The sequence below is a fragment of the Chrysoperla carnea genome, chromosome 1, assembly GCF_905475395.1.
Source record: "Chrysoperla carnea chromosome 1, inChrCarn1.1, whole genome shotgun sequence".
Taxonomy (NCBI): domain Eukaryota; kingdom Metazoa; phylum Arthropoda; class Insecta; order Neuroptera; family Chrysopidae; genus Chrysoperla; species Chrysoperla carnea.
In genome coordinates, this window is record NC_058337.1 from 35,914,710 (window position 1) to 36,058,888 (window position 144,179).

Genomic DNA, 144,179 nt, shown 5'->3' on the forward strand with positions numbered 1-144,179 from the left:
TTTCTAGCTCTTACCATATTGGCTGCCATTATCTTGCGATATCAGTGCTACCAATAATTAAGAGAGGTAATTTTAAAACCATTGTTTAACCACAAGAACATACTTAAGAAGAATAATCCTGTGATCCACGAATGATTTGCCTTATTACGTTGATTCACATTGTAGTGGCATCAAACCAACCATAAATATATGAGAAACTAATCTTTTCCACATCAAAGGATTTTTATTGTGTAATTTATTTTCTCTGCTTGTCTATGTATACATCATTCGTTTCTTTAACCATCATCATCGTCATCATCATCTATCTCTTTCTACTATGGAAATTTGTTTGCACAAAATTACATAGTACAGAGTCAACATACACACAAAGAAAATTATAATAGCGTGTAAAATACAAAGTATTGCAAAATATGAGTGTACATCTGCACAAAAGGTACTTAGTGAGTTCTGCGTATAAGATTAAATTCCTGGTAGGTCATTTTCCCCTAAACATTTTGGCATGGGCTTGTAGTCTATATTTGTAATACACAAATTTTTAAAGAAATTTAGGGGGAAGGAATTTCATAAAAAATTCTCAGAAAATGATAACTTTAAAAATGTCAAGTATCGATAAACAAAATTTGGTGAGGGGAGCAAGTTTTGAACTAAAAAAATTCCGATTTTGTACCATTTTCTTGAAAAAATTGCGAAAAACGAAATTTCTTATCTCAGTGTTCATTTATCGAGTGTATAATTTTTGATACATTGCCTAAAATTCTGAAAGCATTTATTCCAAAGTGACTATGCATATATCTTGTAGAATACTTCGAACGAGATGGAGTTTTCTGTTTTTATGATAATTATTCAAAATAATCGGGGACAGGGATAAAGTTTGTGTAAAAATTCCCTTTTCTTTAATTATTTTTCTATGAATCAACTTAGTTCTCTGGACTACCACCACTTGATGCTATATTCTAATAATTTTGCCAAATTTTAAAAAAGGAAATATATCCTTTTTTTCCAACTAGGAAATTTTGTGTAAACCGAGCTCTCAAAAAACATCATGAATATTCACAATATATTAAATTTTCAAGAACTGTGTGTCATTATTATTTGTTCATAAATTGTATGTTCACATGAAGTGTTATTTAATTTTTTTTAATGTTTTTTTTATGAAAAAAAAAACGTATATGAAATATTTTTCAACTAGTACTTACCAACAACAACCATATCACCATGATCTGTCACTGTTTGAAATGACGGTGCTTCGGCTGACACTTCACACCGATATCTACCGCTGCTTTGAAGTGATACAGATGACAAAACTACAGAGTTTTCTGTTGAATTTTCCAACTGAAAACAAAAACAATATAGGTACTTACATAACAAATCTATTATAATATTTTGAATTTTTAGTTTTTTTTTTTTAATAAAAATATAATTTAGCAACGCTTATTTGTAATTTTTTCCGAATATACAAATTCTACTGGTATTTTAGAGGTAGTGGAAAATATATAGATCTATCAAGTTGCCCTTGCTAGAATCAACTACATAATATTCCAAGTATTTGAACTGTTTTGCTGATGCAACCCCATTAAGTTGTTTTTTGATTTCGAAGTATTATATCCCCTAGTCTTGGAAAAGGTAAAGATAATGAGTTGAATTAGAAGAATTTATTTCGGGGAAAAAAGTGTTAACAAAAATTGAAAACCTCTAACGTACTCAAGTAACATATATAAGCTGATCTCAAATCCCCAAACCGTTACACAATGTTGCCAGAATGTTTCAGACAGTTTTATTTAAAAAAGTTAGATAAATATCACTTAGTTTGAATATCTAATATTATTGAGTGCATATCTACCGTGTGTCGCATTTAAGATGAAGACACCCTCATATTTTCGTTATTTTATAGAAATATCGATTTGAAATTTTGCACACAGAGTGATGGGACACATTTTTCAAAATACTTAACTGAAAGCTCAATATTAAACTCAGCCTACTACAATTTGACAAATAGAGACGATTTTTTAATATTTTGTCTAGCGTCAGAGATGGTTACAGATATCGGAAGAAACCATTATAAATAGTTGCTTAGAATAATTTTTCATACCCTATACTGATTTTCATACTAAATCCGCATTTGTAATTTTTCCATTATTAATTTTTCTATTTTATAAATAGTATGCTATGGAATGAAAAAACTGGACAAATTGATAATTTAATAGTGTTACGTATTCAAATATTGCAATAAACTTAATAATAATTTTGAATTAAGCCAAAATTTTGAAAAAATCGAAAAAGCGAATTTTGTCATGGAAATCGATATATGGGTTTGAAGAAGAATTCTAAGCAATTTTTTCTTATTATTTTTGCGGATATCTCTAACCATTTCTAATGCTTAAGTAACTCATCACCCTGTATGACAGTGCAAAATTGCAAAACGATTCAGGCTAAATGCGACACACTGTAAATAAATTTCTAAACTAATTGATACTTTTGAATACCTTCTTACTTATGTAGTATCTACTCAAGCAACTTTTTACTCCAATACGTAAGTAGCGTGTCTGACATTAAGAAATTATGCATTAATATGTTCGCCTCTTATCTATAAAATATTTTTTTTAAGCTTTGTAATAATTAGCCTTTGGATCTGTCCAATGTTATAAAGGTTCAATGTTAAGTTTCTGTCTCGGCGAACAAATTATTTATTCGAAACTAAATCTTAACTCATACATCTGTGAGTTTATCGACAATCTCATTTTCAATTTATACGGATAATATTTAATTCACGAAATAAGTGTAACAATAAGCTTCAAAACAATTATATTTAACTTGAGATAAATTAAACCAAACCTTAGACTGGTATATAACATTTATATAATAATCAGAAAAAAAATACTTACATCCACATTCACTCCAGGTAAATCAAATATCTGTACAGGTTCTTCTTCCATAGGAACAAATCGGTAAAATTCATTGCCATCCTTATACCATTTAACTGAATATAATGCTTCCCCGTCTAAATCGTAATGGCATTCAAGTCGAGCACTTTGATCGCGTACTGTATGATTTGGTATTCTTACTTCAATTAATCGTAAACACGTCACAAATTCCACAGCAACTGTAAATAACAAAAAAAATTGCTTTAAATTTTCTTAAGGTTGAAAAAAAGTTGTGAGGTAAAAAGAGGAAGTTGATCTAGTTTGGGCTCCTACCAGTTTCTACCTAAATGAAACCGGTACAATAAACGCTTTCTAAATAATTAATAAAAAAAAAAATTAGAAAAATTGTATTTCCATTTTGCTTGCAAACCTAATACTTTTTTCCGCCAACATCTTATTATTTGCTTTAACTTTACGATCATTACAATAACTTTTCAGTAGGACATCATTTTCGGTCATATTGACAGTATTTATATAAGATGAATGGTATCAATTTAAGAAATTTAAGGAGCTATTGACAAAAATTCGGAAAAGTGTGACAAAATCAAAATTTTCCGGACTCCATTTTATTAGCATAGCATTCTGAGATTTGCAAATCAGGATTTAGACTCATAGTAATGGTCCAAAGCTCATATTAAAAAGTCAGAAATACTCCATTTATTGTTAGTTTAATATACGTTTCACTTGGGCTAATTGTGTTTAGGCTAACAAATTGTTTTTTTAACAAAATACTGCTTAATTTAAATAAGAAACTTCGAAAGGAGCTATATTTTAAATGTCTTGAAAATTTTTTTCAACAAAATGTTCAACCGCATTAATTTACTATAGTACTCTATACACGACACCAATACTAACAGGCTACCAAAAATACGACTACGGTTGAATAAATCATTGGGATATTGAGAATGGCTCATATAAAAGTTGTTGAGAATATTCAAGGCATAAAATGAGGAAAAGGATTAAACCTCAAGTCAACAAAAAGATCAGGTCAACTTCATTTTTTAAATGAAAGCTCAAAAACTTAATAGCATGTTAGCTTCCTTTGTATGGAATTACTTTCGTATGTCTCAAATGTCTCATATGTTTCGTACCAGAAAATTAGTTTCGAATGAAAATGTATAAAAAGCGAATTAAAAGTGTTAGAAATATAAATTATCATTCGATGTATAATGTTGAATGATTATATATTTCTATTTTGTTATCACATTTCTGTGTTACCTCATACTGTTAAAAAACAGACCCAATAAAGAACAGTGAACCAAATCTTTTGATAAGGCATTTATGTATTAAAGTTTTTAAATACTACTTAATTTTTTTCTTACAATTGAATTAATTCTATTTATATAATTAAAACCTGTTTAAATTATTCAAGTTCATTTGTTAAAAATTAATTTTCAGTTTTATGACACCCACACGCAGATAGAAACCAGTTCATAATAATTATCATTTTATTAATCTGATTTGTTCAATTCAAATTAAATTCAAAATAATCGGATTATGTGCTTTGATAATTTCTTAATCATTTTCTGTAAGTATATATTTAAATGTTTGAGAAACAAATTATAATTACCGGGTGTGGACACCAAGATGTTTGTTTGGAAACTTGGATCACACAACTAAATAAATGAAAGCTGTAGTTTTATATCGTAAAAACTCCTTAAAACTGTCTGAATAAGTATAGCTCATATTATTCAAAATCAGAAATATCACTGTTATATCAATGCAAATGTCCAAATAGTCAAGCATCTTAAACCAAACGATAAAAGCTTCCAAAAAAATTTGAAAAGCTTTATGGAAATAATATTGTTTATTTACTTTCTGAGCAACTTATTATTCAATGATTGAGCTTTACCAATTTTTCAGCTTATAATACATAAAAAAATAAACTTATATTGTCTGTAAATATTTGGTGTTCTTGTAAAATTCCGTAATATGTACTAGAAATCCATTTTTAACAATATTAATAACTGGCAGTTATCTATGTTATAGTCTTCAATACTCTTACCTTCACTTTACAGTTCACTTATAATTGGATTTTAACTTTTAGTGCGAATCCTTAATTTTTTTGAAATTAAGATACAACTATGCCACTTGCTGATAATATAGCATTCTAAAGGTGAAAGAATTTTTAAAATCGGTTTAGTAGTGAACTCAATTTTTGTTTGAGAGTTTGTATATATTTTAATACAAACTTTCATCTCCTATTTCATCAAGTTAGGGGATACATTTGCAAAATTCTTTCTTAAATGACACATGCAGCATAGCGACTTAAGCTGAACATCAATCTGCCAGTCGGAACATTGCATTTCCCCCTCCTGATTATTTCCCTCTCTGAGAGGCTTCTGACATGATGTAAAAAAAAAAAAAAAAAAAAAAAAAAAAAATCATCAAAATCGGAGCGGTTATTGAGGTCTCGAAAGTAAAAACATTCATTGACAATAATTCGAGAGACTTCTTTGACAATAAATAATAATATAATAATAAAAGAATGGATACTATTGAGATTTCCAGCTAAGATATACCCTTTCTATATAAAAATAATCTTCTAGAGCTGGAAAGTCAAATGGTTTTCATTTTACTATATTATTATTATTATTATTATTGCTAAAATGCAGACATAATAATTAATATCGTATAAAAAATGCCTTTTAAATAAACTGGGTGTCACAGCTATCTTGAATAACATCCTAAGATCCTAAGGGCTTCGTAAATTATCGTTTTAATTGGAAGAATTTTTGGATTAATATTAGGAAAACTGAAACTTTTATAATCAGCAAAGTTGTGTGTCGTAAAGTTTAGTAGAACTTACTAACAAACTTTTTCTCTGTGATTATTTGATTTAGAGAAAAAATGATCTTATAGTGACAGACGAAACATCTATGACAATGAGCTATGGGACTTTTTTGCAAATAAAAAATACTTTTAAGTTTAAAATATATTTATTAAACCGGGGTATTTGTAAATAGAGTTTGTGTACCATCAGAATTTTTAAAAATAGTGCAATTCATACTTTAAAAGTTTGTAGAATGTGCATTCGAAGAGTTCTAGTCCACCAAGCTAGATATGTAGGTAAATAATTTGAATTATTATATAATTACAAAATTATTTAATTAACTGTTTATTATTTTCTTGGAAATTCTATATTGTGATAATATTACTTTACTCTTTGACTTTTGAAAATGTTGTATTTAATGCTTTCATGTGCTTTGTAAAATCATAACATTTTATTTTTGAATAAGTACATAAAACGTATAAAAAATATCAAAGCTATGAGACTTCATATATAATTATATTTACAGAAAATATCATTTCAACGGTTATTCAGAATATGCTCTTACATCCTAGAAAAACCAAAAGTACATAACATTTATGTAAACCAATTAGATGGTATGAGCTAGCAGGTACTTTTTTAGAATTAATAATATAAGCCTTTAGTTTTATCATGCTGGAAATAAAACTGGTCAAATCAAACAAAGAATGAAAACTGCTCTTACTCTTTTATGAGCAAACAAATTATTAAAAGAGTTATAATACAAAAATCATTCCATTGATATTCTAAGCGAATCTTGAGATGATTACTTTAGTTACTTGCTTCTCGAGATACGAAAAAAAAAATTATAAAACTTTACAAATAACTATAAACAACTTCTCAGTTACAGCTCATACCTCAGCTAATATGGGATCGGCAGTAATTTTGTTTTTTTGGAATTAATTTATATATTGCTATAAATTGTTCTATAGCTAAATTGGTCAGATAACCATAGGCTTTAACTCCAATTTCGGTAGGATGTGTATTTTTTGTATCCTTATTTTCTAAATAAAAAAGCTTCTTGATAATGTAGCAGCGGATGAAATTCTGAGATAATGAGAACATAGTTTAGTTTTTTTCTTTTTTTTTCGGTATAAACTCTTTTTATATTGAGAAACAAACCATGACAGTAGCTTGTCAGTGGTGTAAGACTTGCTTCCGTAGTTAAAATAAAACTGGAGGGTACGAGAGATTGAAAATTATAGCAAAATAAATTATGTAAAAAAACCAGCAAAGAAAATGTGTGCTGAATAAATGAACGTACAAATATATAAACATTCCAATATAATGATCGTAACATAGTATGTACATGGATGATATCCAAAAGTTATTGATTTCGAATAAAATGAACAGAAGGGTATGAAGTGTAAGATGTAGTACCTAGAATAAAATATATCTTGAATGATTCTGCAGTTTGTTGGCAGACGTTGCTATTTGGCGAACAACGTTGGTTTTGAAGTGGCGGTATTTTATGATGATGTTTGCAGGCTGAGCACTGATGTTAAATTGATTATGTTTTTGAATAATCTATTTACAAGCTGAACAATATATATTGTTTCATAGATCATACTCTTCATAAGCCATTGATTATTGATAAATTGTTATGCCATATGGCAGTGCTATATATAAAATTAATTTTGAGAAGGTTAATTGGTGCTCGTACTACCTAAATTGATTGATGACTCCAGTATTCTGGCCCGAATAGAAGAGAAAAGGACTATAGTCTATTTTTTATTCTAAATATATAAGCTATGATACTGTGAATAACTCAACCGTAACTTTTAAAAACTTTTCATCCCTTATTTTACTCCCAGCAAGTTTTATTTTTGCAACATACAATAAGTGCAGCGGCGTAGAAAATTAACAGGCAGAAGTTACTTTCTCATTTATTACTTTAGTTAGAATTTCCTAAAAATTGTTCAATATAAATGAAATAAACTTTATTCTCATACATATAAAAAGAAATTGAAATAAAATTTGTTGAAAAATAAAAAATAACAGGTGACATATGTAATATTTCGTTACATAAACAAAGAAATATGAAAATAAAATGAAAAAAAAAACCTATTTAAAAAAAATAAATATATTATGTAATATAAACAGATACAATAATGTAATTTGTTATCTTACTTTTAAAAATATACGAACAACGATGTTTGCTTGCGCATTTTTATGTTCAATTATTCAAGCTTACCATTTGATCAAGTTTACCACTACGAGTACTATTTGTATAAAAATAATGCAATAAAAACCTTACAAATCGTTTGCACCCATATATGATGGTTAAAAGACAAACAACTGTGAATTTAGGTCACTCACTATATGTTGGATGTTTATCATAACAATGGTAAATATTCAATAAGATCCGTGCGTTATTACCAAAGGACGATGCAGTATTAGTTTCTTTGTAAATAGTACTTCCTTTGTATTAAAGCTTAGAACAATTTTGCATATCAAAACAAGTAACCAAAATCAACAATATTCAGGAAGATATGACCTATTTTATTGAAAACGTACTAGCCGGGACTATTTTTTATTTTTAAGAATAGAATTCACGGCCCGCATCACTAAAACTGATTTTATAACATATAGGCTACTCCTAAAATGGTAAAGGACTGGTAATGGTAGCTCGTTGGTCATATTGGTCCATACGAACCTTTTCTCAGAAATAGGTAATCAATTTTAAATAATTAGTGCATGATCACCTGATTGATTTAAATAATCTCCAGCATAAGGAGTCCATTTCATTCCGAATTTTATGATAGATTAAAATTTGTATCGTCGTTACCACTTTTCAATCGACCTAAGTAGCTCACTTGGTTAAAGCGTAATCAATTCCTTGCGGTGTATACCTAAGGCAGTGGGTTGGTTTCCCGCCGTCAGTAAACGAAAAAAAAATGGTTGTGATGGGCTGGTGAACTGCATGGTGTATGCATGAAGGAGGTGCACTTTGCCTCTCGAAATAATTGAGGAGATGATAAATGAAATTATAGGCGGAAAGGTGGTAAAATACATATATGGTACCACAGTGGGCTCTATAGCCTAATTGTGTTTCTCGTGGACAGCCAATATAACCTAACCTAACCTAACGTTACCTAACCTACCATTTTTCTCTTATCCAGTTAGGAAATATTCGTTTCATTAGAGATAGCAGTTTTATTCCGTATACTTTATAGCATACAGTTTACGGAAATTGATAATCAATAACATATTATACTGACACCTTTTAAAAATTAAGGTGTTGCTTGACAGTCTTGAAAAATTGACAGAAATTAAATTTAGGTGTTGCTTGACAGTCTTGAAAATTTGGCAGAAATCAAACAAAAAATAACTCTATATCATTATTAGTGAATCTATATCATTATCAGATGGAATAAGTTTTTGGTCAAAGGGTCTAGCCGTATAAGCACATGAAAACTGCACTCGCGTCTGATGAGGGGTCCTACCCCCATGTTGAGGGGAGTTGTATGCCCTTTCAAACGAGGTAACACACGCTAGGGGTGAAGGGTTGAACCCTAAAATTTTCTTGCTACCATTTGTTAACTTCTCCCTCGATATCTAAAACGACATGTTTTCTCTCAAAACAATAATCAATTCAGGTTAAGAGACATTAAGGATTGATACTTTTGAAATGAATATTCTGTATAATACACTATTTCCTATAACCACATATCTGTAATTTATTTTTATTTTTTTATGCTATGTTCCACCAATTCGATCCTTTTATAACTTTAATATGTAAAAGTTAAATAATTAACAAATAAGATATATTATTTTGGTAGGTTTCACTTTAAGGGTTCGTATCAAAAACCACCCCAAAAATATCTCTCTCGTTTTTTACAGTTTGTAATATTGCAAAAATTCTAAAAAAAATATATATTTCAATAAGTTGATCGATATTAATGTACAGTTTGTATTTCATGAAGATATCATCAATAGGCACCAAGAAAAAAAAGTTCAGGGTTGTTACCCCTATCATTCCCTTACTATAGGGATTAGGAGTGTGAGACGCGACTTCATCAGACAGTTTGAATTTCATGAAGATGATTTCGGTATATCTTCAATATACCGAAAAAAAATTTTACGTTAAGGGTTGTTATCCTTATCATTCCCTTACTAAAGGGGTTAGGGGTGTGAAACACGGCTTCATCAAAGTGTAGTTTTCATATGCTTATTATGCTTATTATACGGCTAGACTCTTTAAGTACAGTGCGTGTAAATTTACAATAAAGATTGTATACCACGAAGGTAGAAGAACTAAAGTTTATTTTTGTTAAAAAAAAAGGCAAAATTATGTTATTATTTTCCACATGTCACAAATTATCAACGTATTCAATATTTTACAAAAACAATATTTACAAAAATATCATTTTAGTAGAGTTCCCGTACTTTAAAACGATAGACTAAATATTTGCAGGGGAAAAATTATTGTATGTACAATTATAATAGCATATCATATTCACTTAACATGAGGAAAAGTCGCATATAAAATACTCGTGTGACTTCTGTATACAGGAGTAAGAGTAACATGAGAGAGGAGATAAATGAATCATTAATCTTATGTCAATGCTGAACTTTGCAAAATTTTACCTAGTTAATGTATTCCCATTTTGCTTAGATCGATATGAAACTTTGTATCTAAGCTGGATTTGGCAAAAATGGTCTAAGATCCGATTTAGGATCGACTTGCATCTATCTGCTTTCCAAATAAAAGTTATTCTTTTTAATTATAAAATGTTAACAAATTTTTGCTAGATGCGTCTTCTCTAGTGTTTAAAATTTTAATTTTTAGAATATTGGATAATATCAGTGAATTTGTAATTTTTATAACGTAAACTACATATTTTCTACAATTTATTACCTAATCCATTTTTCACAACATTCAGGAGATGTGCTTTCAAGAAAGGGATCCGTGAATAGCTGAGTTCTTTAAAGATACTGCTGATCGATTGATTGTCAAAACCTATAATTGGTTTGTCAATTTTCATTTGTATTAAATAGTTGTGGAACATTTTAGCTATGGAGTGATTATTTGGATGTGCTTGAATGTAATTGGTCGTAGAACAAAGCCCTTTTGTTCGACTTCAATAATAACCCGGTCTTAAACTTTGAGATTTAAAATGTTAATATAAATTACAGACGATAGAGATTCAATACATTGCAAAAGTTCGTTGTGGCATAAATACTAGGGAGGCTAGTGTCGCAAAACTGAAAACATTTTCCTACAGGTTGTGGTTTTGTACACTCAAAGACCAAATCCTTAGGTTATTTTTTAGAAGCGATGCTACAATAATGGATGTTCTAGAAAACTGCTTCTCCCCTCTCTGCAAAGACTGACACCGTAACAACACTACTTAAAAGTAACTTTATTGCATGCTCTTTGATTGTATAAAAGAACAATACAAGGGGAAAATTTTCAGTTTTGTGTAAATAGTCTCGGTAACACCAAGGTAAATTGTGTATGGAGGTAAAATTATATGTTTTTATTTAGCTATTTACAGTATATATTCTTTATGACACAACGACACATATATAAAACACAATTTTTAAATTATTCTCTTGGCAATAAAAACAGACAAAAAATAAACAAAATTTTTATTTTTATTATTTTATTTTTTAGATATGTTGTTGCTTTTTTTTTTCTTTAGTAAATGTTAGTTCGTAAGGATGTCGACAACGTCAAAAAAAATATATACACATATATCGAAACCAAGTAATATCTATTACGAACCGAGATGTTGGGAATAAGATATTATATTGTGTGAGTATGTGATATGGCACTCTTTTTTATCACAATTTCAGCCGTATTCAAACATAAGTTCCTTACTTACATTTTCTTGCTGTCACAATAAATAAGCAGTATCGAAGGATGAACTAAACTAATTTTATGGGTTCAACCGCGGAGAATTATTTAAAGTCCTCATGAAAAATATATGGTTGTTGATTCAATAAAGGTGTCGGGATAATCACTCGTGGGGAAAATATCCGGTACAAAGGGAGAACAGATACGCTATTTATATATTCTTCCATAGATTTGAAATCTCTATATAACATTTACCTTCAAGAATATATTAATCGAAATATATATAGAAAAGCGATGTCCAGTTATACACATAACATCTACAGGATTCATATATAAAGTTCGTATTTTGGGAAAAAAATTTGATTTTTTCAAATTGTCCTCTCCATAGTAGATTTTTTTTTCTTTAGTGTGTTTTCAATTTTTAGTTATTTAAAAAAATATATTTCTTATTTTTAAACGAAATTCGATTGTCTATGCCCAATGATTTTGTGTTAGTTATTTTTAATCTAGAAAAAAAAAGATAAAAACGTATGAGATAGCAACTCATATTAATATACCATGCATATTTGTAATAAAATATTGATGCTATTAACAAAATTTTGGTATAGGTGTTTATAAAATCAACTAATTAGTCCATTTTGGGTTGTCTGTCCGTTTGTCCGTCTGTCAATGCGATAACTCAAAAACGAAAAAAGATATCAAGCTGCAATTTTTACAGCGCACTCAAGACGTAAATGAGCAACATAGGTCAGTTGGGTCTTGGATTCGTAGGACCCATCTTGTAAACCGTTAGAGATAGAACAAAAGTGTAAGTGTAAAAAATATTCCTTATAAAAAAATAACCAACTTTTGTTTGAAACATTTTTTCGTAAACATTACTGTTTACCCGTGAGGGCGCAAATTAGGTGTAAATTGTATAGTATGTATTATATAGGGATATGAGTTATGTGTGTGTGACATGTATGTATGTGTAATGTGATAGAGTAATCAACACTGTCTATGCATGGTATTTCAACAACTAACTCAATCAATTGTTTGTTTTCACTTGTTTTTGGAAGTTATTGGATCATAGAATTATGTACTTAATAATGATATCATATAAATGAACGTCTGTCACTAGCCTAGGTAAAATCAAGGTCTCATACTATAAAGACACTACAAACTGTTTTTTATGAATGTTAAAGTGATTCGTGAAAATGGTTGTAAACATCACTGTTTACCCACGAGGGCGTTAATTAGGTGCAAATTTTATAGTATGTATTAATATCAAAGTGAATATCTTTTGTTATTTACGTGACGTCAAAAAAAACAAACGATTGCGCATCAACACTTGCGCATTATAAGATAATATCAGTTAAATATGTCAGATATGTATGTATGTGAAATGTGACAGAGTTATCAACACTTCCTATACATGGTATTTCAACAATTAACTCAGTCAATTGTTTGTTTTCACTTGTTTTTTTTTTGTTTTTTTTTTTTGAAAAAGTGTGAATCAGCGTTTAAACAGATTATATCAGGAAAGAAAATGACGCAGTTGTTAATGCTACGGAAACGAAGATAGAATTCAATTTTACATCCTAAAAAATCAACTCAAGGTGTCATTTGTTGCATGGAAGTACAAATGGGAAATATGAGAAAAGAAAGAAATTATCATTGTTGATACCGCGAAAAGTAATATTTTTAAATCTAAATGTCACAATTCAATACCTAAAATTTAAAAACATACAAACTGATATTTCATCCTTATCTTTGTTACTGTTCCAGTTACAATCTCCCATTCGAAATATAGCTAGTTCCTTACGATTTTCTCTGGTAAGCAAGTTCACATAGTTCGTACCATCGTTATAATGGTTTAATGTTCCATACAGCTGTAACGAGAGTTTACTGCCAATCTCTTGTAGTATATATATATATACTACAGTATATATATATATACATATATATAGTATGTATACATACTTAAAATTTTGGAAAATTGTTTAACAGTTTGGTATTGAATACGGCTTTTTTCAATTTTCTGTTACACTTATATGTCCGATACTCATATACGCAAACATACTTTGTACGTAGAAATTATGATCAGTGTGGGATCTTTTTATTTGAATACAAAAATGGAGATTAATTTTAAATTCTGAAACTAAACCAAACAAACCATTCAAATTCATATTGGTTGAAAAATTGTGTTATTATTTTTCGATAAAATATAGACAAGTGATAGTCTAGATTTAATGGCTAAAGGTATTTGGGATATCGGAGATATATAAGGGAAAAAATCAAAATTTCAAGAATTTGCAGTTTATAGTTTATGATTCGTACCTTGGCACCTGAGAATATACGTGCATAATATACATATACGTGCTTTAGCCAAAACTAGTTAAGATGGATATCAATATGATATATTTCATTTTAAAATATCTACGATACTTTGTATAAGACAAGAAACATGTTGTCTGCTTGAAATGAAATTAAGTTATACCGGATGTATATGGATTGATGAAGTACCTACCCTTAAATGAACATTGTGATATTAGAAACTTGCGTTCGAAAACGTTTCTTTTCAGAGCCACAGATTGTTTATTATTATGTCGAATTTCTGTCTTTTTTTTGGTTTTCGAAAATTGTTTTTAAACACGGGATTTTCTCTTTCAGAAACATTTCTTTAACAGGTTTGCTGAATCTTGACATCTGGCTTAAGGAAAAAGGAAATCTTTAAATTGCAGAATTGTTTCTCATAAAAGAAACCAATAATTTCTTTTGCGAAATTTAATTTTAATAAACCCAACATATTTGCCAGATACCAATGTATGTAGCGCTGCAGAAAGGCTATAGCATACCATAAAGTACCTGTTTTGGTTATTGACTATTTATTCTGATCTTACGGCGCCCACGTACTCTCATATACTAATGAGCAAGGCCAAGACAAATATCAAAACCAATATTACATTTGATTATCTTTGTTTAACACAGTTTATACATAGTCTTCTTACCAGTTTTACACTTTAATTTTTAACACATTAAATATGTCTTGAAGATGAAGTTCAAGTTTGTAAGAAAGAAATTTTTTTAGTTTAGTTTTAGATTAGTTCAATTCACTACTTTCACTTCTGTCTTAAATAAGTCTAACAAGTCTAACAAATTTACAAAATTTAAGAACCGGCGAGAAATTGTTTACTCCATAATATTACATTTTTCCTTAGAGATTTCTCCAAACTGAATCGATTTTGAGAAACATCACCTATTTTTTAGTTGTTCCGGGTGCGGAACCCTAAAATCGGAATTGAAAAACAGCTGAGAACACTCCACATTAAATTATCTTTCAAGCAAAACAAATATATCCAAATCGGTTCATCCGTTTAGGTGTTACGATGCCACAGACAGACACACAGACAAACAGACAGACACACATAGCGGTCAAACTTATAACACCCCTTTTTCTGGTTCGGGGGTAGTAATGTAAAAATAACAAATTCTCATAATTGAAGTTACAGCTAGATGATTATTTTATTTATTAATAGGATTCAAACAATTTTACCACTCATAAATTTTACTGGAAAAATTTAAATTGTATTTTCGTCGTAATGAAACTGTAAGGCGAGCATTTTAAATGCAGCTATTAATGAAGCTATAAAAAAATTTTTATTCTCAAAAATATTGAATTTATCGTCATAAATTTTATATTATCCATACCACAAAATATACAACAATTTACGTTTTTTATCATTTAACAAACACAAAAATGATTCCACACAATTCCCTGCAGAGACCTATCTTAGGCAAATAAGAAAATATGTGAAAATTATTTAAAAACATTGTAAAAATAAAATACTGTCATAAAAAACAAAGACACATCCAACGAATATATAATGCATAAGGCCGATTACAAAAGCCACAGAAAATGAAAAATATTACTAGCAGTAGACACACTTCACCTTCATATCCCATTCCTACAGGAACACACGACCTAGGTGTGGTTATAGTGTATGTGTAAGTGAGTTTGAGTGTGTGTACAAATGAAAAAAAAAAGTGTCAAGTTAACTATATGTATTTGTTTATCTAAGCAATATGTAAGTGAATTGCCTTCTATCGTCTTTAAATATTATATAAGAATACAAACAAAATATGTAGTGCATGACGGATATTATGTCGCCGTACAGGTTTATTATGACATCTCCAATTTTAGAGCATACCTCATAAGTGCCGTTTTGGTGTGTTATTTAAATCGATATTTTTGGAATAATGTTCCTTATTGCACGTTATAATTTGTTTGCTGGCTGGGAGTAAAACAAAAAAATGTGCAACAATTTAAAACGACCCCAAAATCCTACGATGTGTTGCCGGGGCAACTAAAACTTTTTAACAGATTCAGCTTACCATGAATTTTGAGAATATATTGAAATAATTTACAATCTGTCAATTTATATTTTTTGTCCAAAATTTATCTTTTTCATTCAAAAAATGAGTTGTGAGTTATCAGAAGAAGCTAAGCATAATAGAGATAATTCAAAGTAAGAAGAAGGAAATTTTGTGTTATGTCATATTAAATATCTTGATCAAACCAAATGAAGGTGATATCTGCACATATTGGTTTCGAAAGTATAGAGTTAAAGTTCCTTTAATATTGAATTCTTCAAACCATAAAACAAGTATTTGACTTCTGAAATTAATACTTTAAATTTTCAGAATTACCAATGCACAGATATGCAAACAGTATCGTGAGAGAAAAATTGGAAAACAAAATTGTTTTTTAATAGCAAATCGACTACAAGTCTCACGGAATATTTAAAAAAAAAAAAAAAAAAAAAAAAAAACACAGAAGAGAAAAGCACAAAATGATGTTACAAAATTGAACATGTGCATAATCAGTCATGCAAACCAATAAAAAATCAAAGCAAATCTGAATAAAAAAGTAAGCGCCTACCGAGTGTCCCACGACACTTATATTTTTTTTTAATTTGTTATATTTTTAAGATATTAATAAGATAATAATTATAAGCAAACACTTTTTATGGACTTTTTACTTATCATCCAATATGGTTTCCAAAAACTTGTCGAATACCCACTTTATTGCGCATGCATCATATACGATTATCCAACTCACATGGAGTTTTTTATGGTTTTAAGTATGCACACGAAATAAGTTCCATTTAAATACTCTGTTTTGATCTGTGAATGTATTGTTAGCCTCCGAACAAACAAAAAACGGGTGTTATAAGTTTGACCGCTATGTTTTCGTTTGAAAGATAATTTAATAGAGAGTGTTCTTAGCTTTGTATCAAATGCGAGTTTAGGTGTCCCTACCCGAAAAAACTAAATATTGGCTATGACCATCAAGGTCGGCTCAGCTTGAAAAAGGCTTTAAGGAAAAAGGTAATTTAATGGAGACTATTCTAAGATATGTTTCAAATGCGAGTTGAGGGTTCCGTACCGGAAAAATTTGACGGGAGTTTTTAAATTTTGTAAATTTCATTTGTAATTTGTTTAATATTTTACACCTTAAAACAGCGACTAAAATGACAAAATCAATTGCGGAAATTATTTTGAGAAGAAGTAAATAAACTATTGGCCTTAAAATTTCATTACATGCGATGATGTTATTATATCCGACTTCCACTGTAAATACGCTATAGAAAAAAAATCTACTGCCTTTGTCATTCTGAATGGTGCAGGATAGTAGAAGAGATGTCTCTCGAGTGGTGTTTATATATATATGGTGTAGGAATATATAACATGTTCTTGTAAAATGTAGAAAACAACAAACATATGCTCGACCGAAAATGAATATAACATAACAATAACAACAATAACAACAGCCACATCGAATATGTATTCTCGTAGAGTCAACTTTGAAAACTAAAGTTATTTGTCATTGTTAAAAAGACAGGAAAATGAATATATGCCTTTTTTTTTTGTTCTTGGTTCTGTCTTTTTAAATATGTGTGTTTAGCTTTCATACCATTATTTTTCAACATCTCCATTGACTGACTGACTGACTGACTGTCTCTTTATACAGAGAACCAGGTGATATAAATATTTATTAGACAGAAGATACGAAATTCATATTCATCTTATATGTATAACAGTAATTAAGTAGAATGATAGGGCGTTTATGAGGACTGATGCTAAGGTACTAGTAAAACTAACGGGTGTCCTAATATTTATTCAAAACTTGACTTTGACAAGATAACAAGATTGTCATTTTTGTGGCTATGAGCTGGCAATGAAAAAACAAAGACTGCGCAACAGCTGACAGTTAAGAGTTTTTATAAATGGACCATTACACGAAAAAACAATATGTTTTCAACATTTCTAAAAAGGGTAGAATCTAAAGCACGCAATTTTCGCGCAAAATTTTTTTGAAATAGTAATTTATTTTGATCAAATGTGAAAATATAAATTTAAAAATTAATCAGAGATTCTAGGATCTTAGTTAGCCGCCCCAATTATGCGATTGAACATCATTAGATATATTACATCGAAATTTTTTGAAATGAACATTTCAGTCCAATAAAAGTTCGACAAAAAAATTCATTTATACTGGCAAAGTCTTATAGTTTTATCTGATAGGCTATAACAACTATGTTCTTTCATAAAAAAATTAAGTTCTTTTTACTAAAAACTTGTGTTTTCTGTCAAAATTATTTCTTGCATTAAGGAGATATGCAAGGATTGTATAATACTAGGGATTTCAATAAAACTGCATAAATACATTTTTTGGTTAAGTTTCCAAAAATCACAAAAAATTCCCAGGTCACCGGGATTTTTATTATTATTTTATCGTTCAAATTAGGCTGAAAAAATGATGAATCATATAGGTTATCCTTTTCAATTGGATATTTCTATATAGAAATCTCTAGAGATAAAAAACTATCTAAAATATTAAGACAATCTTGTAGTTTATAATAATACCATAAAAATATAAGGTTGCCGATGGTATAAAAACAAAATTTTAATTCAATTATTAAAATTCGAACATCCGTCATTTGATGAACAGAGATGACTATATTTAGAGTATTGATGATTGGAGAGCGATATTTATATTATCAAATGTATAAGCATCACTTGCACACCATATATAATATATTTTTGTAGTTGCGTGGTATTGTAAAGCCTAAATTAACTCATTACTTGACTACAAAACATGTATTTGGTTTAGGTTTACATCACCTTAATTTAGGAACATTCCTTATTTATTGTTTTCACTTTGAGACAATTTTAAGAATAAAAATTTTTATTTTTTCGATTAATTTTTTTTACATAAAGTTGGTACCATTCTATATGTTTTCACATCGATACAAAAAAATATGAAAAAATTATTGGATTTCCAACGAATATCCATTTCAGATCCCCAATCATGAATTGAGTCGCACAAAGACAACAAATGTGTAACTTTTAATAACGACCTTGAAGGGGGATCAGAATAGATTAAGTCTGTATCAAAATGTTAATTGCTGCCGCACACAATCAATCAAAACTGACAATCATTGAGAATGATAATCTAATTGATATTTCCGAAATGCGATATGCGTAGTCCAGTTTGTCAAAACACCATAATGGATTTGATAATTTTAATACTTTTTCAATCAATATACTATCAACCTTAAGAGTCGGTCACAATGATTGACAATCTTGATTGAGGTGTTTTTATGGAAATTTATTCGTCAGTCGATTCTATCATTGAAAATAAACTCATCATACATATTCGAACAGATCACTGCCTTACTCCAAAAACATGTATACTAGAAAAATACTACTTAGAAACCATTCATAAATTTTGACTCCAACACTGTTTTAACTGTGATTGAAGATAATGTGTTTTTTGATTCGTAAAGAATCTAAAAAAAGCTGATAGAAACATAAATAAGACGTTCTATTGAAATCAACGAGACGTCCAAAAGTATTTCAGTTTATTTTTTTAGCATTAAATTATCATTCATTCTTTGTACTTTTTACAGATGAGAGGATTAAAATATTGTCTCAATTGTTACTAAGATAGTTGTCATCCTCTGACCTTTTTTTTTATTTATACAAGCTTCTAGTATGAATAAAACAAAGTATTCCAATCTGAAAATTTGAATCAAAACTTATAGTTTTTACGATAAATAATTTCTTTCACCCTCAAAAATCACTAAAGAAATATATGATACCAGATTTTAGGAGGTTATGTTAGGTTATATTGGTTGTCCATGAAGGACACACTTTAGCTATAGAGCCCATCGTGATACCATATATGTGTTTCTGCTGATAGTTTCATTTGGCAACGAGTCAATTTTAGAGGATGAGTGCACCTCCTTCACGCATATACCATGCACTACACCAGACCATCACAACTATTAATTTTGTTGCGACGGCGGGAATCGAACTCGCTACCCTAAGCATATCGCGGACGGAATTGGTTACACCTTAACCAACTAAGCAAATAGGGCGACACCAGTTTTTAATGGGTAACATTTATCTTAATTGGCAAAATGTATAGTTTCCTATTTAACGTGTATGTTATAATTGTAAAACTGAAACTGGGCGCTGCTTTGAACATAACCTGGACTTTTTAAAGCAGTGTTTAATTTTCCATGATTCTCGTTTTCCATGATCTCATAAAGTTTTTTTGGTAGTCCATAGTAAGGTTAATGCACAGTTGCTCTCCATAAAAAGCTTATACGAATTCTACTGATTACGGAAGAATATTGATTTTTACATTTTTCTCCTGGCCGAATAATTGGACCTTCTTAATTGGAAGTTATTAAAGAAAAATGAAAACATATAAAACAATGGTCTCTTCGAGTGCTTGTATGCGGGTTTTAAGAATAATGTGTGTACTAATATCTCAAATTATAGAAATAGTAAGAATGTTTTTTGTTTAGAATTATTTTTTACCTGTGACTGTACTACATAGAAAATATTTATTCCGTGTTTTTCATTCTTACAGATCCCCTTTTTCTTCCGTGTATATCTAAAATTTTGTGACACTTTTTCTTCATTATATATATTTGGATACTCTTTTCAAGCATTTTCTATCTATTTGGTCACACAAAGTTACTCCGTGTAAATGACAAAACAACGTGGTGTCACTTTTGAATATTTATGTTATACAAATTACAAATAGTGACCTAAATATTTCAGAATTGCCTCTTCATATTTTAATAAAATATCATTTTTATAGATTGAAAGTTTGTCTGCCACTATTTTGAAACTACGTTTATGCTCATAGGAATTTCGTATTCATTTATACACATCCAAAAATACTCATTTTCAATGCTTATTTTTTATAAATTGAAACACACAATTACAGTGTGGCTACGTTGCTTATTTTACTTACTTCATCTTGGAAACTTGTGGTAATATTTTCGATTTTTTTTTTATAGAGGTGTGATTTTTATAAAAGGTTGAATTTTATGTACCTGCGTTCTACAATTAAAGAAAATGGAAATAGTTGTTTAGGAAATAGCCTAGGGACAATAAAATCTATTTTTGAAAACAAAACTTATTTGATATTTATAGAGGCTCATGCTACACTTTGGAATATATTAGTACAAAACAATTTGTAGATTTTTATCTATGAAAAAATGCGTCTAACTTATCTAACATTAACATCTTTAAATCACGTCATAAATCATAGTTTAAATAAAACAATATTTTCAATTATTTACTATTTTATTATTTATAATATTGAATTTTTTCATTTTATTGTGTTTTAAATACCTATATGTATATATTATAAAAATTCTAGTGTCTCAAGAAGGAACGCCACACAACCTATATGTACACAAACAGTGTTTTTTTAAGTGGGTATGAACACCTGATGAAGTTACTGGATGATTTGTATTCCATTTTTAAGCTTTTACCAACCGAAGAGTTTATTTAAAGATATTTGATCTCTTGAAAGCTAACATTTAGCCCCTTTATCTCTTAAGGAAAAAGTGTTCAGATTACGACATATTATGACGGTTGGCATATTATGGCCCTATTATGACGATACACACTATTTTGATGCTTACAAAATGATTTTCTAAATTAACTGATTTATAAATCGAAGATAAAAGTTTTTTTTCCTAAAAAAAAATTCAAAGATAAAAGTTATTTTTACTTTGAAAACTGAACCTCCAATTTTGGACGACATGAAAACGTAAGGATCCATTGAAATCTCACATCGAATTTTGTGTGCGAGTCATTACCGCTATATTAATTTGCTACTAGACAGAGGTTAAAACTGTGATAATTTTCCTATAACCAAATAAATAAAACACATACACACTTCTATATTTGGCGTGTTTTTTGGTAATAATATTGTAACCTATGCTTAACTTTAAATATTGTTATCAAAAATAGGTAAAGAACAACATATTTACAACTGATTTCAGTAGTCTCAGTAAAAAATAATTTTACAAATGTGTATATATCGGTAGAACTCTTACATAGTTAACGAAAATAACACGCATATTTTTATTGATATAGTATGACTATTAAAATGTACATAATTAGTTTTGAGTGCGAATCTCCAAATATAATACATTGCCAAAATATATATTACTGTGCCCAAATAATATGGTGACATTGTATTTATTTTGAAAATTCTTTATTTATTCTTCCAAATCAATTTCATCCCCTTCGAAGTAATTCCCTCCTGATGCAATATACTTATGCACAACGGATTTTCCAATCTTCGAAACACTGGTTGTAGTCACTTTCCGGGATTGCCTTCAGTACCGTCTACACTGCGGCTTGAATCTCCTCTATCGTATCAAAACGGTGCCCCGTAGCGGTTTTTTGAGCTTGCTGAACAGCCAGAAGTCACACGGCGCCAGATCAAGTGACTACGGAGGTTGCGGATCGATATGGGTTGAGTTTTTGACGAAATGATCACGAATTATGAGTGCAGTATGGGATGGTGCATTATCGTGGTGTAAAACCATGAATTGTTTTTCCACAATTCCGGTCTTTTCAGACGGATAGAGTTACGCAAATGACGCACAACGTTCATATAATATTCCTTGTTGACTGTTTGGCCGGGCGGAATGAATTGATAATGCACAACAAACACGCGCAGTTTAATCCATGAAGGTTGTAAGAAGGAGAACGATCGCTATGTACTAAAGCATTAGCGCACCTGTCCCTGAAAATTTGTAGAATTTATAGTTCATTTTCAGCCACCAGCCGCGCTGTCGTCGGTAAGTAGTATACTAGCGCACAACAGCCCGCATTTAATGATACAACTTAGCGATCCCAACGCCTCACTTATTTTGTCCATATTTTGGGGGCAATATTTTCTATTGCGATCGTTCTCCTTCTTTATAACCTTCATGGTTTAAACTAAAATGTCCCCTTATTTTTTGGGCACAGCATATGAGCACAATAAGGTACTTCGTAACATACTTTTTTTCCAAAGGGCCTTTAGACCCAAACTTTTTAAATGAACAGTTTTTAAGAAATTGTTGTTGAATTTCATTATCAATCCGTATCAACTTTCTCCTAAAATATTTTGAGGGTCCACTCCTATACCTATAATTTACTCACCAATTGACGAAATCATTTGATATTTTCTGTAAAATAGGGTTAGCTAGCATACGAGTACGCACTAAAGCTTCACAAGGTTAAAGAACAAACAAACAAAAAATTTTATTATCAGTTTTGGTTTTATTCCAAAGATAGCAAGTTGCAACTTGCTGTCTCAATAAAGTTTTGCGTAATTTGCTAAAGATCATAAAATATAATTTGCGAACTTTTACGCACACAGGTGTATTAGAATATGCAAAGGTGTCGATAAGAGTACGCGTGTATTAATATACACATAAATCGCAAATAAATCCAGTAACCTCTATATATGCGGTGCATATCTCATCCCACCTAGTTATACACTTCGAACACTCAATTCTTCTGCTTTTCTACCATGAATAGAACTGAAAAAGGTAATTTTGGGTGGTGTTTTTACGATTTTCCTTTGGATTGCAATGGAAAATTGAAAATTTCCTACCTATATTTCCTATGGGTATCAAGCACCTATATTTCCTGTAGGTATGAAGCAATCAAGCAATTTTATGTCAAATGCAAAAAACCGCATCTTTCTAGTAAGTCTAGAAGAGCGCTACAATTTGTATAGAAGAATGAGCTTCAGTTTATATACACATAGCATCAGACAGTCATATAAGAGTACGCCAGCCATTTTTTGCAATCACTTTTGCTGCTACCGTCTAGTGGTGAGTAGCGGAACTATCTTTATTTACAATATAAGCTTGATACACCATCATACGAAAACAGTAATCGTTTTATATGAAGTACATTACATTTTCAAATTGTAATACTTTAGAAATGATGAAAATAAATAATAAATTACACAAATAACATCAGACTTATGTAACTTATGCGTCGATTTTTTGTTTCGTGAAGTACTTTAACACTGTTAGGTGGTCTAAGCAGAACTAAAGTTAGCTGCAAGTCGCAAATCGTTTGGTCGCTAGCTTCACTGTCTGCTTTTATCTCCCGCCTGCTCTTAGAATAGCTTACCGTACTTGTGATTTGTAAATTAAAAACTATATGCTTTTGTGCTCTTTTCAAAACTCAAGATGAATAGTTTCAGGGAAAGGTCTGGAAACCCCAAGGTGCTGCGTTATGTAATTAAGTTTTCATTGATTTTCTACAAAACTTGAAATAGAAGATAGCCTCAAATTCTTCTGTTAAAAACAGATTCAAGTTTTTATTGGGGATTAAAGACCTTATGTATTTGTAAATTATTTGCATAGAACCAAAATAGTATTTTCAATCATCATCCTTTTTTTACAACACCCTCACGCCTTAATTTCTAATGATTGAAATTGTCTTAATGGACAGAAATAAAGAATTAGCCCTGTATATTAAAGTATACTTAGAAAATATTTTATATATTTTGGGTTATATATGATATTTGTTCAACATTTTAATGGTATGCGTGTTTTAAAATTGTTCTAAAAACAATTTTAGCATTTTATAGAAATTAAAATAAATATTATTAATAACATTAATATATACGTATGAATGAGAGTGTGTATATAGGTATCGTATATCGCACGTTTGAATATTATATTTATTTATATTTTAAAAACAAAAAGTAATAAAAACTTATTAATTGAATTTTATTTTATATCAAGTTAAGTACGAGGTGGGGCACAGAAGTTGACAATTTTGAAAACACGATTTTGTAAAAAGAAACCCTGTCAATTTTTTCAAAATATCCTTTTTTTCTCTTTTAATTACATGAAAAAGCATTAGAAGGCCGTGGTGTAGCTCGTCTTGGAGGGGCCCTGTATCAAAATTAGTTGGGGGCCCAAATTAAGGATAAAGATTTTTCACAAATGAAACATAATGCTTGCATTAAATTAAATTAACTTATTGATAAGCTATCACTTTCTCCTAGAAATTGATAGCTTATAAATTCAAAGCTGAAGATGATTTCAGTTTTTCTAAATTTCTGCCTCCATAGACAATAGTGACAAGTCTGATAGCCTTTCGTGTTCCATCGAAGTCCTTAGGTTATTTTTTATTAGTTTTAATTTTGAAAATGTTCTTTCAGCTGTTGCGGTTGTATCTGGAAGGGTCAAGAATAGAAAGCATGCTTGTGACTTGAATTTTATCAGCAATAATTCCATGACTTCCTTAATGGAATGCATTTTTTAACCATGTTTTCAGAGCAATTAATTGATCATAACATTTTACTAATTTTTGCTTACACACGTTAGGGGCCTCTGTAGCCCGGGGGCCCCGTATCATTGATACGGCTGATACGGCGGTAGCTACGCCCCTGATTAGAAGCACTTAAGTACTGAAGAAAATTAGCTATGTTTCTAAGAAAATATTATTAATCAAGAAAATTGTACTGGATATTAGAAGGGGATTGTTTCTTTTTATCTATCACATTTTTCCAGTGGCTCATTCAGTCACAACGGAGTGGTGGATACCCAAGCATTTCGCTAACTTTGTGTAAGAGGTTTTCAAAACAATATTGAAGGACTAAAAAAGCGAATCCAGCAAGGAGTAGTTCGAATTCCACTAACAGTGTTTTGGCAAATAATAAATAGTTTCAAAAGTCATCTTCAAAGATGTCAACGTCTAAACAGACAGCTTATTGGAGATAAAACTTTTATATAATTGAACTGCACTTACAAAATTTAATTAAGAACACAATACAAGATGGCAAAAAAATGCTGCTTAATGTGGTTGAATACGATAAGGAATAATTTGAAATAAATTGAGTCTGGTGCAACTCTCGGGGTCCACACGAAAAACTTTCCAGTATAATAAAATGTTATAAAAAGATCTTGTTAACATTTATAGATCATGTTTCGAACATGTTTTGCAGCTTTATGCTGGAACGATCATTATCTCCATTGATGAGTTTCATCTACTTTTCAGATTCTGTTTATCGGGTTTTTCCATGCTGAAAGCTCTTTCAGTTCTTAAATACTTGATTACGCTCGAATAAGCACAGTCACGTGTTAATATCATAATTGGTTCGCGAGATAATCGAGGCAAAAAAAAACCGAACGAATATACACACACACAGATATAACATTGAAAAGGTTTAATTCGGATATTGCAGCCTTCAAACCGCGGAAATATGTAAAACTGGAGATTTTCAAAATCGGCCCCATTACATTAACTTCCTCTGGAAAGTTAAAAATTAAATTAACGTGTTTTTAAAATCTCACACTTCTCTGTCGATGCTGTAAAATATAAATACATTTTGAAAAAAAGTTACAAAGCTCATTATTATGATGTTTATTTATATATTCATTGACCAATTTATACAGAAAGTGGTAAAAACGTTAAAATTGGAAAATCAACTTTTATTGCCAGCAACTAAAAGTTTTTTTATAAATACATAAAATCATAGCAAATTAAACACATTTTAATAAAATTTAAACAATTTTATAAGCGACAGAGTTACTACCAGAAAGTAGCAGCAATTAGTGAGGGTAGACCAAGCCTTTGAACCTAATCTTACTTAAGCAAGATGACTGAGTAGATAATGATCCGGCTTTTTAGTGTGTAATAGTTAACGAAACTTATTATTATGTAAAACAATAATTGGGTTAGCTTACTGATCAGTTTAAGACAGAAAATGATGAATTAAAACACACTTAATAACATAACCTGTAATGAAGATGGTTATGTTATTTAGTTTTTTTTTTTTAAATTTATAATTACTCTCTTAATTGATAGATATGGTACCCAAATGTTTGTTTTATATAAAAATTCGGATCGTTTTCTACTTATATATTATTTTCTATTACTCCCGCGGGATGGTCTTTAACCTAGCAATTAATGATGTAAAAATTTCACTGATCCAATTCGGTCCTTATATCATAGAGTTCCTTGAACTCTGTTCTGATGTTTTTATTACAAAGGATTTGGCTAATCCTCATTTTTTTTTTTGGGGTTTTCTTACCTTCCCCTCCCAGTTATATTTATATATATATATATATATATATATATATATATATATATATATATATATATATATATATATATATATATATATATATATATATATATATATATATTTAGCATTTTAAACTATTTTGACCTCTTTTTAAAATCTTTTAAGATACATTTATTCCATACACCCCTTCCCCACACAGCGCGGGGGTTAAAACTTAAAAATATTGCTTTAAACTATATAGACCTCTTTTAAAAATAGTTCTCTGAAGCCAAAACAAAAAACACCACCCAAAGCCAGTCCATACACCCCCAAAACAATAATTTCCAGAAAGTGTTAAATTTTCCGTTTTTTCATAAAAATATGGATCAAGGAGTTATTTTACGGGTAAAGCACTCATTATAAAATTGAAAGATAATAAAAAATGCTACAATTAAAAAAAAATTTAACCTCGTAGGGCAAAATGAAATAAAATGGCAGCCATTTTAAACAATTCACTAAATTGGAAATTTTGGCCGAACTATTTAACGGATTTTTGCTAAAATTTTAACCGCATGTTTTAAGTAATAAAACCTACTATCGATATTAGTTTCATTAAAATCAATCAAATATTTTTCAAGTTACAGTCAAATGAACTGTTTTAGCATATGTGTGTACACATATATATATAACTGGGAGGGGAAGGGACGAACCCTCCCCCCAAATACGAGGAGTTCTGAAAAAAATTCCATTTTTGATTTTGTTGGTTAAACAGGTTGCACCACTGCGGGAAAGTAAAAAATTTCAAAAAATACTTATTTTGATGTGAAAAGAAAAACCCCAAAGTTTCGCTGCCCGAACTTTTTGTCCATACACAAGGCGTAATTTTACTCTACTATAGTTATAATATTATTGCATCTAGATACTAGGGTTAAAAAATTGTATTTGAGGGTGCCTACATAATTATGCTTATAAAATTGATTTTAATGTCACATAGAATAAATAGGTGAATGATTCATTTATTATTATTGGTAAACCATTATTTTACTAATAGTTAAATATTTTTATTATTATTGACAGTAATAAGTAGAAAAAAAAACTATTTGAATACTAATCATGTTATCGGGGCTTACAATGTATTCAAATTTTATTGCTATCTGTTCATTATTTTATAAAGAAGACATTGGTTGGCGTGGATAAACAAGACTTGTTGGTGAGACCCTTACCGTCCACAGTAACTTTCCAGAATAAAAAAAAATGTTTTATATGTATCGTTTCACAGAATGACGATAAAAATATCTTAAACTGACGACCTTAAAAAATAATCAGTTGTTGTTTAAATTTAACAATTGTTGTTTAAATAATTTTAATAAATCCTGAATATTATGAGAAACTCATTTTATAGTTTGTTGAAATTAAAACACTAGTGCATAGGTGCTGTAAATATCATTGGAACAATACCCTCCATTTAACCTCAACGAAGGCGAAAAGTAGGAGTATCAGAAAAAAATCGGAAAATAAAAATAATATAATAGTTTCACATTTTCGAAAAGCTTCCTAAAACGTGCAATGCATAAGAAATTTTTTATCATACGGTACTTTGTCTTATAACAACACAAAAAATATTTCTTATTATAAAAGAATAATGACTCGTTTCCCACAAAAACAAATCGTCCGGATATAATTCTATGTTGATTGAGTCGTATTTATTTTTATGAGAAGGTATTTTATATAAGAGTATTACGAAAAAAGCAAAAATACTACACGATATCAATCTAACAATTTTAACAAGCTGGTTGGTCGGAAAGGTAGAAAAAGATATATCTATCTATCTACTTAGATATTTTTACCTGCAATTTAGTTAGAAAATACATAGTGTTTCGTTGCTGTGAGCACTTCAAAGATTTGAGCACTATCTATTAAAGTGAGAAATGAACGAACATCCTGAACATAGTATTCTTAATACTTTTACACATATATAGAACACAGTCAATCGTAGGTTATTGAGCGAGTGTTCCGTCCGACATGTGTACAGAACAGCCCATATAAAAGGATGCATTTTTTCCTAGATGGTTTATAAAGATATCTTCTAAAACGTTTTAAACAATTATTTATCTTTGATCTTCGAATTTATAACGAGAAAAGAAACCTTAAATATAAAAAAATAATTTTATCATATATAGTCGCATCGTACTTGATAAAAAAAACAAACTTTCTGAAGTACACCTTCATAAAAAGCGTTTAATGGAAAAAGAATTCAGAGCATTTGAAACTGAGAAAATCATTCGACGATACTTACTGATCTATTTACTGGCCACAGGAAACGATATCTGTAGACTTTGTCATAAAGATAAGGAAACTGGAATATACATTCTCCGTAAATGCAAAAGCCTATTTCTTAAACAAAATCTTCACTTGGCATTTACTGATGTCCATAAATGAAGTGTCACCAAGAAATTTTTTTTAATTTTTTCAAACTGTGGGGTTTCTGAAGGATCATTGACGCAAAAGAAGTACAATAGATCAATCATACTCGTCGCAGTACAAAATAAATTTGAGATTTATTCCTAGCTCCAATCGAATCTAAATTTATGCATCTCCTACGAGTTTGGTTTATCTCAATGTGCTCTTTGAGCTGTTTAAAATCGAATGTGATCAAACCGCATACGATAATGGGTTATTGATTATTTTAATTATCTTTATACATAATAGTCGTTTTTTAGTATGCTCAATCATATTCTTGAATACAAACGAACGATTTTATTTACAGTTTTCCAAATTCCACAGTTTTAAAATTCAAAATTTTAAGTAATGAAGAGTCCAAACCTGGCTATAATGTTTAACTCTCTAGCACCGCATAGCCATATTGAAATATTTTCTAACCTAAAATGAAATTGAAAATACCACAAAGTTTTGACTCCAATAATGACGTCCAAATACAGGACAAGAGGTAGTGTTGTTTTACTGTACTGTTAAAAATTTTTATTTTATCTCCGATTTTAGAGAAAAAAATATCTGCCAAGAACCAAAATAATGTGTGTTGGAAAAAGTTAAACGAATGTGGTTTTCGTAATACGTTTGTCAAAATTTCATTGGAAACTTATTTTCACTTACATTGGGAACTAAACATTTTCCGTGGTTTCATTTATACAAATATTCAACAAATAAGGTTCGAAATCGCATGAACAGGAGAAGGCAATTCCATTCGTGCAATCTTTTAAATACGAAGGAAGACAATGAACGAAGGTTGAAAGTTAATCAAAGAACCACACTTTATGTGCCACCCCGTATATTATCACAGGTAGATATTTCTATTCTAATAGCAGTGAAGGCGATATGGAACGTGCTAGTAAAACTGACGGAAATTGTTATTCAATACTGAATTACAATGTTGTCGATAACATAGCTTATATATTATAAGAGTGTGCTGTACTGCTTGGCATCGTACCTTTTTCTCAACAACATGATATTATCTTGTGTTTTTTGTTTTTATTTTATTTTTTTGTTTCTCGATTTTCTTTTTTTTTTTTTTGTACTTTGCAACTTGTCGTATGTTTGTTGTCTTGTGATTTTCTCATTTTTCCAGAGATTACTTTATAAAACTTAAAGAAGCACAAAATATGTTATTAAAAACTTTCTTCGTTTTTGTCATCTCCTTTAAAAATATTCTTTTATTCTTTTGTTAATTAAATGAATAATAGAATTTAAAAAAATAAAATATATAAAAACAGTCTATGGAAGAATAATTACATGAATATTATTAACATTATCTTGGAAAAAAAGGAACATTCTCATTATTCTTCCTGTTCACAATCAACAGATAAATGTTATACATGCTACGGATTTTTTTTTCTTTTTTAGTTTTACATTTAAACGAGACGGAAAACCCTTTGAATATTCAATGGTGCCTCACTTATGATTCAATTCTCTGTATCTGATTAAATATCAGTAAAAGCATCCTTTTAATGAATATAGCTGGCTTGATACCCGCCCGCTTCACAGAGCCTAAAAGTACAAACAAATGCTTTATAGCTTTCACCTATCTTAATCTCACTTATAACCCTTCCACAACACTTGAAAATATTGTTTTACGCAGTTAAAAGATATGCACAATTTTAAATTTTTTAAATTGAAAAATAGTCATAATTCATTTAGTATATAAGAAAAGATGGCCATGGTTTGACGTTAACTATTTTAAATTTTTTAACAAATCTTTAATTTATCTTCAATTTGAACCATAATTTAAAAGTTTCTGTTAAAATTTAGTAAATGTAAAATAAAATATAATTTTTTTATTTTTTGTTATATCTTTATAAATTATAGCTCATGTGTTATTCGGATGCATGAGCTATATAGCTGTATAGTTTCATTAAAAACCATTAGCTTTTTGCGTTAAAGCGTAACAAACAAACAAACATCCATACTTTCATATTTATAATATATATCAACCTCACCGAATATGTAATACAGTACATCAAAAGTTAAAAATAAGGTTTCGAATTGCTTCAACGATCTTTTTAGCTCAAATTTATGTAAACGTGGCTTGGGGAAAAACTAAAGCGTATTATTCCTCCTTGTTTCTGTTAAACATGAAACCTTAAATTGGGCCATTTACAAAAATTATATTTTCTAGTTTACGATACGCTGTTCTTTTTGATTGAATCAGTTTTCATTAAGAAAATTCTAAAATCAATTTAGTTTTTTGCACATGATTCACGAAATTATCATTTGCATCAAAAACCTAATCCCCCAGCACTCGCGTCAACCATTTGGTAATCTTTAGGCGCGTGATGAGTGATTTGCCTCACGTTCTGCACATGCGTCAAATATTTTATATAGAAAATAAATATACTTTTTTATAGGTTATGTGACGTGGCTTTCTAAACATAGACGAATTTAGCATTTTTCCTTATCACCTTGTTGTTTTTATTTCTAATATCAAAAGGTTAAATTTCGTTGAACGTATGAATGATATGTATCTCATTACTTGTAGAGTGTATCGTGTTAAAAAGTAAAACACACATGCTTTTGAGATAATATCTGTGTATACGTTAAAATTTTAGTTTTTCATTAAAATTGTACATCGGATATTTAACAAAAATATTTACACGTTAGTTGGGTAAGGTGGTTGGTTATAAGTTGGTTTTTGAAGATAAAATTAAAAACCATTAAGATAATAAAATCGAATATAACTAAAATAAGGCGTATCTGTAACCAAATTGAAAATATTCTAGAATAGTTTCTGTTATAGCATTTAAAATAATTTTTGTTTAAATCGAATATAAGTTTAAAAAAAAATTAACTAAATAGTTTGAATTATTCTGTATAATTGAACATATAAAGTCGCATAAACGAATACATAAAACAGTCATTCTTAGGGAGTCCTAACAGCTCCGATTTTGAAGATTTTGTTTAAATTGTTCGTTTTATATATTGTATAAAATCAGAAATCTTTCAGAGATTGGAAATAATCTGGAGGGGGAAGACGTAATATCCCGACTGATACATCAACGCCAAGTCTAAATTGCTAATGAAAGGAGTTTGGAATTTCGAGAGCATATTGATTTCATACTGTAGGCGTCATTTAAGAAAGGATTTTTCGAAAGGTTGAAATAGAGGTGAAAGTTTGTATGAAAATATATACAAACCGTCATTTTTGAGTTTACTACTTAAGCGATTTCAAAAATTGTTTGACCCATAGAATGCTACATTATCAGCAAGTTACATGTATTATGATAATGTTAAAATACAGTTTTTGTGAAAAAAAAAATCACTTATTAAGGTTTAGACTTATTAAGGCTTAGCGCTGTAGGGATAGTATAGAAAAAAAAACATTTTTTTCAATGAAAAATAAGATTCTGTTCAAATATTATTATTTTTGAGAATTTGTTGGTTAAAACTCTTTTTGGTGAACACTTTTTAACCTGAATTACTTAAATCAGGTGCCAAAAATTTAAGTCTAGGAAACAAATTTCAGGGAAAATTGGCTTTTTTGTAAGAACCAGAATTTACTACAAAAAGTATGTAGTTTCAAAAAAAAAAAAAAAGAAAAGAAAAACAAGAAGAAAAGTTGATCCCTGTTCGATCCAGGAGAATAAAAACATTTCTTCATTCTTTTCTATAATTTTACAGGTTAGAATATGTCAATAATAACTTTAAAATTAACAAAGATTTCAAAAGGAAAAGTTATCTTTGCGTGACTAAATAAACCTAACTAGTGGATAAAACAATACTTGAATAAAGCCACACATTCATTTAAATCATATAACTTTTAATGGATCATGAATATATAGTTAGTTAATTAATAGTATACGAATTGGTAATAAGTACATTAAAAATTCACAAGTTCGCCATTAGTTACAGTATGTGTGTACCACTTCAACAAACTTTGTCTCTCTCTTTCTATAAATATAGAGTATTTAAACGGTTTATTTTTGAAATTATGTAGTGGTATACCCATAAATGCCTTTCAATTTAGTTTTATAGATTAAACAACACTTCTAATCAAATACAATATGGTAAATCGATTTTCAATTATATGGTTGGCTCATGTTGAAAATTATCAAGTTCAAACAGGGATGTTAATCTTTTTATGATAGTTCGTGTTATATTTTCTTGAAAGCATTTTATATCCAAATATTTTTACATTTCAGTAGTGGTGCTCTATTTTATAACACTAAATGGAGCATCAAATCTAATTAACTCATTTATATTATATTTAACTTCTTGATTAAAATTTTTGATTTTTACACTTATAATATTTGTTTGTGTACTAAATGTTTGTAGATACTAAATCTCTTGAATTCTTAAAAATGATTATGATACACCATCGTTCACTATATTCGCACCGTGTATGAGTTTTATTGGAGGCGTTTCCATGATAACGATACACTACTTTAATTATAGAATTGTATGGATTGCATTTGTGACTTATATTGAAAATTTAACATTATTGTCTCACAAATTTAAATAAATAATAATGATAATTTATATTTGAAAAATAATTTTTGTGCAATTTGATTCGTTATTTACACAATTTTTAATGCATTAAATTTAATTAATTAGTGTTTTTCAATAATTTTAATTGGACATTTTCTATAAGATTAACATGTAAAGAAATGCAAATTAGTCATAACAGCCTCCTTTATCGCCAAAATTCACTGGAAGCGCTGGCATCGATTTAATTGTCCCCACCATGACTACGCATACAACGAATAGACAAATAACTTATCGCGGTAATCTCAATTGAGGAGAATTGAAACAATACATATATACCAGAAATCAAACCCAAGGCTTTTTGATTCATGCCAAGCGTATATTTTTAATTCTCTTTCAATAATAATTCTTGATTATTTTAGTAATTTAATAGTTTGTGGGAGATACTGAAAATGATTCAATATAAATAATCAGCAGTAGTACAGTTAAAGATGTTACAAATAAAGGAAAATGAAAGAAACCGCTCAGGTATCAAATATCATTAGTAACACATAAGTTAGTGGCGCAAATGTTTTTATTTGTTAAAAAAACAGTACATTGTTAAATGGAAACGTTCATGTTAAAGTTGGCTTACAAAATTAATAAATTGGCAACTTGAATTACGTATACGTTATACATGTATAATAGTTTTCGACTATTTGACAAACACTTAATATTTACGTCATACAAGTTGACTAATTACTAGTTTTTCAAGTGAATTTGAACATTAATCGTTTTATTCAATTAAAAATTTATTGTTTATTAACCAATACAAATATTTGCGCCACTAATTCAATCGTAAATAATGATATTTGACACCTAAGAAACACATTGTGAGGTTTTAGCAATGTGCGAGCGGTTTTTTTTTTTCAATTTCCGTTATAAGCCGATTTTGGTAACATCTTTTACTGTACTACAGTCTAATATTTATATTACACCAGTTTTAATTAGTTTTGAAAGATTACAAACAAGCATCCATTAAATTATACATATTTTACAAATTTGATGACAATAATGTACACCTTGTATAAATATAAAATTGTAAATATAGCTTAAATTATATCCTCAGATAAATGAAAACGTATAAAATATATGAATCTATAATTTGAATACAAAGTAATTGATTTGCAATATGATCGATATTCAATGAAAAAAGAATTAAATAAATAATGATAATATTTCAAAAATTTATTAAATACGCATTTATGGCTAAAACATTAGTTTGTCTTTCGGTAACATTCGTCTGCTATTTGGAAATATGACAAACACCTTAAAACAATTAGAATCTATTCGAGATTTATTTGAAATAGAACGTCTGCCTGTTGGCTGGGTTAATGTAAAATTTTCAAAAATTTGATAATTTTTTATTCTATACTTTAATTCTTATTTTATATTCCCACAATCTAATAAAAAAAACCTACCCGCTGCACACCTTAAACTTGAGTTTTCTTAAACTAACGCTATGTAAATTTAGCGTTTAATAATCTTTACTCCATCTAATCAGTGCATAATCATTTAATCAATAATCTTTAATTTGGAAAACTTAACATTATACTCTTTCAAATATACTAGTATATTATATATGTTGGAAACGCAGATAAGAATATAGTTTGTACTGAAAGTACCAATATTAAATAGCTTAATTGCGCTTCCAACATTTATTTACTACATCAAGGTATTTTTCGTTCTCAATCAATTTCTCCAAAGTAATTCAGCAAATTACAGAAATTGAATTTTTAAGTAAATTGTATTTTCTATAACTAAATACAGTTTTCATTTAGTTATAAATTAGTCGGATTTAAAAGGTGAGTATCGGGATGGGGTAAAGTGTACTAAGATATCCATCCAATCACCTACAAGTTATAGTTGCAAGCACAGAACAGATTAAACGTTGCTTAAATTCGAATAACTTCGACGTCATCTCATTAAAGATATTTACATGTCATCTTATTAAAGAGACAAAGTAAATTTGGTTAAATTAAATGTTTTTATGTATTTTAAAACAAGCTAGAAAATAGTTCGGAAAATGAATTCGTTATAGTTTGGCAGAGTTTTTGAAATCAGACAATTCGCGTTACATTTTATGCTTAAAAAATAAAATATGATATCGTGATAAATTTCTAAAATCCTAAAATTTGCTAGCTCTTTTTTAAGAGTTTTGTTCTTAATTTTTCACAGAATTTTCAGGTGTTTTTACCGTTACAAATATTCGAAAACTTTGAAAAGGTTGAAAAACCCTATACAGAGGAGCTGCTATAGTCCACCAATGTCCTCACTATTATACCATAAACGTGACATAAACTCTTACACTAAAGGTTGCTTAATTCCATACATTGCATTACACCAACAGGACTAATAAACCGCATCATAGTTATATATGTTATTAGAAATGCGTAAAATACGGCCATTCAATACGAAGCATAAATAATGATACTCATACATTTGCTACCCAAAATCCCATTATCAATATACATATATACTGACTGCAAACTGTGTGTTAAATAGGGATATAATCATACCTCTTATACATATGCAAACATCATAGAGCGCTGTACCTTGAAGCGTTTAAATTTATTAACTTCAAACCATTTCTTTAATATAACGAAAACGTTCCCAATACAACTTTTATTCGTAAATGCTATACCTTTCTTTGAGAATTTCAATATTATACAGCTATTGATAAAAATTTTTATTAAAATTCAAAAAACTCGATAGCGTGAAAAGTCCAGTAGTTAACATAATCGGGATCCATTATTAGGAAAATTTGAGTCACTCTACTAAATTTGTTTTTTGTTCTTTTCAGTTTTATTTCATGCAAACGGGTGTTTTGATTCTTTAAATAATTTTTTAATTTGCAATTTTTTGTTTCAATCGAAATTTCAAATACCTATTCAATGAAACACTACAAACCATAGTTTGCCGACTTTCATTTTATTCTGTGTCAGAAAAACGCATAAGTTGAATCATTCTAAGCGATATTAATATTACAGTACACGCAATTCACATATAATCACATAAAATGGTAAGATGATTGCATTTTTTGGAATGTGTGTTTGATCTTTTGTGGCGCTCTAAAGACCAAACGCATGAGCCAAGGTTAAAAATTCACATTAATCGATTTTTCTATTTATTAACTATTAAATATGATATCTCACTTTACATAATTACGACGACTTATGAACGACGAATATGGTTGTCTGTCATATCTACAGTGATCCTCGCAAGATTAAGAGAAATCGCTTGAAGTTAAAATGCCACATATTAGTACACATTAATGCATAGTTATACATAAATGCATGCATAGACTAATAAACACATTACCTAACACTCATATAAATATTATCAAAGATAATAAATGAGATCTCTAGGATATTTCGAAATAAATTTCGATTTTTTCACCAAATTTCCTTGATCAATTTTTGTATTATATTAATGCGTTTTTCGACTACTAAGTAGTCATCATCACTATGAATTACTAATCGTTATTACTCTGATTGTGTATATTCCTCGTTGCTAATTTGGTGAAGGATTGCACATTGATATCTTCATGTATATACAATTTATACTGTTCTAAGTATCTGTCAAATTATGTCAGTGACGTCAGCCAATCAGCTGCGATCAGGTGCCTCATATTTGGATTATTTTTGGGATTATGCTCATATCCTTTTGGGCCAATGATATTCAAGTATTTTATCATCTCATTTTGACATTAAAAAATTTTGATACATCGTGGATCCCGTGGATCCCGTGGATCATGTATCTTGGAACAATTGAACGTAAGCCATTCTTTCAATAAATACTTCTTTACAATTCACTCGAGAGACTCAGGGACGGCTACCCTTCAAACTTGTTGTATTATAGGTAAAGATCAGGGTAGGAACTATATGTATATTCTAAGATTTATTGTAATTTAACATTGTAAATTGACGATATTAATAAATAATTTTCAAAGCTCTTCAAAGCTAGAGAGACCAGAATTGTAAGAGATATGTTATTGAAACATTGAAGGTTACTAGTTTCTCTCCTATGACTCCTCTTCTCTCAGTACCTACTATCTAGTACTGGCTTATAAAAGTTGTTTCTGTAAGTGAAAATTCGTAACATGCTGACTTATAAAAAGTGTAAATCCCACTGATAAAAGGTGTTAGTAAGAGAGCTGCGTTTTTTTTAGTTCTGAACCTAAAAGTTTCAAATGGCGTCTCATAATTGATGGCGAAATTTCATCTTTTTCCTTATTCTAACAAGAAGATATTCGACTCATTTTCGATTTTTCTCTCAACAAACTCAACAAAGTGTTGCATACGTAATTCGACTGTTTGGAAATTAAAACTCCTGGACTTTCAGATTTTAAACTCATTGCTTTGTAATGTATCTGACACAAAATGTCTTTGTATCTTTGAAGTATCGGAGAGTAGGTTCTTCCTTTTAGAATTAGAAAAGAAAAAAATATTTATGAATTTTAGCTGAGGCTCAACTAAACATTTGATGCTCTAGAGCTTAAAAAGTGCAGTACCCTCAATACCATTTTGAAATTACAAATTAGTCTAAAAAAGTAACGGTAGCGTTAAACTTGTGATCAACCAAACCTTTAGTGTGATCAGTCAGTCAATCAGCCAAGGACATTTTCGCCAAGGTACAACATTTAATCCTAATATATAAACTTGTAACTATATCGAAATCATCCACTCGCATCGTTGTCGGCCCGAAATGGTGAATAATATATACGAAGGTTCTTATACCATGGTATATTAATTATTATATCACACCAATATCTCTCTTTACTTGATGTCGTCGTCTCCGTTCCTAAACTCTACGCATAAATTGTATGCTGGGTCACGTATTTTACGAATACGTATGTATATATTTAACTTTCTGATAGAAAGTTATTGTACTCACCTCAAAAATCGAAATAGAAACTTTTTAATCGAATTATATTTTCAGAAGCTTATTTTGTTAAATAAAAGACTAAGATCGTTGGTCTGAGAACAGTCAGTGGAATATTTATTTTATTCGAAATGCAGAATTTCTTTTGGAGTCTAAAAGAAGTTCTGAAAATTGAAATGCCACTTCGAATTAAACAAAAAGTTATGGATACTTGTATTCTCTCATCATTAACTTACGTCAGTCAAACTTGGAAGTTCACCTATTAAACTTGAAAAAAATTCAAAAAGCACCCAACAAAGCGCTGGGCCGGCCGCATAGCACGGTTGATACAAAAAAAGGTGGACGCAAAGATTGGCAGCAGGCTTTAAAAATGAAGGTAGACCAGCTGCCCGGTGGACAGACGACATTACAAATGTGGATGGCGATCATTCGATGGATACAGCAGCCAATAGAGACAGTTAGATATGCCTAGAGGAGGCTTTTATCTTCGACTAACAAGGGGTCCTTGCTTTTTTTTTTGTGTGCTTGTATTAAAATGTTTGTTGTTTGACAACGCAGATTAAGGTGAGGTTTAACAGCAGAGGGGAATTTGTATTTTTAGGATTAATTGGTTATCTCTAGTCATTTCAATAACAATCTCTGGTCGTTTTTCAATTATAACGCAACTCTATTTCCCCCCCTGTTAAATCAAAAAGTGGAATTATTAATATTCTTTTAAGGTTTCAATTCGGACTTTATAAATTATCAAAAACTTAGAGGATTACATGAAATGGGGAAAATTTTCCCCATAAAATAACTTAAAACTTTAGTTGGAAGTATGCGTTAACATTTATTTTTCAACATAATTTAGCTAGTATTTGCACTAGCACTGGAAGGCAAAATAAAGTCGATTTACAAATAAGAACTTTTCATATTTTTTGAAGTATTTAATAGCTTAAAGGTGATATAGGTTTGATTTCTAACATACGTTGTTTCACTTTACAAGGATTGCTTACAGATTGTACAGAGATATTTAGTGTCCATTCACTTTGCGTTATATACGTACGTCTTGTCTCGTTCACTGTGCATCGTTTGGCTATTTTTTGCATTTTCTAACCATTTTTGAGCATTTAAATCAAGTAAGAAAACATGTTACAATGACAATGTCTATAAGTCCGAGATGTTAGACAAGATCAAAGATGGTTTTTAGAAAATCGACTATTTTTGATATCAAAACCAAGGAAGTAAAAAACAGTCATTTGTGATTACAGAAAAAGGTCCAGGCGCAAAGAAAACTTTAAAGATGCATGAAAACCACCACGATAGTTATTGAACTGACCTCTTAAGAACACATTCACCATGGCTTATATATACATGTACATATACAAATTCACTTTAATGGTTTGAACATATTATTATATTATTAGGTATGTAGATACGTTTATCAAGTTACATATGTATTTATTAAAGTGTGTGTTGTATATATAGACATTATTTAATTGCATGTGATATTATAATTTAATAATAATCATTATATTATATCCTACAGTCCAGTACATGTTTTAATATAATTACCAAATATATTAAATTTTAATTTTATATGTCATGACTTTTTTATCATACATGGTTTATACCAAATCATCAACAAACAGAAAACATGAATTCATTACAAAATTCTAAAAAGTTCATTTTAAATTTAAGGAACTTCTTAGCTAAACTTCAGAAAGCTTAAACTTTTATTTGAGTCAAAGTTGTAGGTTATATAGTTTACTGTAAAACTAGCTTACAAAATAAAAAAGGTCATGTCCTTCCAGGGAATATCGTATGGTTTTATTTTGTGGCAATAACTTAATACAAGCATATATTTGTTTCATTTTTATTTCGTTAAAGAATCAAGTTATTTTCAGACTTTAGTTAAATAAATATTTATTTGTAAACTTTGTCAAAGCTTGGGATAATATTAGCATAGCTTTTAAGCATTTATGCTACATTCTTCCAAACCTTGCTGAAAGATACTGGGACCAAGCCACGTAAGGTATTTCATCTACGTTATTGCTAGTCTATTTTTGCATATAATTTCTTTAAAAATATTAAACTTACCAAAAAAAAATGGTTTGATGATTAAAACCATTACTTTGGTCAGTCTAAAAATTTAAGTTTTCCTGATATTCCCAGTGAAATTCTTAAAATTAAAAACGATAATTAAGAAGGCCATAATGGAGCGCGTCAGATCGAAAAATGTCAAAGAACTTATATATATAAGAACTTATATTATTATATGATAAATGTGCCAAGCATTGAAATATGATCAATTCAAATATTTAAGAGAACTGTATATAAAATGACTTTGTTTTCAATTGGTTCTATTCGCACCGTGTGTGAGTTTTATAGGAGGCGTTTCCATGGTAACGATACACTACTTTAATTATAGAATTGTATGGATGTATATATAATTGTATGGATTGCATTGATGACTCACATTGAAAATTTAATATGATTGTCACACAAATTTAAATGAATAATTATGATAATTTACATTTGAAAAATAATATTTGTGTAGTTTGATTTCTTATTTTAACAATTTTTAATTGGAAGCGCTGGCATCAATTATATTATCCCTCTCATGACTACGCACACAACGAATAAGTACTTATTTCATCTCTAGAGTAAACTTAGTTGAAAAGAAGTATATAGAAGACTTGAGAAGCCCATAGAGGACTTAAAGGAACTTCAGAATGTCGCTGGGAATCTGATATAAGCCTAATTGCCATTTTTTATACCCAGGAAAAAAACAGAAAATCTATGAAGCATTTATCGAATAGTGCATTTGGCAATTAGAGTTTGATATGAATAAGATGAGACATGCATTTAAACTCGAATAACGCGGCTATGAGATTCATATAAATGCGACTACATTTTCATAAACTACAGTGTTCTGACATATTTAATAAGTGAGATTTTTTTCCTGAAGGAAGCCTTGGAATACCTTTTTCAAGATTATTGAAACAAAGTTTTTTCAAGATTATTGAAACAAAGAAACTAAATTTAGATAATTTCATATCAATAACATTACAATTGTTGACCTCAGAATCAATAAATAAAATACAGAGTTGCCAAGATAAAAGAGGTCATGAATCATAATTTTTTATTTTAAATTAGTAAGTGCAGAATATTATGAACAATAACATATTGAATTAAATTCACCATGAATTTCAATACACAAGTAAGCCACTCTCAACATGTTTTCGTACATTTTTACCAGTTTTGGTATGATGTTGTTAATGGATATTTTATCGTGAACATATTCTTTAATGTTATAAACGATTTACATTCCAAATAAGTTTCAAGTATAAATACTTTCTTCGATTGAAAACTGCATTACAAAGGACTGCTTTCATAATCAGCATTAATAACTGAGAATAAAACACTGGCAACCGCAATATTACTTTCATCATGAAATGGTCTCTGAATATCACGTAATCGCTCTTGAGCACCTGATTCAAATAGCACGTTTATTATGAATACGGACTTTTTCTGTCACTCTGTAGTTTTTTATTTTTAAGCTATTTGTTTAGTTAACTTAACTTTTTAGACTATGATAAAAATTAGTTTTCCTTAATATGAAAGTTTTTAACCAGTTCATAACATTATTATTTTAGGTTAACACTCAGGTGAATGACGAGGCACCTGGGCATCTTTTGCACTTTTAATTAAAAGAAAAAGTATAATTTTAAAAGGCTGTGAGTGCTAAAAGTTCTGAGAGACTGAGACTTCAAACAAAAAAGGAGGAGGTTCTCAAGTAATCTTTCTTTTTTTTAATGTTTGTTACCTCGGAACTTTCGACTAGGTGAACCTATTTTGATTATTCTTTTTCTATTTGAAAGCTGGTGTTCCCGTCAGGTCTCATTTCAATTAGATCCACTTCTGACAATGGTATCCATGAAAAAATCATAAAAGTCTTAAATTTGCATGAATTATGTGCGAGTCAAATGGACGAATATCACGCCAACTGATTTCGATGATACATTTTGATGAGTGACAAATTAGTTAGTGTACTTCAGATTCACTAAAAATAAAAAAAACCAACTTCAAAACAAAGTCTATTCCAAAACAAATGAATGTGCACCAAAAATTTTAAAAATAATTTGCATATTCTGAATAACAAACAATATTCAAATTAATTTTTAGAGTTCTTCTAAGTAAAATAAAATAAAAAATACTACGTACTACTTAAAAGTTAATCAAATTATTACGATAATATAATACAAGTTAATGTAGCAAATTGTTCTGTCACAGTTGTTTGCTTGGCTGACTTCAAAAATGGCAATAATTGTAACTACATTATATTATCGTAATAATTTGATTGAATTTAAGTAGTCAAATATTTTTTATTTCATTTTACTTAGGGTAACTCTAAGAATTTATATTTTTTTTGTTTAAAGTTTTTATTTATGGTTTGATCCCGTTAATCCATTCACAATAATTTGAATGACCTAAAACATTTTTATCACCGTAATAGAGAAGGTACCTGGGGGCTTTCACTTAACTACAAAACTATTAATAAACAAAATTTGACCTTTTGCCACTCACATTAAAATGGGTTAAATGACATTCGTTTTTAAAAAGACGAGTAAATTTTTCCAGTAAATTTTATAAGACTTTAGTCTCAGAATTTTTTACTAAAATCCGAGAAAAAATAATCGTTTCAAAAATACCATGCAACTTAAAACCAATTTTTTATATTATTCAACTGTTGTTATACTAATATAATTTTAACACCTTCATGTTCAATTAAATTTCAAGCTAATAATAAAATTAGCATAATAATAAAAATCATAGATACGTAAAATAGAAAATAAAACTCCTTCAAAAACTCAAATATATAAAATAAAAAGGAAGAAATAGTTTTACCAATGAGATACTGGTTGCCTACATATAAATATCTACAATGCTTCTTTCATTTACTTTTATAGAAATTTTTTTCTTATTTGTTCAATAGGTGAGTCAACTTTTTATAAGATCAGGACAAAAAAAAAGTGTGTTTAAAATTCAAATTAAAATGAAATAAATTTTCATTACATCTTTTCTTCTTTATTTTCAAATGATTGTATTTAATCGACGTTGAACATACTTCGAAACCAAACCAATCCACCTTTTACATACTACAGTGTCAGTAATATCGTATTCAGTCGATTTAAAAAGTTTCTACTTTACCGGCTATTAACTTTTATGAATAGTCGTCAATATAACTAACATTAAAAAGAACGAATGTGTTCTCAGTAGCAAGGTAGATATTTTTCCAATCTTCCTCTCGACAACCCATTCTCACATGCTTCAACCCCAGACATATACGGTATACATATAAACCGAAGTAAGAGGAATGAGTAGATTTTTTGTGTTTAAAAAAAAGAAAGATGGTCTTAAGATTGGATGAAAGTGCTATTATTTACAAACCAATGACACTTTCCGGAACTTTAAATCGAGTGGATTTAAATGGAAATTAGATTGGGGACATCATATTTTTCTTTCATGACAAATTCAGTCAATTTTCCTTTAGTTTCCATTCTGATTTGGTTTTTTTTTGAAATATATTTTTCTTATAATACTCCCAGACCACATCTGTGAACGAACGAACACCATAGAGAGATGATCGCTCATCCTACATACCTAATATTTTATTAAACTCATACCAATCAGTTGCCAACACCAGAGCTAGCTATACTCGTACAATTGTTAGTTTTTTTTTTATGAGATACTTATAAAATGAAAGACAAAAGAAGAAGTCGTTGTGTGTATGACTTTTTAAGGCCAGATCAAAAACTATTTGACTACGAAAATTACTGTTTAAATAAATAATAAGTAGGGAAAGGTGTTACTAAATGATCCCTTAAGGTAAAAAAATCTTACGTTGCTTTAAGATAATCTTGGAAGTCATCTATTATATTTATCGATTGATTGCTTTCACGTGATCTAATTAATTATTGAACAAAGACTTGTAGCGATGAAAAGCTATTCGGTGTTTCGTAGCAAACGTTTTAATTTTACTGCTTTTGATCAAATGGTAAGAAAAATAACGTAAATTTTTGTTTAATTGGAGTTTTTGCCTACTGTTTAATTTACTCTGCTTCTATTGCCTTTAAATAATATTATTGCACATTTTTTTGAAGTATAATAAATTTTAAGGTAAGTTTTTATGTCGATATTCAAATATCTCGTTACGGGTAGAATGATCCCCTTTATATTGGTAAACGACGACACCTATTTTATGTGTAAAATATTAAATATTTGATTCCCCATCATGTGGTGGATCTTAAATGTGTTGATTTTATTTGGTATTACCAGTGATTTTAATGTTTATACATGATATCGTTTATGCAAGGTAAGAGAACATTAATAATTTATATGAACCATTTGGTAATAGAACGTAATGAAATCATTTTGTCCACTATTCTTACAAGGTTGGTAAAACGATCCCTTTTGAGAAATATTTAATAGTTCTAAAATTTGAAGAAATAAAAGAAAATAGGCATGCCAATATTTCGACACTTTAATAGAGAAACCAAAAGTATTTCGACGTAAAACATTTGTCGAATAGTTAAGCTATAAATAACACGTTTTTTTAATGGGATAATTTTGTAACACCTTCTCCGCTTAGCCTTTCATTGATATGTAGTTTTTATGTGATATAAGACGTAGGTCAATTGACTGACTACGTGGGGATGCAAATACCACAAGAAATTTCGAAATAATGAAAGTTTATAACATCAACGATACTGTTTGTCTAAATTATTACTTGTTATAAATGCCAACAGATCTATACTTTTCGATGTACTCACGCATCAAATTCATTTTGGACATTTAAATGCTGAAATTAAAACGATGATACAATTTTTCTACTTTTTTAATTTTTCACCAGTGAGGAGAGTTTAAAATAGGGATTACATTGTTGTGTTTTTTCGAGCTCTTCTGTGTCTCCATAGTATCCTCGCAAACATCAAAATTGTGTAAGCTTTCGTCACGGACACCTTTAAGTTCAGTTCTTTTAACCCAACCGCTAAGCCAGATTTTAATTTGATCGTGCAAAATTTCGTTGAAAATTTGGTCGCCTGTGTGTCGATGCATGTCTGTAAGCTGGCATATTGACAAACAATTTTTATAAATGCATTTTATAATTATTTACGTCATACAACTTTTTAATACGACTTTCGAGAAAAAGTTAATTACTTTCTATCACTTTAATATGGATAGCGAACACAAGGCGTATGTTTTGATTGTGTATTTAATCATTTGCAGATACTACAGGAGTAAAGAATAGTCAGATTTATATAATATAGGAACTTATATATATGGTATATATAGTAAAATTTATTGGTTATGATATATTTTATCACTGACATAGATAAAACCAATTTATAATCATATTTTAATAAATTCATATCATTAATAAAATTATTATTTGATAATATAAAAAAGACTTATTACGGTTCGATTTTTATTCGATAGAAGAACAAAATATGTTGTATTTTAATGATTCTTTATGATATTATAATGACTTTATTATTAGGTATTATCCAAAAAGCTATGCCGTACTTAAATATCAAACATTCTATTTCTAATGGTCAATTTTTATGTATATTTTTTTTTTACTAAATAAGGGATTTTGTAGTGGTTGGTATTTTTCAACAATTCTTGTAAGATGAGGTGAAGTCCTTTTGATGAGATATTTTATTTTTAAAACTCGTCGAATTTGTTTACAATATTAAATTAAGGTTCGATCATTGTTATCTAGAAGAAAATCAACATTCTTGCCTTTGATTTTATTTTAATAATTCTGTAGCTATGATTGTAACATGTAAATTTAATTTCTGCTAAGCTGTGATGATATCAGAAGATTTACAAGACTAAACAAATATTGTACACATTTTAAACGCACCAGACATTCAGCTCCTTCGAGTAACAGTTTTGTCGAATATAATGAATTTCTTTTAACTTAAGAAAAATTGTCTTAGAAAAAAAAAAAAATAAGTAGTAGATTTTATTAAATATACAGTACAGCATACAAAATAATTACATAGACATTTTAAAGAAATGAAATAAAAGAATACAACAAAAATCACAATTATAAACATAATAATGCATTAACAATAAGAGTAACAGTTTTAGATAAGATTAACTTTAAGGAAATAAAAGCAGTAAAAAACCAAAAATATTTGCAGTTCGTTCTTACTATTAAGCCTTTCATTTTCTAAAATCCCTTATTGTTATTATAACTGACATTTTTGTACATTCAAAAAAATATATTAGGGACTGCTGCAATAAAAAGCTAGAACAAAGGATAAAGCCATAAATACATTTTTTTGTAAATTAAAATTTTCATACTTTACTGAAAGTGACTTTTATAATTCAAAATTCTGGCCAAATTTTAAGGAATACGAAGAAATAAACTGAGATTGGATTCATTTGCAAAGTCTACCTATCGTTGGAATTTCTGTTCACTTTTATTTATCCAGAACTCAACGAGAAACCATATGATTATAATGTGCAATACTTGTGACATAATCAGAATTTTATCAAAAATATAAAGTTGAATGAATTTTATGTAAGATAGATTCAATATTTTCGTTTCATACAGAGAAGGTATTCGTTCCATACAGAAAATAAGTAAGCATATTATTTGGAATTGTTGGTCAGTTCTCAATCTTTTCAGTATATCATAAATACGAGATTCACACAATAGTTCAATCATTTCTTTAAAAGTATTATTACATTTCTTTACATATAATACTATTTATTTGAAAATAAAGGCAGTATTATTACATAAGTCATTGCAATGAAACATTTACAAATAAAGGCAATAAAAGTGTAGCATATCAACTAAGGTCATATAAATCCGTTTACTTACAACTAAGCTTTCGTTTTCTAGTATGAAGCAATAATTTAATATATGCATGCGAAGGAATGCAAACATCCAAATTTGAATACTGCCAGTGGCTGTCTCTTATGGAATACAATAAGTCGAGCATGAATGTAGGTGTAACACGGATATGAGCAAAAAAAGTTGCTGCACTCCAATCAATTGTTGCCATAGAGGAATGATCTTGTTATTCCTAGCTATTTACAACACTCATTGAATACAATTTTCAAGTGGCATGGCTAATGCTGGGTTGAAAAATTCAATAAATAAGGCGTGTACAAATATTACTCGAGATTTGAATTCCACGCCATTTGTATGACCAAGTGTGGAAAAGAAAAAAAACGAAGACAATGTCACAGCTAAAAGTTAGGAGTCTTTAAAAATATATAGTTCCACGAAAAAAACATTGCGTTTTCACTGTTGCACATGGTTTTATTATTAATGAAAGTTTGAGTGGAACAATTTTACACGGTAAGAAATGCATGGCGGTTACTACAATGCTGTTATGATATAAAGACAGATATTATATTATCTATGTTAGCATTAGTAACATTACAGTATTGAATAGGGCTTTCCACCAAAACTGCATTGACTCATACTGCATTGGCTCGTCCGCCATACCTATTGCTAATATTATTACTCCCTCAATACAATACACAGTTTGTCGTTCACACTGATACAATATAGAGTTCACACCAATACTGACATAGTGAGATCCACAAAAATTTCTAAAAGTATAAGCTGTTTCAACAAAACTAAGCTATATTTATGAAAAATTCTAAAGAAAAGCACGACAAAATAGTACATAGGGGCTGCAAAGTTTTTGAGTTTTATCCGATAGGCTATTCCGATAGCGAATTTTTCCAGATATGATAATCCTTATGTAACTCTATCTTGTACACTGTATGAATTAATAAAAAATATAGAACTTTTAATTCAAAACCTGTCTTTTCTATAATCAAAATTAGTACTTGGGTTAATTTGGAGACACTCTGTAGGAGAACAAAATAATGATATAGAATATCTCTGTTCATTTGTCTCATAATTTTTTTTCATTCAGAGTAAATGTGTAACAAGTTTATGAAAACAGTATTATTAAAACATTTTTAAGAAAAATATTTCTAAATACTCCCACTGTCAACGCTAATGACATTCTTTTTAAGGTAATCCACTGGTATAATGTATCTGAATAAACATTCATGAATATATTATAAGATATATTATATGGTGTTATTATAACTTAAAATTATTTATAATACTACTGTTTGTTGTGTATGTGGTAACTATGCTAGAAATTGTGGAAACCGGATGAACTATGAAGAAAAACGGGAGTGACCGACCGACCGACTGATGTTTGTATTTTTATACTGACTTTTCATATTTATGAAGTATTTTAATATAATAAACTAAAAACCAGGGTTTTAAACTTTCATTCAAGAAATATTTTATAATTATTAGAAATTATTTCGTGGTAATTATTAAGCAAAGTTTAATTAATATATATTATCCGAATCCAAACTTTTTCGACTTGGAAATTTGTCTCAAGGTATAAGGTAGATGTGAATTTGAAAATATGATTAATTTAAATTTTTTAAAGCTTCTATAAGGATATTTCTAGAAAAAATTATCAACACCGGCGAGGTTTCATGATCAGATCAACGGACTATACACTCTCAAACAATAAACTTGAATAGAACTTTAATGTATACACACTTTCAAAGCTACTCTTTAATTCCTCAACAGCAATATTTTAAAACGATGGCTTTCTAAATTTTAGTGGTTGACGTATGTATCTACTAGGAAGTGCTAAACATCTAGAAATCGAAGCCTGAGAGAAAAAAAAGGTTTGACTGTAAAAAAATTATGGCACACTATATTGTGATGGCATAATTTATATCGATAGCAAGATTGCAGTTAATTGCATAGCCTCAAAGATAACAAAATTAAGTAGGGATATGAGTTTTTGTGAAACGCTTTCCTGGATATGTGACGGAAATGGATGCTTTCCATATACTACATATGTTATTTTCAGGAGCGTACCTACCGTCGTATCAATGATACGGGGTTCCCGCATTATTACGCAATGTATATTTGACCATGAAAACTCACAGTAAAATATTAATGCATCCTTAGCTTAGAATAATTGGTAACAAAGAAATACCATCGATACTTTATTGAAAAATGTTATAAATAGTAAAATTGCATTATGAAAGATGTATCACATCGTAAAATTAATATTACCATTACTTTAGCACCATGTAATCTACCTTTAAGAGGCCATGATTCTGATTCTGGAAATTTTATGTCAAATTTACATTTATTATCTAATTATCACCCTATTTAAAAAGAACTCATTTTAAAATCGAAGGGGGCCCAAACAATTTTGATACAAGGCCCCTCCAAGGCGAGCTACGCCGCTGGTTTTGCTGGATAATTGAGGTATGGCTTTTTGTGATATTAAACAACAAAATCAAGAATGGAGGTTAGTTAAAGCTACATGTTAGTTAGCTGCATACACCAAGGAAAAGTCAACATATAATGAGCTTTCAGTCATTCAGCTATAGCTATATGAAAACTGGCACGACTAGTAGCAAGAAAGGACTCTTTCGAGATTTTGTAACTTGAACTATGCTCAAGCTCATAGCTTAGTTCGAAAGTTATTTTTGTGCATGCCTTTGGTTTTATGCATTACATAAACTTTAATTTTGAATTTGTATAGAAATAGAACAAAAAATTTATTACTGAAAAACAAAAAGTTAATTCATAGACAATTTGTAGAACATGCAATAACAATAGCCTATTTCCGTCAATAATAAAACAGAACATAATTAAATGAGAATAAAAGGATTTTAATTTCATTTATATTATTATACTTGACAGCCCTGAATATTTGAATAGAAAGCTTTTGTTCAACTTCAAGACTGTTATGTATGTATGTACCTATCTATGTATCTTGCTTTGCTTCATAGGGGGCACTGTTTTAATAGTGAAGAACTATATTTTATTATACAATTGTAAGAATTGTCAGTCAGTTATATACCTATTATTGTCTGTCTACCCTATTTAAGTAGTGGTAGGTTACCTGCATTGTAATTTTGGGTAAATTTATTTTCTTTCTTTCCTCTACTCTCTGTCTACATTTTCTGTGTATATTTTCATTTTTCACATTATTATTTAAAAAAAAAAAAAAAAATTTATTTCATTTTGACAAAATAATGTAAAAAAAAAATTCATATATATAATATTATACATAATATACCTGTAGTACAATGAAAAATCCCCGCATTGCACCAATATTTTTTTCCTTGCCATTTACTTTTCTTTAGTATATTTTAATATTTGTGTAATTGTGTATATATTATTCACAATATGGTTACAAAAAAATATATACTCTCTAAAATATTTATAAAATAAAAAGTGTTTTTACTCGTACTATTTTCTAACGTTTGAAGAGTGTTTCAGTATTTCAGAAAAAGTGGGCATAGTACCTACTTCATTTTCAGAAAATGACTTTTCATTAATTTTTTTTGTTGTTGCGAAATAAAGAAATACTAGCTTTAACTCGCGACTCTGCCCAAGTCGTTTTGTCCATAAATAACTATCAAGATCTTGAAAAAGTCAATAAAATAGTATGAAATATTTCATGTTTTGTGAAATGTTAAATAATTAAAATGTTTTCAATTTTTTTTCAATGTAAAAAGTATGTCTGATAACCTTGACTGACCGAGGTCCATAAGTTATCTTCTTCACCCTGGTTTACGAAATGTCAAAAAAATAAATTTAATTATAAAAAAAAAATATGTATTAATAAATTATAGCTCATGTGTTACTCTGATGTATGAGATATATTATTGTACAGTTTCATTCAAATCTATTCGCTAATTTTCGCGTGAAAGCGTATAATATATAGGGATAGGTATATTATAAACGAGTCAGGGGAGACAAGTTAGTCGTTATTAAATCGGCATTAAGAGTCTGTTTCACAACACGCAGGTATAATATTAGTTTCCAAGTAAAGGATTTGTTAATTATCATTTTTCAAGTAAAGGATTTGTTAATTATCATTTTTAAATTATTTTAACCCAACTGTCAAGAAGTGGTTATATTTTTCGCGCGTATCTTGTATACATGTATGAATATTTGTTAAAAATACCTTGATTACCTCGTATCTTCCAAACAACTCGATTAGTTTCGACAGTTAAAGTATCGTTTTATTCGTCTTTAAAATCCAAGTGTCCTTAGATAGGTGTTTGAAATCGAGAAAATGATGGATTTTCGGAGCGAAATGGCAATACGTTTATTAAAAAATAATTTAATCAAACCTGTCGATAGGGTATCAAAATAAAGGAAATTTAAAGGAGTTACAAAAATAAATATAAGTTTTATGTTTAAATTTAATTAGGAATAATAAATTTTAAAATGTTTTGATATATTAAAATAAATAATTAGAAAAAAATAAATAATTCGAAAGAAACAAGTTCAATAGTTTATATAGCGACTTAAACAGATGAAAACCCAATAAAATTTGGATCGATTTAAATCTTCCCAAAACCTTCTCAAATCTAATAAGGTAATATTACCTGGGTTCGTCAAGCTTTTTTGAGAAAAAAATTTTATGTCTTAAAATCAGTTTCAAAACATATAAATTTCCAAAAAAAAAACAAAAACAAAATCATTTTCTCTAATAAAAGACTGACATAATTTTTCATATGCAAAATGAAAAGGATCTTGGTGAAATTACAGAATTTGTAAAATTGCACGATATCCTTCAAGGGACTCAAACTTTTAGTTGAAATAATAAATAAATGTTTTCGTTATTTGCATTAATATATTATGACGGTCCCTTGTCCGAAAACTTTGTTCCTAATGATAGTAGGTAATATGATTAAACGTGCGTTGAATGTTTGACGCACCTACAGCACTTATACCCAATTCTCCCAAAACTCCCGTATATGAAAATAGGTATCATAAGTCTGACTGGCGATTCTTTTAGAATATTTAAATGATATAATAACAGTGTTATAATATTAAATAAAGGCTTATAATATTAATTGGTAATGAGACAGGTAAAATGAGTCAGGTAAGAGATGTACTAACGCCTATCCATCCCTTTATATTGCTTACTTTATGCTAAATTAATTAAGTACTAGTTACCTTCAACTTGTATGAACAGTTTACTAACTTCAAGGAACTGTTAATAGGATTACTATTGGCAACGAGACAGGTAAAATGAGTCAGATAAGAGATGTACTAACGCCTGTCCATCCATTTATGTTGCTTACTTTATGCTTAATTAATTACATACTAATTACCTTCAACTTGTATGCACAGTTCACTAACATAAAGGAATTGTTAATAGGATTGATAGATGTTAGTTTACATAATATGATTAGTTTAACAAAATGCTTACACGCGATTATATTATTGATTCCCGTTGAGAGATGGATTCCCGCTCAAGTGTACTCTTTTTCGAATCTTCACCATTAATGTAAAAAAAATGTTAAAACTCTATATTACCAATACAAGTCATTATCTTTTGAACAACCATATGAAGAGTGGACTGTTATTTTACACCTCATTCTTTGTTTTGGTATAAAATAACTATTCAATATTATACAAGCGATGTTATGTAAATTGCATATAATGTAAGATATTATATTAAATGTACATTATTAGAACTATATATATATATATATATATATATATATATATATATATATATATATATAGGTATATATAGTCGAAACGAATCTTACGTATAATATTTAAATTTTAATATTACACACAAAAAAGAGAATATTACATTCGTTTATACTTATAAAGAGAAGAGTTGATGCAAAAGGAAAAATCTGATGTTATGTTAACGAAAATCATATATACAGAAGAATCAATTTTAATAAACCTGTAGTAAATATGAATCCTAAATTAATAGAAAAATAATAGAAAAAGAAGACGTCCTATTGGCTCAATTGGTTAAGACGTAACCGATTCCATCCGCGGTATGCTTAGGGTAGCGAGTTCAATTCCCGCTGTCGAAACAAAAAGAAGTTTGCTCAGCCTCTGAAATTGAGGAGCTGATAATTAAAATTATCAGTGGAAAGGTAGTAAAACACATATATGGTATCACAATGGGCTTTATAGCCTAAGTGTGTCCTTCGTGGACAGCCAATATAACCTAATTTAACAAAACCTATTAGAGAAAGGAGAGAAAGATGAACAATCAAAGAGTTTATCCAGAGATCAAGAAACAGCCTTGCATTAGGAGGAGCTGAAATATTTGCAGGACGGATTTAGCATATAGAAGAGCTGGTATAAATCATTAGGTTAGATTGAAATCATAGAAGATATGGGAATTTAGACTTAATGCCTGAGAGTCATGTGCCCCAAAGACTAGGGTGAAAAATATGAAGCCATGCTACCAACAGATATATCTTCTACAGTTATGACTATTATTTTGAACAAACGAATTTCTTCCAAATGTCCAGACAGATAGTCAGCAGCTGATTTATGCGTTCTATATAACAACTGGAGTAAAACAAGACAAATAATTTCTACTTGATTGTCTAGATCGCTTGTATAATATCGAATAGTTATTTTTTTTCTACCAGTTCGAAATTATCTAATCCGAACACTATTTGTAGAAGTTAAGTTTTTTCACTTTTTTGATAGATAAGTTATAATCCACTACGATGTTGAACACAAATACTTTATAGTTGGATTTTATTAATATAACAATCCAATATCTGGATGACCGAGCTTTGCTCGGTATTTTTTGACCTAAAAAGACACAAATTTTATCACTAATATAAGACCGTTTAAATGTCTTCACACAAATACCAATTTGAATGTCCCGGCAATGTATTTTATTTCGTTAACTACGATATACAACAATAGATGTCAGGAAGAGTCATCTTTTGCAGTGTATGTTTCAGTTTTTTTATGAAAAGACGGATAAAAGGACGTTTTTTAGATCGACTTTTCGCCCCAAAAAACCCCTGCATACTCATTTTCATGAAAATCGTTGTAAACCACCGTTAAGTCACGGAGATTTAATTTTTAAGGCATGGCTTGCTAAAATTCTTACCGAATGATATTTAGCACATTCTTAACGTATTGGAATTAACTAGGCGAGATTTCTATTTCGTAATTAACTAATAATAAGAGAAAATCTAGTATTTTCTTAGACTGAATATTACACATTGGAGCACCCATGATTGTTGTTAGTTAGAATATATTGATTTTGATATTTCATTATAAATTCGTGAATATCACGTCGCTTTGTACTTAGAATCAATCCCCCTTACCGTGCGTGGGTTTGTTTTTCAATCTCTCCAATCATTTTATGTATCTTTATACATGTTTCACAATTTTAATCAAAATAAATTAACTACGTGCGTTTTATCCTAAATGAAATCCTAAAAAAAATATGTCGTATATTCTTTGTATTTTTCTACCGCCTTTAGACAGATATTTTAAGTATGTGGATAATGCTATATGCTTCTTAAATATATTTTTAACTTAGAATATGGAAGATGATGGCAGCCCACAAAAGATTATTCATTAACTGCGCACAGAACGCATATATTATGCAACTAGAGTGATACCCACCCGCTTCGCTGGGTTTTAAAATAAAGATTGCTCTCGCTTATCCCCTTTCTATAAGACACGAAATAATGGTAAGGATTGCTTTACACAGGTTACATATATGTATGGTTTTCTATTTTTTTTTTTTTTTTTGTATAATAGTAATTATTTAATGAGTATATCAGAAAAGATGGCCGTGAAATATTTTATATTGACTATTTTTACAGAAATCTGTAATTTATGGTAATGTCAAATTAAATTATTAAATTTTTTTTTTTGTATTAATATATCTTTATAAATTATATATCATATGTTATTCTGAAGTATGAGCTATATTGCTGTAGAGTTTCATTAAAAACCATTCGCTAGTTTTAGCGTGAAAGGGTAACAAACAATCAAACAAACTCACTTTCGTATTATAATATATAGAGGTAGAGATAGAGATGTATATGTGTTACAAAAAAATTTAAGGTAGTATAGGATTGGCGAGGAAGATCAGTGTAGTCAAATCATTTTTTCTTGTTGTAACTAACGCTAACAAATTTTATAATAAACTATGATAACACAATATATAAAACTGTGATGATTAAAATTTAAATAACAAATTTAAAACAAATATTATTTACATTTATTAAAATTTGAGAGCATTTAATTATTATTCAAGTCATAAAGGCGTTATTAATTCAAATTTGCGCGCACCACGATTTTTAATGTTTTCGATTAAAAACAGAGACAGAAAATAAACAAAAACAAAGGTAGTTAAGTATAAACCTCGTAAACGCTTTACTGCCTTTAGATGTCATAAAAAAAAGGAAATGCAAGTATTTTTCAGCTTTATGGTACATTCCAATTAAGGTTGGGAGCAGTATATATTATGGGGTGGTTCATTTAACTTGAGACGGAGCGCAAAAAAAAGTTTAAAACAAAAATTATAGGTCATTAAAAATTTTCTTGAGTCAGAACCAGGAGATTAGCCACTTAAAGCCTTTTTACTCTCAAATTGTAAAATTTAACTGTTTGTACAATAAACCAATCAAATGAAATTTTTTGTAAAAGAGTGAATCTATTACAAAATGAGAAGAATAAATCTATTATTACCGAGCAGCCGGTTCGAAAAATTTCAGGCCACTCGTTTTTGCAGTTCAAACAAAGCTACTCTTTAATAATCAACAACCATTCGAAAAGATCTTTAACTTTCATTTTATCTTTACATAGAAAATATCAGTGCCAATAGGCCCATTTGAAGTTTAAGGAAAATAAAAGGTGGCGAATAAGGTTGTAAAGACAACTCACAAAAAGTTTTTGATTAACTACGTACAGAACGCTAATATAAAGAAGCAAATCTCTGTTAAAAATATATGTCTTAAGCTTGGTTAGGTTAGGTTATATTGGCTGTCCACGAAGGATACACTTAGGCTATAGAGCCCATTATGATACCATATATGTGTTTTACCACCTTTCCGCTGATAATTTCATTTACCAGCTCCCGAATTTCAGAAACTGAGTGCACTTCCTTCATGCATATACCAAGCACTACACCAGCCCATCACAACTATTAATTAAATTAATTTTTTTGCGACAGAGGGAATCGAACCCGCTACCCTAAGCATACCGCGAATGGAATTGGTTACGCCTAAAGCAACTGAGCTAATAGGCCGACAAAAGCGTGCTATAAAAAGAGTAATTTTCAAGTGGAAGTATTATTCAAGGTTGGTAGACTTTCTTTTACTATGGGTGTACTTTCAAGAGCATAACAAAACAAAAATTCGAAGAGTATATAAAAAATTTTGAAAAATCTCTGTATCGTACATAAACTGTCATAAAAGTTTACAGAACATTTGACTATCAATTGTAGTCGAGGAGAAGTATATATTTTTCAATATATAATCCTCATAGACGATATGAAATGTGTATATGCTTGGTTTTACTTCACAAAACTTCACATTAAATAACAATATATCAAAATAAATGTGTGGATATAAGTTTAATTTTTATTCTAAAATAGTTTACGTGTAGTTATTAGTTATTATTTTATGATTTTATACACTAAACTATTTACACAAGCAGCAATACAATAAAAAAACTTTTAACAAAAGAAAACCGACTTAAAAAAAAAACTATTCATAACAAGTGAAAACAAACAATTGACTGAGTTAATTGTTGAAATACCATGCATAGTCAGTGTTGATTTCTTTATCACATTACACATACAAACATGTGACACATACATAACGGATAATCAAGTATAATAGTTGGCTGATAAGTCCCCGGTCTGACACATAAATGGCGTCGCTAGTATTAAATGCATATTATTTTTATATAGTGCCAACCTTCAAATGATTCGTGTCAAAATTTGACGTCTGTAAGTCAATTAGTTTGTGAGATAGAGCGTCTTTTGTGAAGCAACTTTTGTTATTGTGAAAAAAATGGAAAAAAAGGAATTTCGTGTTTTGATAAAATACTGTTTTCTGAAGGGAAAAAATACAGTGGAAGCAAAAACTTGGCTTGATAATGAGTTTCCGGACTCTGTATTTTTTCCCTTCAGAAAACAGTATTTTATCAAAACACGAAATTCCATTTTTTCCATTTTTTTCACAATAACAAAAGTTGCTTCACAAAAGACGCTCTATCTCACAAACTAATTGACTTACAGACGTCAAATTTTGACACGAATCATTTGAAGGTTGGTACTATATAAAAATAATATGTTATTTGTCATTTGTCATTTAATACTAGCGACGCCATTTATGTGTCAGACCGGGGACTTATCAGCCAACCTGTAGTACATATTATAAAATTTCCGCCTAATTGGCGCCCTCACGGCTAAATAGTGATGTTTATGAAAAAATGTTTCAAACAAAAGTTGTTTGATTTTTGATAAGAAACATTTTTTACATTTAAACTTTTGTTCTATCTCTAACGGTTTACAAGATGAATCCTACGGACCCAAGACCCAATTGACCTATGATGCTCATTTACGAACTTGACCTCACTTTTGACATCCTGAGAACGCTGTAAAAATTCAATTCGATATCTTTTTTCGCTTTTGAGTTATCGTGTCCACAGACGGACGGACGGACAACCGGAAATGGACTAATTAGGTGATTTTATGAACACCTTTGACAAAATTTTTTTCCTAGCATCATTATTTTTAAGCGTTACAAACTTGGGACTAAACTTAATATACTATGTATATTTCATATATACATGGTATCAAAAAAATTAATATGCACTAAAAAATAAAAAAATAATGATAATAGAATTTAGTTACAATGATTGTTATTTTTGGAGTCGGTGTCTGCTAAAGAAACAACTGTGACAGAACTGTTTGCTACATTAACTTGGATGACACCGACTCCAAAAATGGCAATAATAATAATTGTAACTACATTATATTATCGTTGTTTTATATATTTTTAGTGCGTATTGATTTGTTTTGGAATAGTGTTTTTTTGTCGGTTTTCTTTTGTTAAATGTTTTTTTATTTTGTGATTTTTAATAAAACTGAAGTACGCTAACTAATTTTTTTCTTAAAAAAGAATCATCGAAATCGGTTGGCGTGATATTGAGTTATTCTACCATTTGTCGCACTCATAATTAATTGCAAATTGAAGACTTAAATGGTTTTCTCATGGATGCCATTGTCAGAACTGTACTAAATTGAAAGGAAACCACAAGGAAAGAACCAGCTTTCAAATACAAAAGCATCATCAAAATCAGTTCACCCAGTTGATAGTTCTGAGGTAACAAACATAAAAAAAATACAGAGTGTACAATTGAGAACCTTCTCTTTTTTTGAATTCGGTCAAAAATTGATTAGCTCCGATCTAATAATTTGGAAATTGGAAAATGGAAATGAAATTCTACCTTGAATAACTTGAAAGCTTTACATTTACTGAAAGGAAGTTAAGTATGAATATTGTACGTGCCATAATTATACACAATTTCATTTACTTTATTCATCAAAATTGATCTCGATAAGCAAATTTTTTTTATCTTATCTTCATGTTATTATAACAGCTTATTCAGCGTCTTTTTTAAGTTGACATGCTTAAAACTCGATAAATAAATTTTATCGAGGAAAATGGTTTAAACGTAAAAGATTAATTTCAAAGGGATATATCTAATACGGGGGCATCGAACACAATCTTAGTTTTCAGGCTCAATTGAAACATTTCTCTGATTCATAACACACATTAGATGAACGCTTTAAATAAACTTGTTCTTTGTTAATACGCAAACATTTTTTGTTTGACACATTTTTTTGTAAACCGAATAGTTTAGACAGTAATTGATAGCAAAAATCTAGCGTTATGTGCGTTTGCACATTCACTTTGAACAAAAAAAGGTCATTATAGAAAAACAAACAACATTTATTGGATTAATAGGGAAATTTGTTTTCAATGAGTACCTAGATTTTACAGAAACAATTATACAAAATAACAATTTTGATCTGAAAAACCAATTTTGGGTAAAACTTTTCAGTCCGTGTTTTTCGAAAAAATGTTACATGTTGTATATAGCAACTTAATAATTAAAAGTGTTCATCTATCGAATAGCAGTTATGGAGAAGTGAGAGCTTTTCATTGAGCATGCAACCGTTAAGTTTAATGTCTGCGTAGGATGTGCATCCACATACCCAAAATATTCGGTTAAAGCATTTTTATAGATAAAAACTTATTTTTCGAGTTTCAAGCATATATTAACTTAAGAAAGACAAATATAATTCCAAACTTCTCCAGTGTTTCGCGAATAACCCAAAACGGCACATTCAATCATAAAGTATGATATCAGTGTAAAGGGCATAAAATAGTATAGAGATTTTTTCGATTCTGTAAAATTAATATTTTCTAAGCTATGGTTCATTGAATATTAGCCAATAGGGTTAATTCCAGCCGATAGGGTAACTGGTTATTAGTGGATTATTCAAAAAAATACTTCGATGCAATTTTTCGCATGGGAGAATCATCGTGTATTGTTTTGGGATAAGATGAGAATAGCACAAACATATACATATCTTAAATAAACTAATTTAAAAGGATATGGAACTAGATGATATTATGATTTAGTTTGAAATAATAATAATCATTTATATTCTCCTTGTCTTCATTAATATTCATATATATATTAATTTGTAGATACTATAAGAAGATTGTGTATAAAGTATACAGGGAGATTTTTAAAAATGTTTCAAGATTATTTAAAAAACACGAATTGGAATATCAAAAAACGCTAAAATAAGGGTCTTCTTATTATCTAGGACAAGGTTACTTACTAGGGGCTTTACGACAATATTTATGTAATGGTGGCTGTATGACTGATACCAGTGGATATGACTGATGGTGTGTGGATGGGGACGATCCACCCAACCGGCCGGTTTGCAGTCTGTCTTTGCTATAGTTAATGTTATTTCCGCGAATATTGCTTATTTAGATTAATTTTCATTTCTCTGAATATAAATATTTTTATGTTGAAACTATTTTAGTCTACGTAAAATGTATCGTTGGCATAGACATTAAGTTTAAAAAACACTTTTGTACTTCTAAGAGGAGTTAAGTTGTATGTTAAATTGCTTGATGCGATGTTGTCTTGGTGAAATTTGTCTAATTTTATTTTCCGAGGCAAAAATTTTTCTGGTCAAATGATGAACTAGTTTTTTTTTTTAAATGAAACTATCTATTTTTTGATTTGAAAATTTTTTTAATTGTTTAAAATTTTCCATATATCGAATTCATTGGTAAAGTTCGCATTTTTAATTTTTTTCAATATTTTAGGCCACACTCATAATTATTACAAGTTTATTGAAATATTTGAATCCATAACACTATTAAATTACCAATTTATTCAGTTTTTACAAACCATAAAACACTAATTATAAAATTAAAAAATAGACTCTTATCACAAGTGTGCTATGGAATGTAAAAACTGGATAAATTGATAATTTAATAGTGTTATGTATTATAATATTTCCAAATATTTCAATAGACATAATAAATTTGAGTAAATATCAAAATAATGAAAAAATTAAAAATGCGAATTTTGTCATGAATATCGGTATATGGGTTTAAAAAAATATTCTAAGCAACCTTTTTCTAATAGTTTTTTTTTCTCTGACCCTGTACTAGGCTGAGTTTAAGATTCTGATTTCGGTTAAGTATCTTTAAAAATGCAACACATCATCTTGTTACATTTCAAATCGCTATTTCTAAACCTACATAACGAAAATATGACGGTTTTTTCATCGTAAATGTGACACACGGTATATACCACTAGTATATATAACCTCAAAGATTTTGATTTAAGATTTGTTTAATTTGAGAAATGAAATAATCAAAAGTTTAATCCATCAAAATAGATTTACTCCTACAAATGTAATAACTATTTTAGTAATTTACAGAGTTAGGTCGAAGAGGATGCACATTTATAATAGCAATTTAATTCAATTTTTGTTTTTGAATATTCAATTTCTGGCATGAGAAATTGAAAATTTATTTTCGTGTTACCATATTTTTATAATACACATCGTTAGCGTTCATTGTTGGATTTTCTTTATTTGCATTATAATAAAAAAATTAATACCTAAAAGAACTGCCTACCCACTTCCGCCCACTATCACAGGCAGATTATTCGTAAGGCAAAGTTGGCACTTGTCTACAGGTTGGTACCTGTCTTATTCAGATAATTTCTGCAAAAACGAAAAATTTTTATAAAATGAACTGCAAGTCTTGAAACTCTCAATAGTTATAAAAGTTGTACTCAGTACATTTAAGACACTTTTTGTTCAATTTTAATTTTTTGGTGCGGAACCCTTATTTATTTTAAAATAAAATAAAGCCCATGTTACCTGCTGATAATGTACTATTCTATAGCTGAAATAATTTTTAAAATCGGTTAAGTAGTGAACTCCAAAATGACGGATTTTCATGCAAACTTTCATCCCCTGTTTCACACCTGAAAGGTAGAATTTCTAAAAATCCTTATCGAATCTTACGTCAAACAAAGAATACGCGTTCTAAGTTTCAGGTCTCTATGATCAGTGGTTAAGGCTGTGCGTTGATTCGTCAATCAGTCAATCAGTCAGTCAGTCAATCAATCAATCAATCAATTCAGAACAAAGCATTTTATATGCATCAATAAACTATGGAATAAGCATTTTTTTTAAACTATCAAATTTGGCACAAATTAAAAACTTAATTTGTTACGCTAAAATTATTGCCATGACAAGACCTCCCAACCTTTTTACACGACAGAACCTACCATTTTATCACATTATAACAAGTACAATGAAATTGAGTGGCATAGAAGACAATAATTGTTTGTTATTAATAATTTAAAAAGAATCAATTGCGAACGTACTGCCTTGTAGCTATAGTGCTGGACTATTTTAATTGACCACTGTGTATATGATAAAAATGATAAATTAACATAAAAGTTTTTCCATCTCTCATATTATAAAAGTTATGATTGGAATGGGATTGGATATTACTACTACATGACACTAAACAGTCATATTTTATTACATAACATACATCTAAAATCTATGATATTAATTTTTATATGCTATGCGAGAGAAAAATTACTTTTTATGAGCCCGTAGCTAAGTCAAATATATTTTTTATGGTGTTTTCCTAATTAATTTTAGAGAAAACATCAAGTCTCTTTGGTATCATCTTCTTTTGACCAAAAATATTAACTACCGAACCATCTTTAAACAAGAAAAATTCGCAGTGCAGGAGCTGCGTTAGCTAGGCGAATTCCCGCAGAGAAATTGAAAAAATTTTACGTTTTTCTTAAAATAAAATATTGCATTTTTAATTTTTCAAGAATTTTTATTTCAAAGTCTAAGCGTCAAGATAAAAAAATTGCAATAGTACTTTTTTGCATAAATTGATCAAAAAATACAGAAAATATAATTTAAAAAAATTCAAAATATTGTAATCTGCAAATCTCCCCACTTCTTGTTTATTTGTTAATTTTTTTCATTAACGAACTTGGCCTTTAAACACCAAAAACCTTCTTAACACCAAATTTTAATCAAATCAAAATCAAATTATGACCGCTAGAGAGTTTACAGACACATAAACATATAGGTGTATATATATAAATTAACGATCGTCTTTTTTGTCATTAGTTAGGTAGGATCGATAAACATCTGAAGAAATGTTTCCAAAATTCCATACTCAATACAAAAGTAATAGCTCCATTTCCTTCGGCAATTCGCTGAAAAGATTAATAGCAAAAATTTAAGCAATATGATGTAGGTACTGAGTAAAATTTGAGTAATTCTAATAAAATACTTACGAATAAGTACCTACATAGCTCTAAAGAAGGAAAAATGGTGGGCTACGCAATCTAACTGTGTATTTCAAAAATGATCCCACCGATATGCCACATTGGGCTGTGTTCACAAATTGTTTTTAATGTTTCGTCCCGGGGAAATAAAATGGAAACGAATCTGGGCCACGAATTGTTATAAGATTTTATATTTCAGATGTTAAAAGTGATTGAATTTTTTTTTTAAAAGTATAATTATTTAGAATTAGTCTTTGTCTTCTGAAGTCTTGTTTCGATGAACATAAGCTTAAAGAGTGGTACTAAATGAAAATATGATTGAAGTTCGGATCGAATACACCTAGTGTCACCTATGAATACTAAACAAAACTATTTTGACATGAATGCTTCATTGCTTTATAACCTATACAAAAATCGTACACTATTTCATCCCCGACAAGTTTCATTTCTGGGAAGAACAGTATCGTATGGCCTTTCCCTAACTGGCATTTATATACCCGAAGTCTTCAAAATTGGTTCAGCTACTTGGGTGTGAATCGTAACAGCAGGACAGACAAAGAGAATTGCTATTTCATTTATAGTATTAGGAAAAGTTTTACCTAGGATTATAATTACACGTATTTTTATCTATACATATAATAAATATATATTTATGGAATCTTTTGCATTATTCGAATTGTCATACTTGAATACACCTTTAATACAGCTATAAATTGTAATTATCCTCTATCATTTTTAATAATCAACATTTCATAATTTTAATTAAAATGAATATTCTTTCTTGCAATTAAATAAATTTTGAACTATAAAAATTAATTTTTTAATACTATTTTTCCACTAATTAAAAATAATTTCTAAAACTTTTATTTTTTTTAGAAGAAGTTTGCTAAACAAACAGTTTATTAAAAGTGGAGAAAATTATCTTGGTCATTAGTTGGTTAACGTTAAACGTTATAACATTCGGGCAAATTTATAATTGATTTCAAAATACAAGATTAGCTCATCAAGAACTTTCATATTCTAAGAAATTTTATTTAAAAAATTTCTACATTTCAGTCCAAAGTTATAGCATGCCTTCACAAATTTCAGATGTTTCAAATCATACATTTCAAATGTTTGAGATGAGTCATCCTCTCTTAAGTAAAGTTTTCGAATATAACATCCTTTTTATCTTTTTATAAGGTAAAAATTAATTGAGTTCTGAGCTATACAGGGTATTTTTTAGTTGGTATATGCTTGCAACTCGAAAAATAAGTTTTATCGATAAAAATGCACCAAGCAAAAAATGTTGGGTGTGTAAGCGCACATCTTATCTCTCAATGATAAGGTCGATCTACTCCATAACTGGTAATTAATAGATGAACACTTAAAATTAGAAAATTGGTTAAAGAGTGACATTTTTTATTCGAAACATTTTGGGCTGACAAGTTTTGCTAAAAATGGTTTTTTCATATCAAAATTGCCATTTCGTATAATTGTTCCTTCGAAATCTAGGCACTCTGCAAAAAAATTTTTAAGTGTTTTTTTGTTGTGATTTTTTCTCTAGACGCTTAGTTTTCGAAATAAAAATTTTGGAAAAATTAAAATTCGACTTTAAGAAAAATGTGTTATTTTTTCAATTTCTGAGGGAATTCGCTTAGCTATGGCAAATCTTGCGCTGCGAATTTTTTTATAATTTATTATTCATCATTCTAGAACTTTTTGAGTAATCTGTAAATTTATGACGTGATGAAGCAGTAATGTATATTATTTAACAACGACTGCTTATGGCGTATCACTTCATAAAATACACGAAACTCATTTTTGATCAACATATTAAATTATTCAATTAGTTATTAAAATGGAAGAATATGCAAAAATTTCGTACACTTTTTTTAGTTTTTCTTTCTACTATAACGATAATAATACTCCTGTTTTAGAGAGTTCGAAACATCGTATTTTGCGGACAATGTACTTAGGTTGGGTTAGTTTATATAGGCTGTCCACAAAGGACTCATTTAGGCTTAAGAGACCATTGTGATACCATATATATTTTTTACCACCTTTTCCGCATATTATCGTTCGAAATATGAAAAGAAATCGAAGTTGTCCTCTTATATGGATCAAGATTTTACCAGACGAAAATATGGTCTAGCTATTGTTTTATTTTCTTTTTAATAACTGTCAAATGTCAATTTTTTCGGATAGATATCTTATGTTTATTCTCTCACTTTACGTGAAAACGGTATTTTGGTTTTTTGCTCACCGAATCCGAGATATTAAAAATTTAATGTTTGGAAAAACTTCAAAAAAGTACTTTTCAAAACTAAAAGAATAATTACAGATTATACCATTCGGTTTTACTTTATAAATGTTTACATAAAATCCATTTGGTAAGGTTTCCCATTCTAGTAACATAAGCACAAAAATAAATTTTAATAAAATTTTAAATTAACGTAGGTATGTTTATTGAAATCAAGGTAAACTTTCAGTAAAACGTAGAGATTTACAGTTAGTATCTAATAAAATACTTTACATGCCTTACCTGTACCCAACAGACAAGTTTGAAGGGATTTTCTGTACAGAAAAATTTTTATTCCAAAAATTTCCAAAACTCCTTGAAAACAAAAATAGTTACTAACTCTTCAGTATTGTTTTCAAAAATTGTTTTAGGAGTTTGGAGAGCTCAAAAATTTAATGTTTTAACATTGTTTTTTAAACTTTAATAATAGCCTCGAATTAAATATTAAATAAAATAAAAAGTTAAGTCAAAATAAATAGATTTGCTTAGCTTTTAAAACTTAAGTTTCAAAAAATTGACATTGGACAACTAACAAAATTGTTTAACATAAAAAACTTTTAACAAAAAAAAAAAAAACCGACTTCAAAAAAACAATTCAAAAACAAATGAATATGCACTAAAAAGTAAAAAATAACGAAAATATAATTTACTTACAATTATTGGGAGTCGGTGTCAGGCAAGGAAACAACTCTGACAGAACAGTTAGCTACATTAGCTTGGCTGACATCGACTCCAAAAAAAACAATAATTTTAACTACATTATATTATCGTTATTTTTTTTCTTTTAAGTGCATATTAAGTCGGTTTTCTTTTTGTTAAAAGTTTGTTTATTTTGTGATTTTTAGTGAATCATAAAAATCGGTTGGCGTGATATTGAGTTATTCGTCTTCTTGCCGTGCATCCTTAATGCAAATTTTAGACTTTTGCTAAATGAAATGGAACCACACGGAAAGCACCTTTCAAACAGACAAGGAATCATCAAAATTGGTTCACCCAGTCGAAAGTTCTGAGGTAACAAACATAAAAAAAATATATAGTCGAATTGAGAACCTTCTTTTTTTATTGAAGTCTTCTAAAAGTGGACCAGATTTTCGTCCTACAATCCGCTTTATTCAGATTGTAGGATGATTTACTTTATTTTGGGTATGATTTTCGAACGGGAGTATGGCACGAAACCGAATCTGAAAGTTTTTTCGAAGGATGCGCCCGTATGTACTCATCTATTAATTATATTATATGGTTATTTACCATGAAAAGCCCACTAACGGCAATTCAATCTATATATTTATATAATATAAATAGAAGAGCATTTTTATTATATAAATAAAACAAGGTATATTATTGGTGGAATATATTATAAAAATCTCTAGAGACATCATCCTAGGATGACGGATATCATATTGAATGTAATTCTACATGCATACATATATAAATATAATATTTACACCTGTAAACCAGGCTTTTCATTTTTTTTAATTAATTAAAAACATTTATTCAATGGTATTCCTTTGTTTAACATGGATGAACAAACAAAACAAAAATAAATAAATAGAATTATAATATATATATATATATATATATATATATATATATATATATATATATAATTTTTTTTAAATACATTATGAGAATGTCGTCTAAAGTAGTCATATTTTCAAACGGCTTATTATTTATAGCTTTGGTTTTTGGTTACAATTTCATGATAAAGTAGATGCAAGATGTCATTCTGATCAAAAGTCCAAAGGAGCAGATTTGGCTGTATATACATGATTATTCACGTGATTCGACACGAAAGATTAAGCCTAACTACTTGATTTTGGGAAAATTTTCTTTAGTTCTTAGTTATTGGCTGCACATTTTAAAATTTTAGTAATGTACAGAATGATCGAAAAACACCAAAAGTATCAAAGTTGTGTTTTTTTTAACGAAATACCTTGTATATTATTGTAATTTTCAGGTTCTACGGTTAAAATAAAAATGAGTTTCACCAGCGTATACCTCAATTAGAAATCACGGTTTTCGAAATTTTCTTTTTTTCTGTAAATGTAGTGATCCAGTACTGTATTTTTTACCTGGAAAGTATTCCGATCTGTATGCATTTTTTACAGGCTCTTTGAGGGTACTCTAGGATGTCTATCCTAAGTTTTCGACCTCGAGGACTATGTGCTAACTTAAGGGGGGGGGGGTTTAAAATCCATAAATTTTGGGACTGTTATTTTTTTGCGAACATCTCGTTACTTAAGCACATTTTGTGTTTTATAGCTCATTACAAAGTTGTAGAACATTAAATTTGCTAAAAAAATGATAGGTTTCTCTTAAATGTAAAAATGAAACCAAAAAATGAAAGTTTAGACTATATAACTATTTATTACCATCATTTCCATGTTAATTATGTTAATCGCTCGCCAATATCAATAGTTGAGTACAACTATGACCTCAGCCCTACCCCCCTAACCCTTGAACGTGAAGGTGTTTCATTTTAAAGTAAGAATTGCATTTTTAGAAAGCTTACATTAAATACTCTAACATTTTACACGCAAAGTGATGTCACGGAGTGGGGGGAGGTTCCGCTGACCAAGATAGTTTTGCAATCCAAATACAACTTGGAATACTAATCGATTGAGTTTTCTATAGTGAATAAATTAATTACAAAAGAATTGCAATTCTTAAACGGTAATCACTTGTTCAAGTTAAATAGAACACTCTTTAACTTGAACAAGTATTATTCTTGATAAAATACCATCAACTTTCCTATTTAATTACTATTCTAATAGTCAATTAATTAGGAAACCGTAATTCAAATCAAATTTGTAAATAGTTTTTTATAATTTTCGGGTCAAACAGTTCCCAAAATTTGTTTTATTATCAATTTGAGTATTCCATAAATTCTATATACATTTTTTTTTTCACGTACAATTTTCTTCCAGGTTCCAGTTCTTCAATCATTAAATATTACTTATATACCCATTACTTTACTCGTTTGGAAAAATTGAGACTAGGTCTAAGTTAGTTAAATATCCGACAGCCGCCTATTTGAATAAGGATGTCCTTATAGATATACAAATTGCAAGACAGCTATTCAGAGTATCCAATAGATATTATATTTTTATAGGAACTAGGGCTCGAAATTTAAACTGATAATCATTGTTATCTTGTTATCAGTATGAGGCTAGTTACAAAATGGTCACCGCTTAGTCTCTACGATCGAACAAAGTCTGGAAGATATTTTAGGATTGATATATTAATAAAAAATTGTTTTTCTCAATTTGAAAACAATATAGCAGGAACAATAAAATTTGCTTTATCCTATCGTATTGAGAAATATGAGTGTGAGTACATGTTTAGAGATAATATTCGTTTCAAGACAATTTAGTACGTTGAAAATATTAAAAATTTTTTGTATTTCATTACTATACAACAGTGATAATGAAATCCATATGAAGAATTTCATAGCGTTGCAATATATCGTATATACAATAGCAATATTACCAACTTTAGATTAGGTATATGCTGAAATGCAACTACTTATTATAAAATATGAAATCCTAGGTATTCTATGCAACAAATTATTGTTAATACTCGCACACAAGAAAACTGAGTTGTTATATTTATATTTCTTCTTAATATCAGGAAGAAAATTGAAAAGAACTTTTAAAAATACACATTAATTAAACGTATTTTTATACCCTATATATATGAAACATTTATCAAGGTTCAAAATAATGATAATGACTAACAAAATTTTGATACAAGTGTTAAAGAATGACTCAAATAGTCCATTTCCGTTTGTTCATCCCTCTGTCCACGAAGACGATAACTCAAAAACGAAAAGAACACTAAGAACACAAAAAATGTGATTGAGTTCATAAATGAGCAACATAGATTAATTGGGTCTTGTAAACCGTTGGAGTGAATTATAAAAAAATAAACAACTTCTGTTTGAAATATGTTTTCCTAAACATCACTGTTGTTTATCCGTGAGGGTGCAAATTAGGAAAAAATTTTCTAGCCTATTTTCTCCAAAACTATAAAAGATAGGGAGTTGAAAGGCAGCTTCAACTAGCACCCTTGTGAAAGATTCTCGAAAAACGAAAAAAACTTCTAAAAAGTTTTCGAAAATCAAAATGCCGAAAGGCCGCCATAATTGTGTTGGTTTTCAAACTTTTCTAACTTATAAAAAATAATGAAAAGCATTGGCACTCTACAATTTCTATATAGGGTATTTCAACAATTCACTCAATCAATTTTCATTTGTTTACATTAATTTAATTATTAATAGTACCAACTTTAACGGTATGAAGCTGTTGTGGATACATTTACATGATAATATGAAAAATTGCACTAAATGAGTATTCGAATATTGTAATTCTTTTAGAGTTATTGAAAATTCGTTCCAGAAGGATTGCAAATTCCATTAGTGAGCTTTTTCGTATCGCTGAGATGATGCAACAATTATATGGTTTAATGTGCGTAGAATTAGTCAGTTAAAAATGTTTTGCGAATTTTTGAAATTAGTAATAATCATTGAGTATAAAATTTCCGATCAAGTAGATGAAAAGGTATTAACATCTCCGTAAAAAATTGTTGCAGGGAAAGTGGTCTTTTTCAATCTGGCATTGTCGATTTTTTAGTTACTTAACGATATAATAGTACAAACCAAAGAGAATTAATTATATTTTGTGTACGCAACTTCCTTCAGAAGCAATCTCATGCGCCACCTGTGTAGCTTTTTTGTAACTACTTAACGACAACCTTTGCCATGGTCAAAGTCAAAAGCAAAATAATAATCACCTTCTAAGCCTTGGTTCTACAGATTTCAGCACAGATAACTGAAACGGATAATGGTAGATAACTGTATATGTACTTGCTGACATTGCGTTTAGGATTAATGATCTGCTTTTATTCGACCTTTATTGATATCTGCCATAAATGGCCAGCAAGTGTAAAAAAGTAATGAACATTATGATAAAAGAATTTTATAAAACTATCTACATAATTATCCCGACCGATTAAAGTGCCCATGACCTAGTTTGCCTGTCTATGAGTGTATTTTACATATATGCAATTGCAGGTAGGTATTATGGTAAGCATATTATGTGTATAAGTTTACGTATAAATTCTAAATATTAGCGAAATCCTGCTAAATAATGGATTAAAATATGAAAATAAATTTAAATAAATATATGGTGCTTTTATATGCTATAAAATTCTTAATTACATAACGTTTATTTATGAAACAAAATAATTCAAATAAATATATTTAATATTATAAGGTATATTATTCCAGTTTAATTTAGGTAATATAGAATATGCGCCACTAGCAATTACTTGCAAGCTTCGCCGTTCGATTCTATAAAAAAAAAAATGAAAATTAATGTAAAAATTTTTTATAAATAAAACCCTAAAAAACAGATTTACGTTTCTCTCTGCATTTGACCGCCTGATACCACCTACAACACTTTTTTTTAACATACTACCTACTGCTTCGAGACCACCTACTGATTATTTTTATGTTTTCTACCTCAAAACTTTCGACTTGGTAAACCGATTTCGATGGTTCTATTTGAAAGCTGGCGCTTCTCGTATGGTCCCATTTCAATTTGGTTCAGTTCTGACAATGGCATCCATGATAAAACCATGTAAGTCTTAAATTTACATTAAGTATATGCGTGACAAATGGACGAATGAATCAATATCACGCCAACCGTTTTGATTATTCTATTTTCAATGACAAATTAGTTAGTGTACTTCAGATTCATTAAAAATAACAAAATAAAAAAATTTTTAACAAAAAAACCGACTTCAAAAGAAAACAAGTGAAAACAAACCATTAGCTAAGTCAATTGTTGAAAAACCATGTATAGACAGTGTTAATTACTCTGTCACATTACACATGCACACATTTTACACACATATAACTGATATTACCATATATTACATACAATACAATTTGCGCATAATTTGTGCTCTTACGGGTAAACAATGATGTTAACGAAAAAATGTTTCAAATAAAATTTGTTTATTTTTTTATAAGGAACATTTTTACTCTTAAACTTTTGTTCTATCTCTAACGGTTTACAAGACCCAATTAACCTATGTTGCTCATTTACGAGCTTAACCTCACTTTTTACGTCCTAAGCACGCAATAAAAATTTCAGCTTGATATCTCTTCTTGTTTTTGAGAAATCGTAACAGATAGTCGACAGACGACAGACAGACAGACAAACGGAAATGGACTAATTAGGTGATTTTATGAACACCTTTACCAAAATTTTGTTCATAGTATCAATATTTTTAAGCGTTACAAACTTGGGACTAAATTTAGTATACCCTAGTATATTTCATATACATGGTATAACAATATTTTTAAGCGTTGCAAACTTGGAACTAAACTTAGTATACTTGAGTATATTTCCTATACATGGTATAAAATATATGCCAAAACAAGTTAGTATGCACTAAAAAGTAAAAAATATAACGATAATATAATGTCGCTACAATTATTGTTATTTTTGGAGTCGGTGTCAGCCAAGGAAACAACCGTGACAGATCAGTCTCCAAAAATAACAATAATATTAATTACATTATATTATCGTTATTTTTTTACTTTTTAATGCATATTAATTTGTTTTGGGATGGTTTTTTTTTTAAGTCCCTTTTTTTATTATAAGTTTTTTTAAATTTTATCTGATAATCTTAAGGTTTTAAAAGGCCGTAAGTAATGCGATTGTATGAATACAGAGCTTTTCATCTACTCCATCCCTTTTAGCGATCAAAAAACTAAGCAATATGTTCTATTTCTTCATAACCACTAGCTCAAAAACTGTACATATATTATGCGAAGATAGACAGACGCTTTAAACGTAAAGCACTCTTCTTTTTCGGGTATAAAAAATAAATACATATCTTCGTAGCGTGATATTTAAAAAAAAAGTAAAATTATTAATGAAACAAAAGCTCACTTACGTCATTCATACAGAATATTACAAAACAACATTAGAATCACCACATGCAAATTTTACAAAATAATTTTTTGTAATCGGTATACGGTAGCGGATGTTGATAAAATGATAAAAATAAAATAAAAATAAAAACAAGATAAAAAAATTGAAAATAATTAAAAGTACATGACATTCAAACAAAAGATAATTTATCAAAACAAAAGAAAAACAACAAACAAAATAAAACACAAATAATTACTGAAACATATACAAAATACAATTGTATACCTACCTCCATGGATATATTCTTGCCTATATATGGATAAATATAGGTACCAATAGACCGTTCAATGTTTAGTACACATTTACATACCAAAAGGTTGCTATGGCACGAACTCAGAATGAAAATAAGTTTATGAAAATATAAATTCTTGGCCAGGTGCTCTCAATCTGGGAAAGAAAAACAAATCTGGTCAGTATAGTATACGAGCTAGCAACGTTTTCGAGAGAGAATTTTATTATGGCTGATTATATGATATGTTCTTCTTCTTGCTATTTCAGTAGGAGCTTGGGCCATCTGGCTGGCGAAAGTGGTTGCGTTTAGTTCTGCGCAGCGTAAATATACAGGTAATAAAATATAAAATATAAATTTTAAAAGTATTTTAGTATGTCTGTTATTTTAATATTATGTTATTTAATAGTATAAAAAAATATATAATTAATTTGCCAGACCTTAATTCGGTTCCTTAGCCTTGAATTTTTTATTTTTTTTTAATGTAATCCTCTTAATTTTTTTTAAATCTTTTTAATTTAAGGTTTTTGTATACTTAAATAACATAATATTAAAATTACAGATATACTAAAATACTTTTAAAATTTAAGATTATTACCTGTACATTAAGGCTGCCAGTACTAAACGCATCCACTACCGCCAGCCAGATGGCCCAAGCTCTAACTGAAAGAGCAAGAAAAACAACATATCATAAAATCAGCCATAATAAAATTTTTGTTTTGCCGACGTTGCGAGCTCCCGTACCAATATTGGTCGAGAAAAATAGTAAAGTATACAAATGTGTCGTCATTCATGGAGATATTTGAATGGCTTTTTTTTACTTGCTTATATATTGCCGTTAAACAGTTCAATAAGACATTTTAGTAGCAGGTCTTTTGCATTGGTAGGTATGAAAATTAAATATTTTGTCTTGACCCCCGGGTCATAAGAACGTTCATCTCGGTCGCATTTACTCCGGGAAGTGAAGTTTTCTCCAATCCATGACCAGAAATTCAGATTTTCTTGCGTATGTAATACAAAGCCTTGGTTTAACCTCGACCTATAAATAGTAAATGCCAAGGTATCCAGTCGCATAAAGCCACTCTTTCTGGAACGACCGAGAAGGGTGTAAGTATTGAACTAGGGGTTATAGAGGAATATTTTGCTTTGCCTTACTATATATAGGGACTTCCGCTAAAAAAATTCACCTTTCTAGGCCATGATCGTAATATTCTGTATTTTACAAAATGGTGGAAGTGTTGGGAAGTCAAGGAATTATTATCGCATTATTTGTTAACTATTGAATTTATTCTCTAAGTATTAAGAATCCCTTCACGTTGTCCTTTCATAAATTTCTTGTAAGTGAGACGTTCTTTTTCATGCGATAATTCATAACGAATTCAAAAATCGTATTGTCCAAGGCTGAATTAAAAGAAATGTCTGTTGTCCGATAAAATTAATTTTTTCAATTTTTTAATTATTGAACACCGGACATTTTATTTTGTTCAGTATGGGAAAAAAACGATCTTTGGGATTTATTATTCAAAAAATTTTTCTATAGAATTACAAAAAAAACCGGATATTTGACAAATTTAAAACTTTGAGGATAATCTAAAACTTTAGAAGCTGCGTGAAAGGGAACGTTCCACCGCAAGAATTTTCATAGATATAGCAGTTTTTCGTCGAAGCGTAATGAGTTCACATTCAAATTTCTAGAGGTGAATTTATCAACGATAATGTACCCTGATAAGCACTTCAGTGTTTGGGTTAATATTTTTTCTTTCTGCACTTTCAAAAATTACAGGTGGAATTTCCTTTTTTTACCTGACTGAGCAACGCAGACTAGTGGTAATGTGTTTATCAGTCTATATATGTGTGTTCCTATATGACACACTAAAGACCAAACACGAGGGCCGATTTTGATGAGTCAGGCGTCACTCGATTTGTCTTGTCCTTGCACGTGTTACTGAAGTTATAGCGATAGTGAAAATTCAATATGGCGACCATCAAATGCCATATTGTGAAAAAGAATGCACGTGTGATCTTATGTGGCATACTAGAAACCAAACGCGTGGACCGATTTTCATTATTCTTACGTCAATCGATTTGCTTTAAAGCTTTGTTATGCTACTGAAGATATTACAACAATGAAAATTCAGTATGGCGACCACCAGACACCGTATTGTGAAAAAGCAAAAAATGCAAGCCGGCGAACTATGTCAAGTGGGGGTATCATTGAATAGTTATTAAATAGACAAATCGATTGACGTAATAATCATTAAAATCGGCTCACGCGTTTGTTCTCAATGGACCAAACATGCATACATAGATTGAAAATGAAAGTCAACAAACTATGGTAAGTGGGGTATCGTTGAATGGATATATGGAAATCCTACTAAAAGTAAAATAAAAAAATCAAAAAAATATAAAAAATCAAAAAGTTAAATATAAACTGAAAAGATAAAAACAAGTCCAGCAGTTTACATAACAACTTTAACAGCTGAGGCCCATTAAAATCTACATCGACTCAAATCTTCCCAATAATGGGTCCCGACTGTAAAAGTCGCTATGTAAACTGCTAGGCTTGTTTTTTTCTTTTCAGTTTAAATTTAACTGGGATTTTTTTATTTTTAAATAATTTTTATTTTTATCTGCGTTTTTAACTACTCGGTCAATAATTTACTTTGTTCAGTTCATGGACTTTACTACTAGGAATTACATAAAAGACAAAATTTTCAACCGTCTACGGGTGTGTTTCACTTAACGTAAGCAAGAACATTGATCATGTATACACATGGCATTATTTTATTGTATTTATTATGTAACTAGATAGAGGGTATTAATAATAACCGCTATGAATAAATACATATAGATGGATATAGGTACTGTAGAAGGTATTAAGAGTATTGTAATCAACATCGTCTACTATCTATAAACATAATGTTGTTATGTTTGTTATGTTGTTGTTGTTGTTGTTGTTTTTGTTGTTGTTGTTCATGTATTCAATTGAATGATAAATTTTGTGGTGTGACATAAACAAAAAGGACTCATCAATCAGATGATAATAATAATACGATATATATTATACGTATATCTAAAATACCGTATGATGTTTACACAAAATACCGTTAAATGTCTCTATTCACTCATACCTACCACGAAGAATGAAACACGTTATGCTTTTACATTGGTGAATATTTTTGTACAACTCTATTAGAAAAAAATGCAACTTATGCGAAATTATTTGTAACAAAGTATCTTAATCCCGGCAAAAGTTCGTCATTGAGCATGATTAATTTTAGCATGGAATATTTTTACAGGATTTCGTTGAAAACATGCTCCTGAACCTAAAAGAGCAGGTTACCGGTATATAACCCTGTAGGATATTGTTTAAAATAATTTTTTTTAACAAATGAGTAATATTGACCGGATCACTTTCGAAAAAATTTAATCATACAATTGGGATCAAAACTAATAAAAAATGTTCTAAGACATTTTTTTCTAAATCTTTCAGTTTTCGAGTAATAGATTCTTAAAATTTGAAAAAAATGCTTTTTACGATTTTCATCCCTCAAAAGGGCTATGAAAAAATCAGATTTTCAATATATATAAAACTTTTATTTGAAGTGTTAAGCAAACTCTACAGTAACCCGCAAAAAATTTTGATCTAATTGAATTTTAAGTGCTTGACTGTTAAGAGAGCGCGCAAAAAACCACCCAAAAGAAACGATTTTCTGTTTTATACATGCTAGATAGATGACCGTCGTGAAGTTGGCCCCCGCATTTTTTGTTCCAGAATATAAACCATATGGTTCGATTGTACTCGCATTAAGATGGATTGTTCCAGAATTTCACCCTTTTGTACCACCCCATTCTCGAGATATTCAATTATATATGCGCGGGGGCCAACTTCACGCTAGCCCCCGCATTTTTTGTACTGAAATTTTAATGCTACCTTTCGGAAGAACAATCAAATTAAAGGATTGTTCCAGAATATAAAGGGAAAAAAATCAAAAATACGGGGTGGGGAGCCAAAAATATACCAACCCACTAATACTAGTTAACAAGTTACCAATTCAGTAGAATAACGCTATAAACATAGATTTCTTACAAAAGACTATAAAATTGATACTATTGTTCATTTTGAGAAATGTATACTGAAAACGGCAGCCATGGGGAGGATATTTATAAGGGTGCAATTACATGATGATGGAAAATTATGTAAATGCTACTTCTTGAGACGTTAGTAATGAGCTACTGTATGTGCCAATTGATAGATATACGTTAAAAAAGGATTTTTCCAGAATATTTAATCAATACAACTTCAAATGGGGCGTGAGGGAGCAAAAATTCACCCCCGATACAAGAGTAAACACATAACGCATTCGTTTGTACTGGGCTATGAATGAAATTTTTAGAAAGAATACATATAGAATAACTTAGTTTTCCATTTTCACCATTTTTAAACTTCGAACGTAGCCACAGGGAGGTGATATATATTCGGGGGAGACCTAACCCTCGCTGTGCTGCTTTCTATGACGTTTGTACTGGGTTACTGTATACGCCAATCGATAGATATACATTAGTAGAGGATTGTTCCAGAATATTAAATCAATTCAACTTCAAATGGGGCATAGGGGAGGAAAATCAACCCCCGATACAAGAGTAAACACATAGCGCATTCGTTTGTACTGGTCTATGAATAGAATTTTTGGAAAGAATACATATAGAATAACTTATTTTTCCATTTTCACCCTTTTTAAACCAGGAACGTAGCCACAGGGAGGTTAGATATATGCGGGGGAAACCTAACCCTCGCTGTGCTGCTTCCTGTGACGTTTGTACTGGGATACTGTATACGCCAGTCTATAGATATACATTAGTAGAGGATTGTTCCAGAATATTAAATCAATACAACTTCAAATGGGGCGTGGGGGAGGAAAATTTACCCCCGATACAAGAGTAAGCACATAGCGCATTCGTTTGTACTGGTTTATGAATAGAATTTTTGGAAAGACCACTTATAGAATAACTTAGTTTTCAATTTTCACTACTTTTAAACCAAGAACGTAGCCACAGGGAGGTGATATATATTCGGGGGAAACCTAACCCTCGCTGTGCTACTTCCTGTGAAATTTGTACTGAGATACTGTATATGCCAATCGATAGATATACATTAGTAGAGGATTGTTCCAGAATATTAAATCAATACAACTTCAAATGGGGCGTGGGGGAGAAAAATTTACCCCCGATACTAGAGTAAACACATAGCGCATTCGTTTGTACTGGTATATGAATGGAATTTTTAGAAAGCCAACTTATAGAATAACTTAGTTTTCAATTTTCACTATTTTTAAACCACGAACGTAGCCACAGGGAGGTTAGATATATGCGGGGGAAACCTAACCCTCGCTGTGCTACTTCCTGTGACGTTTGTACTGGGATACTGTATACGCCAATCGATAGATATACATTAGTAGAGGATTGTTCCAGAATATTAAATCAATACAACTTCAAATGGGGCGTAGGGGAGGAAAATTAACCCCCGATACAAGAGTTAACACATAACGCATTCGTTTGTACTGGGCTATGAATGAAATTTTTGGAAAGAATACTTATAGAATAACTTAGTTTTCCATTTTCACTATTTTTAAACCACTTTTTGTGTTTAGTTTTTGAAAGGAACATTTTTTACATTTAAACTTTTGCTCTATCTCTAAAGGGTTAGAAGATGGGTCCTTCGGACCCAAAACCCAATTGACCTATGTTGCTCATTTACGAACTTGACCTCAAGTTCAAAATAAGCAACATAGGTCAAAAATAAAAGAAAAATAAACAAACAAAAAAATATTTCAATTTATTTTAAATATTTTTTTATGCACAAAAAATAATACATTTTTTGCCAAAAAATGATAAATTTCCCGTTTTTTGCAAAAACATGGATCAAGGAGCCAGTTTACGGGCATGCAACTTATTATAAAATCGATAGTTAATACTAAAACCTACAATTTAAATAAAAATTTAACTTTCTAGAACCCAATGGCTTAAAATGGCAGCCGTTCTGAAAAGATCATTTCTAAAAAGTGATAAATTTTCTGTTTTTTGCAAAAATATGGGTCAAGAAATCATTTTACGGACATGCAACTTCTTATAAAATCGAAAGATAATAAAAAATGCTACAATTTAAAAAAAAATTAACACTCTAGGACCAAATGGCATAAAATGGCAGCCATTTTAAAAAAATCATAAAATTTAAAATTTTGGCCGAATTATTCGGCGAATTTAGTTAAAATTTTAACTGAAAGTTGTACGTGTTATAATCTAGTTTTGGTATAAATTTCATTAAAATCGGTCAAATATTTTTCAAGTTACAGTCAAATGAACTCATTTATCATATACATGTATAATATATATATATGTATAACTTGGGGAGGGAGGTAACAAAAACCCCCCCAAAAAAAATGTGGTGTAGTTTATAACCATTACTACAAACTTACCAAATTTAGATATGCTCCGATATCTCCTCTTTAAAATAAAAAATAAAAAAGATAAAATTTCTGAAAAAAATACCATTTTTGACGCCATTTTGTTTTTTTGACCTGTTGCACCACTCCGAGAAAGTAAAAAATTTCAAAAAATACTTATTTTTAAGTAAAAAGCAAAACCCCAAAGTTTCGTTGCCCGAACTTTTAATCCATACATAAAGCCTATTTTTATTCTACTAATACATGAGTGAGTGAGTTACAGTTGTAGTAGTTACAGTTGTAGTCATTTGAAACAATATGATTAACTTGTAGTTAATTCGCGTAGTGCTTTCCATATGGTACTTTGACTTATTAGGTATACAAAGAATATTATTTGGATAATTCAACATATAGATTGGTATCTTTCCGTTTAATATAACTTCGAAAATATTATTCTATCGTCGATTTTTATTGTGTCAATTTTTTTGCTTTTTTTCATTTATTATCATTTTTACAATTTTTTGCTTTTATAAGCTTTATTTTTCCTTCATATTTTTGGTGTTTTGATTTATTCGCCGAAAAATAAAATAATTTTTTTTTAATTTTTGATTAATTTTGTTTTTATTATATACATGTATAAATGTATGTATTTTTCGATTTTTGAGTTTTTTTTTTTGGTTTATAATTTTGTTTTATTGTTTGTGCTTTTTTTTTTTTGTTCACTTATTTTTTCGTGTCGGAGTTTATTTTTAATTATTTCGATTTATTTTTGGAATTATTATTTTTTTTAAATTGAACTTGTTTTTGATTTTTTTTAAATTTAAATTTGTTTTATTACAAATTTAAAATGCCGAGAACTTTGAAACTACTCCCGACTGAAATTTTGGATGAGGCTCTTGATTTTAATCTTTATGATGAAATTGGTAAACTCATACCTCCGTCCAGTGGTATATGGAGAGAAATTAGTAAACGCCTTAGTAATCAAATTACTCCAAAACATTTATGGGTAATGTTTCATGGAAATCGATATAAGTTGAAAAATTTGTATTTCGAAGCTAAAGGACTCTTCATTCAAGAAGAAATTATTGAACCGAAGGAAACCGAAATAAACACTGGTAGTGATATAAATAATACGTCTACAGAATCCGTTGCTTGTTCTGATTTATCTTATTCCATCATAGAAAAGAAAGATGTCAAAAGCAAAAACTTTCCTCTTTTGCATACTATTCTTACAATATCTGCGGCTCTTTGGTCTAAAATAATACCTTCCTCTTTAAACTACCAGGATAAACGTGATCACACTCGTGGATATTCTGTTTTAAGAAAAGGGTGGACTGATATAATTTATAATGCAATATGGGAGCAATTACGAATTCCATGTGCGTTTGTCTTTAAGCGAGGAATCATATCTGAAAGCCCAGGTTGTCCCTATTTAAAAATATCGGCCTTGTGCCATGAATGCCATTCAAATTTAAGTGCACATTTATTATTTAAGCCAAAAAAGACAGATGAAAATATTATTTTACAAGTCACGGCTTCTGACACCCGAGGTCATGCGCATATTAAAAAACGTCGCCTGGCTGGGCAATCCCGCCGCGAAATCGGAAAGGAATTAACTAGCACACAAGCAGCAAATTGGAGACGTGAAAACGCAAACCGCTGCATGCTATACGGCGAACCACAACCCGCAAATCTTTATAGTCTTGAAGTATTAAGAAAAGCAAAACAGGAGATTCGCGATGAGATTTTGATTGGAGGGAAATGTACCGATTTAGTAGAATCATTTCATAATCTTAATGAGTCTGTCGAATTTGCAGATATTATAAAGGAATTGTGCTTAAATAAATTTCACCTCATATACTGGACCATAAATCAAGCGACAATTTACAAAGAAATGAGCCACCGTGAGAGAATAAGCATTTCTATAGATGCAACTGGATCACTTGTGCAACAGGTACACAAAGGGAACGACTATTCCGGCAGTATTTTCTTATATCAATGTGTAGTTTCCTCAAAAAGTGCAGTGGTTCCAATTGTACAAATGCTATCGGAAAAACATAACGCAAACATGATAGCATATTGGCTTCGCGAATGGCTACGAACAAGACTCCCCATACCTTTTGAAGTTATCACGGATTTTTCACTGGCTTTGATGAATGCTGTTTCTTTGGCATTTAATGGAATGGAGCTATCCAACTATATTGACCTGTGTTTGCAAATTTTAAAAGATGCAAAAGATGACAATGTGCATTTACCCCGAACATTTTTACGCATTGATATAGCCCATCTTATTAATTTGGTATGCCGTTGGAAGTGTTTCCATAGTACACAATTTAAAGTGAAAGATTTCTACGTCCGTTGTGTTGGTATCCTGTCGCAGTGTACTACTTTGGAAGATTTTAGGGAAATTTTGCTTTCCGTTCTAGTCGTTTCACAAAGTAAAAGAAGCGGTCGAGTAAAGGATATGGATTTTTTAACGCCTTGTGAAAATCGGGAGGTCTTTCTCATGAATAGAATTAAAAGCTATAAAATAGAACAATTCGTTAATAAAACAACTAAAACAATTGAAGGGGATACTTTTGTAGACGATGTTGATAAGTACGAAGAGGAAATTTTAGCGGAGGCTTTCGTAAAAGATGCTACTAAGAATAAATTGACAGAGATACAAAAAATTCAAGCAGAAGCACTTCAAGAATGTGGTGTCCAAGGAAGTCGCCTTAATGCATATTACTTACCAAATTTTGCTCAAGATTTGTTAAGAATATGTAAACACTTCGTAATGTGGACAGGAGTTTTATCTTCGAAGTATATGGCGACTGTAACTGCATCGTCATCGTATGTGGAAAGTTACTTCAACGATTTGAAGAATTCTGTTCTCAAGAACGAGAACTTACCTATTCGAGCTGACAAGTTCTTTGTTCACCACGTACGATCTATTGAAGGTACAGTGAAATTGGTTAAATCAACTCTTTTACTGTCAAAGGAGCAACTAAAATTTAAACCAACACAAAATGTCAATTCTATTTTCATTGATAAAAGTGAAAATATCAGTCAAAATCTTGAAATATGTAATAATAATTTAGGGACCGATCTTGATCATTTAAACGAAGTTGAAAATTGGAAGGGAAAAGCAGCGCAAAAAATCAAAACGAATAAATATTTACAAAAATGTCCTGGAATGACATCAATTGAAGGCAAACCAATAACAATTAGTTCAAAAAAATTGTTATTAAGAAATGGGAGTATTCTACCTTCTTTAGTAATAAATGGCATGAAAATACAGGTAACATATACCTGTCCTTTTGATACTTTGGCCCAAGCATTTTCTGCCGCCTATGTCGATATAAATTCATATAATACATTCGTTGACAAAAGCGGCATTTGATATGATCAAATTAACTTTTTGAATAATTTAATTCTGAGTTCGGAGAAAAAAATTGAATTTAGTAGATCATTATGATACAAATTGAGGAAACTAAAATCCAACATTTTTTGATGGTCGGAAGGGGTCCAAAAAAAATGGTAAAGTGGCCTAATCCGGTCTTTCGCGTCAGACACCGTCGGATTGAGTTAAAAATAAAAAAGTGTTCAATGAGCTTACGCGCCTTAAAAAGGCGAAAAGAATGAGCTGCGAATGAACCCGATTGGTCCATCGATGTCCCCACAAATTGCAAAAAACCATCGATTTTGCTCGAAATTTCAAAACTTCATAGCTCTTGTTGTTTTAAAGATTCAAAGCTGAGATTTAAATGGATTGTAGCTTTTGTACCCATGAAGTATCACACACAATTTCAGCAAGATCGAATGTATACTTTTTGCAAACCGCAGCTGAATGCAAAAAACAGGACTTTTGTAAAATGGCCCTAAAAAAGTTGTGGTGCGGTAACGCGCTATTTTTTTTACGCGATCATATGCTTCAATAGTTAAAGTAATACCTACTAAAGTGTCAACCTCTCATCTTAAGTAAAAGTTAATAAAATATTAATTTTAAATTACTATTATTTTAAATTATAACATTAAAAATAGGATGGGAGTAATGAGAGCAATTATTAAGAGACAGAAGTTATGTGACATTATTGTCTTAATAATTGCTCCCATTACTCCCATCCTATTTTTAATGTTATAATTTAAAATAATAGTAATTTAAAATTAATATTTTATTAACTTTTACTTAAGATGAGAGGTTGGCACTTAAGTAGGTATTACTTTAACTATTGAAGCATATGATCGCGTAAAAAAAATAGCGCGTTACCGCACCACAACTTTTTTAGGGCCATTTTACAAAAGTCCTGTTTTTTGCATTCAGCTGCGGTTTGCAAAAAGTATACATTCGATCTTGCTGAAATTGTGTGTGATACTTCATGGGTACAAAAGCTACAATCCATTTAAATCTCAGCTTTGAATCTTTAAAACAACAAGAGCTATGAAGTTTTGAAATTTCGAGCAAAATCGATGGTTTTTTGCAATTTGTGGGGACATCGATGGACCAATCGGGTTCATTCGCAGCTCATTCTTTTCGCCTTTTTAAGGCGCGTAAGCTCATTGAACACTTTTTTATTTTTAACTCAATCCGACGGTGTCTGACGCGAAAGACCGGATTAGGCCACTTTACCATTTTTTTTGGACCCCTTCCGACCATCAAAAAATGTTGGATTTTAGTTTCCTCAATTTGTATCATAATGATCTACTAAATTCAATTTTTTTCTCCGAACTCAGAATTATCTAAAAATTGACGCCATTTTTTTTTTATTTGATCACACTAATTCAGTTTTTTGAATTAGTAAAAAATTTTGTAATGCAAGGGCCTAAGTCTTCTATTTATAAACAAAGGGCCGACCTCTTATTGAAATGGCGTGGGAATTCCCTGAAAAATAATGTATTAGATTGTTCTGGAAACGTAATAGAGCTGGCAGAATATCTCTTTAAAAATGAGCCCAGTGTCATAAATATCCGGAAATGTAAAAAATGTAATTCCGCACGTTCATCTTCTGTTGTTGCATTATGCTTAACTCCCCAATATTTTTATGAAACTGGTTTTGCTGGTGTCGAAGAAAATATAAAAAAATCTCTACGAATCGCTTTAAATCAACAATGCAAATCATGTAAGGAGGATATGGAAACTTCTACTGTTATTGGGAATCATTTAATAATTGACGTAGAATTTACAAACTTTCCGAAACACAATGATCCAGATTGGTCTGGCCAAATAAAATTATCAGATTTGCCTGTAGAGATAAATATTTTCAATGACAATTTTAAGCTTGTCGCTGCCATTACAAATTTACCTCCAAAGGTGGAGAATAGTATTGGGCACTATGTAGCATACTGCCTTCGTGCTTCAAGTAAATGGCAGCTACACGACGGCTTAAAGTCCGAAATAATAACGGTCAATCCAAATAGAATTAAAACAACGGTGTGCGTTTTAATTTTTGTTAGAAAGTAAATAATTTGCACAACACTTACCTAAACAATATTCCTCCCCTTCCTCTAGTACAACATATACAGACTTCATTTACACAAACTTCTCTCATATATATAAACTATATGTAAAATTCTATCACAAGCTGTTTGGACTCGGCGTCAACATATCAATCGGCACATTGTCTTTGTCCCCTCCACATAAATTCCCCCAACCTTCTGATAACAGCCCAGTAAAAACATTTTGCAAATATATTAGCTAAAAACGAGAAAGATATTTGTTGATTGTTGTATCGGTGGGATATAATACCGTTTACGTCCCCAACCTTTGCAGTTTGATTAATTTAATATCATGAAAAATCCTATTCTAAAGTATATCTGTCAATTGCCGTATACAGTATCCCAGTACAAATGTCACAGGAAGTAGCACAGCGAGGGTTAGGTTTCCCCCGAATATATATCACCTCCCTGTGGCTACGTTCTTGGTTTAAAAATAGTGAAAATTGAAAACTAAGTTATTCTATAAGTGGTCTTTCCAAAAATTCTATTCATAAACCAGTACAAACGAATGTGCTATGTGTTTACTCTTGTATCGGGGGTTGATTTTCCTCCCCTACGCCCCATTTGAAGTTGAATTGATTTAATATTCTGGAACAATCCTCTACTAATGTATATCTATAGACTGGCGTATACAGTATCCCAGTACAAACGTCACAGGAAGCAGCACAACGAGGGTTAGGTTTCCCCCGCATATATCTAACCTCCCTGTGGCTACGTTCCTGGTTTAAAAAGGGTGAAAATGGAAAAATAAGTTATTCTATATGTATTCTTTCCAAAAATTCTATTCATAGACCAGTACAAACGAATGCGCTATGTGTTTACTCTTGTATCGGGGGTTGATTTTCCTCCCCTACGCCCCATTTGAAGTTGAATTGATTTAATATTCTGGAACAATCCTCTACTAATGTATATCTATCGATTGGCGTATACAGTAACCCAGTACAAACGTCATAGAAAGCAGCACAGCGAGGGTTAGGTCTCCCCCGAATATATATCACCTCCCTGTGGCTACGTTCGAAGTTTAAAAATGGTGAAAATGGAAAACTAAGTTATTCTATATGTATTCTTTCTAAAAATTTCATTCATAGCCCAGTACAAACGAATGCGTTATGTGTTTACTCTTGTATCGGGGGTGAATTTTTGCTCCCTCACGCCCCATTTGAAGTTGTATTGATTAAATATTCTGGAAAAATCCTTTTTTAACGTATATCTATCAATTGGCACATACAGTAGCTCATTACTAACGTCTCAAGAAGTAGCATTTACATAATTTTCCATCATCATGTAATTGCACCCTTATAAATATCCTCCCCATGGCTGCCGTTTTCAGTATACATTTCTCAAAATGAACAATAGTATCAATTTTATAGTCTTTTGTAAGAAATCTATGTTTATAGCGTTATTCTACTGAATTGGTAACTTGTTAACTAGTATTAGTGGGTTGGTATATTTTTGGCTCCCCACCCCGTATTTTTGATTTTTTTCCCTTTATATTCTGGAACAATCCTTTAATTTGATTGTTCTTCCGAAAGGTAGCATTAAAATTTCAGTACAAAAAATGCGGGGGCTAGCGTGAAGTTGGCCCCCGCGCATATATAATTGAATATCTCGAGAATGGGGTGGTACAAAAGGGTGAAATTCTGGAACAATCCATCTTAATGCGAGTACAATCGAACCATATGGTTTATATTCTGGAACAAAAAATGCGGGGGCCAACTTCACGACGGTAGATAGATGACTTAAAATAAAGTCAAATTAACAGAAAAGTTCGAAAAATTGCGTTTTCCAAAACGCAACCCTCCGAAAAATTGGAAAATCGGTGTTTGCGACTTTCCGGAGGGTTGCATTGTGCAAAATGGAATTAGACCAACAATATGGGTGTTGTTGACTAAGCTTTACACTACAAATAAAAATTTTATTCATATTAAAAATCTGATTTTTTCATGGGCTTTTTGAGGGATAAAAATAGTAAACATTTTTTAAAATTTTATTTACTCGAAAACTGTTAGGTTTAGAGAAAGATGAAAAATCTTTTTTGTTAGTTTTGATCCCAATTATATGATAAAATTCCGAAGCCCTTCGGTCAATATAACTCATTTGTTTAAAAAAAAGGGTTAACATAATATCCTACCAGTTTACTCACCGGCAACCTGAACTTTTAGGTTCAGCAGCATGTTTTCAACGAGATTCTGCCAAAATTTTCCATGCTGAAATTAATCATGCTCAATGACGAATTTTGACGTGGCTATCTTAACTGTATTCAAAAAGAGTTCAAGATTGAAATTTAATTTTAATTCAATTATTAGTATCCGGGCAATCGAGTTTCGCTTGAAGATGGCATTATTACTTATTTAGTAATGCCATTTGGTTACTACAGACCTTTTACCAAAAAAATATACAAGATGACAATACCCCTTTTGAAATGAATGCCATTATAATATAGTATTTTAACATATTTTGAATAATTCGCATAACCCTAAAACCAGAAAAAATAAAATAAAAATAGAAAAAAAGTACCAGGTTTTTATAACAGACTAAAAAGTATTAAATATCAGCCTATACTTATCAGACTAAAAGACTTGTAAGATTGGAAAAGGAAAATATGTGGCGCATGCAATACAAAACTGTTGAGTGTAACATGTAGTATATGCGCCCCATGTTTTTCGTTTCCAATCTTACAAGTATTTAAATAGCTATTTGTATTAATTTATACTTTTCAGTTCGTTCTTTATGTTTGCGAATTGCTTTGGCGATTAGGTTAGAAAATTTTATTTAATTGAATGTCATAAACCAAGTTAAAATTTATCTTGTATACCTTGTATAAAAACATCTAGCTATGCAAATGAAAAACACACTACAGATTTATTCATCATGATCTGAAAGTATTTCTGCCCGGAAATTCGAAGAAAAACTTATCAAGAAATACTTTTTTCTCCTGAGACTCACTGGCGTTGAGTCAACCTTTGTAGCTCAGTTTCGGCTAACGCGTAGCTAATTCCACACTAGGTATGGTTGTGATGGGCTGGTGTAGTGCATGGTATATGCTTAAAGGACTCATCTGATGAATGAAATTATCAACTATTGTCCAAAACCAGTAAACATAATGACATAGGCATGGAATTAACCGCAAAGCAAGCGTGCTTCAGTAAATATTACGCATTATTACGAACAAAAAATAATTGATTGAAGTTTTTATTTTGTTTCTGTAATTTTTCTGCTCAGTTTTTACTGATTCTGTATGTTTCAACAACTGACACGTCATTGGTGGTGAAATGAAGGAATATACGGGTATATTGCATTTATGCGATGTTTTTATTCATTTCACATATCACTTTATAGTATCGCTTCCATATCTTTATCATATCATATCATGTAGGCATTTTATTTATACAGGATGTTGTGTATGAACTATCAATTTTTTGTCATTGTTCATTCTGTAGCAAAACCAAACTATTTTTGATATTTTGAAAAAACCATTCCGCAAATATCGGCTTCAAGTAGTTCATAATGAAACGGTGTACAGAAAAGTCTTTGTACAATAAAAACCAGCAATTTACGAATATTTCAATTTGTTTTCTCTATATATATTTTTGTAGCACCGCTGACAATAAACATGGTGTCATTGCCTGAGACTGCAACCAACTAATTTGAATCTTAATTTTATTTTTGCTTGGCACTGTTAAGAACTCTAAAGATTGTAAATTATGGCAGGAATTGAAAGGAAATGCTATTCTAATATTTTCGCCTGAATTTTTCTTTGCTGGAGGCGTATGTCAAGGATATACTTAAACAAGTTCTTTCCTCTTTAATCACTGTACAATTTTAAAAGTCAGTCTTTCTACACTAAAATTTAATACTATTTCCAATATAATATGTATACGCTAACAAAGCTGCAAACGTATGCTGACAATAAACTAAAAAAATTAGATGTGGTTGATTAAATATAAAAAAGTTTTTATTAATTATATAATATTATTCAAATAATACAAGTAAATAATACTATTTAATAAATTATAATATGAAAAGAGTTTCAAACTAATGAAGGTACTACCGACCAAACACTCAAGTTAAAAATTTGTGTGTTTGGTCGGCAGTAGCGCCCGACAAATAGACTAAAGAAAATTGCAAACTTGAATGTTTCATTTTGGCGCTAACTTATTTAACTCTTGACTAAAATGAGAGAAAATTTTCCAGATTTCCAATGGATAAGATATCGAATAATTCTATTTCCCTTTTTCGGGTTCTTAATCTTCACAGACTTTATCGAAATTTGGTGGAGGTGAACGTGTCCACTACCATACATTTTACTAGCAGCATAATTTTCTAACACTTCTGTAACACAGAAAATCAGGGCCCTTTTATAAATCGTTCTGCGATCTCGAACGCTCTGTCGTAGAATTTATTCAGCAAATATAGCAAACACATGCGGAATTTTGCCAAAATTGAAATATTTATGTCCTTCCAAAGCAAAAGCAAGAGAATAGGGTACCTTGACTGGTCATAACTTAAGTGTCAGCAATAGCTTTTTTCAAGATTTTGAAAGATTTATTTGTTAGGTGTCTGACAATAGTATATTACACTACAAGGGCAGAAAATTATGAGGACAGCAATAAAACTTTTCATCAATTTAAGCCCAGTCGCACAGTTATAAGACGCCAGAGGCGTCTTCCGCGCTCTGGAGTTAAAAAGCAGGGCTATCTCAATACTATCCTGCTAGCTGTTGTTAGTTTATCTAAATACTACGAGTATCCCGATTGTTGCTTTCTGGAAAGCATTGCTAAAAGAAAATCAATATTCAATAAACAAACATAGTATATTACACATCTAGGAAGCAAAACTAAAGAATGAAAAAAGAAAACTTTCTTAACTTGCTTCTGTAGTGAGTATACTAATTTTCTCCCCGGTGGAGGCAGAAAGCAACAACTTCGTTTTGCACAACAGGCAGAAAGTTGACACTTTTTGCACGCAGGTGAGAAAAAATATTTATAATAAATGGTGATGTTTGGTGTTTGTTTGATCTAATTGAAGAATGGGGACATTGTAGTATGAATTATAATTGATAACTTTAATCAATAAGTATGATGAATGCATTGAAAATATATATTTGTGTGTTTCAATGATATTGTCGTATTTCAACAGCGGGTTTTTACACATTACTTGAAAAGTGCAAATTATTAAAAGGTTGTTTGAGAAACTTTCGGCGCAGAAAAGTATCAATTTATTTATTGTGGCATGTTTTTCATCGGTAATGATTAAATCTTCATTAATTAACAGTTTGGTGTTATTGCATTTGTGATATGCAAGTTTTCATGAAACATATTTTCTGAATAAGAAAATAACTTGATTGTATCATTGCTGCTACTGTCATAAAAATGACATTATTCAAATATTAAAATAAACGGTCCGAAACATCGGACAAAACTTTATTATATTATAAAACTGATATATTATTCTTTTAATATTTTTATTGAAAGCAGCCAATTGTAAGAATTATTTAAAAACAAGGAAAAGCTTCATTTTCTTCACTACTTCACTAATTCCACTATATTTGGAATCATACGGTAATGAGGAACAGGCTTAGGTATTTATTGGATTTAATATAATATTTAGAAGGATGTAGTTTGGTAAGGGTGAGGTTAAGCAAAGATTACCAAGTTACAAACGTTACTTAAAAAGACATTTTAAATAATATTTGATCAATTTTGGGTAGTGTTGATTTAAGCACTTTTGACGATTTCATCCCCTCTAGCTCCATGGCTCCAGGGGGAGGGGTCCCAGAGGGGAGTGATATCAAACCTAGGACCTTGTTGATATAAACCCTGATGCGAAGTTTCACTGCTGTCCTTTCAGCCTCTCCCTAGAAAATCCCATTTTCCTGTATTTGGAAAGGTTTTCCCTAGGGTGTGGGCATTCTCAAATTTTCCCGAATATGTGGCGTATACCAATCCTAGAAACACAATTAGGTCTAGCTTTGTGCCAAGTTTAATCTAAATCGTTAGAGCCGTTTTTGAGAAAGCCCTAAAATCCTGTTTTTGCCCAGAGGGAAGTACTCTTGAAAAAAGGCCTAAGGAAAAAATGAAAAAGTTATCTGGAATTATGACCAAACTGAACCTATGTACCGAGTTTGAGAAAACTCGGTTGAAAATTGAAGGCTCCAGCTTGGTAACAGACATACCGACATACCGGCATACCGACGTGTATTTCCGTATTATTATACTCAAAACGTGTACTTCCGTTAAAACCCCGATATCGATTTTTTTTTCGATCGCAATACTTTATAATATAATAAAGTAAAAATATATATTATATTTATATTTATTGCTTTGTATACTCTATTTCAAAATGGGTGGGTCATCCTGCAAAAATATTACCTTCAATTCAATAAATTTTGAACTAGTTGTATATTTGTTTAAATTTTGTTTATTATTAATACTATTTTTAATAATATATATAGTATTTATATTTAATCAATTATTTAAATGAAGTTTTGTCATATTTAATTGTGTAAAAATATATTATATAACATATACAAATAATATCAATTATAATTATCTTTACTTTAATCAAAAAATTTTACCTATATTCATCCCCCCAATCATAATTAAAAGTAAAAATATGTTCAAAAACAAACGGTGAAATCAATCAAGCTCTAAATAGGCTAGAAGCCGAAGAGCCAAATTATAAGCTATAAAACTAAATAAAATTATTTGTAGGCGTTTTATTATGATTCAAGACCAATCTTAGAAGCTCAGTTGATTAAAGCGTTGACTATACAAATTCCGTGTGCGTTACTAAATTAGGGAGGTGAAATAATATTTAAAACAAGTGAAAACAAACAATTGACTGAGTTAATTGTTGAAATACCATGTGTTGATGATGCAATCGTTTGTTTTTTGACGTCACGTAAATAAAAAATATACCCACTTTTAAATAGCCACACACACATAACTGATATTCCCATATGAATACATACTATAAAATTTGCACCTATATAGCGCCCTGGTGGGTAAACAGTGATGTTTACAAAAAGAGAGGGGTAATTGAATGCTTGAGTACTCATGTGGTCGAATCTAAACTCTCGGATCTTCTCATTTTCATTCTCACCCCCATTTCACATTGACAATACAGGACGATTTTTAAACAAGTTTCTACTCTTTTACTTTACTAGACCATCTTCATGGCAAAACAGTGGTCAAATTTGTTTTTTAACGGGAAGTACATATTTTAAAAAACAGGTTCTTTTTCTTTGCAGCAAAAAAAATGATATCTAATTTTACGCTTTTTTTTAGACCAAAGAAAAGCAACATATGAAAAAAAATTCAAAAGTTGTTGTTTTTCAATTAAAATAAAAACTGTAAACAATTATATTCGGAAAATTTGCGGTTTAAATCCAACTTAAAAATATATTAAATTAGGTGTCATTAATTGATCTAATGGGAACATTTTTTGTATTTTCACTTTTTTGGTGCAAACAAATTTTTGTTTGTTTTTCGAATTTCCATTTGGTTTTCGAGATGTAAGAATAGAAACTTAAAAGAAACCTCATGTATATTCTACTATTATAGTTAATAGATAAATATCTCTGTCAAATTTTCATACGGTATACAAACACGGTAGGTAAGTAATGTATAATGTTAAAGTTACTATTAATTATTGTAGTTTATATCATTTGTCGATCAAACAAACTAAATAGATTATAACTAATTTCAGGTGATGAATCATGACAATAGTTTATTATTGACTTTGAAACATTAATTTAAATTTCTAGGAAATACAATTATTTCCAGCCTTGGTATTGTTAAAATAGGTATTTAAAATGTACGTTTATTTTCCTTTTTAATGTACAGTCTTTATAATAACTAATCCGAAAGAAAAGAAATATCCAGGTGAGTTCCTCCATGTTCCAATCCTTCGATCGGAAATAACTTTTATCGATGAAAATGCTGCAAGTGAAAAGTGTTGAGTATGTAGGCGCACATCTTACGCAAACATTAAATTTGACCTAGATTTTCAAGCTCAATGAAAAGATCAATCTACTCCGTAACTGGTAATCGATAGATGAACACTTTAAATAACAAAATTGTTATTGCTTAAAAAATTAACTTCTTTTTGGAAACTTCTTTCCACTGCAATTCGTAGGTACTAAACAATTCAGTTTACAAAAAAAAAAAAAAAAACAACAGGTTTCAGTGTTTATAAAGAACAACTTTCGAATTTGAGATGTTCATCTAATGTTTGTCAGTTATGAAGTGGTTGAGGTTTTAATGGAACCTGAAAACGAATAGAATTCGATGACAGTATAAGATGTGTATCGGGCAAGATGTGAAACTAATATTTTTCTTTTGAAGCATTTTATTCGATTCAATTCTTTTATCGAGTTGCAAGCATATGTCAACTTAAAACAAGCACACCTTGTATATGATCTACTTATTGGATTAAACTGCAAATCTCTTAGATATTTACTATAACAGAAAATTATTTTTTAAGTGAAATGTTTGTAAAGATGGCACACGATCTTTCCCTAACCGTTGATTTTACCCCGCCGAACTTTTAGAAAAAGTATGACTATTTTTCATCTTTTCTCTTTCTCTGTCTATAAGCCACTATCATCCTTTTAAAATACCACGTACTTTAAAGTTGGATAAATTTTTAATTTTTATTACAAACATAAATAAACATTTTACATCAATTAAATTCCCTTTTTTAATAATTAAATAAAATAAAAAATTACTAAACACAAAGTAGTATAATTATTGTAAATACAGAGAATAAATACGAAGTTTTTACATAAAATGTACAAACACAGACCAATCGTTGTTAGAAGGTAAAGCAAGCAAGCAAAGTTAAATAAAATAATGTTTTGATTAAAAAAAATAAAATAAAACTTTTCCTTCTCACAACGAACGCAAACCACCAACAATAAAGGTAAAATTAATATCCTTTTAATGTTTCATTTAATCAAATGTCTATTATTCAACTCTGACTCTGACTGACTATGTAACTTTAAGAATGTGTTTATGTATATAAAAAAAAACATTGCGTGTTTTGTAATGAAAGTTGCATATCTACGAACATGAACTGTAACAAATAACAGTTTACACAATACGAAAAAAAGAAAAAATAATAATAATAATACTAAAAATAAAATAAAAATATAAAGAAACTCTTAAATGTCAATTGTGTTTAATATGAGTTTATTAAATAAGATTAATTAACATGTTTTATGGTTTAGCCATTTTATTTTTGTTTGCCACTTTTACGAAAAAATATCTAAATTTTCTTTAACCCAGGAATACACATATATTTTTTGTAACAAATATACATACTGTGTTCAAAAATAAGATGACATTTGAATTTAAACTGCGTGCGTTTGTTGTGCATTATGAATTCCTTCGGCCCGGCCAAACAGTCAACGATGTATATTATTTGAACGTTATGCGTCATTTGCGTAACGCTATCCGCCTAAAAAGGCCGGAATTGTGGAAAGACAATTTATGCTTTTATTCCACGATAATGCACCATCCCATACTGCACTCATAATTTGTGATCATTTCGTCAAAACCTCAACCCATATCGTTCCGTAACCACCGTTTTCACCTGATCTGACGCCGTGCGACTTCTGGCTGTTCAGCAAGCTCAAAAGACCGCTCCGGGGACACCGTTTTGATAAGATAGAGGAGATTCAAGCCGCAGCGAAGACGGAACTGAAGGCAATTCCGGAAAGTGATTACAACCAATGTTTCGAAAATTGGAAAATCCTTTAGCATAAGTGCATTGCATCGGCAGGAATTTTCAAAATAAATACAATGTCACCTTATTTTTTGGGCACAGTATATATTATCAGATGTAGTACCTTCATTATTTTTGTGGTTTCTTTGCAGATTTGCCCTTTATCTGAACAGAATTTCTTTGGAAATGGAGGACTGGTTGTCAATGTGATTTATTTTCGAATAGACTAAAAATAATATTTTTTGTGAAATTTCCGATTCTTCTATCTGTTTATAAGCTTTAACCCACTAATTTTAGAGAAATCTACGAAAACATATCATCCATCTACCTCTTTCCCCAAAGACCAATGTTAAATATGCCTGCTTGAAGTAATTTATTTATTTTAATAATTGAGCACCCGCGTATAGTCCAACTTCATATAAAACAAGTGAAAACAAACAATTGACTGAGTTAATTGTTGAAATACCATGTATAGACAGTGTTGATTACACTCCCACATTACACATACATACGTGTCACACATACATAACTGATAGTCCCATATTAATGCATATTATAAAATTTGCATCTAATGTGTGCCCTCGTGAGTAAACAGTGATGTTTACAAAAAAATGTTCCAAACAAAAGTTGTTTATTTTTTTATAAGAAACATTTTTTAACATTTAAACTTTTGTTCTTTCTCTAACGGTTTACAAGATGGATCCTACGTACCCAACACACAATTGACCTATGTTGCTACGAACTCGACCTCACTTTTTCCGTCCTGAATGCGCTGTAAAAAGCTTGATATCTTCTTTCATTTTTTAGTTATCGACGATTGACAGACGGACGGCCAGCTGGAAATAGACTAATTGGATGATTCTATGAACAACTATACCAAAATGTTTTTCGTAGCATCAATTTTTTTAAGCGTTACAAACTTGAGACTAAACTTAGTATACCTTGGTATAAAATTCAAGCCTTTTATCCAAAATGGCCCTGGCGCTCGTACATCCTTAAAATACAATATATTAAATTGCAAAAATTTCTTTTCAAATCTTCAAGCATTTTGTTGGTTGCGTACCACTCCAAATTTATGAAACTTGCTGTATTTTGTTTTAGCTGTTTTAGCACTTTGAAATTTCCCAAATTTGTTGATGCTATGGTCAAAATTCCTCGCAAGACTTTAATTTGTGGCAATATTATAAATAAGTTTAAACAATTTGCTATTTTATGAAATGATTCAATCATAATTAGGTCATTTTGTTTTCATGTATTATATTTTATAGGTAACAACAAACCAATTAGATTGTTTTCAATTGATAATAATTTGTGTAACGTTTGCAAAATATTACACATCAATAATTTCAGTTATGATTTATTAATTACGTAAATTAACATAGAATAGTTTGGAATACGCATAATCAATTTCAAATATACCATACACTAACAAAATTATTGTAATTGAAATCCAAAAATATATTTAAATGCAATGATTGAAAATATCATTTCAACTTTGATAAAAGCTTTTTCCTTGTAATTAATGATGCTTTTAACATCAATGTAAAGATATAAACTTTACATTGAGTGTTTCAGTAATAGTGTTAAACCTTATTTTAAACAAGACGTTGTGGTCTGAAATAAAATATAAAATTTATCAGCTAGTATCCATGTTTTTTTTTTATCGAGGTGGTTAAACATGCCGATTAAGTATTTTGGCTTATATCGCATGTATTTGGAATCTTTCCCATTGGATGATAGTGACGTCAGAAGCTTTGTACACCCGTTTCGGAGTTGTGTTGAATCAGTTGAGTTTGTAAAATATTTTTTTGAACAATCGTTGTTAAAAAACATTTCATTAAAAACATTTTTGTTTCTTATTTTTATAGCTTTCGAACAATTTGCTAGGTCTCTAACCAGCTGTTGGATATCTCAGTTTCTAAGCAACGGCTTAGTACAGAACAAAGCTTGCTTAAATTTAAGAAGCTACTGAGAATAAATTCAAACTGTAATATATAAATTTTTTTTTCTTACAAATATAAACAAACTTTTTTAAACATTTTTTCCTGAGACTAAGAGATTCGGCACAATTCCAAAACGCCCTGAAGAAGACCATTCCGGTGCTTATGATGTTGTTACAAAAATGCTTCTTTCAACGTAGCCGAGAAATCCCTTGATTATTAACCATTTGTTTGAAAAGAAAAGAAAGATATTGGCATTTGGAGACAATTTTGAAAATGATATTCCTTTTAACTTGACTCGTTTACTGACTATTAAACATACAACAATACATATCCTTAACCGACTAAAAATTTGAAGAATTTCACGTTCTCTAACTCTACTTTCAATCAAAATTTATTGAATTCTACTCATCGAACCCTGCATGTCTTCAAAAATTTACTTTGTTTGCAAATAGTGAGAGGTGAAATGCCAACATGGCACTTGATTTTATCAACGTGTTCATAGAAATTTAAGTTCTAGAAATTTTTTTTTACATTTTATTTTTTAATAAAAAACTAGGGAATATCTATATTCCTACAGACAAAACATGTTGACAATATTCCATACTCCCCTTTGAATCTACGTTCCAAAACTGTGCTTAACTCTTTCTTATAGTTTTCAGGATAATTTTGTCGTAACGACATAGTATATATGTAAATATTTTCTATTCGGGGAGTTATTTTTGAAGTCTCATGTTTTTTGGCAAGTATACACATTCCGGTAAGTAGAAATGGCGAAATATTTCATGGATGAGCATGTATAAATTAAAAGTGTTCCATTAAGGGTGTTTTAATTCCTTAGTTAAATCCGTTTTACCAAATTTTCTATAAAATTTACATTTCCACACGATTTTTTTGTATAGCGCCAATTATGTTTATTTTCGATCCATTGATTTTATATACAATCACTAGAAATGATACATCTACGTCTCTACGTAAGAAGAGATAATTCAATTACACTGACGGCATTTTGACGTGTGGCAAACATCAAACGATTTTTTTTAAGGATAAGTAAAAAACAATATAAATATAGAAGTCACGTGAGTATTTTACATAAAACTCTAAAAAAATAGAATTGACCAACTTAATATGTTTTGTACTTTTTTTTTAATCAATTAAATGTTGTTTATCCATTTTCAGCAAAAATGTAGGCGGTGGAGGAAGTAATGGAGGATATTAATGTCATTTATAAATTTATCAACTTTTCATCTGTAAAATTGAATAAAAACATTTCAAAAGGGATACATAATATGCTTGATAAATTTACATAATTGAAATGGATATTTTCATAAATACAGCTTGATCGAAAAATCTTAGGACATTTCATAAAATCATTTTTAGATATATTATCAACTAGTAATGGTAGGAGAAACCGTTGAAGATTTTACAAAAACCTATGACCCATTCTCAAAAGTAATTCTAATAGTCTGAACTACACTGTAAATACGCACTAGTTGAAAGAAAATAGGCATGTTCCTAACATAGCAGCAAATAAATATTTTTTTGGTTCAAAAAAAAAAAACTTTTAAGCAATCAAAAACTTACTTTTATGAATTAACTATTATGATCCTCGACTCCAGATATTTACTTGCTAATCGTTGTGTTCGCAGTCATCGTAGGGACAATAAAATCGATGCCAGCTCTTCCAGTGAAAAATTTTGGCGTTAAAAGAGGCTGTTATGACTAATTTGCAATTCTTTACATGTAAATGTTATAGTGAATGTCAAATTAAAATTAATTAAACTTAATGCATAAAAAATTGTGAAAATAAGAAATCAAATTGCATAAATATTATTTTTTAAATGTAAATTATCATAATTATTTATTTAAATTTGTGAGACAATAATATTAAATTTTCAACGTAAGTCATAAATGCAATCCATACAATTCTATAATTAAAGTAGCTTATCGTTGCCATGGAAACGCCTCCAATAAAACTAACACACGGTGCGAAAAAGAACATCAACAAGTAAGTAAACGTGCTTACTTCAATGCAGTAATTTTTTCTACAGTTTAAAAGCTATGGTATTCAAAAAACATAACTTTAAGCCATAATTCAAAAGTGATGTGGAAAAGCGAATTCTTTAATAAATAAGAGTGGCAATGATTGCATCTCTGTGGTGAGTTCTTTTATCTGAAAAAAAGTATTTTAGAGGATAAAAGTAGAGAGACCTTCTCATTAGAAAGTTGAGTTATAAAACAAAACCTATAAATACAGTAATACGTACCTATAAAATTATTCATTTGAAGTTTCGATAAAATGCATTTAAGATTTTCGAAAGTTCCACCTAGCTGACTACATATTATAAAGAAAAAACACAGCAGTTCAGTTAGTTAATAGCAAGAAAATTTTCTTCGATTTTAGTGATTTCTAATTTTCTTAAAAAACGTATATCCGCTTGAGAAGTTAGAATATATAATAATTGTCTTCTTAAAATAAAAACTTTTAAGGACGCTCATTCACCAACCTGTTTTGCTATCTGCATTCATAAGGACACAGTTTGTAAAATTTAAATAATTTTTAATTAGAAGAAAATTTGTTAATTTTCTGAAAATTATGTTTAAAGTTAAAATAATTATTATTTGGTAAAAGTTCCAAGCTATCGATATAATTTTATCTATTTATATTTTCTAGATGGGACTAAATAGATATAACCCCAATTCGATCTCTTTTTAAACATAAAATTTAACGAAATTCATTCGATTACAGTAATTTTTTTTCTAAAATAATTTAAGCTTTTATATTTTCATAATTTTTATATTTGTCTAATTTGTGAAGCATATCGATTTTTGGAGAGTACTATAAAATAAACATGGAAGGTGTTCCCGGATTAAAAACTAAAAGTTTCCTCGAAACTGTTTTGGTTTAAGAAATACTGACTTGCTAAGCCATTGAACTACTTCGAAATAGTTATAATTTTTATTTTTTATTTTATTTAAAAATATTAAAAAAATAAATAAAAAACTACAAACCACTTTCATAATTTCAATAATTAATCTCTATATATTATAAATGCGAAAGTAAGCATGTTTGTTTGTTTGTTACGCTTTCACGCTAAAACTAGCGTACTTCAGAATAACACATATATAATTTATATAATTTGTACGATATATTAATAAAAAAAAAAATAATAATAATAATAAAAATTTAAAATTAATTTAATTTGACATTACCATAAATTACAGATTTCTGTAAAAATAGTCAATATAAAATATTTCATGGTCATCTTTCGATATATTAAATGAAAAATTACGACTATTAGACATTTAAAAAAATAGAAAACCATACATATATTTTAACTGATTAAGACAATCCTTACCATTATTTCGAGTGCTATAGAAAGGAGATAAGCGAGAGTAATCTTTATCAATCTTTACTTTGAAGCCCAGCGAAGCGGGTGGGTATCACTCTAGTATAGTTAATAATGCTTTATGGTTTCTGTAAAGAAACAAAAAAGATAAACCCAAACCTTTTTATTTTTATTCATTTTTTTGGCTTTAAAACTTAGCAAGTTGGCATTTTGAGATACTAAATATATAATTTCAGTCATTGGTATATACAAGGTTTCTTTTGTGGCTTAAAAGTCTACCAACAAATAAATATGCTTCTTGAATTGATCGAGGATTTCAAATAATCAAACTTTTGTTTGAAAAAATTTGTTGAATCTGACTAATTTCTTCTTTTTTTTTAAATTACTTGTAAAAAAAAAACCTTGTATTATTTTGTGGTTATTTAAATCGGGAAACATTCTGTATAAATAAAAATATAATGTATCAATATTATTATTAATAATGTTTTTAATTAGGTATCAATTTAAAATTCATTTTGAAATAAAATTCGTTTACATTTGCGTCAGAATTTTACATTCATTACAAAAATTGATTATAATTACAGTTCAAATGTTGTTATTTATGTTTTTATAATTATTTTTTAAATGTCCAATTTCTGTTTAGATTATCAGAAAATTATTTTTATACCTTTCACCACATGCGCTTGTATGCAAAACATTAAAATTGTTTAACTTTATTTTGACACTATCCAAGTGTGTCTCTTTTTGGGAAGTAGCCTCTTCCCAAAGTAATTTATGACAGTGGCTGTAATCCCTTTCCAAAAGTGATACCGCAACTTATCGCTAAATTTATCTGCGCTTCCACCATATTTATATAACTCATTTGCATTGTTTCTAAAACCAATTACTGTTTGCAAGAAGATCATTTAGAGTAGAATTGTCTAAATAGTTCTAAAATAAGCCTTAAAATTGGCATATAAAAGTGAAGTAGATGACAATCAGGCAGGCTGTTGTTCCATTTTATAATGTGTTAACAGAATATAGATTTATTTGAATAAAACTATACTGCAAAAGTGATTTCTCTTATATTTTCCACCCTTGTATTTCTAAAACAGAAGGAACAATTCTAAAAGAGTGAAAACATGTGTTGGCTCATTTTTATGGAAAATGACAAGTGAAATAACAAAATTTTAAAAACCCCCGTCAAATGCGATTTATTCCTTGTAAACCGATTTTTGGAAACTTAGCTATAAAATGTTCTCAATCAAGTCGGTTCGATCGTATTGGGGCTACAATGCCACTGAGAAACGCACAAACGCACAGATATACACTTTAAACTTATAACACTCCTTCCTTAATGAATATCAAAGTGATGATCAAGGACATCAGATGAGATAAAAAGGGTACTTAGAGAGCTGTCATTTTTTGGGACCTATTTTTGAAATATTTTAATTGAAATTAAAATATTTGAGTTGAGTTTGTTCTTTTGAATTATTGTTTTGAATTACCTAATTATTTTACTATTTCGCTTTTCAAAATGAATTGAGCCAGGTTTATTTGACCATTCATTTCCATAGTAATTATTTATATGTTAAAATAATATGTCATGCCTTTTCCAAACTGAATCGATTTTGAAGATCATCGCCAATTTTTAAGTAGGGAACTCAATGCTCGCACTTAAAGCATAGCTAAGAATACTCTCCGTTAAATTACCTTCAAATGAAACCAACGAAATTAAAATCGGTACATCCGTTTAGGCGCTACCATGCCACAGACAGAAAAACACACATACATAACGGTCAAACTTATAACACCCCTTGTTCTAGTTCGGGGGTTACAAAAAAAATTTTTTTATTGGATGTCTATATGGTCAAACAAGGATCAACTTTGTTTATTTAAATGGAAATAGAATTTGTATTTTCATACTCCCTAAAATTGAGCTGATACCCTCAGCCGATTTATTTCACGTTTATTTAATTCTCCATTCTCCATTGGAAGTACAAAAGTGTAAACTCTAAAAAAAATCATTAATGATGCAAAATACCATCAGCTCATTATCAAACCATTTTTGCTCTTCAAGTTAAAAATGTAGAAGATATAAGATATTAGCAATTAAGAAGGAAAGACAAGAATTGAAATTTTTCAAAAGAATTCTATGTTGAAGAAAAGACCAAGACCAATATAGTTATCACTTCGACAAGATCAATAACAAGACCAAGCAACCACGAATCAAGGCCAACACGAAGACACAATTCTGCGACGCTGCAAGAGAATTTTTAAATGTGTTTTTTTTATTATAACAGAGAAAAAATTTTCTTTCGCATTTTTTGTGATAGACTTTCATTATCTGTTCTAATATTTTATATGTATAAACAATATACAGATATACGTATATGTAGATTTTTGATTAATTTTGTAACGTTTATTAAAAGTAAGACTTCAATAATTCTGAAATAATATAGTTCAATAATTCTGAAAAAGACTAAATCGATAGTTAAAAGTTCAAAACATCGGCGATGCAAGATCAAAAACAAGACTCGATTGACCAAGGCAAAGACGAGAAGAGATTTTCAAGAACATTATATTAATTTATACAGTAGTGATTAGCGAAATCCAAACCAAGACCAAGACACATCTCTACACGACCAAGATTCGATTCTGCAAGACCAAGGCATATTTTTGCAAATCCAAGACCAAGCCTAAATACAATGTTCAAGATCATGACCAAGATAACTTTAGTGTTGATCTCGCCCATCACTACTGTATGAACAAATATAAATAATAGTTTATTAATCAGAAAGTTCTTCAACTAGTTCAGTATGGTCAAATTCACAGCAAGTCCTTTTAATTTAGTAAATTTGATTTTATTATTCTATAAAAATCTTTATTACAATTGTTTAATAATTCGTTTCCATTTTATTGCATATTCAGATGTTATACAATTATGTCAAACCTTCGATGGCAATATAAAAAACATTTAAAACCATGGGAGAGAGTCAAGTTGTCTCAGAGGTGTATGAGAATTAATTCAGTATTGACCTAAATAACTGAACTGGACAACATCTTGAACGGTTTGTTTCTAGTTTTATCTTTTAAGGCTTTTGCCTTATCTGACCAATCAAAAATCTGATTCCAACAATTATTGTGTTCGTTATGCTATCCATTTTAATATATTTGATTAATAAAAGATACTAACGCACACAAATATTGATTTCTGATACTTAATGTTATCGTAGAATTCATACAGTAAACTTAGTAGAATCGTGTTTATCGAATTTTTTGATATCTCAACCACCTCTCGAAAATATTACTTCACTCTGAAGTAGAAGCGTTCTAGTGAAGTAGAAAGCAATTTCCAATCTGCATACAGACACTGAATTGTATTTCAAATACGAAGAGATTGGAACATCTTATAGTTATTGATCTGCAGTTCACTTCATAGAATAAATATTATAATAAACACCTAACAAATACCAAATATATAGTGAAAATACACTCTTTAAAATTTATATTATATAACACAAAATACATATAATAAAGTTTGAACAATAAACCTATTCAATTTATTGTTTCGAACCCAAAACTCCTAGAATTCATTTGACTAACATAGAAAGTTTTGTTGTTGAGTCTATTATTAATTTATTATTATTATTATCATTATTATTGTAATATTATTAAATATCTATATATAAGATATTTAATAAATAGATTGAAGTGAAAATTAAGGTACCTACACACACTATTTAGATAATTAATTTTGTGTTTGTATTTGTATGTTATATTAATTATCTACTTGAATTGCGTATAGTTACCATAATATATGAAAAACACATTACTGTTTTTATTTAGTACAAATGACTATGTTAATTATTTATAGAGTTCTTGTTTTTTGTCGACATAATCTATAAGCATATCGGTGGTTAGATATCTTATCCCTATATATTATAAATGTAAAAGTAAGGATGTTTGTTTGTTTGTTTGTTAAGCTTTCACGCCAAAACTAGCGAATGGTTTTTAATGAAACTGTACAGCAATCTAGCTCATACATCAGAATGACATATGAGCTATAAATTATAAAGATATAGGAATTAAAAAAAAAAAAATTAAATTTAATCTGACATTTACTATTTGAAATTTGTACAGAAATCTTTAATTTATGGTTCAAAATAATGATCACAGATGGAGCAAAATGATCATCATTTTGAACCATTAATTAAAGATTTCTGTACAAAAAAATAATAAATGTCAAACAAATCATGGCCACCTTTTCTGACATACTTAATCAATTATGACTATTTTAAAATTTAATAAACGGTCCGAAACATCGGACAAAATTTTATTTTATTATAAAATTAATATATTATTCTTGTAATATTTTGATTGAAAGCAGCCAATTGTAAGAATTATTTAAAAACAAGGAAAAGCTTTAGTTTCTTAACTTCACTAATTTGGCTTTATTTATTTCTTTATTTTATTTATTTGATTATGTGAACAATTTGAATAATTATACGATTTTATCATGCGATTTTTGTGATTTTTGAGGTTTTATTGCACTTGCACTTGAACGCAAACGGTTTACCCAAGGGTGTGGGCCTTCTCGAATTTTAATGGATATGTAGCCTTTACCAATCCTAGGAACACCTTAAGGTCTTGCCTTGTGAAAAAATTTTTGAGAAAACTCCAAAAAAAGGTTTTCCCTAGGGTGTGGGCCTTCTCTAATTTTACCTCAATATTTTTATTTTTTAAAAACCATTTTTTTGGAATCAGGGACCCTCAAAACGTCTATTTCCGTTGAAACCCCGATATCGATTTTTTTTCGATCACAATACTTTATTATATTTATAATATAATAAAGTGAAAAATTAGAAACTGTGCATATCTTTTAGCTGCGTAAAACAATCCCTTAAAGTGTTATGAATCCCTTTACGTGAGATCAAGAGAGGTGGAGGCTATAAAGTGGTGGTTTACTTGGTTTTACCTTTAAGCCCAGTGAAGCGGGTATCAATCTAGTTATACAATACGTATGTATCAATCCTCCCTATCTCAAAACAATTAAAAATTCCTCATACAAGAGCCGCGTAATCTTAGCAAACTGAAATCAAGGAAGAAAACACAAAATATATCATCACAAAAATAGGTTTATTTAATATGTTTGTCCATTTATATGGTAAAGTGTTGATAGTAAGAAAGTAAAGACAGCTGGCAGTTTACGGTTTTTAAAATGAAATACTCGACGAAAAAATAACGCGTTTTTATTGTTGGAGAAGGTTATAAAAAAATGTTTAAGCCTTGTAGCACGATTTTCGTATGAACAATGATTGAAATAGTGATTTAGTTACAACAAATGTAAAAAGACAAATTTCGAAATATTCCATCATGATAGACTGCCAAAATCATGAGGTCTAATATTATTGAATTTTTTCCCATGGAGTTTTTTGATGTCTAAGACTTCTGACAAAAAATTTGCGGCCACTCACGCCTTGAGGGAGAAAATTGAGGTCTGTATCACAAAATGTCGACAAATAAACTTTATGCCATCAAGATCTTGGAATTTTACCGGATAAGCTATAAATTTTACGAGATAGGCTATTCTATACATAACTTTATACTGCAAGTTTTATTGATTAATAAAAAATTTACAACTTTTATTTAAAAAACCTAATGCACAGTTAAAATCACTTCGCTTACCTTTTCAAAAAAGTTTCTATTTTTATCCAATAGTGTTTAGTACCCATTGATTATTTATATTATTTTCTATAAATAATTCGATCTCTAATCATTTGTTCTACTTGATTGTCACCTTTGTACAGCTTCCCTTGAGTCTATGGTATCTGTCCTAATAGTAATTTTTTTCGTCACTGAATTCAACAAGTATCATTTAAATGGGTAAATTTGAACCCAAGAAACGAAAATTCAGTCAAAAGCGTAACAATTATAATTCAAACCAAATTCTAGGGGATATTTGTAATTTTCGGGTCGAAATTTATTTTTAACAAAATTGGAGAATTATTATATTAGTTCAAATTTTTGGTACCCTTTTTAATTTTGAAAAATTGAGAAAAAAAATTTGTCACTGAATTCGACAAGGATCTAAGTAAATTGGATTCAAGAAAAACGAAAATCAGATGAAAATGTAACACCGAACTCTTCTCGGCAGATATATCAATACGTATTTATTTATTTTCCCCATCCCTTGAAACACAATAATTTACGTTTATGCGTAAAAAGACAAAACATGTTTTGGGCTTTTTAAAGAAAATACTTAAATGAACATTAAGAGATGGTTCTTGCTCCTAATTACGTTATTATTGAACGCTAAATAGCTAAGGTTACATGTACACAGCTCCAATGATCAAATAGTATGCAAATATGAAACTTGGCTTTTGGTTATTTCAAGGGCTAGCACATTTGTAAGTATTGTTGGTCACGATGGCAAAATGACCTTGTGTCATTTTGAGTTTCAAGACATTATACCAACTAGCGAAATGAAATGTTTAATGTGTAGAGTTCTTTTGGCGTACTATCTTTTGAAATTAAAGTGCCTATGCTCAATGACTGACATGGTCTTTAAAAAACAAAATTCAGATATTCAATTCATTCTAATGGACTAATATTGTTGTTGAAGACATCAATTTTGCACATATATTGACCTATTTGCAAATAATCTGCTTAACTACTTGTCAGAAATTAGCGAGATAATAAGAGTACCTATAACACTTAATACTTTTGCTTAGCGTTTATGATTTTTACCTGTGGAGCACCACATTAAGTCCAATCAAAAAAATTTGTCCATTGTTTCAAAGTGAAGTAGTTTGTCGTATGTAAAATTATATTTAAATCTTTTGAGAAAAATTTTTTGTATCTTAATCAGCTAATCTTATTAAGGACTCAGATTAAAAATTAATAAATAAATTCGAAAAGTTATTTCCTGATATTAAAAAAAGGTCCCTTGACATTTGAAACACCTGTATATATGATTTGAATATTTACGAACTTCAAAAGCCTAAGAAGAAATTGATTGGTTAAGAAATTTTGCTAAACTGGAATTAAAATTTTAATATTATGTTTAAAGTTTTAATATTATATTTAATTTGGATTTAATAAATAATCTAAGTATAACTTATTATTTTTTCTGCTAAAATATTATTTATATTATATTATTATAAATAATTTTTATTAAATTGCTTTTTCAAAACATCTTGTGAATAAAATTTAGAATGTGAATAAATATTTTTAATAAATTATTATTTTGCTATATTCCTTTGATTTATTTAAAAATATTTTGGTTTGCTTTAATTAGAAAAAATGTAAACTTTGTACACTCAACAAAAATTTCAAAGTTAATATATTTAAAAATAAATATATGCAATAAATTTAACAAAAGACAAAACTATGTTTAAAAATAACGATGATGAATAATAACAAAGACAAAATTATGACAAATAATTTCAGAAATTTTGTAAATTACTAAAATGAATAATTTTGTTTACAAATAATAAGTTTAAGAATAAAATTTCAAACAAAAAAAGTCACCTTCAATTAACAATATCCAAATCAAAATTGATGAATGCCATTTCCATATGTCCTTATACCACCAAAAAGGCATTTTTTTTAGTATCTAGAAGTAAACTAACCAAAATAAAACTATCAAATTTAAATACGAATCACAACCGATTTTTTAAATACTGTTTGTTGATTTTCACAATAACACTGTATTTTGAAACACATATTTGTAGAAAAAACAGTAAATTTTTATTTTACATTTATAACACAAGTTGCATGTCACAGTTTCCACTACATATAAACAAATGAATCAAATTGAAGAATAAAAAACTTTATCACAATTTCGATAATTTTTATTTTGACAACAATGTCCGTATATTATTATTATATAAAATGTATATATGTACGTGAATGAAACGGAATCGGTTTAAATTAATGATGCTCGGGTGTTTCGTGAATTTTCGAATACGTTTTACCGCACACACGAACGAACGATATGTTATGCTTGTACTATGTTTTAGGTATATAGAACAGAATTTTATATATATATATATATATTGTACTCGACAATGTTTCATTCGATATGAGCGCTAGAAATGTACTGCGAGTCGGTTGTTCTACACATTTTCGGATAACCCTACCAGTGAATTCTATCTCACTTTAAATATATATTCGATCGTTTTACAGGACAGATCACATATATATCTCTTACAACAATATCAAATATTCAATATATATATGTATATACATATATACCTACATATATATATATATATATATATATATATATATATATATATATATATATATATATATATATCTATATTCCCTTTTTCAAAATCATTTATCCTAATAATGAAAAATTATTTTAAATGAAAGCCTATGTCCTTTTTTTATATATGTATATATATATATAATTTTTATTATCTATATAAAAATCCATAAAAAATTACTTATTATTTAGCCAGTTTATTTATCTTGTATTTATTGCTTCCTATAATATAAGGCCAAAATAGTTTCTACTTATTAAGCGGCCTGATATGGGTCAAACCTAATTAAAAACGTTCGTAATTTTTCTTCAAACTTGAAAGAAAAATTAAAAAAACAAAAATTAAAATTTCATTTATATTACGTAAAAATTACGTTCGTTTTTTTATTGCGATTATTTTTCTTTATTTGTTCATGCGTTATTGTTCAGCATTAACGCTTCATTAATTTTGACTTTCATTTTGTTAAGGCCTTCAATCAATTCAGGTCGCTTCTGACAAATGAAAATATTTCAAATAGAACAAAAATGCGGGTGCAAAAATGCTATGTGTGGCCTTTTTTATTGTATGAATGGGAATGGACTGTGAACAAAAGAAGAGAAAAGCTTCTGGAGCAGCGCAGATGTGGTTTTATGGACGAAGTGTCGTATTTCATGGACCAAACACATTTCCAATGACAAAGTGCTAAAACTGTTTGGTATTAATCGTGAATTAGTAGGAACTATAAGAGAAAGTTAACTTAATTTAATGTTATGACGCTTTTTGTGTTACTTCGTTCTTCGCTGCTTGGATTGGAACCCCCAACCTCCCAGCCAGTGTTCGAACAAGTAAGAACGCCTGATCTCACACGGCTACTGAGCTAGTTAATTTGTGTATGAACTTAATGGAATCTTTTATTCAAATTATCCTGCAACATTTCCGGAAGTTATAACTATGTTAAATTTTGCAAACGTATTCAGAATGACAATAGCTGTGACAATACATTTAATTGATAATAATAACAAAAGCCATAACTATGATGGAGGTGCCAGAAGATTAAATATTTGATGGGGATAAGGTGTTGAAGTTTTTCAAATTTAAATTTGAAAATTATAGTTCAAAAAACCTAAAACTTCCTTACTTAATTAAATTCTAAAAAGTAAAAGTACAATCTAAACATTGCGTTAAAGTACGTTATATATATTGTTATCACTAAACTAAAAAAACACGCTTAAGTGTGATCTAACACGTATTGCGAACTCTTCGTAAGAAAGGCATAATAATTAAAATTATTTTGACTAAGAAATAACATAAAAAAACGTTATTGCTTTCCAATAAAAATTAATATTTAAACATATTTTCAGCTTTATGAACCCACGCACACCAAGCTTCTTTTGTTCATATAGGTTTAAACAGTCAAGACATGAATTTTAATAATTAGTTTAAACATGAATTTGCCTTTTGGTTAAAATTACTTGAAACTGTAAACACAGGACGGTATTGTCATTCCGATCAGCAGCCAAATCCTCTGAAACAATTTATTTCGGAAAAATATCCTTAAAAAGCAAAAAACCGAGTTTTGTATTTGTAAATGAATCAACCATATGACTTATTATAGCTGAATACATGTTACTTCGGGAACTCGAGGGCAAAAACCGTCGTTATGAGGGCAAGAACCTTGCCATTAAAACATCCAAAAATGATTGTTAAGTATTTTCACATAAACAGAAATAATTGTTTATTTACTAGTATTAAGCTAAATACGTATTTACCTATCTAGACGAAGATATTATAAAAGGGGATACCTTTAAACTTAAATTAAAATAATATTATTTTTGAATCACTAGGACACAAATATCCACTTAAAAATATGAATCGAAATTTCAGTGTTCAAAATAATTGACTGTACGTAGTCAAATCTGTATTTGCTTGTCTAGGTGAAGGTGTACAAGATTTATATTAAAAACTACAAGTTTGGCATTTCGACTGGAATTTTGTTTTCTTTGGGTTTTTAAATTAGGTACTTATTTAACTGGTTATTGGCAGACTTCCGAACATTCAAGACAGTAAAAAAATTTCACCAATTTTAATAGTAATCATATTTTAAGTCATTTAGATTTAAAAATTGCAAAAATCCATTTTTGAAATTTAATTTAAATTCAGGTTTTCAAAAATTAGTACTTCTCTGCCTAGACGAGGTTTTTCGAATTTTTAGGGATAACCTTTAAACGATTAGTTCGAAATGGATCTTGCCCATTCATACGTTACTACAGAACAATAAATGACTGAAATATTCATATTGAAGAATGATACTCGGTTTTTGACCATTTTTAGGGCTGTAGTTCTGAAAAGAATGGTATATTATGTTTCCTTCTAATTGGAGTTTCGATCGGTATTGCTATCTAGAGTTATCTAGAGTTTTGAGAAATTTTACGAAAAGCCAATTCCAACATTATCTTTGCGAGATTTAAGTCTGTAGATATAGATACATTGCTCGAGCATCTAGATTAGTATAATATAAATATTTATTATCTATGATCTAGATACAGACACTCAAGTAGTATTTACATATTAGGGCAAAATAAATTTTAATATATTAGAACTAACGCTCCATTATTTTATTTATTATCTTTCTTTTTGTTTCAAACAAAAAAATTTACACTTTTTTTTTCTAAAATATATAGATTCGAAGTTGTTAAATATTAAAGTTGGTAATATGTAAAGTTGTTGGTATGTTATTTACTGGTCCACCCGGTTAACTCAGATAAATTATTTTAAATGACCTAAATTTAATAAAATAGTTCTTCACTAAAATCAAATGATTGTATATTAATTAAATTTTCAACGAAAAGTATTTCTATTACGTTATGTGCAATGAGAATAATACAAAACGCTTTTCAACTTCAATCAAAATTATAAAAATTCCGCTTTATTTTTAACACTGTAAGTATTTTTGGTCAATTAAAAAAATATACTTCGATAATGTTTCTATTAACCGATTTACTATTATTGAAAAGTAATTGATAGAAAAATGTACTTCTATGTCGAATTTTATAATGTTTGTCAAGTGACCATTAAATAAATATTGTCTATACACTTCAGAAAAAAAGGATTATAGTTAATGTAAGGAAATACTACGAATGGAAAAAGGTTAAAAGCTTTCCAAATGTAAAAAAAATTCTTGACCAAAATACAAATTCGTTACTGGACACTTCAAAAAAAATTTTTTGAAACAATTTCATTGTAACTAATCAAAACATTTGAAACAAAAACTTTTCAAGGCACAAAGCTTTACTGTACTAAAAAGCAAATAATAAATTTTTTCTTTGAGCAACCCATTGATTTAGGCATAATTGAAGAGTTTATGTACAAAATGATAAAGAAATTGGAACCGTCTTTTTTTATTTATTGTATTGGTGGTGAGTACCTCAAGCTTTTATATTTAGTTACTAATATGAGTAAGTGATGAAAAAGAATTAATGTTTTTATTTTTAAAGGCAATAATAGCTCGTACATAATTAATTTAGTTTTTCGTTTCAGTACGTTTGTCTTACGACTATCGAATCATAGCGAAGTGTCTTATTTTTAAATACAATGTTGGGCCAGGAAGACAGGCTGACATCCGAAGTTAGTTCTATTAAACTGCCACTCTTGCTGAGTATATGGTAGAAATACTTTGTGTAGAAAGTGTTGAATATCAATGGGAGATTATTTTTTTTATATACTTGCTAAATTTTAAAAAGCAAAAACATTTTTGTAGAATGTAATAATCTCCTTGTTTTTTAACATTTGTGTCCAAATTTATCGTGTTTGGTATAAAAAATAACCATTTTTCGTTTCATAAACTTTTGCATATTTTTTGTTTGTTATTTGAAATCTTTGAAAGCTTTGAAACAAATTTTTAATCAAAAAATTTTCTCCCGCTAATTTACTCTTTTGATCTTCGTAATATTATCGGATGATTTTGGTATGAAATAAAATCAATTACTCAATCGACTCGCTATTTGAAGCTACTTGCAAGTTTTCCCTATCTTTTATGGTTTTTAAGATAATGGAAACTTAATGGTTTAGGCTAATTTATTTATTTTTTCATAAGAAACATGTTTTGCATTTAAGGTTTTTCACGGTTTACAAGATAAGTCCGACGGGAACATGATGCAATTGGTATATAAACTTCAAGACACTTCTAACATCCCGAACACATTTTACTTTAAGAATTTCGGCTCGATATTTTCTTTCACTTTTTCGTCAGAATGTTGATGGAATAACAAACACACAGATAGATGAACCAACGGAAATGTAATAATTAGGAGATTTCATGAGCACGTATGCTACAAATTTGTTTTGTAGCATCAATATTTCTAGTAGACTACTACTACCAGGAATCATGTTGAAAAAGATCATCAGTTTTGTGCGGTACAGGGTGAGTATGGGTGAGAATTGAATGTCACACCCCTTAACGTTTCATCCCTGCAAATTTGCACGGCGATGCTGAATACTGACTCTGCATAAGTATTCGAAGTGAATTAGATAGAAAGTTCTAGATAATTTTAGCTAAATTTAAGCTTTTTGGAAAAAACAATTATTTTTATATAAAAAAAGCTAAAGTGGCAATAATGTAAAGAGAAATAATATTATCATAAACAAATTGTTATTACTGCAAAAATTGCTCCCCTATTAAAATAAAAATAAAAATCTTGTTAAACTAAATTCGAAACACATTATACCATGAAGAAGATAGCTAGAAAATTATATTCTTAATGTTATCGACAATAATAAGTTATAGAAATATATATTTATTTGTATAAATTCATTAAAATCGATTTCTGTGTATTTTCACATTAAAGTGCTATAGTCTGAAACAAACGTACCGATGTACACATTGAGTGAATTAATGTTTTTATGTTACCTAATCAGATATCAAAATAATTGTATACCTAAATATCTGAAGTGAGGTGTAAAGAGGCTTCGATTTCTTTATGTACTCCTGTTTGTATGACTTAATAATTCTTTTAAAATCAATTTTACTTTTGATTGCTATCAAATGCACACATTATAATTTATTACATAAATAGATAGGCAACCCTACTAAACACGAAATGTTGCCCAAAAACCCCCTGGAGTAAGGCACTTACAGTAAACAATTTTTTTTTAAATGGCAGGAATTAGGTACTATTTGAATTGTTTCTATTCATTTTATCATCAAGCACTTAAATAATGTCACTACGCAAATGGTCCACAAAATGTTAATAAACGCAATCAATTGAGAATACACACAAAGAAACTTAACGAATTTTGACGACATGAAAAGTAATTTTGAAAGACGTATTGTTTATTTATTTAAAAATATATAAAATATTGTTTCCCCAACAACCATTGAAATGGGTAAATTATTATCCAAACTAATAGATGCAATTCCACGATTATAATGTCTAGAGCCACTTGGAGTAAGGCACCTCCAGAAAACTAAAATAGTAAAAATTTTTCAGGGAGTACGCCAAAAAAATCAATTAATTTGTCAGAAAACTACTAAAACGGCAAATTTAAAATTGAAAAACAAAGCGAAAAATTTCAATTACCAAACTTCTTTAGGTTAACAACCTTTTTTAGGTAAACAACAAGCACATCAATTTTAACAAGTAAAAATCAACTTTAGAATTCACTTTAGAAAAAACTGTTCAGGAATTTCAAAGATTTTTCTGTTTTTTGGCTTTAAAAATTGTCGGTTTGGGGTTTTTCAATACATAAAATTTTTTTCGAAAACGCCGATTTAGAAAAAAAATTGAATTCTGATCCTTAAATACAATTTCTGTTTGTGAATTTCTTTCAAATAGACCGTGGGACAGAAAGGGAGCTTTGTAAAATGATTAGTACAAACTTCGTAAATGGCTTCCTTTTGGTGAATCTACCAAGCTTCTCTCTAAGACTTTTTTCGAAAGTGTTGCGTTCTCAAATTAGCACGATTGTGTCATATTTAAGCTATCGGTCTGACAAAACGCAGCAGAGAATTTGCCGGACACTATGATCACTTGATAACATTAGTAATTACTTAACAATTCAGCAAAAAAGAAGGCAAAAATACTTAAGTTTGCCATGTTCGGGGTGGTAGACAAGCTCATCAGTGCATTATTTCTGCCGGACAAAATATTATGTTTAATAATTATGAATGTTATCAAGTGGTCATGGTGTCCGACAAATTCTCTGCTGCGTTTTTTTCAGACTGCTAGCTTAAATATGACGTTATCGTGCTCATTTGAGAACGCAGCTCTTTCGAAAAAAGTCGTAGAGAGTTTGGTAGAGTGTTTGCATCCCCACGTTCTAAAGTATTTACAAAATATTTGGTTATATCATTCGCTCGATAACTCAAAAATTGCAACTGATTAAAATTATTTTTGCAATGGCTGTTTATGTATCTTCTTATTTGATATTCATTAATTTGCAACTTATAACGCATTGGAATTTTATCCGGTACGTCCGCAACGAAGCATTTTTTTAAATTATTTTTCTATAAACAAAATATTTAAAATGCGTTTAAAAGAAGCTATAAACGAAGTTTCAAATCTATGGTTATAAATCTATCCAATGAGTCACACCTATTGTAGACCAGAAGAATCTAGCTCAAGTACCATCTTGTCATAACTTCAGATATGTTTTAATTTAATATTTAAGTTAGCTGCTTTTCCGTTTGATTTAATATTTAATATTTATTATTTCCCCAATTGGTCCCGTCCTCTTCTCTAGATTAAGTCGGCACTATTAATTAAAAAGTGTATGCTATTTGTTTTATTAATATACATAATGCAAATAAATATTAAATAGTAACATGTATTTGTTGATGTTTATTGTACCTGTCTAGTCAAATTTTAATACATCGGGTGTCACAAAAGTTACAGGCTGTCCAAGATCTTCAATTTTTAGTTTTTTACGGGCAGATAATCCTAAATTTGAACTTGAAACTAGCTAAGAACACTCGCCATTAAATTGCCTTTCAAAAAAAAACCAAAAAATCAAAATAGGTCCATCCGTTTAGGCGCTTCGATGCGACAGACAGACAAACACGCACACATAGCGGTCCCCTATGTGTGTGTAACTTACAACTCCCCCTTTTTTAGCTCGGGGATTAAAAAAGTGAGGCTGACTTCGTAAATAGGTCCATTGGGGAAGGTTGCAACATAGGTCTATTGAGGAAGCAAATTAGATCAAAATTCTAGCTAAAAGTATACAGTGAATGGATATTGACCCATCTTTTCCCGTGCTTTTCTTTAGGTAGAGTTTTGCATGCGATTTATTCCGTTCCTATTTGGGTGATAAAATAAATGTTTTTTAAATAAAATATGTTTTCTTTTATGTCGGGTTTTACTCGAGTCAACAATACAAAGTATTGTTGATTTAGAATTTATTTAGATTTAGTTCTGTTCATTTAGAATTTTTAAGTTGACTTTTATAGGTTCATAGCAATCTTATACCATTTTCATACTTCTTTACTGAAATGTGGATTACTGGTGAAGAAAAATTTGATAATTAAGAAATAGTGCTTAACTGTGGCTCGAGTTTTTCAATCAAACTAGTGTTTTCCATAATACTGAATCCCTGTTGGACATATCGAAGACGCAGCCTTCTTATAACGACGTCTAACTCGGTAAAAGTTTCACACGACTTCTACTATACTACTACTATAGATAGCACTTCTTCCCTAACAATTTTAAATTCATCTTTTAACACTGGAGAATCATTTATTTAAATTATTCCAAGAAGTTTTAAAGCATTGACTGTCTTGCTCTAAAATTAGAGTCGTCTTTCACCCATCTGCCAACCGAATGAAATTTTTTATAAAATATAAAATGTTAACAAATATCCTTGCAATGAGTTGCCCTACAAAAAAGAGGTCAACACGTATATATAAGTTGATAATAGTAATTTTGTTTATCTGTTAATTCATTGAATCGCCTATGTAAAAAGATAATTTTGTTGCAAATACGGTGGTAATATGATTGTCCACAAAATATCAGTCAAAAAATAAAGTTTACAAGCTTTCCATGTTTGGATATTTATATTAAATGTAGTCATATTTTTTTAGGCAACCCATTACGGGGATTTTTGGTAATATTTTACATTTCATAAAAAATAACTGTAAATCGGTAAACAGATAGGTGAAGGTCGACTCTCATTCGGACCTTGTACTATATATTTTGTGATTTTCAATCCAATATAAATACAGTAAAAATCGGTTATACCTACATCGAAGGGGATAACAATTATTGTTATTATTTTAACAAAAAAACTATGTGCACAAGCACACATGTTGGTCGTTATAGCTAATTAATTTCAAGGAAAATTGGTCGCTATAAATAATGAATTTGATAAGATTAAAAATATTGTTCATAAGATTGAAAATAGTAATTTAATCGCCGTTTTGTTTAGTTGAAAAAAGAATGTACATAAAACAAAAGTATGCTTGTGCAAGTTTTGGTCGAATATTTTGGCATAAAATTTCAATGAACAGTGGTCGCTATAACTGAGATTGTCAAATATGTGTATAAAGAGAATCGGTCGGGACTTCTTCATACATCGTTATAGCCGGTTCGTTACCATGTCGCTATAGACAGTTAAGACTCAATTTCAAAAAATATTTTCATATTTTCTGATTTTTCCTCAATGTTGCGCTGCAACAAGCTATTATCCACTTTCTCAAACATATTGGAATGTTCGCAGAATATTGAATTAAAAATATACTTAAGTATCTTTTATTTTCACATTTACCAACAAAACATTTCAGTTTATTTTTTGTGTGTTTCTATGATACCTATTATCATCTTAACAAAATGTTCAAAACGATTTCCGTTATCGATAAGTATTTTATATGACAATATCAACAACATCATCATATAATAAAGAAAAACGACAGACTATTCACTCGTCGTCTTCGGCATCAAAATACACATACAGAAAGTATATGTATGGGTGTATCTGTTTGTGGATCGAAAAGAGAGAGGTATGCTTTTGTTGAACGGAAAACCAATACTATAATAAACACCCTTTGTGCTATGATTACTACCAATAGTAGGTATCATCATACATGTAACAACGGCATACCTTTCTGTAACAGTTAACAGTGAAAAAAATATTTTTTAAAGAGAATTTGTAAATATTATTCCAAAAAATATCTAAGAGTATTTAAGTTTCGAAAATTTAAAATATTTTAAATTGCAAACTACTTGGACACAGCCTCTAAATGCTTGGATACAATGGAGTATTATACAATGTTTTTAAACATACTTTCCCAAACAAGTTCGATGTAGGAATGTGTTATAAAATCGTTAAGTACGCCCTGAAAGACTATTTAAACATTTTAAGGAACATTCTAGTGGGAAAAGACACTTTGCTAATAGTTTCCACTAAAAATCAATTTAGATGATTAAAACTTTGTATGCAGTATGAATTAGTGTCAGGGAAGTATTTTGGAAGTGTGCGATTTCCCTGCGCTTTATCTCCTTCTTCTATGTCGAAATATTACGGATTTTCGCATTTTTTCTTAATTCTAATGCCTGTCCAAAGTTAGAAGATTTAATTTCTAGATCATAATTTAGTCAATATACTGCCATTATGAGGTGTCAATTTTTCAACTCTCTTTTTTTTAATGCCGAAATAATGCCATCTATTACGGGTTTTAAATCTTTACTTGCCTCCACAGACTCATAAGACATTAAAAGACAAAAATTCCATTACATTAAAAAGCATCTTATAAATAGCATCTCATAAGAGATGCATGACCTTAGTGATCTGTAGCTTACAGTTATTTTTCTTAAAATTTTATCAAAATGTACAAATGTCTGATTCATGTTATATTTTTTTTCTCTTATATAAAATCGCCTCTTAAGGCGTGCTTTCCACTACACGGACAAAAAAAACAAAACTCAAACTAAAACAAGTGAAAACAAACAATTGACTGATTTAATTGTTGAAATACCATGTATACACAGTGTTCATTGCTCTGTCACATAACACACATGCATCTCTCACTTATATAACTCTAAACGTCTAAATGGCCGAGCGGTCTAAGGCGTTAGAATTTGACCGTTTATCTATTAAGACTTACGTTGCGGGTACGAATCCAGACAGCGGCAAGTAACCGCATCCACCCACACCAAATGTAATTGTAAAAATGTATAATAAAGAATAAATAAAGATTAACGAATAATTATGTGGGTGGCTTCTGTTATAGGCGCATATATCAGGAAACGGAAGTTAAACCCCATGATTATTATTATTACATAACTGATATTTTCCATATCATACATTCTATACAATTTGCACATAATTTGTACTTTCACGGGTAAACAGTGATGATTACGAAAAAATGTTTCAGGCAAAAGTTGCTTATTTCTTTAGACGACACATTTTTAACACATAAACTTTTGTTCTATCTCTAACGGTTTAGAAGATGGGTCTCACAGACTCAAGACCCAATTGACCTATGTGGCTCATTCACGAACTCGACTTCACTTTTTACGTCCTGAGCACGTTATGTTAAATTTAAACTTGATATATTTTTTCGTTTTTGAGTTATCGTGATATAAACGGACAAACAGACGACAGACAGGCGATTGACAGACGACAGACAGACGACAGACAGACGACAGACAGACGACAGACAGACGACAGACAGACGACAGACAGACGACAGACAGACGACAGACAGACGACAGACAGATGACAGATAGACAACCGTAAATGGACTAATTAGGTGATTTTATGAATACCTATACCAAAATTTTGATTATAGCATCAATATTTTTAAGCGTTACAAACTTGGGACTAAACAAATACTGGCGTATTTTGTTAGAGTTATTTGAGGTTGGTTTTGTTTTTTCGTTTAGTGAAAAGCTGGCATAATATGAAATTAAAGCCTTTTAGCCATTGTTGTGAAGTCACATGTTCAAAAAATGTGTCATGTCTCGCACATGTCACACTGAGTTTACCAAATGAATAATCTAACTTTGAATTCACTTATATTCAATTTCTGTAAATTAATTATTTTACTTCTATTAATTACTACCCATGTTTCTCAGGCATATTTTTAAAACTATATTGTCATTTTTTGTTTTTCTCTGCGACTTCACTTTTGTAAATTTGTACTTTATATCCATATAGACTTTCATTTTATAGTCAGTATAATGTCTACGTCGGTAAAGATTGGTACATAATGAATGATTCTGAAAAATTTCGTTTCCTGTGAAAATATTATACCGAATTTGGGTATCTTGTCGATCAAGTATCAATTTTTATAAGTTCAACATTTATAATATTGGTAACTAACTAACAAGTATACCATATACTCATGGAGAGGAGCATTAAAATTTCCTGAAAAGTTTGATGTGAACATTGAAACCTCAAACTCTAAAATTTTCTAAAGAAGTATAGAAGAAAGTGTTCTCAGCAAGAAAACATTTAAAAAAACAATTTTTATACGTAATATTTATTACTAAAGTCAAAAGTTAAGGTTGAACGATTGTTGAGATATTGAACTCCAGAGTTTCAAATAATTTCTTTTCTTGCTAATTATTTAGTAGTAGAAACTTTGAAATGCTATGAAATTCGGTAAGCAGCCTCTTTATAACATTATGACAGTAGTCCTAAATGATATTTGACTATATGTATTATTCTAGAATTCAGTCTCCGGTTGATCGGCAGTGATACAAAAAAATTTTTTTTCATGATCTCTGTTAGATTATTTTCTTTTAACGATTAAGTAGAATTTTTTGTAATAACGCGCCTGCACTAGTCTATAAAAAATTATAATCTAACAGGTATTTGGATTTTTGGTTAAATCTCACTAAACGATTGTAAAATTTGTCAGTTTATTAAACGAGGCGTTATGATTTTCATCTAAATACCAATAAAAATATCATTCATAATATAATAAATAAAAATCAACAACCTCTATAAGATACCGTTAGTTAAGGTTATATGGAACGATAACAAGATCGAACGTTTGTTTTCTACTCGGAATCTGACACTGTAAACATTTTATAGTTGTTATGCTTGGATGTGTGAGTGGGTAGTTCATCTGCGTGTGTATATGTATGGCTTTGAAAACCATTTGTCGAATTACTTTGGTTCACAAATACATTATTTCTACTTTTAAAAGCACTTTTATAGACATTAATAGAAGATGGAGTATCCATTTAATGCGATACACATTTTCCCTGTAGGTATCTATATTGGCAATATATCTGTTTATATTTTTTTGTTTTTATATTTGATTACAAATTTATAAATAACTAGCTGTTACTCATCGGTCTCGATGGTCAATTGTCTTATAAATAGTGTTTCCCTTCTATTCGTTTAAATTTTTAAGTACCCGCGCTTTCAACCTTCCTTAACTTTAATGTAATTGATTTTCCAAAACATAGAAATCCCCTTAACGACCCATGGTCCCCTCAATTCCATTAAAAAACTGTTTTGGTGTGGTATCTAGAAACTTCTAGAAATAGTCTTTCCGACTCCAAAATAACAATAATTTAAACTACATTATATTATCTTTTTTTTTACTTTTTAGTGCATATTAATTTGTTTTGGAAAGGTTTTCTTTTGAAATCGGTTTTCTTTTTGTTAAAAGAGTTTTTTTTTATTTTGTGATTTTTAGTGAATCTGAAGTACACTAATTTGTCACTCAAAAAAGAATCATCGAAATCGGTTGGTGTGATATTGAGTTATTCGTCCTCTTGTCGTGCATACTTAATGCAAATTTAAGGCTTCTATGGCTTTCTCATGGATGCCGTTGTCAGAACTAGACCAAAATGAAATGGGACCCCACGGGAAGCATAAGCTTTCAAATAGATAGAATCATCAAAATTGGTTCACCCAGTCGAAAGTTCTGAGGTAACACACATTAAAAAAAAATACAGTCGAATTGATAACCTCCTCCTTTTTTGTTTGAAGTCGGTCAAAAATAAAATACAGTCAATTGATATATCTGGCGAAAACTACACACCGATTTTTCGGAATTAAAATTCTCCCTTGTTTCGAAAAAAATATATATCATGTTTTATATGTGATAGGTATTTAATTTCAAGACATGATCTTATCGTACTGTTAGTAATATCGTATATCCGACCAAACTGAATAATAATTTTCTTCAAAACAAGTAAATGCGTTTAATTGATTTTAGTTAGGAAATAATTATACTCTTACTAGTTTCAGTATGAGGTCTGTACATACGAATGTTTGTTTAGATCTCAAAAGCTGTAGAATTTTACGTTTTTTGACTTAAAACTTTTTGTAATTAATTTCACATTGCTAAAAACATTCAGTTTTGCCAGGATAATCCTTTTTTGCTAGCATAATCCTGCGGTCAAGTTCTTATTAACCGGTAATGAGTGATTGTAATGAGCCTTAAAAAAGCGAACTGTTCAATATATTATTATTCATATCAACAAATTATGGAAATTTTATTGTCAATAAATGGAAAATGTTGAAAAATAATACTATTCACACATATAGGGTGAGGAAGGAATTTTTTTGTTTATTTTTTCCATGTGTATAAAACATAAATTCAATAACTATTTCTCAAGGATGTGCACGCTATTTCTAAGAATAAATTTTCCAATTAACAATAGCATAGTTTTTCATTTTAACACTAACTAGCTAAAAGTATAACTCTGTAATGGCTCGCGAATGGTATCATATAAAATAGATATTTCTAAAATAAAATTATACTTCAATTATTGACAAATATTTTTAATTTAATTGTTCCTCAACAAACGTTAAATTCTTTAAAACATCAGGTTGTAAACCAGGATCCATGTTATTATCCGCTGTGAAAATATTCAATTCATTTTTGATTTTAAACTTATGACAAATACAACAAAACCCATCTTTATTAATTTGTAAATCAAACCAACGACGATAACATACATTACATACTTCAAAATTCAAATTCTTTTGAGATATCTCAAAATGTTCTGCATACATTTTAAAATTAATATCATCTTGATAAAGATATAATTCTTCTTGATCTTGTTTTCGTCGTTTCCTATGATCACGCATTAATGATCGATTACGATCACGCTCTTTACGACCCGTCAACGTACAACGTCGTGGCATTTTATTGGTAAAATTACTATTATTTAATAAATAACTTTAAAATTATAATAAGTATAATTAAAATTTTTTCATTACTTTCATTAATATCACTTAAATTTTTAAGTTATTCTACTGTAGAACTGCAAAAATTAGTTGTTTATGTTTTGTTATCACGCTTTTTGTATTTTTCATTATGAAGTTTCTTAATAGTTGAAAGAATCTACAGATGGCCACTCAATTTAAATTAATATTAAATGTAGCCAATTCTTTATTAGTATTAGATGTAGCTCACAGATGGTGCCACTGTCTCTGCATATATATAGATATATATGCATACATAGATGTAATAAATAAAAAATACTGTTGTTTTTTTATTATTTATTATTTATATAATTTTTTCTAAAAATAATGATTGATAACACATCTAGAATAAATATGGAACTACAACATTGCATTTCATGTCTAAATCTTTTGTATTTTTTTTGTAAAGTTTACCACCAAAAAGTTACATTTGAACCTAGTAGAGGCTCGCTTCGCTCGTCTGATAATGGCCTAGACATAATATGTATGAGCGAATTTTAGCAACCCTATACTAAGGACATTTTTAATGCTTTACACCTGTCGATTTTGATTTTTACTTTCAAAATTTCCTTCAAAGCTTCAATGTTTTCAATTTTATGTTTTTTAATACATTTTTGTTCGTGTAAATTTTCAACATTTTAATACTATCAATAATAAGCTTTCAATATTTTCTAACATTCATTGAGCGTGTATCGTCTCATTACGTTTATCAGGCATATAATAGTGAATTTTGGTAAATAGTCGACCTAAAAGCTTCAAGAGCGAATCGAAATATGCTTCACCCTATACATACATTTCATGCCCCATACAAACATACTAAACTTATGAAAAAATAAATAAAAACACACAATATGTGTACTTAATAATTATTATATTTTTATTTTATTTTTTACAACTTAATCTAAAAATTTATGCTACGACACGTTTTTATATTTCCTCGAATATTCTACATACAAACAGACGTGTTGTTATGAGGCGACAAGGATATAATTGCAACAATATACTAATAGTAACGAACGTATAAAATACACTTGCTAAATGAATTGGAAGTATGAAAAAATATTCTTTTTTTATACCGTGTAATTGTAATTTCTCTATCATTTCTTTATTTTAATTTGCAACCAAACAGTTTTGAATTAATTGCTTTGTGAAAATTAGTTTTTTAATAATTCATTATCTTCTTCTCGTAGTTTCATCTCCGGTTTTTTAGGGCTACCAAGCAGATACTTTAACCATATGGGGGCATCAAAACTGATTAAATATTACACTCTTAAAAGTCACGCTCAGAATCACGCTCTTAAAACTATGAGAAAAGAAAATATTTCCATCAGAAATTGTTATAATAGTATCTTGATATTAATTATTAATTGTCAATAATTAATGGGCATTATATAATTTGTTTCCTAGCCTTTTAATAAAGTTGAACTGATTTCGGGCGCATTCTATTTCTAATTTAATTATTCCTTCTCAAATCATATTCTCCAGCTCAAAATAGCCATTCTCGTTTTCTGGAATGCATTAAATAACGATGGTGCTCCCATTTTTCATTTTGTCCTTTTCAAATGTTTGAAAGTTATTAAAATTAACCATTATTTTAGTTTTTCGCTTAATTTCATGTTAATATTGTCTATTATGTTTGTTACATTATTTTCCGAGAACTTGATTGCATCTAATACATCTTGTCAATCCATTTTGTTGGACAATTGGGACACAAAATAAAAGTTTTACTACGCGTTAATGAAAATATTTATTTGTGTTAAATAAAATTTCTAATCATTAAGTTAATATATCTGGACACAAAATAAAAGTTTTACTACTTTTAGCCAGATTTGCCAATCACCAAGCCAATCGGTCACATAGATTGCAAACCAAAATAAAAGAATGAACAATGTTTTTATAAAAAACATTATTAAGTTCTGCAGTTCTGTCCTGCGGACAAAACTGTCAGATCATGTAAAAGATTGCAGAATTTTACTTGACCTGGCAGGTTTTACATTTAAACAAGAAACATTTAAATCAGTCTAAATTTTTCACTTGATAGGACTTTTCTTCACAAATTATTAAAAATATAAAAACTATTGTCACTTAAGACGGTTCTATACACATTTTTCAATGGCGTGATGTCATTATTTGATTGGCGTGAAACTTTATTATTTTTTAAGACTCCTCTTAAACATTCGTAGGTGGGCAAAATGTTAATAAAGAAAAGCGGTTTTTCAGATAAGAATGGTTAAAGTTATAATTGAATTTCAAGCACTGCGATTATACCCTTAACTGTATCGATTTGAAGTTAGGATATGTTATAGGTACCCTGCCCATCTTCCATCTGCCCTGGTTCCTTTTATTTTTCGAAAATCCTGTTAATCGTATTCTAATAATTAGTTGATCCCTTTTGGAACAAAGTCCAATTGCTTGAAAAATAAGAATTATTTTATGATATATCTGGGCATAAAGAGCACTCATACAAGTTATGATTGTAAATTATAAATTCATTTATGCATTTGATTTTAATTTTACTGCATCTGCATTGTCTCATTATTTGATGATTCCATAATGATTATAAATTCAAATTCTGTGAAAGCTCATGTGGCAAAATTCTAAATAATTTTAATTAATATATTAATTAAATTTTAGTGTTTGTGACATGAACTACCTATCAAATTTTTCATTTGCAAAAATAAAAATATTATGAATTGAACATGTTATGTCGATTGCATATAAACAAAAACAATTGATTATATAAATTAATAAAATATTTTTGGTTTGAAAATAAAAGATTCGAATATATAGACGAAAAAATAAAGCACAAAAAATGATGCAAATTCGAAAAATTTGATTAGTTAGTCGGATTTGAATGCGGTTTTCGGCATTCGATTCGTTAGAGCGTCAGGAAATTTTGTGATCTAGTCTGATTAATATAATTTATATGTATTTTATAATTGCATTTTAAATTAACGGTAAATATTAAATTCTCAATTCAGTTAATAGTGATGCAAATGATTCCAAACTTGTTACTCGCGGGGTTTTATGGTCGCTGAACAAGAATATTGTGATGGTCTCAGAGTTACCTGGCCCAAAGATATCCCGTCGCTTCCAAGAGTTTTCAAGAATATTATCAGTCCAAACTCCTTACACGGAGTTTTTTTGCATCGTTTAACACGAATATCGTGACAGAATTGGTTTCAAAGGTACCTGGAGCAACGGTATCCGCGTCACCACCTTATGTTTATCGTTTTCAGGGATCCCAAAAACCTCCTTGTAACAAATTTGGAATGCTTTTAAGACGTATTTCTTCAAAACTCCAAGAGGCGAAGAGAATATCTTCCATAAGGTACCTCTGAAACCAATTCTGTTACGATATTCGTGTTCAACGACCCCAAAACCCCCGTTTAATGAGTTTGGACTGATTATTTGACGAATTTCTCGAAAACTCCAGGAGACGACGAGGATACCGTTGCACCAGATACCTATGAGATCATTTCTGTCACGATATTCGTGTTCAGCGAAACCGTCGTGTAACGAGATTGGACGGATTATATAACAAATTTCCCGAAAACTCCACTAGGCGACAAAGTAACAAAGTACCGTTTACTCTGAGCACGAGGTACCTCGGAGACCAATTCTGTGACGATATTCGTGTTCAGCGACCCCAGGAACCCCCGTGTTTGAAATCATTTTCGTCACTATTAACCGGATTGTGAATTTAATATTTACGGTCAATTTAAAATGCAATTATAAAATGCATATTAATTATGCTCATTGCTTATTTTTAATTTCTTTTAAATTAGACTAGGTCACAAAATTACTGCTCAAATTTTGCGAATTTTATTCCTTTGCTTCTTCGTTTCATACTATATACAATCGACATGACATGCGCAAATTACACAAATAAAAATACAGTGATAAACGTAAATAAAGTGTGAAATAACCTAAATGTGGACTTTTGACTAAATTTGATATCCTGAATTAATTTACAAATTGAAAATAAATCCAACTTCCTTTAAAATCAAATTTGCCAAACAAATGTTATCGAGTCAGAAATTTATCTTATTCGGTAAGGATATTAAGATTGAATGGTCCAATATTAAATATCCTTTCCACATTAAATTAGTTAATCAACTAATATGCGTAGAACATTGAAATTTTATGTACGAAAGACTTTTGAAAGTTTAAAGAATTTAACTGAAATATCCATTTTGTCCGAACCAAAATCAATTTCAAGTAGTTTATCAGAATACAAAGACAATAATCACAAAAAATTTTACATTACATAAAATCTTACCAAAAATAAAATGTTGTAAAATAATACCTTGTAAAAAATATTATAATAATAATCGAGATATATTTTAAGACATTCACCATTACATTAGGATCACATCTGGGCCAAAGAACTTCTCACGAATGTAGAAACTTTTTTTTATTCGAAGGTATTATTATATAGCATAATAATTATTTAACATTATATATAACATTCACTGCACTTTTACGCGTGTATCGTGAAAAAATGAACGATCGATTTCTGTACAAATAAAAATTATGTTCAATCAATCATAATTCTATATCTTAATATTAAATAATTTTGTGAAAATTGTAATAAAAGAGATGAAAAAATTGTATTTTATCATTTTCTTGTAGAATTGTCGAAAAGAAAACGTGTAATAAAAATGTATAATAACATATTGAGTATTATTATTTAATAAATATCTGAACGTTGGAAGAACTTTGTCGTTACAAATAGTCTAATAACATTAAATAGAATATCATGGTAATAAAGAAAAAATTCATGAATCTTTGAAATTTTCCACAGTTGTATGGTATATAAGGTTGTAAGCACTTTGTAAAAAAAAGATGGCCTCCCAGGGGTGTACCTAAACCCCTGTTTTGGAGGGTAGTTAGGGGGTTTTAATCAGTTTTTACAAATTACATAAAAACAATGCATCAAATTAAAAAAACAAATCAATTAAAATTACTAGCTGAAGTATTTGTACACATTCTTGTGTTTTTTCGACTTTCTAGCTTCAAAATTGACCGAGACATGCCAATAATAAAATGTAATTTTTTTGTTCATTCAATCAAATGAAAAAACCATCTTGTAAGCCGTTAGAGACTGAACAAAAGTTTAAATATAAAAGTTCTTATAAAAAAAAATTAACAACTTTGAAATATTATTTTCTAAACATCTCTTTTTACCCGAGAGGGCGTCTCCAAAATGCTTTTAAAAATTTCGAAATTTTTGCAAATATTTTCTGGAATTTTTTTTGTTTTTCAAGAATGTTTCAAAAAGCGCCACTAATTGAAGTTAACCTGAAAAAATCAACAGAATTTTTTCTCTAGTTTTTAATAAAATGAACACCAAAGTTTTTTCCTAAGTTGCACCCTCACGGATAAACAGTGATGTTTACGAAAGAATGAATCAAATAAGGGATGTTAATTTTTTTATAAGAAATAACTTTTACATTTAAGCTTTTGTTCAATCTCTAACAGTTTACAAGATGGATACTCTTTTATTTGATTAAATGAGGAAAAAATTTCATTTCAAAATTTCCATATCTCGGTCAACTTTGAAGCTAGAAAGTCGAAAAAAACGTAAATGTACACAAATACTTCAGCTTGAACTTTTTATTGTATGTTTTTTATTTGATGCATAGTTTTTTTGTTGGACATTTTACAATACAGGGTGTCCGTTGAAAACGCAAGTTAATATGATAAAAATTCAATAAAAACTGTCGCTAATATTTACATTTATATTAAACGAATAGAAATACGTTACCAAAATACCCGTCTTTTATTTTCAAGAATACAAAGAATTAATAATAAACCAAACAGTACATTCAAGTAGCAACAAAAATTTATATCAAAAATAAAAATGATATTAAACGTTGTAAGAGTATTTTTCCATAAAAAGAAATTACATACAAGAGATAAGTATCTTCACATCTAGCTTTTAAATGTTCTTAGCAGCAAAAGCAGATTTAGCAAAAATTGAATATAACAATTTTCTATAATTAATTTTCTATATTTACTCTTATGTTGTAATAAGTACCTTATTTAAGATAATTAGTTTTCATACAAATAAATAAGTCATAAATATAAGTTTTTAAAGACTAGTGAATCTCCTTAATGACGCGTTTTATTCCTTGTTAACGATAATTATATAATATACATAATATTATGTAAATTTATTATCTCAAGTAATGTCTTATCGATAACTTATTATAACGGTTATTAACACTTCATTAGTAGAGTTACTGAATATTCACTTCTAACTAATTCTACCTATATTTAATTTAAAGGATCCCACAAATTTAATATTGAATTTAGATTCTAAAAATTTATAGAATATCTAGATACAGAACGGTCTTTTCATCCTTATCAAAAGTCCAAACATTCAGAAACCGGTTGTAAGCCATTCAATTCTAAACTACAACTTTAAAGATTCAATCAAATTAAACATGAAAAGGGGATGAACCTTGCATCAAATCAAGTATGTTTATTTCTTTGATATGTTATTTGTAATGTAAAGGTTATGTTAAATTAAAGTTTTCAACTTCGAAAAACGACCGAATGATATCGAAAAATAAGAAAAAACTCGAAAATTTTGACCTTGTTTCAGTTTTTGCCGATTTTGATCTGGAAGGGCTGGATTTACATCAAAACCATTAAAGTTAAATTTGCAACAATTTGAGATGAAGCCGGTTTTTGTAGGACCGATAGTTTCGGAGATACAGCTGTTCAAAGTTTGTCTATTTTTTCAAGTTATACGATTTTTATGCATTAAAAATGTTCCTTATAAAAATAAACTTTCGTTTGAAACATTTTTTCATTAAGATAGGTAGTTGAAAATTTGATGGTAGCTTCAACTAGTGGTCTTGTGAAACAATCTGAAAAAAACTTCTGGAAAATACTTGTTCGAAAACCAGTGATGTTAACGAAAAAATGTTCCAAACAAAAGTTGTTTATTTTTTTCAAATCGCTACAGTAAAGTCGCTATTGCTTTAGAATTTCATAGCTAAATTATTTCCGTTTTTGTGAATATATGTAAAACTAATGTTTGCCCTTTAAGAGTAACCATTAAATTAGCGATTGAAGAGTAACGATTAAAATTGACCATTAAATGAGACCGTTTTTGACCTTCCATACGATATTATTATATAAACGATAAATTGCTGAAGTTGTATGTTTTCATAGAGAAACCTACCATTAATCGGTTTTTGGCTATTTAAGGGGCTGTAATTCCCAAACAAAATTTCTTAGAGGGTTTTGTCAATTTGGACTGTTGATCAAGGTATTGTCCTGTATCTAGAGTTTTCAGAAATTTTATACAAAAGCCTTAGTCAAAATTAAATCTGGGAAGACCCAGTATGGGAAAGTATAAGATTTTTCGATTGGGGATAGTAAGCAATACACTTCCTCCACGAGTTGTATTTATATATCCAGGGAGCTATATAAATCTTAAGAAATTGGTCAGCAAGTTTTAATGGTTAAATTTTACCGCAAAAGGTCTTTCGACTTCTTTTCAGAACTAGGATTGTTTAAAACTTTGATATAAAGCTTTGAGTTGTTGGTTTATAATGCTAAACTTCATACCAACCCTATCTGATAATATTAGAGTGATGAAAGAAAAACTAAAAACAATCACCTACCCTTCACTTCTTTAATATTATGCAACTCACATGAAATGAAAATACACAACAAACTCATAAATAAGTACGGGTCTCGAAAATCTTTTTAAAATATTAAAAAACTAGAACCTTACATTGAGAAACTGTTCGTTTTAAGATTTAACGAACTAAATTCCTAATTTATCCGAACCAAAAGAGTTTTTGTATAAAATAGTACACCCAATACATAAGAAATATAATTTATCGAAGAATGTCATTTGTTTCGTTTAAGTTTGAACTGAATTCGACAGAAATTCATTATAAAACATCTATAGTCGTCGTTGTTTTTATTCAGATGCCTTTAGTTATCATTATGATGCTGTGGTGATAATGATAGTAATGATAATGTTTTGTTTATGTGTATAAAATAATGGAATACTCTTTTTATGCCATATTTATATGATATATCAAGGTATACTATAGGTAAGTTAAGTCTAAAGTTTGTAACGCTAAAAAATATTGATTCTGTGAACAAAATTTTGAAAAGTATCGATTTTAAGAAAAATGTGCTATTTTCCAATCTCTGAGGGCATTCGCTTAGCTAACGCAGGTCCTGCGCTACGAACTTTTTTTTATATATATTTGTGTTTGTTTATTAATGTCCACTACGGAAGTGAGATGAATACTTTTATAATTTCCTGTTGTGAATTCAACAATGTCTTTCAATTTTCAAAATTTTTCAAAAACATGGTTATGCATTTGTTGTTTTTTCAACTTTAATCTAATTTATTGAAAATAATGCAAACAGTTTTAAAAGCTTTTATTTAAGTTGCAATGTATGTATGTATGTTACGGTGGATTCTTTGAACTCAATTTTGAAGTAGATATCTTCAACCGATTGAGCTGAAATTTTGCATGGACATTTAGTTTGGATGACAATGCATGGTAAGGTTGCGCCGTTCTGATTTTCCCATCACTTCTATCATATTTTATATAAATACGTTTTTTTAATCTTAAATTAAAAATTTTAATAAAAAATACTTTTTAAGGGACAAGCTTTTATTGTACTAAAAAGTAGAAAATAATTTGAACTATAAGTCACTCATACTCGACTATTTTTAAAAGCTTGAGGTGCTTAATATCAAAAATGAATCGAAAAGTAATTAGGCATGTAGATGAGGCGTTTCGATCCATTTTTGATATTTAAAATTAACCGCCTCAAGCTTTTACAAATAGTCGAGTATGAGTGACTTACAGAAAAAATTATTTTCTACTTTTTAGTACAATATAAAAGCTTGTCCCTTAAAAAGTATGTTTTTATGTTTTAAATATTACTTATAATATTTTGAGTGGAATAATATATTTATTCTTTCAGAAAGAAATTATCGATTCAGAAAGATATTATTGAAATATCACTAAATATTAATACAGTATTTAAATTATTCTTAAAGTGGATAATAAAGCAAGAGCCAGAGGTACCTGAAAATTAAAATAAATAATTTTTTCTTAAAGGAATATTATTACAGAAACAATAATGCATCTGCGTAAATTTTGACTAATCGTGCGCCTTTTATACCTTTTACCTCTAATGTCAAATATTTACGCTTTTGTCTAAACATCGTTGTCCATTTTGATTGTGCCATTGTACATTCAAAATTGACGAATGATAAATAAATAATTTTAAATAATTAAAATGATGTTGAATATTCGCTGTTCTATCGACAAGCTGTTGATTTATTTATTTATTTATTTATGAATCGGTCAGCAAATCAATAAAGTAGGTTTCAAACCATATATAATGTAATTAAAAATTCGTTCAGGTAAATACATTTTGATTAACAAAGCACTGCATGTTTTATAATGAACATGTTATGAGTTAAATTTTAAATTATTGACTCGTGAGTTCAATTTAACGTTTTTTATTTAAAAAGACGTATTCAATGAAATAAAAATCAATAGATAAATAAAGTATTTAATATACGAACTTCTGTACAGTGTGAATCAAAAGTAACTATATATCGTTGGGGTTTCAAATGTAATGCAAAACGAACAATTTTGCACAGTTTTTTATTATGCACTGGTTATTGCAATGGGCGCTAATTTTTTGCCCACCCTATGTATAGCACGAATAAACATTTTGGTATAGTGTAAGTTCAGATCAATAGGAAGTTAAATTAAGTTATTGAAAGTTTGTAAATCAATTACACCAATTCAAATCAAAATTGAATTAGTACGTGTGTCTTGCTATGTAACTATGGCCCGGTTTCCAAAATTTTCATTGCCCATGGATTCTATCACGTATAGATACTAGAAGCTACAGCCTACCACTTGTCATAATAGTCTGCATTGGTATATTGATTAAGTATTAGTGAATAATAATTTCGTTAAATGGTATGTCCGATCAAAAAACTTAAGATTCACTAATATGCATAAGTAATATTCATATTAAAAACGACTAAATTATCAATTAATGGAATTGAGATAAAAATATCAATGCTATCATAAAAAAACATCAATGTTATACAATTCTTTTTGTTTATACAGGCCACGAAGTTAAATCTATTTCAATGATCAACAAATAGAGTTAATATCAACAGACATTATGATAATTAAGTACACATTGTGAGAATTAAATCTATACAATGCCTTGTGACATAATTTTGCCGAATCTAAAAAAATTATAGACTAAATTTTATGTGAGTGGAACATTTTCTTTCACGTGACTCGGAAAATTTTGACATTGTATGTAAGCTTCAATTTGACAGGTATCCATTTTTTTGTTATTCTATTCGACAGTCTTTCCAAAAAAGACTCATTCTATCGATTTAAGTTGGAACCTTTTTACAAATCAATTTATAGACATAGAATGATATACAAATGAAATACTTCGCCATAATTATGGTTGATAATTATATGCTATTTATAGTTAAAATCTATGATTAAATAATTTAGTAGTTTTTGACAACCAAAAATTTATTTTTGAATATCAAATAAAATACCTTCAAATAAATATTGCTGTGTAGCTGATTGTATTTCAGTAAATGCTATTTTACTTAAGACAGAACAAAATGTAAAAAGAAATGAGAAATAAATAAACCGAATGCACCAAATTTGGATGGCTAAAGTGAGAATTTTGGCAACAATACATATCAAAAATGAAAGTATGTTTCATTCATTTTACAAGAAAAAACTAGAATACAAAATTTTCAAGAAAAACACTTATCAAAAATTAAAAATATTAACAACACAGGAGGAATCTTTTTAAATACCGAAAGGAGTCAACTTTCAAAAGAAATAACTCTACGAAATTGGCGCTGAGATCTTAAAATTATTCTCAGGTAGCAATACAAACATTTTTTTTTAAATAAATTAATGTCCGTTTTCTTACAAAACGAAGAAAGTAACTTTCAAGTTTTCAGAAATTGACATGAACGTCTATTTTATCTTTCAATTTTTTTTCTTTATAGAATATTCAGTAAATGGATAATCAACAAATTGAATCTTGCCTGCGCGATCAAAAACTTTCCTAGCCGTATGTAATAATAAACCCCATTTACAAGAATTTTAGCTGATAAAAATGTTGTTAGAGCTAAGCATTATATAAGCCACACAGCAAATCCTACAATTTTTTCCGACGAAAAAAACCGTACATCATTTTTCAGTTTCTGTGTTAATAGCACCCTCTTTTCAGACCAATTAAAATAAACTATGGTGTTAATTTACATTTAAAAATATTATTTATGCAATTTTGTCTAATGCAACAAGCTTAACTAATTGTTATTGTTCAATAATTTTTATTTTTCATTTACTATACTAAGTACATATAAACAACTGAATTATAAATTAAACGTGTGTTTTATTTCTAGTTTTAAAAGAATGCAGCGCTGCGCAACCAATTCAGTTGTCTACTCCAACTACTTTGCACAAGTATATTGACAGTGTATGCTGAATAAACACCGGGACTATAATAATTATGTTGGTATAATATAATCAAATTTGCTTAATATATCGTACTATATTTATTTAATTGAAATCAAACCAAATAGAAAATCAAAACAATAATTTTTGAGCTCGTTCATTTTAATCCTACATTTACAAAAAGAGAAAAACATGTTAAAAAAATAGTATGTTACGTAGATTTGTAGATACATAGATATGCTCTAACACAACACAAAATATACATATTTAAACAATAGCATAGAATTTATTGTGTAATATTTATATAAATAATTGAAAAAAATACCACATTTATATAAATAAATAAAAGCCAAATAATATTTATTTTTGAAAGAGCAACAAATATTTTGTACACAATCAAACAAATTAATTGATTCAAAAAAAAAAAAAAAATTATAAGATATTATTACAGCTACTGTAAAATCACTTTCTGGTTAAGCAAATTAAATTTACGTTACAAATTAAAAGTCTAATATTTGGTCGGAGCTCATGTACCGTACTAGCCAAGCCACTTCTAGGCCTCCGTCTATTCCGAATAGATTTTTTGGCGGTTGATAAAGATTGAAATCAGTCAATTCTGTAAATAAGCAGACAATATGTAAATAGTCAACTCGTGAAAATGTAAGAAATAATCCTGTGCCATTCAACAAAAGCAATTCCATCGATGATACCGAGTTCGATTTAGGCAGTTGAATCATTCAATTCGCAATAACATAGATCTACAAAAATCATTAAGAAATGAAAACTAGTCGCGATAAGCGATTTTGATAAGTAAAACTCATGGATTCGTCAGTTCGGAAGCTACATGACATAAATCGTACATTGATAACACTGGTTCCCGCCCGATAAACAAATTTTACTACAATCACTTGGACAGTCTTTTGGCCTTTGAACTGGATGAAGCTTTCGGCAGTGGAGTTCGCATATATCTCTAATAAATACCTATTCACAACACCTGAAAAACGATAAATAGTTCCTCAATACGATTAAAATAAATGTTCACAATTCTAGCGGAGGGTAGAAAATGGACAATTATCGCGACATTTGGAGTTGCTATTTCTTTTTTTAAATCTTAATACAGCGTTTAGTTAAAAAATATTGTTTTATGGCTAGTTTCAAATTCAATAAGCTTTCTCAAGAACAATATTATACAGTTATCGCGTGATGATTTAATTTTGCCCAAAAACAAAAAAAAACCATTGTGGAACTTTTAAAGTTCATATAACACAAGCCTTTGGAAAGAGGCACTAATATACATCGAAATTTTACAAAAAAAAAAGTTTTGTAAATAGGTATCTCAAAAACTATGCCTTTTTTCTAAGAAAATTTCCTATAAAAATCAACTCTTTTAGTAATTTTTAAGTATTTTTTCTATTTCATTTTAAACTATATATTTTTTGTTTTTATACCATGCATATATGTAATATGCAAGGTATACTAAGTTTAGTCCCAAGTTTGTAACGTTTAAAAATATTGATGCTATTATGAACAAAAAATCACCTAACTAGTCCAATTTCGGTTGCTTGTCCGTCTGCCTGTAAACACGATAACTCAAAAACTAAAAAAGATATCAAGCTGAAATTTTTACAGCGTACTCAGGACGTAAAAAGTGAGGCCGAGTTTGTAAATGACAACATATGTCAATTGGGTCTTGGACTGAGTAATCAACACTGTTTATGCATGGTATTTCAACAATTAACTCGGTCAATTGTTTTTTTTCACTTGTTTTACATTATTATATGTATTGTATGCTTTGTCGAGAAAAATGGCTAATTTAAAAACTTTTGATTTGGTTTACTTTTTTTTATAAATATTTTCCTCACATTTTTCCCCTTCTAACAATTTTTGAGATCAAGTTCCATTTTTTTGCCTTTTATTTTTTAGCTTTTCAAGCAAATGGTAAATTTTAAGCAAATTTTTCTTAAAAAGCAGTAAAAAAGAATTTTTAGGAGTGCCTTCAAAAATAAAAGATGAATTAACCGATGAAGCGACTAAACTTTGCAGTTTCAGACAAGTGATAACCACGATCGATAACCACGTAATAATTAAAAGACTTAATCTTACGTCTCCAGAAAGGAAAATAGTATATTAAATTTTGATTATCCTTCGGGGGATATTAGGTTAGAAACTATCTTACGCTAAAATATTTTTCAAAAAATCTTGAATAAGGTTCAATTTTTTGTATATTGGAGTATTCATTGATAACATTTTCCCTGTTTGTATGGAGTATATATAATGTATATAATAAAATACAATATTGTGTGTAGATATAGATGAGATACGCTCTCTTTATTGAATGAATCCCTTCGAGCATGAAACCCTGTTTAAATACAAGATACACAATTTTGTTAAAATACGATTCATATGTATTTATTATACAGTCAGTATATTTATATAGATTGTGGCTTATAAAATGCATTTATCTTATAGACAGTATATATAATGTTTACATACCTATACTGTCATTTATTTCTACAACATGTTGCTTTTATACACCAATAAATTTGATTACTTTGAGATTTATTAGAATTTTGATGACGAAAATAATTATCTATAAAATGATAAATTTAACAACAAATTGAAAATAATTATATGAGACATAATACATTTTAGTTGTCGTTAACTATATCTGCTTTAAGGTTATTATTTTGATTAAATAATGAACCCTTAAAATAGTTTAACCTCAAATTTTGTAGTTTGTTATAATTCGAAGAACTAACTAGAAATTGAAATAAAAAAAAAGCTTCAAATGGCAAATCATATATTTTTGAAAAAAGGGTTATGGTTTAAACTTTGGGCAGATGTTCTTTTAAAAGTTTTTAATCAGAAATTATATCGTTTACAATAATTTATGAATCGGGCTAAGTAGCCGAGTGAGTTAAAACGCAACCGACTTTAACCGTTTATTTATTTATACTTAGATTTTGGGTTCGAATGTAGGTAGACAGTGTGAACAATTTTCGTAAGAAAGAAGAAACCGACTCCACTCACATCATAAATTTAATTGTAAACAAATGTAGTTTAATAAAAAAATATTAAAAAAATTAAGATGTGAGTGCCGTCTGTTATAGACGTATATGCCAGACAAACGGAGGTTAAACCTCATTATTATTATTATTATTAATTCGTGAATCGAAAAACACAAAATTTGCTGAACCGAAAATCACTCAGTTTTAAAAATCGTTTAGTTTTAAACAGTTTTTAAAATAAAAGTGGTTGTAAATCGCTTCGAGGAAATGGTTCCAGTTTTAACTTTCGATTATAATATGCTCCAAAACTTTAAGCTATGAAAATATTTTTAGAATAATTTCATATGCTAGCTGTTTCAACTCTTTTTGCACGCAATGGCTGACTGGAGTGTAACAGGCCGATTAAAAGTCATTAATTATATTTATAACAACCAAAGGTTGTTAAGACAAGACAGTTGTTAGAAAAATTCGGAAACAAACAAGACCCTTGAACTCCAAGTGGTCTTTTGAAGAAAATTGTATAGTAAAAGGAATTGTAAAAATTTTAACGCTTACTTAACCCTAATAAGGTCACTCAAAACCTTTAACCATTTTCAGAAAACCATATACATTTGCTAATCAAATTCGAAATAACCTGTGGATATGATCTGATACGACCCTGTAGGTTCACACGTATAACTCTCCGTCATAATAAGTAGTTTCGATTTCAAAAATCCCCGGACCAACTACAATAACTTTCTATATTGGAAAGCTTAAAAAAATTTTTTGTTCCACTTATCTATCACCTCGTATAACTTATAATGTTACTCTATAATATAGTCTTTAATCTTTACTTTTTACCTCTAGTTTATCTCTATCCTTTATCCTCCTCTCGTCCATCTCTCTCCTTATCTTCAATGTTTCCGAGCTACATCAATTTATACCTAAGTATGTTTAACTTTCCAAAAACAGGATTTAGGATAATACAATAATGTCAGAAAAAATAAAAATAAAAGGGTAAAGAACCAACAAAAACTCTGCCTTCCGTCGGTCATCTTAATGCGTCATTCAACAAGGCCCAGTAGCCAGTGACTGGCAGTAGCCAGTTGCGAGAATTAAGAAGTAATATTTTAGCGGAAAATTATGTAATAGTATTATTTACTTTCTGTCCAATTAGTATTTACCCTTGTGGGCGTCGGTAAACTGTTAACCTTCAAATATCTCTCTCTTCAATAAATATGTAAATAAAATACTTTTTAAAGATATGTATTTTACCCTTACATTCAGAATTATTCAGAAGCTAGAAAGTGTAGACTCTCTGGAGACTGTTTTTTAGCGTTCTCTCCTTAAAATTGAAACGGAATCTTTATAATTTTTCCATTGGTTCCAATATATTTAAAAATATAAAAACCATGATAATTAGTAATTTGTGATTCAGTTTTGATAAATAACACATAGTTGGATATTTCTTTCAGAGAAGTATAAAAAGATTAAAATAGCATTGCTGCTTAAAGAAACAGAGGGAAATACAAAATTTCAAATGACATTTCTGTTTAAATGAACATAGTACCAGATGCGAAGTTCCGACAGATACAAAAACTCACCCTTGAAATTTCTAAGCCAGGGAATATAGAAATCTGAAAAAAAATTTCGATAGCATGTACGTTAATTAGAGGAGAAGGAGAGCATATTAATTAAATATTCTGAGAGCTTTCATTTCGGGAAATGTAACCCTGAGGAGAAAATTTGAAACTTTTTATTATATTTTTAAGGAACCCAGTCGACGATAAGTAACACGACATATTATATAATATTTCGGAAAATTGATAGAATATGTCTATTTTATTCCTCTCATATAAGAGGTTTGTTATTTAATTGTCTAATTTTGAATTTAAATTATTAAAAATATTTGCAAATATTTAAATAAGTAGTATATCTTTTAATTTAATTTAATTTAATTTAATTTTTTTAGAATTTTTCAATTTATCATCTTTATGGTTGATCAAAATTTTCACCAAGTTAAGATTGATTTCTCAGTATGCGCAGTGTATACAGCTTAATCGATATTTTCATTCAAGATTTCTAGTGAATGAAAGTTTATAATGACCTCGGATTTGTGACAATGCTTGTGCATAATAACATCAAGATATGTTGCATAGATTGAAAAAAGAAATTAGGGTTTTGGGGAGTAGAGGAAAATGAAACTTTTAAAAATGAAAATTTTACTGTTAATATTAAGCACCTGGAAATTTTGAGCGTGTAAAGTAGTTATGGAAGTATAAGTAAATAATTTAATTTTTATACCTTGTATATAATATCAAGATATACCTACTAAGTTTAATCCCAATTTTGTAATGCCTAAGAATATTGATGCCACGATAAAATTTTGGTTTGGGTGTTCATAAAATCACCTTATTTGTCCTTTCTGGTTGTCTGTCTGTGCGTCTGTAAACACGATAATTCAAAACGAGAAAGAGATATCGACGAGAAAGAGATAGGGACATAATGAGCGACATAGGTTAAAGGACTTTTGTTTGAAATATTTTTTCATAAACGTCACTCTTTATCCGTGAGGGTGCAAATTATTACAATACTTTAGAGTTCTTTTTCTCCAAAACTATAAAAGATAAAGAATTGCAAGTAGCTTCAAATAATGGTTTTATGGAACATTCTTGAATAACGAAACAAAATTCTTGAAAATACTTTAGAAAATGTTCGAAAATCCAATAAATGGCAGCCAAAAGACCTCCATAATTGTGTTGGTTTTTTAAACTTTTCTATTTTATAAAAAAATAATGCAAGCACTGATACTCAACAATTTTTATACAAGGTATTTCAACAATTAACTCAGTCAATTATTTGTTTTCACTTGTTTCATCTAAAATATTCGCAAAACATTCACATGTGATACAAGTTACATCACTTCAATACATACAATATCGTCGCATTGTTATCACAAATAGTGCACGAATATAGTAAATGTTGTTACAGACTTGACTATAACGGTCGAATTTTCACTACTTAATAAACTAATATTTCTATTGTCAAAAATGAAATTAAATATTTAAGAATGTGATGAAGAACTCCTTTTGTATGACCTGTTAAGGGCTTTAGAAATGTACGTAAATTTAGTACTTACAGAAATTGGGAAATATCTTTAAAATGCATCAGCACGGTGAAACACAATTTACTTAGCTATACATTTAGCTACTTAGCTATGCATTTTTCACGAGTTACGTATACATACATACATGAACCATTTCATTTCATTTTTAACACTGACCTCAAATTTCTTCCAAATTCAACTAACTTTCAGCCCCATATTTGATTGGATATTTCAATACCAGTACCTACTTTAATTTACTCCCATAGGCCATATTAAAAATCATGTATGAGGGGTTCAAGTGCATGTTTTTAGTATTTATATTGTGAAATCATTTTTCAAACTTGACAAAGTTTTTGGTTGATTATTATTTATCTATATTTCAAATTGTAGGTAATGTTAACGAAATTGTGATGGTTTATTGCAACAAAAACGAGCAAGTTGACTATTTGCACAAGAAATGCATGTGTGCAAGAATCGATTAAGTCAATAAAATAGGCCAAAATTTTCATTAGAAAGAGGTTATTTTAACAAACATGTCATATTAAAATGAAAGATAGTACACTTAGATTACAACTTCATGTAAGCTATAATACCCACCTATACGAAGTTCGAATTTAACACTTTTGAAATAAATTTCATAAAGTAGGTACATAATGTTAGCAATTTTAAAAGTATAGTTGTTGTAAGTGGGTAATAAAGTGTGTTTTTTTTTTATTGTAAAATTTGTTTTCTGCATGGTTTAGTAAGGCTACCATATATGTTATATGTATGCTTGGTATATAGTAATAGTAGCAACGAATGTGTTTATATGCTTCCTTGTCATCACATATAATAACAATAGGATTTAGCATTATAGTTAACTTTAAATATTACAATAATTCTTTGTAGTATTATATTTAAATTTTGCACATATATGACGTCGATAATAGAATGAAATGGCTATTAAAAATAATGCTTAGGCAATTTTATATTTGAATATTCTTTTACAGCAAGAATATAAGAAGGTAAGATGTAGTGCCTTACCAATTTTAGAATATAATGTTCTAATGATACAAAGTAATAATATGTATGAGGCACACTTAACAATCATGTTCTTGTTTTTGATTTTACCAACTACTTTGGCCAGTGCAAAGTGAATTCCACAGAAACGACATATGGTTTACGGAGTATTTTTTTTCGTTTTTTCGAAATGTGGCGCAGAAATTTTTTATAGGCAATTTAATTGTTTATAACGCCAAAAACATGCTTGGTAATGATTTTCTTTCTTTAACTAAGAAAACAGATTCTCTAAAATTAATCTCTCGAAAGGATTTTTCGAATATATTAATTAGAATAACTCAAAAATGTCGGGATAAAAAGGGAAAAATAGCCACTAAAATAGACATTTTCGCTTATATCTCCAGTTCTAACTAAAATAAGAATCTCTACGGAATCTCATTTTTAAGCTAAAAGTTTAAACATTTAATTTACGTATCTTGCAAAATCTAAATATTGTTTTAAGGGATGTTACTACACCGGTTAAAAATCATGAAACTTTACGAAAAAATTACATGTAATAAGTTCCAACTTTTTTCACGTATAGTTAAAATACCACAAATAAAATACCACAAATATAAATAGACGATGTTATTATCCTATAAAGAAAAATATTTTTCACTTTACTTGACATCTTAAACTCGATTTTTCCCGGAGATATGATAAAGTTAGATGTCGGTACTCGCATTAGTGGCATTTACTGTAGCAGATTAGTGGCTATTTATTCCTTACGTAAGGGTATACGAAAACCGACACAGCAACCGGAGTACAAGTATATAGCTAATGAAACTAGTGGTGTTAAACAAGAGGAGAGATCACGACATTAAGAAAGGTCAAAAATTTGAATTTCAATTTTCCATAATGGACTGGACAAACTTCAATGGTACTTTTCAGTCTCATAATTTTGTATAGTAAGAAATCAGAATGTGACTAGAATCGCGTTAGATAGAAAAATAGAAAAATGTAATTATTTGAGAGGAGGTTTTTCTATACATAGAATAGGGTATTCCACTATTTTTGAAAAAGTACTTCAAAATGTTAATTTTGCTAATAAAAAACCACCGAAAATTTATTTCGGAAAAATACACACGCTTTCTTGCCAAAATTTTAAATTAAATTTTAAACCTTTTTTAAACAGTGAAAAACGCGGGCATCCAATTTGATGACGTAATATGGGTATCACTATACGAAATAACACAAATAATTTTGACATATATATTCATAGACATCTGATTATAATATAAATATAAATACTTATCTATATATATATATTATACCCAACTGTCTACACTGAACTAACTGATGGTCTATGACTCATACCGCTATGACATCACAGCAGGGCTTACTCGCGTTTTAGGTCACGTGATGTACAGTTTGAAAATAACGATTTTTAATTTTAATATTATACAAGAAAAAGGTGCTTTTATGACTCGAAATCAGAATATTTAAGTATATTTTTACATAAATTTTAACTTTTTTCAAATTTCATGATTTATTTTGCACTAACGCTAATACCCTATTCTCTCATCTTCAATGACAAAATCATTAAAGTTTGGTAGTGCTTGTCCTTAGATAGAACGATGAGTATCTAAAAATGACGGAATAAATACGAAAGAATATACTTTAATAAATTTATTTTAGCAAAAGAAAAGTACAATTAACAAGCGTTCCTTAGGTAATATTTAAATAAAAATAAAATAATATAATAAATAGATAATAATATAATAATATTTAAATAGTTGTATCTTTGTGCATATATTCGATAGAAACACAATCAGAATGTCGTTTCAAAATAGTTTAGTAAAGGATTTAGTTTGTTTATGGTCGATAACCAGTACTTGCTGGTTGATTCCTCCAACTGATCCCTTCTCTGAGTTGTAAATTCAACCCTCTATCCGTTGAGTGCGTAGTCATGGTAGAGATAATCAAATCAACGCCAGTGCTTCCAGTGGATAATTTTGGCAGAAAAAGTGGCTGTTATAACTAGTTTTCAATTTTTACATATAAATTGTATAGCAAATGTCAAATTAAAATTATTAAAATCAAGCCCCCGAACAAAAAAAGGGGTGTTATAAGTTTGACCGCTATGTGTGTGTGTCTGTCTGTGCCATCGTAGCGCTTGAACGGATGAACCGATTTTGATTTTTTTGGTTTCGTTCGAAAGGATATTAAATGAACAGTGTTCTTAGCTAGTAGATTCAAGTGCCGTTTAGGATTCCATACCCGAAAAAACTAAAAAATTGGCGATGATGTTCAAAATCGGTTCAATTTTGAAAAGGCTTTAAGGAGAACGGTAGTTTAATGGAGAGTCTTCATAGGTATGTTTCAAGTGTGTTTAAGCAAAGGCATAGGAAATGGACCTTCATAAAATTGACCACTGTCTAGTAAGAGACACTGACCACTGTCTAATCATGCGACCAACATCTCTTTTTCGTAGGTTTGTAGCATAGGCATACAGAATGATCACCTAATCGCTTTTATCTCTCTCACTTTCTTTTCTGCCCGTTTGCTTGTTTTTACTTATCAGTTATGATTTTTAGTAATTCATTATGGCATAAGAAAGGTTGTCGGATTATTTCCCACTGACTACATAATATAATTTATATAATATATCTTTTAAATCGCTTGTAGTCCTTTTACAACAATAACCATCCAACATAGTGGATGGAAATGAGAGACTCTTTATGGTTTTTTGTTTGTATATACATAGAATGTTTGTTACATTAATAGATACATGTTCACACAACTTATTTTGCATAATATGAATTATTTATATAATTTAATTCATTTATTTTATTAAGTTGGTTTGTGTATGTATGAATGTATGAATGGTTTATGTATCTTTGCATGTAAGTGTGTATGTATGTATTAATGTATATTATTGTATTATATTATTGTAGATATGTATAAATAAGATTGGTAACGTATTTAACAGATCAACACAAATTGTTGTTTGTTTTAATTGTTTCCTATACCAGCTCTACAACAACAACTCTTGATTTTCATGGTATATTTAATATATATATATACATATATACGAATGAACAAACGCATTCTAACATTTAGATATGCTTTTACACAATAAACAAAACAAAAAATTAAAATAAAACCAAATTATATCTTTTTGTTATAAAAATA

The 144,179-nt window shown here is 29.4% G+C and overlaps 1 protein-coding gene across 1 annotated transcript; it reads right to left on the reverse strand.

The window, feature by feature from the left end:
• Positions 1-459: 459 nt before the first annotated feature.
• On the reverse strand, positions 460-107,585 carry LOC123303002. The gene is made up of 4 exons (XM_044886133.1): positions 107,513-107,585; positions 2,883-3,100; positions 1,197-1,332; positions 460-512 (listed from the first exon to the last, which is right to left on the reverse strand). The coding sequence occupies exons 1-4, from the start codon at positions 107,583-107,585 to the stop codon at positions 460-462; spliced, it is 480 nt and encodes a 159-aa protein (XP_044742068.1).
• Positions 107,586-144,179: the final 36,594 nt, after the last annotated feature.

What these genes read in the sequence shown, in the direction of transcription:
- LOC123303002 (XM_044886133.1), bottom strand. Translation starts at nt 107,585, where the DNA reads ATGCCTTTTTGGTGGTATAAGGACATATGGAAATGGCATTCATCAATT. An exon ending in TTGGATATTGTTAATTGAAG is followed by an intron (nt 3,101 to 107,512) that starts GTGACTTTTTTT and finishes TGTTATTTACAG; the next exon opens with TTGCTGTGGAATTTGTGACG. An exon ending in TGGTGATATGGTTGTTGTTG is followed by an intron (nt 513 to 1,196) that starts GTAAGTACTAGT and finishes TTACAAATATAG; the next exon opens with ACTACAAGCCCATGCCAAAA.